The sequence below is a fragment of the Conger conger genome, chromosome 7 (assembly GCF_963514075.1).
Source record: "Conger conger chromosome 7, fConCon1.1, whole genome shotgun sequence".
NCBI classification, from domain to species: Eukaryota; Metazoa; Chordata; class Actinopteri; order Anguilliformes; family Congridae; genus Conger; species Conger conger.
In genome coordinates this window covers 22,662,380-22,784,071 of record NC_083766.1, presented here as the reverse complement: position 1 = coordinate 22,784,071, position 121,692 = coordinate 22,662,380, and the positions used below count along the sequence as shown (strand labels likewise).

At 43.3% G+C, this 121,692-nt stretch overlaps 1 protein-coding gene across 3 annotated transcripts; it reads right to left on the bottom strand.

Moving 5' to 3' along the window:
- Nucleotides 1-22,349: 22,349 nt before the first annotated feature.
- LOC133132295 (glutamate receptor 1-like) lies at nt 22,350-101,178 on the bottom strand. 3 transcript variants are annotated; one of them, XM_061247636.1, is made up of 16 exons: nt 100,829-101,178; nt 100,475-100,609; nt 87,323-87,562; nt 76,779-76,963; nt 73,733-73,786; nt 67,740-67,898; nt 65,831-65,998; nt 61,701-61,805; nt 60,790-60,900; nt 58,856-59,062; nt 54,808-55,319; nt 34,709-34,907; nt 33,768-34,015; nt 29,724-29,838; nt 25,739-25,873; nt 22,350-24,445 (listed from the first exon to the last, which is right to left on the bottom strand). In XM_061247636.1, exons 1-16 carry the CDS (start codon nt 100,908-100,910, stop codon nt 24,275-24,277), a joined length of 2,826 nt encoding a protein of 941 aa, XP_061103620.1. In that variant the 5' UTR covers nt 100,911-101,178; the 3' UTR covers nt 22,350-24,274. The 3 variants fall into 3 exon arrangements, with proteins under 3 accessions (XP_061103620.1, XP_061103622.1, XP_061103619.1); XM_061247638.1 differs by lacking the exon at nt 29,724-29,838 and adding an exon at nt 28,883-28,997; XM_061247635.1 differs by having other exon boundaries at nt 24,326-25,873.
- Between the last annotated feature and the right edge of the window lie 20,514 nt (nt 101,179-121,692).

The window sequence follows — 121,692 nt, the reverse complement described above, 5'->3', positions numbered from 1 at the left end:
TGTTTTTTGTACCTTCTCTGTAACTGGAACAGTAAGATGCTAAGCAAAATTATAGCCTGAAGCCAATGTTCAGAGAAAGAGAGCGTACGTGTATGGTTTGGCAGAGTATGGCAGAGTTTGGTATGTGTATGTGTGTGTGTCTGAGAGAGACAGTGAGAGAGAGGAGAGAGAGAAGGAGGGAAGCTGGGTTTGGTATGTGTGTGTGTGTGTGTGTGTGTCTGAGAGAGAGAGGAGGGAAGCTGGGTTTGGTATGTGTATGTGTGTGTGTGTGTGTCTGAGAGAGAGAGACAGTGAGAGAGAGGAGGGAAGCTGGGTTTGGTATGTGTATGTGTGTGTGTCTAAGAGAGAGACAGTGAGAGAGAGGAGAGAGAGAAGGAGGGAAGCTGGGTTTGGTATGTGTGTGTGTGTGTGTGTGTTTGTCCTCTCATACAAACTCAGAACAGTTGGAGAAACAGACATTCTGGATTTAATTGATAACATAGGCCCTGAACTTCCTGGTCAAGCAGGGACAACATTCACTGTGACCACATATACAGGTGGTGAGGTCAATCCTTGTGATGTAGTGTTCTTGTTTTTATTTTTAGCCGAATGATAACGGTGATCACTGTGACTTTAAGAGGTCGTATAACGTGATGCATGCACAGCACCCACAAGGGATTATAAATAAGGAAAATATCATCAAAACATTTTTATATAATAGACAAACATACACAAATAGATGTGCCCCGCCTCCACACACACACACACACACACACACCAACACACACCTACAGACACCCCGCCCCACACACACACACACGCTCACACACACACGCTTGTTCTTTCACCGACAGTATCAACCAGAATGTTATGCCAGCGTGACTGCGAAAGATAGTGCCCTTCTGCCATGGGTGTTTCCATGGAAACCGTATTGGGACAGATAATAGAAGGGAAGTCAATGATAGGATTATCAATCTGAAAATGATCAAAACAGCGGTTGTGGGTGGGAGGGTGGTACGATGCTCGGAAATACCGTGGTGCTATATAAACCTGGAAATATCCCACGATCTCAGATTGCGGATTAATGTACTTATAAAATGCACTCATAAAAAAAAGCACCCGTATTAGCATTTGCTAACCGGCTCCAGCTCAGTGTGAGAACGATCTATAAATATGATTCATAAAGTGCAGGGAGTGAGCATTTAGCTTTTTTGCTCAGCTAGCTTGCAGCTAGCAAGCTGCAGTGATAGCCTGCTCAAGAATGTAATTCAGTGTCAATGTCCTGTGCAATAGCAGCTGGTTTTTTCAAATCTTTTTAAAAAGGAAATTTGTTCCACTGAGAATGTTGGTTAAGGAATGCCATTGTTTTACTTATTCTTACATATTTATTCAGCCTTAAATATGTATTGATCCACAGTGGAGACAGTTTTTTTTTCAGTATTTTTTTTTAAAGTGAGGGCAACCCTTCCGGCAGTTCTGGAGTTACAATTTGGAAACTGGCACTTTTTAATCTCAGTTTTGTGTTTTGTAATCAAGAATCTATATTGCTTAAATGATCTTGCATCATATTACAGTTAGCTGGTCTGAAGTTAAAAATGGTTGGTTGGTTAAGTTGGAGGAGACACATCTAATTTGCCAAAATACATCAAAACAGATTGCTATATGATCCACTCCACTATAGGACCATAACACAAAGCCACATACGTCTCTGCTTTAAGATACTGTGTTATCATTGAGTAACATTCTGCACCACCCACCACCCACCCACAGGTATGCCACATTCAGTACCTTATGTCAGGGGTACTGTATGTGTGCTTCCCATACAACACAGGCTGGTCCATTTCGGGATTTTGCTGGTCCATTTCAGGAGTCTGCTCTTATGTATTTAATTAGTGCAAACAGCATCCAACTAATTAATTAAAATGAATTAACTAGTTAATTATTCTTTGTGTTGAAATCAGATACCAGTGTGTTCAGTAACTGGCCCTAGTGCTGGCCCTCCAATCCAATTCCAACCCTGGTTTTCTTTTCGCCTATTTAGTGCCACTGATTGGCCAGACTGTCATCTCACCTGACTCCCAGGTAAAGGGAGGGTGGACAAGCAGCAGTTCTCAGTGTAGACCATGAGCTGATGATTCCTGCTGAGTATCGTGGTTCTTGAACTGGGCATGTAACCTAAATTACTGTGTTAGCTGGATAAGTTCACCGAGTAAATCCAGAACCCTTCCAAAACTGGAACATGGACATGGAGGTCTACCCACCTGTTTGTATTCTGGAGGAAGCTAATTAGCCTGCCTTTTTTCTGTAAATATCCAGCTGTATACCTGGATTTTGTATCTTTGTTAAAAAGTAAGCTCTGTATGTCAATGGAGGTAACAACATCTGGCAACCACAGCAGCTATACTGTTTTATAATTCATGCTTACTCAAAGATGAGGACAGTTGTTGGTTGATCCACAGTCCAATGTTGACACCAATGCAAAAGGTGTTAATATCAAAAAAAGAAAATTTGTGAATGTCACAATGTTTACATGCAGTGTGCACGTGTCAGTATCAAATAGTGTGTTTGTATCATAGAGAGCGAATGGGCAGAACTATGTGCCATACAAGGTGAGTCTTTCTGAAAGAGAACAGCCTCGGGTAAAGAGAGGTGTTAAAGAGGGGGATGAGAGTGAAAGAGGATCAGAAGAGATTCAGAGGAGGTGGCGTGTGTGTGTGTGTATGCCTGTGTGTGCGTGCCTGTGTGTGTGTGTGTCCATGTGCAGTTGTGTGTGTGTGTGCCTGTGTGTGTGTGTGTCCGTGGGCAGGTGTGTGTGTATGCCTGTGTGTGTGTGTGCATGTGTGTGTGTGTGTGTGTGTGTATGTGTGTGTGCATGTGCTTGTATCTGTGTGTGTCCATGTGAAGTTGTGTGTGTATGCCTGTGTGTGTGTGTGCCTGTGTGTGTGTGTCCATGTGCAGTTGTGTGTGTGTGTGTGCCTGTGTGTGTGTGTGTGCATGTGCTTTATCTTTCTCCTCTTTTTTTCTTTTCCTTGCTTTTTCTCCTCCTAGCTCCACCCATCAGGAGAGGCTAGAAACAGGTGAGAAAATAAGTGAAGACAGCGAAATAGAGAAAACACAAATTAGGCAAATGGAATGTCCTTGTTCCTTCAAACGTCAGTTAGAAGCCCCGTCAGTGACAGACTGTACACGCGTCAGTTACAGATGAGTGGCAGGGAAAAAGCAGACCCACAGGTTAATCATTTACACATCACGGCAAAAAAAGACTTTTCGCCACAAAGGTTGCACTCGTGTTTCCTTGCTCAAAGGCAATTCCGAACTCCACTTCTAGCTCTTAGAAGGGACAATTAACGGGTCGGAACGTCCTTAAAGATGGCGTATCTGGATCGATTTCCAGTTCAGGAGCAAAGAAAAGAAGAGAAAGAGGAGAAAAATAAGCGATTGGAAGGAGCCCCAGGTGTGTGCAGTGAAGAGAGGAATCTATCCGGCTGTGCACATGAGTACTTTAAAAGCCTGTGTCTGCAATCTGCAGTGAAGAGGAAAGGGGAGAAACTACAGAACAGTTTGTGTGGGTGAGTAATTTAATTTGTCTGGATTTCTACCTCGAGGGACACATGTGCATATACAGAGATATACAGCACATACAGTATATCATCGCATAACAACAGGATATATGTATACTGAAGTAGACAGAATAAGCATACTGCAAACGTGTACATGCACGGATACTCAATTCTGATTGGCCAATATGTGCGCATATACATTCTGTCTCTCCCTGCAGCCACTAAAGTGAATCGGATAAATGAAATGACTTGAGAATAATGCACCTCTATTCATTCACAGCTACCTGGCCAAATCCAATGCCCAAAATTCAATATGCGGCCAGAATAATCCAGAAATGATTGGGCCTCATCAGTCTCCACTCAGGGATCACTGCCCTCCGTTTGAACCCTGTCTCTCCGCTTGAATTTGTATATTGGGAACTGTCAATCAAATTTGATCAAAAGATACCACTAAACACAAAGGGTGAGGCATGGGTTGCCATATCTGAGTCACATAAACACACTTAAGATGTTATATTTTTAGGTTTAATGTGTTTACTTTGTGGAGGGGTATGGCACAGAGGGGGGAAATCCAGTTCTGAAAGTGTTCCCCAGTATTTTGTTCCAATTTTGGATTTGCTGATGCGAACAATTCTTCAGCCAGGAGGTGGAACTACTTAGTGAAATCAGCTGAGTTCCTAGTGGAAGAATCATGCTTGACAGGACAATGGCAGCTAGGGTGTTCAGTCTTATACAAAAAGGGCCTGTGTGGGCCCAACACAAGGACACCTGGTTAAACTAATGATAACCATGGTCTTCAATCAACACCTTTATGAATAGAATCAGGTGTCATAGTGCTAGGTAAAAAAAATAAAGATCTGCACCCACTCCTGCCCACTTTTTTGTATAAGTTTGGCACCCCTGCCCTACACAGTGTTAATTCAGCTAGGGTGTTAAGAGCTAGAGTTGCGCATTTTCCCACGCATGATCCCATACCACCCTGTTCACTTGATCTGCTTCCCTCAGTTTCGGTAATTGGCAGCACACACACTCTCAGCGTCTCCATTACTTTGAATAAGGACAACGTCCTCCCAACAGGTGTCTCCCTACAGGTGAAACGCATTGTTGATATTTAGTTACAGGTTCTTCGTCTGATGTTTAAAAAACATCAAAACAAGAACAACACGAAAACCACGCAATTCATCTGCTGCCAGGTGGTAGCTGGGAGCTCTGAGCGTTTGAAAGTGCGCTCAGAAAGGTATCAATAATGCACGCTGCAGAACATCTGAGGAAAAGGGCCCGTTATCCAATGGCGGAGGAGAAATGAATTTGTTCGCCGGGAGATACCCCGTGCTGGGACCCCCGAGGAGGGCGCTCCGTGTTTGATGCATGTGCGAGGGGGATCACCGGGCCCGGGAGCAGGGAACCATGGGAAATCTACCGGAGAACGCCATTAATCAAACGCATAACCACCCTCATTCCGCACGCGTCCTGCAGCCAGCTGAAAGAGGCTCATCAGGCTGAATGTGCCCCGTGTGGGAGATTAGGGAGGAATTGCTGGGGGACGACGGGGAACCCAGCGCTGTTGTTTCCGCGGCTCCGCACGCGCGGAGAGACCGTCTCCGATGAAACGTGGACAGATATGTATGAATAATTAAAGGACACTAACACCGTATTGTATATGAATCTGAGATTAAGGCAGCTGCTGCTGTCTGTGGCGCTGATGAAATATTGTCTCATTTACAGTTTGCAGGGATTTTCTTCTTTTTCTTTTTACAATATGCAAGGATTTAATGGAAATATTTGAAGAATGTTTTTAATGTTCGAGATTATGACGCTTAGAGGATGAAGGCTACATCCTAATCGCGCTGCACGTTGTAGTCGAGCTTAACGTTTCTTCACTGGGGAATTGTCCATGGCCTGTAAAGCATGCTATATAAATACCTACCTGCACATACACGGAACGAGAGGTAATAATCTCAAAAAGAATAATTCTTCAAGGTTTGCATGGAATTACCATGCATGCATATATGGAATTGCCAGGATGAGCAGAAAATACAAAACATTGCAATATGCAATGTTTTACACCCACAATGCACTTTAAATACAGTACATAAAGTACATGCATAAATAATTACGAGAACAAAATGCTGCAGCATGTTTGATCAGCCTGTGATAAGCCTGTGATCAGCCTGGTCTCGCACTAATTTGACAACCAGTGACCAAATGTTCTCGCCACTGAAATCGGCCTCGGTGTTTTTAAATATGAACAATCCCTAGCGGCTGAAGTTAACAGTACATTCTAATTCCCTCACAACAACCTCTGTTGCTACTATTTTTTGCCACAGATTATGTGTAAATAAATCTATTTTATATCTATTGTATTTCTCCTTGCAATTGCAGAATGTAATCGAGGGGTGGCGCTTGCCCAGGATTCGGTATATGTGGACCAATTTCCAGGGCTTGAAAAATAGTGGTTTGTGTGTTGGGAGTGTGTGTTTGTGATGTATTGTGTTTATATATGCTTGCATGTATCATATCTGTATGTACATGTGTTGAAGTTTCAAACGCCGATATACTGTAATTCGCTTTAACGTTAGGGGTTGAGAGTGTAAAATGCATTTTAAAAGTTGCGATGCTGAACAGACGTAATGGGTTTATCTGAGTAACGTCGCTGCTCTTTCTGTGTGCGGCCTTTTCCCTGGCTCGGTGGCTGAAGATGAAGCTGTGTTATTTGCGCTTTAAGGAGGAAAGCCTCTGCTTGCTGCCAGTGCTGGTGCACTGTAGCTTCAGAACCATGATTGCGGGTGTGGGTGTAGCGCGTTTGTGTTGCCAGATACTTACTCATAACCAACTGAAAGAAGCTTGCCTTCTGAAAAACAAAACACTTTAGAGTTTGTAATAGCACATGCTCAAGGGAGACAGCTTGTGGGTTCATTCCCCTGGGAGATAGCGTTGTTTACAGTAAATCATAGAATTTGACCCATTTCAACTCTTTTTCATCAATCTCTAAAACGTGGAATCTGTAGCTATAAAGCAGTGCAGATGCCATTTGTTTCTGTTTGTTTGTTTTTTGACATTGTTTTGAAATGTGCTGAATCAAAACTTTCCTTGCATGTGGTGAGAGAGGCTAATGCTTCTCGAGGCTCTGATCAGGAGACTGTGAGAATATTTATGGACCCCTGATGCTATGGGGGAAGTCCCCAGCCCCACTACAGCTGTTACAGTCACAGTTTAAAACATTCACATTCATAAATGAAAAATACTATCAATATACTAATACTTTATGAATATGTATTGCCTTTCCATCTGCTGGTATGCAATATGATGGTGATGCATGCTTTATTTGTTGTCTTCTTGAAGAGAAACAAAATTGCATTACTGCCTTTTAGCAGATGCAGTTATCCAGAGTGACTTATATTAATGGAGAAACATACGTACATTGCCAGACCTGGGTAACTACATCCAAGCATGCAGTTGCAGGACCTGGACAGGACGGCCAATCCATCCTATTGTATGTCTTTGGACTGTGGGACGAAACCGCACTACCCAGTGAAAACCCACACAGACATGGGAGAGAACATGTAAACTCCATGCAGAAAGGCCTTGGCCAGGATTTAAACCCGCAATATTCTTGCAAAAGGGATTACACATAAAGGGAAAAGGGGAGGGGGCCAAATACAGAGCCTTGAGGGACACCTGTTGGAAGTTCTTGCGCATGAGACAAGCTACCATCCCTGGAAACCCTAAAGGACTGTCCAGATATATAGGACTCAATCCTCTTGAGCAGTGTCAGAGGTCCAAAATGAGTGAGATCTGGGGGGAGAGGTGGAGCATGTGACCAAAGGCTGCAGAAAGGTACATAAGGGTTAGAAGAGAAGAAGTGAAGATGCTCAGGTTGAACACTCGACCATGCCTTGACCTAATAATGATAATAATGAAGTAGTTTGGTGACAGAGAGAAGAGCAGAGTGTCAGATTGGAATGGGTCAAGTAGGTTATTTTGTTAGAGAAAGTTGGTGATGGCGGTTTTATCCTCTGCACACATCAAAATATACTTTCTTCACCCCCTTTATCCTAATTTTTTTTTTTTTTTAATTCTGCAGCTTAGTGGCATGCTCAAACTGGTAACAGCACTGATATTGTATGCTTTCAATGTTACTTTAATTTGCAACAGATACTCCAATTACCCCTGTGTGTGTTTAGGGGCAGAGTGGTTACTGTCTAAAATGTCAAAGGAGCTTTGCCAAGCCACACGGATGAAGGGGGCTCCAGATAATCACATTAGAATACTGCCAACACTAAAGATGAGTTAGCATCTTTAAAGAAAGAGAGAGAGAAAAAAAACAGCTCTCAGCTACATACTGTATGTACTGTAAAAGTGGAACACTCCTTCTTTCCAAAAAAATATGTTTTGACAACACCAACACAAATAAATTACAATGACTTGGCAGGTGTCGCATCCAGAGTGAGACACAGTTGTGGGAAACATCAGTGTTACTCTTGAGAAAACAAGCAGACACAGAGACCTATTTATAAAGAACAAGTGTAATGTTAGCCTATTATGTATAACCTTTTTCTGTCACAAAATAGTTGCGCTAGACTTATAACAGATCTGCACAGCTATGTAGATAACATTATCCATTCAGAAATCCAGAGAAAGAAAAGCAGCAACAGTATATATTAAGGGACTAAAGCTGGAGCTGGATACATAGCACAGATATTGCTTCTTCAGGCTTTTTTCCCCATTAACCTCCATCTGCTGCATTGTTCCACTTTATAGGAGCTAATAAAACAATTAAGCTCTGTAGAAATAAGAAAGCAAACGCCAGCTCGTCTCATCACAATGTCATGTGGCACAAGACCTTACCATTCAAGTGTAATGCCATTTCATGTTAGCGTTCCAGTTTCCAGTTATTACAGTTAGTGGACTCTGATTTCATTTAGAAAATGACTGTGCTGTCGAGATAAGGAGGAGCGCAGTGCATACTAAAAGGTTCTTAGTTGGATTAGAATAATCATCAAAATTGCCCCATCTTTAAAAAAGAAAATCGTAATGGAAAATCTTGGCACACCTCATATCCCACTAACAAGCAAATTATTTTGAGTTTCATTATAATTGTTCACTGGGCAATTCCCCCGTCCCTTTAAAAATGTCCAATTTGGAAAGGAGTATACTGTGTAACATAAAAAAAAATTTAATCATAATATAAATGCCAAAAAGTTACAGGTGGAAGTAATTAAATTGTACCACAGGTACCCAGTCGAGAGTTAATCATCTTTTTTAAAGGTTTATTTATGTATTTATTTATTTATTTACCTACTCAGAGATGAAATTCACTGACCTATGGAGGAAATGTGTACAATATATATCAGCTTTCAAAGGCCACTTGCTTTTATTTATTTATGCTTTCATTAATTTATTTTGGGGGTAGGGCTTGTTTCATCAAGCAATATTTTTAACTCTCTGTTCACAAATTATCATCTAAATCTATTTGAGGAAATCTTATCCCTTGTAAATCTCAAGGACATTGTGTGCACACAAGCAAAGCGAGAGAGTACAATAAAAATAATTGTCAAGTGGAGGATTTCTCCCGAAGCTCCATTGTGCATTGTGCAAGATACATTTGTGAAATTCAGAAAAAAATCTCTCAGATATTAGACTGTACAACCCATTGTATTTTTGTAGTTTCATAAAACAATATTAATAAAAAAATGCAGGCCACAGCATAGATTATAATGAAGCTGAGCCTTCTGTTCTCCTAAGATGATTCAATTCATTTCTGTCTCCTGTAAAAAAGTCACTGGTCTGAAGAACCACACACTACTATGCTGAATATATTACAGTATAAGGGACATGCAATACAAAATATCATGCATAGCTTTCTAGTATTTTCATTGTAACATGTATTTGTTGTCAAAGCCATTTGTATCATATCAAAATGTATAGTATTACGTTATGTACATATATTCCCCGTCGGCCGGGGCCTCTCTGTGCGGAGTTTGCATGTTCTCCCCGTGTCTGCGTGGGTTTCCTCCGGGTACTCCGGTTTCCTCCCACAGTCCAAAGACATGCAGGTTAGGCCGATTGGAGAGTCTAAATTGCCCGTAGGCATGAGTGTGTGAGTGAATGGTGCGTGTGCCCTGCGATGGACTGGTGACCTGTCCAGGGTGTATTCCTGCCTTTCGCCCAATGTATGCTGGGATAGGCTCCAGCCCCCCTGCGACCCTGATCAGGATAAGCGGGTTCAGATAATGGATGGATGGATGGACATATATTATGTCAGAATACTTCCTTTTTTCTGCCTGGTCTCAGGAAGTTCTACCTTCTATCTCACAGGAAAACAAGGATATGAGGACATTAAAACATTCTTATTTCCATTGTATTTGTGGTATATATGTATTTTCTTTATATAATACATATTAATATCCTTCTCCTCCTTCTCCCCAACTGAAATAGTACACCCTCTGCAAGTTATGGGTGAGGACATTAGCATTTGTAACATAAATATGTAACATATGGCGCTTTATTTGTTTATTTATTTATTTATGCTAATGTCCTGGATCAAACTGACAGAAGGCTGCCTACTGCCTTGTTTTCCAGGTGGGCAGCGCTCTCCCGCGACGGCAGCATCCGTAGGCATAAAGGTACAGTCTCTCACAAGTCAAACAGACTGCTCATACCACAGACAGCTTACGGTCTGACAGCTAAAGAAAAACAATATGTGTTTTTAAACAGTATCTTTATATAACTGAAACATGAACATGGGAACTCCTTCTGAGTACTCTATTCTTTACATGGCATGCCGTAGTACAGGTAAGCTAGAGCTGGTTGTAGACAAGAACTGGTTGCCTGAAGGTGCTTGGCATATTGTAGGGAGGAACTAATATGGTAGCAACCCAACTCTAACCTAGTTTTGGCTGGGTTGCCAGACTTTTTCCAATGAACTTCCAGGCATAGGACAAAGGCAGTTTTGTCCACCTGCTGTGGGCCATTGAGGCAGCCTATAGCCCAGGCACCTTGAAGCTGAGAATTGGTGAGTTACACACCAATGGTTACTTCCTGTCAGGTTCTGTGTTTGTCTGTATCTGTTTTTGTCTAAATTCTTAGTGTTTTCGTTCCTTCTTTCCCTCTGTGACCACCGTAGTCTGTCTCCCCATGCATTCCCACTCATTCATCTCACCTCCTCTTCATTTAGTGTCTTCCCTGTGCTGTTTGTCACCCCTGAGTCTGCGTTTGGTTCCCCCTGCCCGGGTTCCTGACAACTTCCAGCAGCCTGGTTAAACCTATCCCCCCTGGAATGGTGTACTGAGCTGTGTTCTGTGCTTTTGTCTTCTGCTCCTGTGACCTCGATGGGCTGAATGACCTGCTGTTGTAATCAATAAATTCTTACGTGCTTATGTTGTTTTCCATTTGTGCACAGTGACAAAACCCTGCAGGATTGAAAATCAGAATGCGTGTCTCTCTGTCGTGGGTAGGGAATATTTTACTAGAATTTTTTATCGAGTTTGTATTGTCCAACTGAATTTAATTTTCAATGCCAAAAACGTGTGCTAATCCACTGGTGTAAAAATGTCACCACTCGGGAAATTAAAAGTTCCAAAAAGCCTGTGTATTTGAGCAGGGAAAATCTTCAGGATGGAAGTTTTGAACTTGATGTGGGCCCATATCTGCTCCCAACGCAGGGAGATGAGAAGATGGCCATAGATGAGATCCATCCATCCATTATCCTAACCCGCTTATCCTGAACAGGGTTGCAGGGGGGCTGGAGCCTATCCCAGCATACACTGGGCGAAAGGCAGGGACACACCCTGGACAGGTCGCCAGTCCATCGCAGGGCACACACACCATTCACTCACACACTCATACTCTCATACCTATGGGCAATTTAGACTCTCCAATCAACCTGCATGTCTTTGGACTGTGGGAGGAAACCGGAGTACCCGGAGGAAACCCGCACAGACACGGGGAGAACATGCAAACTCCCCACAGAGAGGCCCCGGCCGACAGGGATTCAAACCCAGGACCTCCTTGCTGTGAGGCGGCAGTGCTACCCACTGCACCATCCGTGGCGCCCGTAGATGAGATGGAGATGTTAATATTTAAAAAATACATATAATTCAGTCTGAATATTAATATGTAATGAATTGGTTTAAAGGTACCTGATTAATCAAGTGATCACCTGCTTTATATCACGCTTGACATTTCGTGGGCATGTTTTTGGACATCCACACGCATGTACAAGGACAGATCGTGACTAAATGTAATCCTCTATCTACCTGACCTCTATGTGCCGAGGACAAATCTCATCCCGATCGATTTGTCCTGTGAAGGTTATTATGTGCACTTTTCAGGCTTATATAAAAAAAACAAAAAACTAATTTGCACAGGAGGGGAGGCAGAGACTGAACGCGTGGAGTCGGCGAGCCGGCTGGAGAAGGCGCTCTGTAATTGGCCAAGCGAGAAGCAGGAGTGACCGACACGCGACACACGTATGTGAGGGAGTCACCGTGACCCTGTCGCCCCTGTCTCTCTCACCAAACGCTCCCGCGTCCAGACCTTTAATCTACTTACTCATCTCACCGCCTCGTCTCCAGCCCTCTCTGATCTCTGCACAGGTCCACCTTAACCAAACACGCCCGAAAAGCTTCATCACCAGAGGAGGCCACTCACACTTTACTATAAGGTCTGTGAATGGGCATTAATTAATGTCGTCATCCTTAACATGAATTAATGATAGACAAATGCATTAATTAAGCATTAAATTAACTTTTCATTAGTTAATGCATTTGTTAACAGCTAACTGGCTACATTAACTGACTCTTTCATTCCTATATGAATTGGCTGTAACTAATGTAGTTGTAAACATGAATGAATGATGTTCAAATACATGAATGAATGATGTACATTACATTACATTACATTACATTATTGGCATTTGGCAGACGCTCTTATCCAGAGCGACGTACAACAAAGTGCATACCCATAACCAGGGATAAGTTCGCTGAAAGACCCTAGAGGTAAGTACAATTTCAACTGCTACCTGTACAACAAAGATAAGGACAAGGGCCATTTTTTTTTTTTTTTTTTTTTTTTTGAACAAACAAACAAACAAACAAACAGAGCAAAAGTCACCAAAGTTAACTATCCAAACACTGCTTACCTAGCCAACTAAAAATACCGATACACAAAGCAAGTCACGGAGACAACAATTAAGGTTCACAGGGAGGTAGGGAGGGATGGGGAGAGGTGCTGCTTGAAGAGGTGCGTCTTCAGCTTGCGCTTGAAGGTGGGGAGAGATTCTATAGTTCTGACGTCAACGGGGAGTTCGTTCCACCACCGTGGAGCCAGAACAGACAGTAGTCGTGAGCGTGAGGTGGAGGTTCTGAGAGGGGGAGGTGCCAAGCGGCCTGTGGAGGCTGAACGAAGAGGTCTGGCAGGGGTGTAGGGTCTGATGATTTTTTGCAGATAAGCTGGGGAAGACCCTTTAACTGCTTGGAAGGCTAGCACCAATGTTTTGAATTTGATGCGAGCCATGCCAGGCAGCCAGTGGAGGGAAGTAAGCAGGGGGGTGACGTGTGAGTATTTGGGAAGGTTGAAGACCAGACGAGCTGCTGCATTCTGGATGAGTTGGAGGGGTCTGATGGCGGACGCTGGGAGGCCAGCCAAGAGGGAATTGCAGTAGTCCAGGCGGGACAGAACCATCGCTTGGACCAGGAGCTGGGTCGAGTAGGGGGTGAGAAAGGGGCGGATTCTCCGTATGTTGTATAGGAAGAACCTGCAAGACCGGGTCACCGCCGCAATGTTCTCGGAAAGGGACAGTCTGCTGTCCATCACCACACCGAGGTTCCTTGCACTGGGTGACGGCGTGAGTGTGGTATCCCCGAGAGAAATGGAGAGATCCAGATGGGGAGAGGTATTAGCAGGGATGAATATCATTTCAGTTTTACCTGGGTTGAGCTTTAGATGGTGGTTGTCCATCCAGCTCTGGATGTCCCTCAGGCAAGCAGAGATACGGGCTGAAACCTGCGTATCAGACGGCGGGAACGAGACGAAGAGTTGGGTATCGTCCACATAGCAGTGGTAGGATAGCCCATGTGCAGTGATCACAGGGCCAAGGGAGCGAGTGTAGAGAGAAAAAAGAAGTGGGCCAAGGACTGAGCCCTGGGGAACTCCTGTGGCGAGGGGCCGAGGTGTCGATACCGAACCAGCCCAGGCAACCTGGAAGGAGCGACCAGAGAGGTAGGACTCAATCCAGTCCAGGGCTGTGCCACAGATGCCCGTTGCTGACAGGGCAGACAGGAGGATGGAGTGATCCACAGTGTCAGATACATTAGCAGAGCTGTACAGATGAGCTTCTCAATATTAGTTAACAACTACATTAGTTCAGGCCAATAAATGGAACCGTATTGTAAAGTGTTAGCAAAGAGTCCAGTCAGACCATTTAGGCTCACCACTTGGCTGCACCAAGGCTATGACACACTAGTACTGCTACCTGCTCTTGAAAACACAGATCTTTGTTCCCGGTGTTCGTCCTGGGGAGCCGTTCGATGAGGTAATAACAGCGGTGTGTGTGTGTGTGTGTGTGTGTGTGTTTGGGGGGAGAGATCGGGGGGGTGGAGGATACGCCGTCGCTTGATGGGCCTGTAAATGAAATTTCCACTGTTTGTCTGGGAGCAGCGGGCTCTGAGTCACCCGCAGTGGGCGGCAGCAGCAGTGCGAACTCCATTGTCAGACCAACGGATGCGCCCACAGGAGACGCAAGAGTCTGATGCCCTTCAATCAATGAGCCCCGCACGGGAAACAGAGCCTTTTATACGTGGAGCAGTGATGTGGTGGGGGTGTGTGTGTGTGTGCAGGTTTTTCTCTCAGTGTGGCTTCCACCCACACACACACACAGAAATGTGTGCATGCACAAAAGCACACAAATGTACACACACACATGCCCACACAAGCATAAGCACGCACACACGTATGCAGACACAGGCACACACACAAGCATAAGCACACACACACGTATGCAGACAAACGCACATACACATATCCACACAGAAATGTGCACACGCACAAAAGCACACAAATACGCACACACAGAAATGTGTGCACACATACAAGCACACACACATACGCCCGCACAAGTACACACATACATATACAGACACAGGCACACACACATGCGTACATGCACACACATGCACACACACACGCATCCACACACTTGCAAACAAATACACTGCCACATCCCCCTGCACTGGAGTCTCTGCATGACTGTGGCTGTCTCCTAAAGGTTCAGCCAATCAGCTAACAGAGTAACTGACATTATTTTGTGCAGTTCTCCTGCCCAAAAGAATCAAGTCAGAAGCCTTGGAATGTTCGGAGAGACTTTTTGGGAGATCCATTTAAAAAGTTTTTAGAACCTGTTTTTGAGACTCCATGGAGACTACTGTGTATTTTATAGTTTTAGCTTAGTGTTTTGTGACATGTTTTAAATTTTTTTTTAATTATCTTGAAATGATTTCTTTGTATTATAATTTTGATCATTTTCTGTTTCAGGGCATTTAGTTAAGGTTACACTCCATCGTTTTCCATGAGTAAGAGTTGGGCAATAACACACTCACACACACACACGCACACACACGCACCCACTTTATTTTCTGTTGCAAAAGAAAAAGATGAAATAATGACTGCTCATGCAGTCCACAGTGTCGCAGTGTATTATGTCCTTTACTACAGTACATATTGAGTGATACAGTGGGCTACTGCTTGGGTGTGTTATGGCCGTTTAGCGACTGCACTTGGGTGAGCGTGATTCAGAATTTCGTCAGCTAACCTCTGGTAATATTTTTTAAATAGCTTCGGCTTTGCGGAATCAGATTTCTTCCAACAATGAAAAAACGTTTCCAAAAATCATTCGTTTCATGAAATAGACCCGAGGCGTTGTGTGCACTTGAAGTCTTTGGATGGCAGTTTCATACACTTTCAGAAAACGTCACTGCCTCGATTCAGTTTCTTATATGAAATGGGAACACAGAAACAGACCATGTGTGATTAACAGCTTCAGCAAGAACCGCTTGAAAACATTGAGTCATCCCAATTAGTTATGACTCATAATTAATTTATTTACATGAAATGTATCCTCAACCAAGGAAGAAGAGAAAACCTTTGATGATGTGCTGTAACTCTAACAGAGAGGTAGTAATTAAGTAATTAAGGACTTACGGTTTTTGAGGTTTCAGAAAATGAAAGTGACTGAGGTTTACTTCCCACTATTTCATAAGAAACGCACTGCAAATATATTCTGTGAAAAAAAAAAAGACTACATATTTTTGGCAAATGTAAAAAAAAATGGAGCAATTGTAACATTTTCAAGAGGCCTGTCAAAATACGGCGGGGCTCGTGTACGCAAGGAAATCAGCACAAAAATGATGTTCCCCCCCTCCCCCCTGAGCGCAAAGTAGTGATTGATCCCTTTTGTAAAGGAAAACAAGAGAGCAGGAAAGCGGGGAGGAGAGGGAGGGGGGGGGAGAGACTGCGTCTCGCCCAGACATTCATCATTCTTGATGCGGGTGTTTTTTCTCCCTCTCCATAAATACCCACCATTTGCGCTCGCGATTGTGCAGACTTCATAGAGGGTATCTGGCAGGAATGAGATGTGCCACCCCAGATTTAAATCAAATGTTTTACTGGTGGGAGGTTTTTTTTCTGAATCATGCAAGATTAATGTCAGCCAGGTTCACAGGCCCGTTGGGAAGACGTATACGCATCGTGCCGGATATTGAGGCATATATCATCCCCGTCATGACTCTATGAGCGTTATGTGTGTGTGTGTGTGCGCGTGCATGTGTGTGCCCTTATGTGTGTTGTTCTGAAGTACAATTGCCATAGAGACCAATGTCCAATGTACAGTAACCCTTTATCCTGGTAATATATAGTAATTGAGAGAGAGAGAGAGAGGGGTGGGGGGTTATTTAGTCCATAATTATGCACCACATTATTCAAACTTATTTATTGAGCATAAACACTGGACACATTAGAACATTAAAATGTCATCAGTAGAAATCATAAAATAATACATTTCCGCGCGCACTGTTCACAGACATCTTTCCCCATCTGTTTTACTGGCCGGTGTAGAAAGCGCAGCCCCAGCTGTTGGGTTGTCCCGGCAATGTGAAATCCCCCATCAATCTGGGGAGGCCACCAGCTGCGTCCTCTCACTGCGCAGCCGTGCAGCTGGGGTCCAGGAGCCCCTCAGCCAGACGGCCGGGCCGGGGCCCAGATGGAGCCGGCAGGACCCGGGGCCCAAGGTGAGCAGTGCCTCCGGAGGTTACCCCTCCGACCGAGGCCGTCTTTCGCCGTGGTCGCCCAGGGCCGATCACACCTCACCCAGAGCCCTGTTACTCCGATCACGGTCCTCGAGGGCAGAGAACGGCTGGCTTTCCACCCTCCCTTTACCTGGCAGTCAGGTGTGTTCACCCTCCCTTTACCTGGCAGGTGTGTTCACCCTCCCTTTACCTGGCAGTCAGGTGTGTTCACCCTCCCTTTACCTGGGAGTCAGGTGTGTCCACCCTCCCTTTACCTGGCAGTCAGGTGTGTTCACCCTCCCTTCACCTGGCAGACAGGTGTGTTCACCCTCCCTTTACCTGGCAGACAGGTGTGTTCACCCTCCCTTTACCTGGCAGACAGGTGTATTCACCCTCCCTTCACCTGGCAGACAGGTGTGTTCACCATCCCTTTACCTGGCAGTCAGGTGTGTTCACCCTCCCCTTACCTGGCAGTCAGGTGTGTTCACCCTCCCTTTACCTGGGAGTCAGGTGTGTTCACCCTCCCTTTACCTGGGAGTCAGGTGTGTTCACCCTCCCTTTACCTGGCAGTCAGGTGTGTTCACCCTCCCTTTACCTGGCAGTCAGGTGTGTTCACCCTCTCTTTACCTGGCAGTCAGGTGTGTTCACCCTCCCTTTACCTGGCAGTCAGGTTTGTCCACCCTCCCTTTACCTGGCAGTCAGGTGTGTTCACCCTCCCCTTACCTGGCAGTCAGGTGTATCCACCCTTCCTTTACCTGGCAGTCAGGTGTGAAGACAGTCTGGCCAATCAGGAGTACTACTTGGTCAGTTAACCCTTTCATTCCCAAGAGTGCCGTATGACACTCAAGAGGAACTACTACCAAATATCACTCTCGACCTTATACCTTTTCAACCAATCAAAATGACTGTTATACTATTGTTTTGTGCCCCTATTAAAACCTTACTAACTTTTCCCAACTTTCTTAATTTTCTCAACCAAAGCCAAAACCCCTGGGTGGAGCCACTTCATATTTGGCACGGGACTGATGAACTCATTACCTGGGAGAACAGAAAAAGCAGTGCTAGATTTGGGTTGGAGGGCCAGATTTGAGCATTCCCAGGCGGTCGGCGCTGATGCGATCCGGACTCGATTCGGGCCGCGGAGCGCCCCAGTGCACAGGCGCTTCCCGTTCCTCACGGCGGTGCAATCTTACCGAATTTCCCCGTCCTCAAATCCATCCTAATGGAGTTATACACCGCTGCTGCCCGAACAGAGGCGTAATGATTTGTGAGTGAGGGCCTAACCGCTGGCTTGTCTCCTGCAGCTGTGTCGAGCAGGACATGAAAATGATAAAACACCAGGCTGCACTCAATTACACGCTTCTGTTCCTCACACTTGGAGGTATAGATCTGTTCTTTTATCGCCGGCTGTTAATATCATACAGATACAGCCTCTCCCCTTCCCCTTTTCCCTGTGCCTAAGACTGCGTTGCCGCCCGCTTTATGCGCTTGTATAGGACCGTCAAAAGAATAATCCTCCCTTACTGATCCTGGAAACTTTTTAACATGTTCTTGTGGGTTTAAGTCATTGAGTTTACTCACTTTGCTTTTAAAAAGAAATTACTGGGTATGTTTTGTTTTGGTCGTAAAGGCAACAAAATGGATGCCTGTGTACTGGCCTTCAAACTCCACCTCCGCCATCCTTTTATCACTCTACTCCTCTTTCTCCCCCTCCTTCCTTCATGACTTCCTTCCAAACTCTTCTTCTTTCCCCTCCCTCCCTCCTTCTTCCCCTTCTCACTCCTCTTCCTACCAGTTCTCTCTCTCCTCCTTCCTTTCCCCCCTCCATGAATACCTGCTCTTTTATTCATGCGGTGTCCAATCAGATGCAGTCGCTCTCCTGCCCTCCCCAGCGCCTGGCTGTCAGCTCTCTCTGCTGCCAGATAATTCTCCCGTCTTCTTTTTTTTCCACCTTAAATGATCCATCCCAGGAAACGAATATGAAATTAAGAGGAACAGCAGTAGATGGGCCATCAAGCCAAAGTGATGAAACATGACTCAGGTAGTGTAATCGAGGACATCTTCACTGTACAAGCCTACAACTGCCCGATTCACATTTCTAAACCCTTACTCACCACTGCTGCTGTGTTTTTGCGATTGTTCGGATACACAATGCGTTCAGACTTCCAGTGTGTTCAGATTAAACGACACTGTTGAGTCAGAAGTGTGGATTCGGTGGAGTTTTCCACCGAAAATGCTGCCGGTTTTGGTAGTTTTCAGATTTCAAAGGGGCCTTAAGTTCGCAGAATTGAATTTAACCGTTGGGCGGGTTGACTGAAAGTTAGCAATCAACGAAATGCACAACAAAAAGCCTTTGTCAGTTTCTGAAAAGTTTAAAACTAAAAAAAAAAAAAGAAGAAAACACTTTGTTATAAACAGTCTGACAATCACATTGTAAATTGCCCCTTTTGACTGCAGAGTGGCACTTTTTGAAGTTTTAATGAGGTAATTACGAATACAATGAGGAAAAAAAGGGTAATTGCAGGTCATCTGCGGTATTTATCTTTTCTTCTCTGGTTCCCAATGACAGTGATTACTGTACTGGCTTTTTGTTAATAAAGTGCGGCATTGAGGTATGCAGACAAATGTGGCATTCAGTGTGTGTGTCCCTTTCAGAGCCTGGAGACAGTTCCTAAGTAACAGTTCCTAAGTAACAGCTCCCTCTGACTTTCCATCATACAGTACATTCATAGAACCTGGTAAAATGTTTTTCTGTAGTTTTGTTAATGTGGGCATATACACTCAGTGACAATTTTATTAGGTCGACCTGTACACCAGCGCTAATGCAAATATCTAATCAGCCAATCATGTGGCAGCAACTAAATGCATAAATGCAGGCATGGTGAAGTGGTTCAGTTGTTGCTCAAAGTTTACAGTGAAAGGTGCGAAAAACAAGAAACATCCAGTGAGCAGCAGTTCTGTGGGCAAAAATGTGTTGTTAATGAGAGGTCAGTGGAGAATGGTCAGACTGCTTCAAGCTGACAGGAAGGCGACAGTAACTCAAATAACAATGCTAAAAGAGCATCTCCGAACACAACACATCTAATCTTAAAGTAGATGGGCTACAGCAGCAGCAGACCCATAATTACAACAAAAAAAAAGGTAATAAATACCAAATAAGTGTATATGCCTAAACATCCAACCCGCAGGGATAGAAGAGAAGCAGGCTCAGGTCTGGTCCCAGTGGTGATAAGATCAGATTAGACACAGTCAATAAGCCGTGCAGTAAACAGTCTACTCGCTCATTAACCGAGCCACCAGCCCAGAGGCCATCATGAAACAGTCCACTTCCAGAGTCCACGGACGCAGCAACGTCAAGCGCTCACGAGATACACACCACTTTCTCTAAACACATCTATTACGCATTGTCTGAATGTTAGACAATACCTCTTCATTCCTGCGCCTCCTCCACCTCCTCAATCCTCCCACCGTCCAACTATTATACAAGAAGGAAGATAGAAATCTAAACAGTATTTGTTTAAAAAAAAGTTTAATTCATTTATGAACCATATTCATTGACATAATCTTTTCCATTGGTAATAATTTAAGTCACATCTTGCTGTCATGGTAAAAAAGAGAAGATTATTATGAAGTTGAGCACAGAAGGTAGGACATAAACCATTTACTTTTATTTACCTTTTTGTTATGTAAACAAACAAGTGTTAGACTGAAAGTTTTCAAAAATGATAATCTTTCCCGTAGAAATTCCACAAAATCAACAAGACTAAACTTAAGTTAAACTAAGTCGGAAAGTCAATAATCCTGTCTACTCAGGGAGGGCGTACATTATACGCTTTTCTCACAGGTTACCATGTCAGGAGCTAGGATGGCCTCTCACACTTTGTGTGGTCAGATTCTGACCACCGATAGGATGATAGCATAGAATACCGACCAGATCAGAAAACATAATCAAAGATTAAAGAATGTCAGAACCACCTCCTGATTGGTCAATGGGAATCGAAACACAGAATTTGTTTGCAAGAACTCTCACACCAGACAATTTTTTTTTACATGTCAAAAAATAATCGGGAGCCAGTCAACCAATCAGATCGGCTCGGAATGGTATCTTGCACCTCACACGAGTAGCAACGTTAAAACGTTAACATTTTTCTCACGATTTGGTCCCGATCTGAAAATAACAATAAGGACCCTGCAAGTTGTACGATGTACGCCCGCCTTTACTCAACACAATTTAACCAAATTGTTCCATGTGTACAACACCAACATTCACATGTTCTTCATACAATACAAATTTTAATGTCTTTTTACAAATATAACTATGTATAAAAATGTATTTTAAACTGAAGCAGAATTTCTTTCTTTGTGAAGTGCTATCTTTGCTGTGCTGTGCCATAATAATAGTAAAATGCGATGACGGAAATAACGAATAAATTAAGCAAACAAGTAAATATGAATGAACTATGGACATGAGCCTTCTCAACCAGCCAATTCAGTCAGCATAGTGTATGTCTCCATACAAAAATGTACCCAGACCTTAAAGTCAGAAAAGAGAAGTGATTAGCTACACAATGCAAAATTAATTTAAAGAATAACGCAATAAATAAATGTGGAATTTGATTAGTATCAAACTGTACTATTAGCATGAATGAATTCACACGGAAATTGTACCCCTTCCTCCACAGTGGTTTGTTTTAGGGAAACTGGACAATCGACTCACACAAAAAGCAACAAAAGCTATAAAGGATCTAATAAGCAGATCGACGCAGCTGTTTTAGTGAGGGTGCACCAGCAACATGAATTCTGCATAATAGGGCAGTCAGTCAATAAAAACAAATCTAATCAAAAATTGGAATACTGTTTACATAGACATACATTTTCCTTGGAACCCAGTGTGAGCTGTCTTGACTACTTCTAACCCATTGTCCTTGACAATGTTGGCTTGCATTTTTATGCAATCCTGATTACAGCGAGCTGCAATCCTGCCAGTCTAGCTGCATCGGATAAGTCATTGGAAATTTGCTCATCACCATTGTTGTTTAGTCGATTAGATAAGGTATCCGTGAATGTTTTTTTGTTGTTGCTTGCAAGTGATGTTGTTAAGCAGTCACTGTGCCCTGATAAAAGAGCCCTGTTTACAATGCAGGCAGTGCAGTTTTTATGACCATGCTGCATTCAAAACTTATAAGCATGTCCAAGCAAACTCGGAGTTGTAGGGCTGGTTTTTCTCCAGCTAGCGCCACCTGCATGATGCTTGCAATTTTAATATTGGATTCGCTTTCCCCATGGATTGCATTGCATATTAAAATGTAAAAATTTCACATTAAAAAAACAAATCCATTTTTACTTAAAAATAGCCTACGATTAAAGCATTAGTTGCTTAATCAGATTGATATAAGATGTTAATAGGTACATATGTAATATATATATATATATATATATATATATATATATATATATATATATATATATATATATATATATATACACACATATATATATTTAAACTCAGTTAAAAATCATAAGAAAATGATTGTTTTTCAAACCATCTTGTTTAATCACAGAAAATCAAGTGTGGAGTGCGGATTCATGGTACGCATGAAGTCCGCTGTCCTATGCAGCCTTGGTATTGCTGTGCCCACAAGCTGGAACAAAAATGTGACAAGAAATGTGACTCACTGATTGGCTGTTGCAAACGTGAAAATAGACTCAACTGTCACAATACAATTCCTGGAACCAAGAGTCAAATAAAATGGACGATCAACATGATTGAATTCTCTCTGTACTTCAAGGCGATTATTTTGTAAAAATGGATTTCTGCACAGTGCACTGTAGGACATGTACTTTCTATTCCGTCACACACTCTAGCTCCACTCGTAGGGCTGCACTATGGCTTGTCTTTTTACCCCATCTCTCCTCCTCTCCTACACAAAATCTGATGTGGCAGGTCTTTCTTCACCGCCAACAGGCTCCATCTTTGGAAAAGGATAAGATGACAGATAACTTTGAAAAGTTATTTACAATATTTATGTCTATACATACATACAAACACACAGACAACACAAACGCACAGCCAAGCCTTGTCATTTTGCATGGGCACTAAATAAAGATGTACACTGTCACTTTTCTGAAAACACTGCAATCTGTCAAAGAATCCCATAAATAAAGGCCAGGAATGATTCAGCAGCTGCAGCATATATCCTTGACATATATTAGGCTGCTTGTCCCCCCGGAGCAGAGTATAAACTTATGTTGTCTTACAAAGGAAATAAAATACATTTCGGACCAGCTGTGTTTCAAAGATATGGAAAACAAATACGCCGGTTAATTCTTCTCCCTTGACCCAGTTCAACCTGACTGCAGAATAAGGACTAACTAGAATAAAGAAAATAAACATTCTTTGCTTGATGATCTAGCAAGCCCCGTGCTCAGGACAATATCCACAATACCCACAGGACCCTGTCACAGCACCAGCCTGAAGACAAAACCATAGATTTTCTTTCTTTTTGCTTTTTGCAATTGACATTTAATTTATGTTGACTCATAATGTAAGAGATTATTTTTAGGAACATGTTGCCTGAATTAAATCCGGTTAATTTTGCCAATAGGGTGCACATATACTGGGACATATCTGATAGATTTTTAAAAAAGACAAAATTTGGTTGATTGTGTGGTTGATTGTGTGGATGATTGTGTGGTTGATTGTGTGGATGATTGTGTGGTTGATTGTGTGGTTAATTGTGTGGTTGATTGTGTGGTGAATTGTGTGGATGACTGTGGTTGATTGTTTGGATGACTGCGTGGTTGATTGTGTGGTTAATTGTGTGGATGACTGTGTGGATGAGTTCACAAACAGATAATCCACGACAGCATACTGTGCTCATCCAACACAACCTGCACTTCTGCCACGCAAAAACATCTTACTGTATAAACAGCACATTTGTGATAGGCATTAGGATAAAACAGGATTTTAATACACTTTCCATGTGATGCTGTAGTAAGGAAAAAGGAAGAGGCAAACAACAGTTCAACACTGATAATAATCCAAATATCGCATGTGGAGAAAACGTAAACAGGACTAAAGAACAGGCACAGAGAAGAAAGTGTCACTTTTTTGGGGTAGTGGGGTGGGGGTGGGGGCAGTCTTCCCATTTCTCGACACGAAATGTACACTTCTTAAAAGTTCTGACGGGACGGCTTCTTTATTGCAGCAGACGATCATTTTTAAACAAACAATTTCTCTTTAGAAAAGTGTCTTTTTTCTCTTTTTTTATCGGTAGCGATAGTTAGTAGTCTATAGTAGTTCCAGAAGAGTCCATTTTGGCAGTAGGTGTTGACGGATGCGCAGGTTTCTGCAGCGCGACGCTCCTCCCGCTGTTGTCGTTACGGAGTCGCCCGACGCCGTCGCGGACGCCGGCGTGGTCGTCGGTGTTTCCATGGCGGCGGCGCGTGAGCGAATCACATCCCGGACGCGCCCAGGCCCATGTCTCCCGCGTGGCTCATGCAGGGCAGAGTCTGCGCCGCTTTGGGGAAGTCGTGCGCCACCACGCGCCCGTTCTCCCCGCCGCCGCTGCCGTTTCCGCTCGCCCGGTTCAGCGTGGAGCTCGTCATCGCGTCGTTGATGATTTGCTGAAAGGGAGAGCGAGCGGGGACGCGGTCAAATCAGAAGCGGGCATCGGAACTCACCGCCACACAAGCGTCACCCCCTCTTCTGCAACTGAGCTGAGAAATCCAGGTTCAGAAAGTAAAAGTCCTCCCCAGTATTTTACTCCAACCAGCTGGATTTGCTAATTAACTCAACTTTTCAGCCAGGAGGCAGAACTAATGAGTGAAATCAGCTGCCATGAGTACATGGGTAGAAGAAACACATGGCAGTACTTTTACTTTCTGACCCCTGGACCTCAAAGGCGTAAAGAAAAGCTGTACAATATACTGTATGCTTTTTATCATTTTCAATAATGTATTCCCTCGTACAATTACAGCAAAGAATAGAAAAATAATCATAATAAAGGGTGTATGAGTTATTCTGTATGTTCACAATGTTTGTTTCATTCGCATTGTGTTGTCTGATTTGTATGACTCAATGCATTATAATTCTCACTGACATTTTTCACAAATTGCAGAGCCATTCAGTTAGTTCATAGGGTAAGAAGGTAGACCTAACCTCCAACAAATTATGAAAGCACTGCTCCATTGTTGTTTCCTAAAAAATGACTTGCATTAGTTTATTATGATGAAAGCCTCTAGGCTTCAAGCTGTAGTTAATGATCTGTGTTCTGGGGACGTGCGTGTTGACTGTATGGATGATTTCATTCCAGAACAATTTACAGAAAGCAGAGGGCTATGATTGTACACTCATTTATTTCACTGACAGTGATTTCTGCTCTGATGCTGTGCGCAGTGTACAGGTAATTTGACTGCTCTGTCATATTGATCACAGTAAATACTCACAAAATGAGATTATGGTGATTTGTTGTAGTTGGCAACATTTCAAGATTGCCACGGGAATATTCTGTTGGCAATGTTTAAAAAGATGTAATTGTATAGAAATGCGTGTGGTAATGACAGAATTGTCAGGTATAATTGTCAGCACAATTATGCCTGTGATTGGTTAGTGCGGGGGTCTCAAAATCCAGTCCTGGAGAGCCGAAGGCTCTGCTGGTTTTTGTGATTTTCTTTCAATCAGCAGCCAAATTACTCCTTGGAAATATGATGTGTATAGAAAGTCTAACAAATGACTTAAATTAAGGCCTTAAAAAACACAAAAAAACCAGCACATGCAGCGGCCCTCCAGGATTTGAGTTTGAGATCGATGGTGAGGAATGATAGCGGGCTGTAGCTCTGTAACAGTAGAAGGAGCCGGAACACCTCCCTGTTGTCCGTGCTGAACCTGAAAAAGGCCTGCGATACGTAAACAGAGACCTTCATTCTCATGGACTCGGTTCTGGACTTGTAGCAGAACTCGACCAGGGCTACGAGCATGGCCAGGCCCAACCCTCCAATCAGGATGTAGAAGACTCCAGCCACATTACTGAGGCTGAGAGCACTGGTCTTGTCCTGGAAATGGGGAAAGTGGGAGTCACACACCCTCAGATGCTGCGTTCAGCACAACACTGCTACTATTTTAACATATTCGCATGTTCTCAAAGTACAAATCACTACATGTTTTCACATTAGATTTTTAATCAAATTTTGCTGGACCATTGTAGCACAATTTGCAAATCCATATAGATCAATAATAAACAGATCAAAACTGTAGCCAATTGTATTTTAATTGGTAATTAGTAAATGTACAGCACACCACTTTATATTTACCAAAACTGATTAACTATCAATAATGAACAAGTATTATTCGTATTCAGACATGGGATATTCTTGATGATTAAGAATAGAGACAGGTAGGACTGAAAGGAACATGCACATCAACATGCACAGATCACAAACAGGTCAGGATAAATGCAATCATCTACAGAGGATAGCTGGCTAGCAAGTCTCAAATAAACCTAACCACTATAAGTGAATGTTACAGTGAACACAGAAACATACATACAGTAAACACACAGACATAATTATTTTAACCTCCGCTATAAGCCGTACTTTCTGGGTGTGGCTGTGGGACTTTTCTGCGGTTGACACCATGCAGGAGGGGAATGAAACGTCAGCTGTTTTTCAGGGGATTGTTTCAGGCTAAATCAAATGGTTTCTACAAACAACGGGTAGCACTGGGCGCCTCTTCTGTACGGTGTCCATTTTAGGACTGTCCGTTTCTAAACCCCCTTTTAGCAAACTGATCTGGAGGGTGGGAGTTTTCAAAGGTCAAAACAGGAATGAAACAACATTAGTTATTGAATGAAACTATGACATATGTATAGAATACTTTTTGTGGCATACCCACACGTTAGGTGGCAGGCTAATCTAATGTTTAAACTGTTAACTAGGGAAAAAGATTTATTAGCTTCAATATATATGGGAATTGGAACTCCATTTCCCTGTAAGGCTGCTTCACTGCTAAGTGGCTATCAATCAGCTGTAAACAGATTAACAGATATTTTGATCAAATGTGACAAAACATTGTTCCTCAGAACTTGGAATCACATGACCTAAGATGGACACCGTATTTCTGGGTTGCCTTCACTATGGGCAGGGCCATTTTAGCTATGACATCACAAAAGAGGGGCGGTAGGTCTCAATCACATGCAATCTGACGAGCGAGTCAACGATCTCACGTACGGACATTAGGTTCTCATCCAGTAACATGCATGTTCCAACATAGAGGGGGAAACAGTGGGTTGCGGCTATTCAATCATAAATAGATATTGCCTTACTCTCCAAACTGCCATTTACACTTTTCTTTTTTCTTTTTCGGTATGATGCGGGTTGATGCAGGGAGAACTGTAATGCTTGCATTATGGATAACCATTTCTGCATTCCTAAAATGGGAGTTAATCATATTTTCTTTATTTAATCCTTGGGGGATATTGTGGCTTCTGATTCCTCAAGATGCAAAATGGATAAATCAGACAAATGGCTGGCAAATAAATTACCATAGTTTATTACCATAAATTACCATAGTTACCATTATTTTTAATTCCTCTAAACTCTCAATATTGCTGTTGGTCAGCAAGTGCCGCATGACTAAATACTTTATTCTTGCCCACACTAAAATGACTTTCTCTTAGTCGGAAAACAAAGGACCTGTTGTTTGTGTGCTCTTCTGCCCCCTCACCAACAAACCATGAGCAATGCAGGAAATGGGACAGAGAGATGATTTAAGCTGAGGATTTTTGTGGATCTACTTCATTATGTTTTTAAATTAAGATTCAGTCACTTGGTACTTTATTCTTCCACAAGCATATTTGAGTTTCACAACAGCAAGAACAGAAGTGTATGGATGGTATATTGTTTTTGTACATCGCCATGGATCCACAGAGATCAGAAAGGCAGCACGGAGACTATCGTCCACAGAGATGAGAAAGGCAGTGCAGTACAAAGACTATCGTCCACAAAGATCAGAAAGGCAGTGCAGTACAGAGACTATCGTCCATAGAGATCAGAAAGGCAGTACAGAGACTATTGTCCAGAGAGATCAGAAAGCCAGTACAGAGACTATCGTCCACAGAGATCAGAAAGGCAGCACAGAGACTATTGTCCAGAGAGGTCAGAAAGCCAGTACAGAGACTATTGTCCACAGAGATCAGAAAGGCAGTACAGTACAGAGACTATTGTCCACAGAGATCAGGAAGGCAGTACAGTACAGAGACTATTGTCCACAGAGATCAGGAAGGCAGTACAGTACAGAGACTATCGTCCACAGAGATCAGGAAGGTAAGAGAGGATGTCAGTGGTCTCAGCATCATCAATCGCCTCCGTTACATTTTCTGGAAGCCCCAGGCTCTTTTCTTCTGTCTCAGCTGTGTTCTCCAGATTATTCTGGGAGCTGTCACAATCAGTTAAGACTGTTTCTAAAGCATTTTAAACTTCATCTGTCATCTTTAAGACGAGGCTCACAGTCTCTTTTGTTCAGGTTGATCCTGCTATTACAGGACCGGGGGAGAATTGTTTTTATAGATTTTTTTTTTCATGATGAAAAATTTGCTGTAACCATTTTGTTCAGTGATTTCTTTCATAAATATAGTTGTAAATGTAAATTAGACTCTATATTGGGCTCTATCGACTCTATAAGGCCTATATAGTATCTTTTTTGTATTCTTTTTTGCACCCCCCAATGATTATAATTGTGTCAAAAATAAACATTTTCTGAAATTATTCACAAATATGTCATTGCTGTCATATGCTGATTGATGATTTTTGTTTGGTTGATTGATGGGTTATTTCACAGGCTATTGGTTGACTGACTGCGGATATTATTTTCCGGTTAGTTGTTATTCACCTGAACCATAATGCAAAGGCTGACTGACAGGGGGACAGGGGTGGGAGGGGAGGGGGGTCTGGCTGTTTGGGTAAATGGCAGGTTGGAGAGGTAGCATGGAAGGGGGGTCCGGACGGGAGGCCTTAAGGCCGAGTGACCGTTCTCGCTGTTGGGTCGGAACCGAGCGCTGGACTGACCTTTCTCGCGGAGTCCTTGCTTCCACATTCGCCCTTATCGTACCACCATTTGTTTTTCAGTTTGTCTAAGACGGCTTGCTCATTGAGCTTCAACACCGCTAGGTTAACTGGGATTCTTCATGGTGGGGAAATAACATAAATAACATTGTTTCATGTTATTTTATGTTATTCGGCAGCACAGTAGACATACACACCCATGAAAATATATTTAGATATTCTATGTGAATATAAATAAGACAGAAATTAACACAGTCATTGTCTGGCACATTGTGAAAGTGATATGCATTAATACTCCATCTAGCCATTGTGTCCTTCCTCCCTACTGCGAGATGTGTATTACTATATCACTTTGGGTAACCGGCAAACAGTAAACACTCGGTTATGTCAAAAAGGTTTTTTTTTTAAATTCCCTACAAACGAACCAGGACAGAGGGGCAAATTAATTTAGATATCAGATATAAATAAACGGTCCAAGAACTTAAAAAACAATGTAAATATCAACCTGATTGACGTTATTCTCTTCATGAATTAGTTGAATAACATTGCAAACCCAACCGCTGGTGATATAGACACCCATTGATCGTCTGCAGAGTGCAGAATTACTTTAAATGTGATTTTGTTGTCGGTTGAGGGCAGCTGACGGAATTCTCCAAGATACATCAAACTGTCAATTAAAAAAAAAGAAAAAGAAGTGAAATAAAAGTGAATGAAAGTTCTTCTCCTCCCACCCCAGTACTGGGTCAAAGGCCAGGGGTGTGGCGGCCGACGTGTTTGCCTGGCGCGGTTGCCGGTTACCCCCCGTGTGGTGGTTACCGCCGGACGGCTCAAAATGGAGGCTGACCTTGGAATCACCTCCCCCGCTGCCGCACTCGCCCTTGTCATACCACCATTTGTTTTTCAGTTTGTCCAACAGGCCCTGCTCGTTCAGTTTTAACACTGCCAGGTTTACTGGGTTTCTTGAAATGATAAAATGATACCGGTCAGCGTTAATCGAGAGGAGTTAACAGTAACGGCGAGATACAGATTGAGATATATGAATAAACAGTCCCTTTGATATAGCTCTTGTTTTTTTATTCATCAAGTTTTGTTTACCATACACTTTCAGAAATAAAGTTCCTAAAAAGGTACAAATGCTTATCACTGGCATACTATACCCTATAGGTACATAAAATTGTACCCCTAGCCAGCGATATATAATTAATTTGTACCTTTTTTGCTTGGAAAACATACTCATTTGTATGCAAAGAAAACATTACTGTACTTTCAGGGTACATTTGGGGCATTTGATCCTTGAAGAACAAAAATGTACCTCCACTGTCACTTTATTTCTGAGAGTGTAGTGGGGTGTACAGTGGCACTGGCTGCTTCTGCAGCTTACAAGTCCAAATTAGAAAGCAGTTGTGAAATGAATAAAAAAAAAAATCTGTCTCTGCTTTAATGGAAAATTATGCCCAGTGGCCATACTAAAGCAGATTTTACCAAGCAAGACATGAGAAGGAAGTCAAATATCAGCTATGTGCAGGGTAGCATTGCCACCTTTAAAGTCTGACTAGCCCTTCAGAAGTTTCTGAGTGTGCATAGCTAAGGTTCCCTCAGGTGAAGCATAAGGTCTACGTGTTCAATCCATGCTCCGTATTGATGCACTGGCCAATAACTGACTGGGCATTAATAACATGGATTTGAAACTGACACCAAAGCCGACACTTTCACCCCTGGGTTCCTAGTGTAGCGGGTCTATTTTCCAGATGCGAAGTGCAGTGTAAAGAACACAGAGATATTCCCTCCTCCCTTCCCCTAACCTCCTGTTCGCTCCCCTGCTGTGGACAACCTTTCTTTGCATTGTCATTGAGAATGCAAACAATATTGGCCAGAGCGCAGGGTTCACTGTGGCCTGCGTCTGCTGTCTTTCTCAGTAAAACCCCCTGAATTCTTTCTTTTCGGTGATTCAGAAAGAAGTCAGTTTATTCATGGGTGATGGACAGAAATACACATCTTGTTTTGTGGAACTGGTTCTGATGAGAATTACTGTTTGTTTTTTTGTCTTTTTGGAGGCGGCAGTGTTCTGGTGAGATGATTTGGGCCTGGAATCAATCAATCTGTACCTCCTTAACTCTGACATACAAATAAATGCGTTTCTTAATCGCGTTTGCAGTTACAGGTTCAGCGCAATCAAAATTCAATCAAGAATATTTCAAATCCTTTGCATTTATTTTTCATTCAAAGATTAAGGATTGTTTGATTGCAGGCCTCTCTCAACTAAAAATGGAAAGGAAATTCTGAACATGTCTCAAAACAGAAAGGAAGGAAGCACATTCCTACTGCAAGGCTCATGGATAACATCACATTGAATGCATTCAAACATCATGTGAGCTTGTTTTCATTGAAAGCTATGAGGATCATTTGAAAAGCACTGGGCATATCCGAAAAGATGAGTTCACGTCCTGTTCTCCCTTCTGCTCCTTCATACAATCTCTCTGGAGTAATACAATGAAATATCACATTCAGAGAAATATCTGTATTTCCGGCTAGACCACATACAGTAGAATCTCTGACATATTCATGTATTTGGAACAGAGACCTTTCAGGTCTGTGAACAAAGAATGGTACGAAAAATGCAGGAATTTGAATAATCTGAATACTATTGGATGAGTCAGGTAGTCCATTACTGAATGAGCTGATCAAATGGCCCTCATAATGCTCTCCTCTTCAGAAAAAAATCCATACCAGAATGATGCAGAAGAACACATTTCTGAATTCATAATCAAATGAATGTAGTATATGTATATGTTTCTACTGCAGACAGCAACAGCAGATCTATGATGAATGGGGGATTCATTCTGACTCTCGGCAGAGTTTGGACCCTGTCTTTAAATTATACATTTCAGCAAGCATCAGAGTTTTCAGGCCTTCCACATTACACATAAGCTCAGTAAAGAGCTTACTGAGTCATCAGACCAGGCTTAACTCCAGTATCTACAGGGTGAAGTGGCTCATGGGTAAGTACACCCGCCAGGGTTTTTTTTTTTTTTTTTTTTTTAATCACAGGGCCATTACCCACAATCCAACTCATTTGAAGCAAAGTGCCAAATACAGGAAAAGCTTTTTGTATGAACTTCTGGCTTTAGAGTTGGGACTGGTACTGTGACAAGACCTTAAACTGTCAAATTTAATAATACCAACAATTATTAAAATATAAAACATTTGGAATACGACTAGACTACTACTACTGTTGCTACTCCAACTACTACAACAACTACTACCAATAATAATAATAATAATAATAATAATAGAGTAGTACTTTCTTAAATTCATTAAATGACTCACCACAGTTATGCTGATCCTGCCCCAAACCTGCCCCAATCCCCCTGGCATCCACCAAATATATTATTTTACCTTCCTTCCCCCAAAAAACATATTTATATGCAAGATGGGTCAACTAAAAAAACAGTCATAAAAATACTAAAATGTAGGTGCTGGCTCACGTGAATGTGATGTGGATTTGTAGGATTCCTAAAGATTTTTCAAGTACTCTTCAACTGATTTTCAGTATACACAGTGCCTGAAGAAACTATTCACATCCCTTTAAAAAGTTTCCCAGAGTTCTTGCCTCAGAGCTTAAAGCATGCACACAGACAGACAGAGAGAGACTCACACACACACACACACGCACACACACACATACACATGCACAAATAGTAAATAATTTAATACATTAATTAACACCATTGCTATGGGAATCCTAAATTAGTTCAGGCACCCATTATTAAAATCACACAATTTGTTGAATGTCTGTTTTGTCTAATAATAATGGCTCATGTGATTCCAGAAAAATAAATGGAATTTCACACTTCTGTAAGTTAAATTGACTTTTGTTTCACATGTGGATTCATATAAAAAAATGTCCATTTCATTATATCATGTCAGATTCATGTTCTGGGGCAAAAAAAAAAGAAAACTCTTCAAGGGGTGAATAGTTTCTTCCTTCCTTGAACATCACTTAAATGAATATTTAACAACCTTATATCAGTGTCGAAATGGAAAAAAAATTTTTTATACATTAGACATTTCATTAGGATACCTTCATGATTTCATATGCCCCGTGTTGTACACCATGTACAACTAAATTATATTTGTATTTTATATATTTTTTTATTGCATTTCATTCCGTTGAATTTAAAATACACATACATTCCTGCAAATATATTATACTTAGTGTAGTCTGAGGTTTTGCAATGAGCATTTTTTTGCAGTGCATTTTTAAACGATATGAATGAATTGATATGAACCTGTTCTACTTCTACGTCGTATGCAGTTAAAAATGCGTGCTACACCAAATGAAAAACAAGCACTTCCTTGAGTTCTTGTTAAGAGACGGGCATATGAAATGTAAAGGCATTTTCTGAAGTTAACACAGAGCACAGACGTCCCAAAGTCAGTTTATACGCATGCTGAAGGATTCTCAGTCACAGCTCTGTAATCACAATGCCATCGGCATTCTGGGCTGTTTAATGGTGAAAGAGGATGCACACGGTTAGCAATAATGCCAGTTCTGTCTGTATTATCACAGTTTAGCCTTTACTGAACAGACCGCTCTGTGTCTCCTTTTCAATTCGTTTGTTTCAGTGGCAGTGGAAGATTTTTCCAAGAGTGTCCTATGCGGACTCAATCACCATGAAATCACCCACACAGTCACTCAGTAAAATGTCCAGTGTAAATTCAACACGAAGAGAGGACATCTGAGTCTAATAGGGACCACATGTGCTCTGTGATGGTTGACTTAACAGCGGACATTTTACAGTGTACCTCATCAGTGTGTTTGAGTCGAGGAAATCATGCGTGTTTGTGCGTGAAAACGACGGGCGGCGGTTGCCGCGGCGACACGTACCTCAGAGCCGAGCCCTTGGGCGTGGCCACGCCGTAGCCCTTGGAGTCCAGGTTGCCGCCCACCTTCATGGTGTCGCACGGCTTGCGCTGCTCGATGTACTCGTTCATGGTGGACTCCAGCAGGTACGCGTACTTCCCCTTCGACCGCCGAACCCTGGCCACGCCCTCGTCCGTCGTCTTCACAAACACCGACGGGTCGGCCGACTTCATGTACGACCACATCTTCTCGAACACCGCGATCTTTGACCTCTGTGGAGGAAAAAAGAATGAACAGGGAGGTGAATAACGGAATAGGCACAGTCAACGTTCAACGGTTCCACATCTCCACATCTCTTCCATTGATACCTTCATCCTCCTACCTGGAATAATTTAAACGACCAGCAATGCAACATCTCTGAGCAACAAATATGCTCTCCCAGTTCAGTTGGGCTAAATGTGTGGCAGTGGTAAACATTATATCTCTTTTGTTTCTTGCATAGTTATTTTTAGTTTCAACCCCACCTCCACCTATACCAGTCACCACAATGTTCTGTTGAGTCTGGCACATCTTTATATGGTAGATAAATATTGTGAGTAGTGGTTGTAAATAAATAATTAATAAAAAGATGGTGCATGTGGCTTTGCCTGTGGGCTCAAAGACGAAGACAGCATGTCTTCTCCACTGGGAAATTTTTTGACAGCGAAAGTGACTGCAGGTTTCTTGAACACATAAACGGCGGGGCTCCCATTAGCTTAAAACTCCACACTCATTGATAAAAGAGGAAAACTATCAAAGCAGATTAGACAGACTATTTAGCTTTTAGGCAAACTACACAGTATATACTATACCAGTGGCAGGTAAAGGTGAGCATTGCTGGGATGAATGGCCCGTTCTCATCAATATGGTTATGCTATGTTCGACACCCCCCCTCCACACACCCACACTTCCTGATGACCTCTCACCCGGAAGAAGTCTTTGGTGGAGCCCCCATCCAGGGTCCCGTAGGCGATTTCCGTCTGCTTGGCGAGGTCATCAGCGCTCTCGATGGGTGACACCATCCTCTCCACCGTGAGGAAGGCTGCCAGGTTCGCCGTGTACGAGGAGATGATGATGAGGGTGAAGAACCACCAGACGCCGCCCACGATCCGGCCGGACAGAGACCTGCACGGGCCGAGCCACACAAACAGCTCCAGCCGTGAAACATCTCAGCACAGAGCGCAGAGGAAGAACTCATTCAAAGTCATTCATCTGTACGGCAATGGCTCCAGTTAAATATATAACCGTGCGCTTCCTGGTAATATTGCAAGTAGCTGCTGAATTTAATGAATTTTAATTCTCTGAAGAGTCCTGTGCAGAGAAAACAGAAGCAGCGAATAGTTCCATATCTGACCATAATTGGAAGTAAAAAAAAAAAAAAGATGATTAAAAATAGATTTAAGTTCCCTGTAAAATATTAAACCAACAGCTTTGTATGGAAACATGATTACTTCGAAACTGCAAGCTCAGAAGCATGAGTGATGCAGGAAGTGATGTCACTTCCTGTGTGTAATTAGTTTCCTTGGCTGGAAACCTTTGTCCTTTAGCTTGGTGACTCTTGTTGTGCTGCTTGATGCCTAGTCGGGTTTGATTTTACATTTACATTACATTTTTGTCATTTAGCAGACGCTTTTAATCCAAAGCGATAGGTTCATAGGTTCTTCCACAAGTTAAAGCATCACATCCATAACTAGTAAAATACACATGAAGTGTTGTTCTAAACATATAGTCATCATAAGTGCAATTTCTTTTTTTGGGGGCGTTAGACAAGAGGGATAGGGATATCAGAAAGGGGGGCGGGGGAAATCAGGAGGGAAGACTGAGGTAGAGTTTGAAAAGGTGTGTTTTTAGTCTGCGTCGAAATAGGGGGAGGGATTCTGCTGTCCTGACAGTGGTAGGCAAGTCATTCCACCACTGAGGCACCAGAGCGGAAAACAGGCGTGAACGTGCAGCTCGACCGCCAGGTGCTCGTAGCGAGGGAACCATAAGGCGACCAGAGCTGGCAGACCGGAGTGGTCTAGCTGGGGAGTAGGGATTTAAAAGCCGGCACAGACCTACGCCCTTATATTGTATTATCCTACTGAATCACTGAATCCAAGAGTAAAATATTAATTATAAAACGTTATAATATACATGTAATATACATTTAAATTAGTATAGTTAATAATGGCATATACTGCATATAGTTCATACACTTCTTCAGAGTTGTATAGTTGCTAAGGAGCTAGGCTTGTTACGTAAAGGTTAAACCACTGATTCCAGGGTAGGGCTCTCCTAGTGTAACCTTGAGTAAGGCACTACTCAATTTCTTCAGTATCCAGCTACATGTAGAGTACTGTTCAAACACTCAGTTGGGTAAAGTGTGCAAGTTGTTCTGGATAACAGTGTCTTCAGTAATGTAGACTACACCAGGCTATCTTTTTTCTTTTTTAAGAAATTATAAACCCTTTATTCATTCTACCACATGTGAACAAAATGCTCCCTGTATATACTATATATAACTTTGTGCAGTTCTTTTGTGTTTGAACACAGATAATTCGAAAAATTTCACTGAAATGTGCTTGAACGTGATAAATTGCAGTAACAAAAGAGAACACCAACCGAGAAATTAATCTCAGCCCTTTTTCAAAGTGGCCAGCGTGTGTGATAAACATGTGCATATTAATAACCTGGGCTTAATAGAGAAAGGAGCAGTTAGACACTCATGTAAAAACAAAGACTTAATACACACAGTACAATAATCCCTCGGGTGCGCTCCTTCCCCCAGTGTGTAATGTACTGAGCAAGAAAAATATATATAAATAAAAAAATAGACAAATTATGCTCTGAAATAGACAAAGTAACCAGGAAAAAAAGGATTTATGCGTTTTGTAAGGATATTTTCAATTACCATGACAATAGATGCTCAACAGTCCAAAGAAATAGAATATAATATAGAAGAGAAACGATGAAAGCGTCTACTATCATTGGGAGATGAAACACAATGCGGAAAGAATGAACAAAACAAAACAAAAAACAACATGCCACCCTAATCCTAACAGAGCTTTTTATTCCGACTGGCCGTCCTTCAATACCATCAATCTCCTTTGTAGAATGCGAATCACACGAATAAGAAGAAAACACCCCCACCCGCAGGTGCATACGAATCAGGTATTCACCGACAGCATTCTCTCTTTCTGGCCTAACCATCCTCCATCTTGCATCACTGTCAATCCCCTCTGTAGGATGCAGATCACGAAAGAAAAGGGGGGGGAAAAAACGAGAGAAAGCGTCCAGCAGCAGCGAAAGCTCTGGGGAGAGGGCCTGAGCGGCGCTGTAATAACGCGAGCGCAGGGAAGCCAAACAACACGACCGGTCTCACGCCTCCCTCCAGCGCCTGGCAGCTGGTGGCCTCAGCGAGCCTCGTCAGCCGAAACGGGCCCGGGCTGCCCCCCCGCCGGCGGGCCCGTAGCCTCCGGGCGGAGCTGGCAGGTGTTACAGCCGCGCCGAGCGTGTGGCGTGGTCCGCCTCTTTCCGTTCGTCCGCTATCGTCGCCCGCGCCGGGCACGCTTCACCCCCCCGTCAGCCGTTTTCACACCCTGACAATTCCATATTCGATACTCTCTGGAAGTCTCAAAGGCTTTCGTGACCAGACAGAAGTGATGTGGTCGGGCATTTCTTTCTCATTGGTGAATGATTGGGGAGTGCAAACTCAGGGAACTGACTGATCTCTGGGTCATACAGGAGCACAGCAGGCACTGGGATTCACACAGTACACAGTACACTAACTCACACAAACACACACACTCACTCAGTACACTAACTCACACAAACACACACACTCACTCAGTACACTAACTCACACAAACACACACGCTCACTCAGTACACTAACTCACACAAACACACACACTCACTCAGTACACTAACTCACACAAACACACACGCTCACTCAGTACACTAAATCACACAAACACACACACTCCCTCAGTACACTAACTCACACAAACACACACACACTCACAAAGTACACTAACTAACACAATCACACAGTACACTTACACTCACACGGTACACTAAATTGCAGCCACAGACAGAACACTCACACTGGCACAGGTACACAGTAGAGTAACTCACACTGGCACAGGTACACAGTACACAAACTCACACTCACACAGTACACTAAATTGCAGTCACACACAGTACACTCACACTGGCACAAGTACACAGTGCCACTTATACATAGAGGAATAGCTGTACAGCAGTTATACATTTAAACAGCAATTTATCTTCAGCTCAGCTCTGTTCTGCAGGTTTTCCATGAAAAATACTGAAATTATTAACATAAGCATTATTCATTTATTTATTTAGAAAGAGATAGAGGGAGAGAGAGAGAAATCTTAAACACTAAACTTAACTGGAACACTTCTTTGACATTCGCCCAGCATTTGTAAAATGCAGTCGAGTTGCACCAGAAAAAAAAAAGCCAGAAAACTTCAAATATGTGTGTTTGATGAGTGGAGCTCCTGGTGTGGAGCACTGTGTGGAATCACTGATGTGGTCTTTGAAACGTTCGTCTGCAGTGTGGCAAGATCAGCAGAGCCTCAGAGAGAGAAATATTCAGCTACGTGAGGAGGAAGATGATGGGGGTGACTGAGAAAGGATGTTCAGAAGCCTCAACAGCACAGTCTCCATAATCTTTGACGCTTTGCTGAGACGACCCCCCCCCCCCAAACACAACTCCCCTCCCCCCTGTTTCTTAAAAAAACAGAAAGGCAAAATGCTGAGATTTGTTGAGATAATGGCAAAACATTAGGTATGATGCAACTGAACACTTTAGAACACAGACACAGGGATTTTCAGCCCCGGCAATCTGAGTTAGTCATTCTTTCTTTCCCCCTTTCTTTCATTTCTTACGCTTTGTCAGAAGTGAAAGTCAAACAGGGAATTCATCTTTGCAGACCTGATTCTGTACTGTAGGCCTTTTTATTTATTATTTTAGTCCGTTTTTTTTAGAGCAGTAGGAGGTTTTTGCAGTACAAAATGACGGCTCCACACTGTGCCAGCGAATCTATGGTACCCATTGTGTTCGCGATCCTCCAGGTTGGGTCTCGGTGATTAATTTATACTGTGGAAACCGAGTGACTGAGCTGCCCTGCTTATGGAACATGCATGGGAGACCGTCTTTCTGAAGTCCGTCTCCGCTCATCAGCATTCATCATCGCTAGCATTAGCGTTTTATGCCTTTTTTTTAAATTCATAATCGCTAGCATTAGCGTTTTATGCATTGTTTTTTGATTCATCATCGCTAGCATTAGCGTTTTATGCATTGTTTATTGCGACACTGATTACACGGACATCGCTGGAAGCGTTTATTGCGGCGCAGCGATCGGAAGTGCATGCAGAACACGTTCGTAAGTGCCGCAGCGGAGTATGAATCATGCTTTATGAAAAGGGTCACCATGTTGCCTTTAGTAACATGACCTGCTGGGGTTTAAAACTGCGCTGCAAATGTCCTCATGGGGTGGCGTAGGCACTGCGTTAGCAGTGGTCATGCGGTTATCGGTTCCTGTGTGGCTTGGTGGAGCAGTGGAGAGCACTGTTGCCTCACAACAAGAAGGTCCTGGGTTTGAGCCCCGTCTGGGCCCCTCTGTGTGGAGTTTGCATGTTCTCTCTGTGTCTGCATGGGTTTCCTCCCACAGTCCAAAGACTATGCAGGTTAGGGACTACTGATGAAAAGGATCCAACGGCTGCGCAGATCTTACTGTGGCTTCAGCAGGGATTGAACCACCGACCTTGCACGTCCCAGGCATGTACCCTAAACCACTTTGCTACAGGCTGCCCTAGCATGAAGGTAACTGGTTCTAAACAGGTGGATAGGAAGAACAGTGAACATGGATGGAATCCCTAACAAAAGAACTTGAATAACCGAGTGTTCCAGTACCACTGCACAAAGATGGATCCAGTTCTGTGGCATTTACAATTTATTCACACACACGCATACATACACCCAAGAATCTTGAAAAGTGAGAAAAATATGACTAACTGAGCTTACTTTCCACGCGTCCAAGTCACTTTTGTGTGAAAGAGGCATAATACAATGTCATCCTCCAAACTGCTAAAACATTATGATAACCTTATGAGATACAGTGGGGTACAATTTCTGTTCTTTTGGCTCTGTACTCAAGCACATCTGATTTGAAATGAAACATGAGGTTAACATGCAGTCTGTCACATGTAATCTCAGGGTATGTACATCCAAATTGTGCATACAAACACACACACACACACACACACAAGCACACACAAGCACACGCATGCACACATCCACACACTCTCACACACACACACATGTTGTCCCTAGTTGCACCCACTCGGAGCAAATCACTTTTGAATTATCCAGCTTCATCCTTGGTTGCTATGACGATATTCCTTTCCCATTCTTTTATTTTCTAAAAATGGACACTGTGACTATAAGTCATGGCCAGCTTACATTCCATATCAGCGATAGAGCAGTTTGCCAATCATGACGGGTGCAGTCATATTTAACAGCAAATAAAGATTTAACACATCCGTATAAATATCAAGCATCAGCAGCCATTTTAGAGAAGTGAAGTGGATTCCACTTTGGACAAGATGTCAGTGAATATTCCTGTCGCTCCATTTCCCGAGATTTCTTAAGAGAGACGAAATATCTTGGTTACCATGGGAAACATCCATGCCATATGCTATAAAACAAAGCAACCCAAGACATTAAAACAAGATTAGTAACCCAATGACTTGCTGCAAAGAGAGTGAGAATGGGGGACAGGAATGATGTTAGAGACCTTCTCTAGTATGTCTTAAACTCACAATGGCTTTGGTTTGTTGGTTTATGTGCTTTTATGCACAGTGGACTAGAGGGAACAGAGAGAATGAAGTCAGCTTATAGTGAGTTAGTCACCTCCTAGCAGTTCACAGTTGTGCAGTGTTCACTCGAAGAAAACAAACAAATCTGATAACTCTTTAAATCATCATTACTGCACAAAGGAGGGCCGCTATCCATAATTCACTCAGTGTTCGTGTTGATGAAGAGGAAGAAGATGATGATGATGATGATGCTGGCGAATGTTAATTCCAAACAATTTTAATACAAATTTTATCATTTATAAAATAAATAAATAATTAAATAAATAAAGCCCACTTCTTCTTTTCAGTAAACCACCATCTGTCTTAGTTTGCAAACTGTTTCACTTTACTCTTGCTCTTCTTTGAAAACTAAAGATTGCAACGACTTTCCCACATTGTATTCTTTAGTAATAATGCTAAGATATGCCACTAGTTTACATAATACACCACCCACCTGACCACTTGTGGATTCTGATAATTCAAGCTTGCGCGGTGGTGGAGTCGTAATTCACTGTGTGACACTCCAGTCAAAACCATAGCTGTGGGCGTGATGTAATTAATGTACTCAAACAGACACAAAGATTAAAACTATTAGTAAAACACATACTACTATCTGTCTGAAAAAAAATCTGTCTTCACAACGTATTCCATAATCAATGTCTTAAGTGTGAGCCAATTACAGACAAACTGAAAGCTATTGACAATAAATGCACAAAGCAGGATACATGGGTCCATCTTTAAGTTAAAAATAAGCAAGTTGAGATTATTGCCATAATGATAATATAATTGCCATAATGATTTTATGATTTGTATCATAAAAAAACACAATGTCAGTGTAGAACCAATGAAAGGGAGCACCATTCAAGCTGGTGACTTCTGCCTCCCTAGCTCACTGTAACCTGCATCTAGGACAATGCAAATGAAGAAGAGCATTTGACAGTATGTCCACCAATACAGGCTGTATTGTACACAAGTGGGCACTGTTGCTCTTATTTGATTTTTCTTGCTTCTTGAAACCCTAGCTTTTAGATGGACCCCAAGAAACAGTTTTTATCATCTGCACAAAAGAAGTTAAGTTACCTGAAAAAGGTCATAATAAAAAATAAAAAATAAGGGGGTAAGAGCAGGACCATGATCAGCGAAGAACTTCTGTTCCCAGGCAACTTTTATACTAGCTGAGGGAGACTGGTGCACTCAACACGTAGTGGCACGCATGCACACACACACACACACACACACACACACACACACACACATAAGAGATTAGAGCAGGCTAAAGCAGATAACTGTGTTCGCTACTTTAGGGTTTAAATCAGAGGTGGGCAAAGAGGGCCTTATCTGTTTCTGGTTTCCATGCCAACGCCTGCCCTGGCCTTAAATGTGTAATTAGCCTTAACATTTATGCCAACTGACATTTTAGCTACATTTCTTGATAAGCGCATGAATGACAGCCGAAGACTGTCCCCCATATGAAATGATTTACTGTGATCTAATCACTGAGTGAACCAGTGTACTGCCAGCCAGCTCATTTAACCAGAACACCAGCCTGTCAGGACTGGAGTTGACTACCCCTGATTTAAACCCTTTTAAGTTCCCTGGTCAGTTCATAATACTTAGGGTTGTATCGCTGATGTTCCACTGCATTTACTTCAGAAATAATTTTGATACAATGCAATAATAAAAGGGTGGGATGAAGGGACGGGGTATATGAACAAAAAAGATGGGGACTTCTAATGAGCAACTCACAACAACTGAGGCTGATAGTCAAGTGGAAGGGACAGTAGACCACAAAATGATCCTTGAAACCTTAAAATCAATCCAACACCAAAACATCCAAACAGCTACAAAGCCAAGCTGATTTCAATGTCCGGATCACAGGACCATAGGATCTGACGAAGAAGAACAGATATCCATTATGTATACTAATAATTGTGTGACATCCCCAACAGTCCATGATCTGCACAAAATATATGTCAATGCAGACAACAGAAATAGCCTAAAACATGTACACACAGGAAAGCGCCTACCCTTACAATTCTGCAGCAAGTCCTATCAGCAGAAAGCAATGACCAAAAAAAAAAAAACAATCTCAGGTAACAGAAATACATTCTACTGGTGAACACAAATTCATCATACAATCCAAAACAATGCCAATGCCATATGACCTACAGACAGGGCCAATCATTCCAGACCATGGGGTGTGTGACCTGTTTGACCTCAGAGGCAGAAGAAATAAACAGTTTAAAATGGAATAATAAAGTGTCTATTTTCAGACCTAGAGAGATCCATCTAACCATCAGGTTGAGGCAATAGCATGAGGGCTGAAAATCTCAGAAATCTTTATTGCCTCAGTGCTTTCCCACGACTACTACTTCTGCTACTACTACTACTACTACTACTACTGCTACTGCTACTACTACTACTACTACTACTGCTACTGCTACTACTACTACTACTACTACTACTACTGCTGCTAATACTACTACTAGTGTTACTGCTAATACTACTACGACTACTACTACTACTACTGCTGCTGCTGCTACTACTACTACTACTACTGCTACTGCTAATACTACTACTACTATTACTACTACTACTGCTGCTGCTGCTGCTGCTGCTGCTACTACTACTACTAATACTACTACTACTGTTACTAATACTGCTAATACTACTACTACTACTAATAATAAAATATATAATAATAATAATAATAATAATGAAAGGGGATGTTTGAGTAATAGCTAACCTTTTTCTATGATGTGAAAATGATACAGGTTCCCCGCAGGGAGTCATGCGATCTGTGGATAGGTCTTCTATCAAGCACAGATTAGGAGTGTATGCCTCATAGCGCAGTGCAGAATGATTACCTCGGCCTCAGACAGACACACACATTAGTTCACTCCAATCACTACAGCAGTCCTTATTGACTGTCTGAAGAATTTATGACTCACAAATCTGCTAGACTAATTACATCTATTTATAATGTACCTTTAGAGAGAGAAGTGACAAACATATTTTGAAATTCCATTCCATACATAAAAACAAAACAGCTATTATTATTATTATTATTATTATTATTAGTAGTAGTATTATTATTATTATTATTAATATTAATATTAGGATATGGCACGTGTTGTGGGTTTTATGATTGTGTTCGTGCTTGAAAACCACAGAAATGTTTCACCGCTCACACAAAGGTCGGTATTTGCATTGCACTCACGATGTGGAAAGTCATTATGCTAATTATGTCAGCAACAAATGACACCCTATGCAAAGCCGGGTAATTGCTTGCATTAAAGTGAGAAATATTTCTCTTTCTTTTATTTGTTTTCCATTTCTGGTCGTCATGGCGGCTAGACAGCCAGGAGCAATGGGGCAAAACTGCACGCGGTATTTCGCTAAAACCCCTAACTAGCCGAGCGAAGAGTAATGATGTGCGCTGAGCATCCTGTCGCCAGGTCCTCCTAATTGTCCCCACCTGGCTATGTCCTGGATCACATCAGGACACGCGAAGCCTCTCATTATCACAGCGGCAGGGTAGGGACGAGGGAACTACATTCCCCATGGACCTCCAGGGACCTCTACAGCCCTGCCCCCAGCCCAATAGGTGCCTTAACAGAGCTTAAAGTTCATTTAGGAATCCTTCCTCTGTCGCAGGTTCATATTAGGACCTTCGTACGTTCAGAAATGATCCCCTGTTTAAAAATGGTTCTCAGAAGCGTACTAGGGTTGCTTTAAAAACCTTCTGAAATGTTCTTCAAAGGCAAATTCAAAGCCATACTGAGGCTGAAAAAAACAGTCAGAGACAGGCTAAACGATAGGCTTTCCAAAATACATATGGACTGCACTGTATAGGGGAGAGGCATACGGAACTCTAAGCTTCTCCTAGCCAAACGGAGAGAGCTGTGCTCTAGCATAGCTTCAGCAGGCTTAGCTCAAACCGATGAGAAAATGTCATTTCCCAGGCAGGCCCCACTGTGCTGATACCTGCTTATCCGCAGTGTCAACTTAACATGAAATTACAGCTCGCTGTGTGCCGTCTGCTGTGAGCTTCCACGTGGGCCGAATGCAGCCTCTCTGAAGCATTCGTCATTTCTGAGAAACCGAACGTCGTGCCGAATCGGATTCCGCGTCTTTGCGGAACCAGATAGGCTTTGATCGTTGCCGTCAATTTCACTATTCATGCGTCTGTGCTTGGAAGAGGAGTTTTCTTTTTTCATAATTCTAAGCCATGCTAGGTACTAGACCTAGGAGACCAACTCCAGTTCTGAGGCCAGTGCCATGGTCAAGGGCAATGGCAGGATCACACCTAACCTGACATGCATTATTTGAGTGTGGGAGGAAACCGAAGTACCTGGGGGTAACACCTGGAGAGCATGCAAACTCTATAGAGAGAGGATTCAAACCCAGAACCTTCTAGCGAGGCAACAGTGCTAACCACTGCACCACTGTGCCAACCCTTCAGTTAAGAACATTCAAATAAGGGTTAACTGGCACTGAGAACTAAAGGGAATTTTTCTAATATTTGCATTACAAGCTGCCGTACAGGTCTACTTAATAAATGTGTGCATATCATCAATACGGAGAAACAAGTGCAAAATCGAAGTGCTTTATGGAGATACAAATACAACATTAAAGGGTTAGAAATAAAAGGGCCGTATCTGGATCCAAGTGATACATGAGTGATATTAGATTTGTGGTAATCTTGCAGAACAGTCGTGTTAGATAGAGCTCGTGGAGGAGCGGGCTGAAGAGACGTGTCTTCAGACGGTGGGTGGAAAATGGGCAGTGACTGAATAAGTGCAATGCAGCAGAGCCAAAAAAAAAAGAGCTGAATCCATAAAGCAAAACATTCCCCTGCCCTCACAAACGGTCGTGATAATGCATCACGGTCCGGCATTCACACCATTTAAACAGGTTATTGAGCCTTTTCTCCCACTATTTTATTGTATTGTTTGCAAGGGAACACTCAGCAAATTTTAGCCTGCAGCCAAAGTTAGCTCCACGGGAATTCTGTGGGTCTCTGTAGACCATCAAACTTTTTTTATTACGACTATGTGGGAAAAGACTACAGTATTTTTTGCCGAACTCGAACACCAATGTGACTTGGAAATTTCTTCCAGTTCCATCTGACGAGCTGATGAATGCACTCCCTCAGACGGCACAGATGGTCCTCTCTCACTACACATGACCTGCAGGCAGAGCCCTCCATCAGCTGAGTCAGTCCTTTTGGGCACCAATCATCGCCGCTGAAGAAGCGTGTGGAGCCGGGTGCTGTTCTCTACTCCTCTGCTGGCCTAATTTACTGAACTCACAAGCTGGGCTGTTCAGGCCAATAAAGGGATCTTCTGAGCGGACTCTGTTTCCTCTAACAGGCACTTACTTTGATGTAGCTGAAAGCACACAAACAAACACATACAGCCACACACGCACACACACAAGCACATACACACACAGACAGACACTGCAGAGTTAAGGAACTCAAATGTTTGATGTCAGGGAGGTCTTAGATTTCAGATGTACTCAATGTCAATGTCACATGCATAAAATGTCATGTTTGCATTAAAACACATTCTGTACGTACATCCAGAACACCCATGAACATTGGTCACATTTGCATTGATGACAAGCTACACAGTTACGAAGTACAATACCGGTATCCACCTGATACCCATGTGCCTGTGCTACTGTTCTCTATATTTCTGCAATGCAAGATACCCACCCACCACCCCCATGTTGCCATGGCAGCATGATGTCAGTATCCTGAAGACCAACAGACTTTGTGTCAGAGGTCCCAGTTTCCCTGGATTGTTTCCCCCCTTTTTAGATCATACATTATGACCCTTTTGTTACCGCCATTAACCCACAGAAAATGGCTTCACGGTCGCGGTTAGTTTTTTCGACCCGCTCCATTAAGAGCAGGGTCCAGCGCGGTAGCGATGCGTGGCGGTGGGGGTCACCCCTGCCCTCTGAGGTCAGGGCGCCGTCCGCGGGGGACGGACGTCAGCCTCGGAGTGTTAGAACGCAGAGGAAGTGACACGCGCGGCCTCAGGGAGGGCCAGAGCGTTCGACCAGAGCCGCCATCTTGGCCTCCGGGCTCACTCCCTGGCCCACAATGCACCTCTCCCCTCCCCCTCGTCTCGCTCCAGACACACACAATGGAGGCACTCTCCAGGCCTTGCTGATGGTTATCCCACCACCTCTCTCCCTCTCTCTCCACACCCACTCTCCTCTCTCTATCACTCTCTTCTCTCTACCACCCCTCTCTCTCTATCACTCTTTCTCTCTACCACCCCTCACTCTCTCTATCACTCTCTCTTTCTCTTGCTCTTCCTCTCTCCACTCTCTCTCTCCCTCTTTATCACTCTGTCACTCCCATGCTCTCTCTCCCTCTATCACTCTTTCTATTGCTCTTTCTCTCTCTCTCCACTATCTCTATCCCTCTCAATCACTCTTTCTCCTTCTCTATCACTCATCATTCTCATGCTTTCTCTTGCTCTCTCCCTCTCTCTATCACTCACTCTCTCTCTTGCGCTCTCTGTCTCTCTTCATCACACACATAACACATTACTTTCATTCGAGGCTGTATCAGGGTGAACAGGGTAAAGATATTGTAAGTTGTTCATTTTGTTTGAGTTAGGAATCAGTGAAGTTGTTCCTGTATTTACAGTGGCAATGTATTTTTGTGTCAATTCAACCTTGCTGGCATTCCTGCTAGAATCCTACTGAGAAATGCCAAGTCCAGAATAACAATATCACCTGTATCACAAAGCTTTGAACTGCTGGGAAAATGCCTTGATCATAAGCATGATCAAAAACAAAACTGCCTTAAAAGCATTTTAGTTGTGCATATGATATACTAAATACATTATAAAAGTATTCAGGATACAGTGAGCTCCATAATGTTTGGGAAAGAGACATATCAAGACTCAATACTGAAAGCTCTTGTTCTTGCGCTAATCAGAAACACCCGTGATGTCATTATGGTATGTCCCAAACATTATGGTGCTTTGAAATAGGGGGGACAATAAATAAAAAAGGCCCTAAATTCTACCATGGTGAAACTAAGGTGTATACTGTAAATATCCTTTTATAAAAGCTGAGAATGTGCACTGTAACCACATGAGAATTGTTCAATTACAAATCTAAAATTGTGGAGTACAGAGCCAAATCAAGAAAGCAATATACGTGTCAAGTTTACGATTAAACAAGTCTGTAATGTCATAAAGTCTTGTATTTTCTGTTTTGAGTGTGCGGTTCAGAATACCAATTACTGTTGGCTTTTATGTAAAAAAAAAAAAGAAAAAAGTCTTTGTCCCAAACCTTATCGAGCTGACAGTATATGCACTTAGAAATCCATCTAGTGAGTTCTCCCTTGCGCAAGGACGGCAGGCAGCTGAAAGGCTTGACAGTAATTGGCATGAACACGGAGCTGAGTGGCTGGCGTTAATGTGACAAAGCCGTTCAGCATTACCGCAAAATGGCCGCTGATCAATACAAATGACAGTGATGGTATTCAGGCCTAATGCAAAGGCATTCGTAACACAGACACTCAGGGTTTGTCACAGCCGATCCAGCCCTCAAGCCTGGCTGCAGTGTCTTAAACTGACAGCTCGCCATGACTTCAGCCTCCTCTCCAAGCACGGCGGAGGGACAATTTCACATTTTATTTTATTGTATTTGCATATTTCCTCAATAACCTATTTTAGATGTATCTTCTCTCGGTTGGAAAAAGGCTCACAGTAATATTATGAGCACTATCATTTATTTCACGCTTTATTATCCTAAATACAAGGCTGATGAAGATCTGCAGCATATGAATTAAACTGAAACTTAACGCAAAAAGAACCCCCATCTCAACGACATGGGTTAACTGTCCACACGTTTATGAAAACACATTATTTCATATAGCCAGTACAGCAGACACCCTGCCCATCGTCCCACACAGGCTGAATCCTGCAACATGGCTCACCGAAACCTTTTATTTTTCTCTTTCTTCCTCTGAATTTTTGTTTTTTGGCTACGGTATAGGTACACACATGGAAATTAACTCTTTTTTTTACAATGCGGGATTATAACTGGGCCTATAACTGTCTCCCCATGGTGACATCACATTGTTGCATTCTCCATTACTGTATGTCACTGTGGATAAGAGCTTCTGCTAAGCGACTGTAATGTAAATGTGATGTAAACAGCCACTGCGTTGTAGCCCATGGCGGGGGTTTGGATAATCGTCGCGTTGCACATCCACAGACCGAGGGCAGCAGACACAAGGGGCAGGGCGAGAAGAGAGAATCCCCCTATATCCACCAGCCCCTGGAACAATCTGGAGATTTTCTGAACCAGACAGGCAATGGGCTTCTGTTTGTCAGGTGTCAGAGCATAAATGAAAGCCAAGGCACCAGCATGTCTGTAAAAATAAAGAATAAAATAAAAAAATGTACTCTGCAGCACAAACAGAGGAGCTGCTGTTATGAAGCTGAACGCAGAAATGTCAGTGTGTAACACACAGCTGCGAGGTTGATTCTTTTAACGAGCAACGCCGCCTGGTAACGTGTTCGGCACACGCGTGTTCGGCACACGCATAATCCCCCGCCATTCCCGATTCTCGTCTCGTTTCATCGGGCTTGGCATGGGTGTTGTCACAGATGTGCCTGACCGCGAAAACCCCCTGTTCCGGGGTAAATCTCTGACATTTCCCAGTGTTATTTCACTTTGACCTTTCGGTCAGGGACTGCTGCCACACTGAGCCAGGTGACCGAGGCAGAGTGCACAGCGTAGGGTGTGGGGTGCTGTGAGGAGGAGTGTAAGTGTTTGCCGGTGTTGGGGATAAGCGTGGGCAGGTTTAACAAGCGCAGTAATCAGCACTCTCTGCTTCTGCTGCAGCTGCACACGTACGCAAACACACACCCACACACACACACACACACACACACACACATGAGCACATGCACCCACGCACGCACACAAACACACACACATATTGCACAAGATGTCTTTTAGCCTTTGATTCTGCATATTTTATACCGTCTAATCTTTTAGTCATCGTAGATCGCTTGATTTGCATGCAGCACAGATCTTCATAAATCATTTTCCTTTCCCTTTTCTTTGTAGTAAAGTGTCTGGCAGCGACCATGTAACCCCAAAATAGTATTCTGAAGGAAATACCGAGCCCTTTTCAGTGATGAACCAAGCTTAAGCAGTACTGAGGGGATCTTTGTTTGGATTCATAGCCGTCACTGCTAACTGGATAATACATCCTCAGCTAAACTCACATCTTCTCAATGAGCTTCACTTATAATACCTAGCCACTTGCTATCAATCCACTATCAGCTGATATCTCTACAGCTAAGGAACACCCGAAAGATTAAAAAGGCGAGCAGCCATGTTTTTAGTGTTCTTTTTATAGAGGAAGAGAAGGAGGGCAAAATAGAGGGAGAGAGGAGAGGAAGAGAAGGCAGAGTCGGGACGTGAGGACAGGAGAGGGAGAAGAGAGGAGTTTGAGAGAGAGAGAAAGGGGAGCAGGACTGAGACAGCAGAGGATGGAAGCGGAGAATGAGAAGGCGCTGATTTAGGCACGCCGCGCGGAGCTCGCCTGTCTTCAGAGATAAAACCGCGGCCACGCGGCCGGCGGGAGTCGCGCGGTAACAAACGGAACCGCAGGGGGCCGGCTGTGACATTTGGACAGGCCCAACAAAGAGGAATTTAAAATGGAGAGGCGTGTCCGGAATAACGCTCATTTCATTTTCTGCCCCTGATTGATCGCCTTCACTCCCGGGGATTCTGGGAGCTCAGACGGAGGCGGGGATCTTCGTCTTTGTACGAGGAGGTGATTAAATGCAAATTCATGACGAGCCAAAAAGGTATCTTATTAACTGATAATGGGAAATTTTAGTCAATTAATCAGAGCGTGGGGTGTGTTGGTGCAATCTTTTTCCAATTAAGAACCGAATAGAAAAAATCCAAGAAAGGCCTACGCTAAAACACAATTGCGATTTCAGGCAAAATGCAACATATAGGGCCAGTTTCACAGACACAGCCCAGTCCTAGCCCAATTCAATTTTGAATTGAGATTCCACATACAAAATTCGAGAAATATTCCAGAAGAAATCATGACCTTTCCAGATCGATAGTGCAAATTGATGCTTCAATTAGCACATCAAGTTAAAGCTTGTTTTAAAGAGCGGGCCTTACATATATATAGTACAAAGAGCCAGTGGAAGCACAAACCAGGCAGATTCTTGTTACTTTGTAGTGGTGCCGAACACCGATCAATGCAAGTCAAAGTCAATAAAAGGGTGTTTGTGCCAAGGTTGTATTTTTAGTGTTATTTCACTAGGGAAGCAGAATGGGGGCTGAGATCTTAAAATAGGCACCTGGACCGGTGCAAGTTTTAACAGATTTAAGTTGTCCGAAAACAATCACTTTCCGGGTGAAGCTTAAGAAAGGAAGAAAGGACACACACCACACCTGCTTACTGAACGGATGCGTTCGGGCCCGTCCTTGGGCAGGCCTGTTCATACTGAAACCCCGCCTATGTGCGCCCCATCCCTCGTGCGTGAGCGTCGTCAGAGCAGCCGCACTGATTTTGACATGCCTGTCTTTGATCCGTCTTGGCCGACCGCTGTTGGGGCCCCCACTGGAGAACACTGGAGCTGACGCGCGTTCGTCCTTCACACCATGTAACCCCGAGAGCTAACGATGGGGGGGGGAACGCTGATGTGTGTCAATGCGCCGGAGATAAGACGGAGAGGAGGATGAGATTGGTCCCTGAGAGGCTTGTTTGGCTGTGGGATGGAGAGGAATCTGAGTACAGCGGGGGATTCCCCCCGGTCTCTGAAGACGCAAGAGCACAGCCGCCTGTACGGACTGTGATTTCACATCAAAGATTTTTAACATGGGACTCCCACTCCCCTGATAGATGCGTATGAATATGCAAGTACACGCAGACACACGATACACACACACGCATGCACGCACACGCATGTGCACGTGCACACATGCACACACACACACACACACACACATGCGCACACACAAACAGTACAGGCGCATGCATGCACGCACATACACACACACGCACACACATTACCCACACACATACACACAAACACAGACATACACATACCCACCCACACACACAGGTCTGTAGTTACAGGAGGTATTGCCAATGTACTGGAAGGCACATAAAAAAAGATTAATCCTGAGCTCCTGAAACATGATGAATCTGGAACAAGCCTGCACCATGCTGTTGGCTTCACTCAGTGACAGGTTCTCATATAATGGAGCCCCTCTCTTAAATAATCCTTCATCTCCTGACTGCTGCCTGCAAAAGCATAGAAATTACAGCAAAATCTAGCAAAGTCTCTGATACCCACTAAGCAAGACATTTCAAATGATTGCATTTAACTATCATCTATTCACTAGAAGATTAGTTCAATCAGTACAAAATGTGACACTGCCCTCCCCTCCCAACACAACCCCACAGGGCTTTTATCTCAATGTTAAAACCTAATGAAACAGCTAACGGAAAGCGTGCCAAAGGCCACTGGAACAGGAGAGATTTATATAGTTTTTTTCTTTCTGTTCATATGCGAACAGACAGTGACTATGTCACCACAAGTCGGGCCCATTTGCCTGCGCATAGAGGAAGACCAAAGAAGACAAGTGTCAATTCAGCCAAAGGGCAGAGCCGGGTTTGCATCAGACCACCAGGGCATTGCAAAGGTCAGACAAGCCAGGCTTGGCTCCGAGCGTCTGCTAGCTTTGCTGCAGCAGTGGAGTGGTATGTAAGAATCGAAGATGCTTTTGTGACTGAGGAGAGCTGCACATCCTGTTCTTTCTCAGGGTCAGTAAAACATCACTATCTCCCTTCTGGTGCTTGACCCCATTTTAATAACTCAAATGCCCTAATATTACTAATTTATACACCCCGTGACTAACAGACAAACTCAGCTTCCACCTGTTCTAATAAGTATCCTGTCTCCCTCTCCATCTCTCACTCTCTCCCTCACCGTCTCTCTCTGTCTCTCTCTCTCTCTCTCTGTCTGGAGAGTTTTCCTGGAGCATACAGGAAAACCATGTCTAACAGAAGGTCACTTAATTAAAGGGGACAGTGGTAAAAAGTTGACATTTGTAACTCACACAGAGGTACTCCAGGGTGAAGCACATGAAGAAATGGCCCCGACTTACAAGTAACATTGTGATACGCAGTAACAGAGGCCCAAATGCAACACGGCACTTTACCACACAGTAAAATATTCAGAATTAAACCCACTCTCTTTGAGCACATTTTACTCTGACAGAGTACATTTGATCTCTGTTGGACACCTATTACCTTAGAGTTATCACTGAAGATTTTATGATACGTGGTAATAACCCAACAAGCCCTAGGAATACATAATATTGCTGATAATAATCACACAGAAACCATTTCCTGATCTCAGAGTTCAGAAAGTACCTCACAAAGAACCATAAGAGAAGTCATAGGAGTTAGTGTAATGTATATTCATACAGGAAACTTGTACACATTGCATGAAGATGATCACGCAATATTTCATTCTGGGTAAGAGGTTTGGAAATGTCAGGAGCCAAGCATATGACACATGACTTTGTTCGGAGGCTTTGATTGGTAAATGGTTGGCATTTATATATAGCCCCTTTATCCAAAGCACTGTACAATTGGTGCTTCTCATTCACCCATTCATACACACACTCACACACCAACGGCGATTGGCAAGGCACCAACCAGCTCGTCAGGAGCATTTGGGGGTTAGGTGTCTTGCTCAGGGACACTCCGACACAGCCCGGGCGGGGGGATCGAACCGGCAACCCTCCAACTGCCAGATAACTGCTCTTACTGCCTGGGCCATGTCACACCCCATTGATTGTTTCTGTAAGATTTGCATTGTTGGTCCTATGAACAATAGCATGAGGCTGCTGAATTTTGATCAAGATGTTTTTGTTTTGCAGGAGAATGCAAACATGCTCTTAGAGAGAGTTTGTAAGGGTACTTTTGTACATTACTAAGAAGTAGCTCTGCATTCAAGCATGTTCTCCGCACGTAAAAAGGCAAGCCGTGAAAGTTATGAAAGTTATCGGTTTTTAATCTGTTCATTTGTTTAGATATAAGATGTATGTGGACTGTTAACACTCTGGGTAAGAATACAGACCAGACTGATGATGATGATGATGATGATGATGATTATAGCAGTGCTAATATTGATGACGTTGATGATTATCCATCCATCCATCCATTATCTGAACCCGCTTATCCTGATCAGGGTCGCAGGGGGGCTGGAGCCTATCCCAGCATACATTGGGCGAAAGGCAGGAATACACCCTGGACAGGTCGCGAGTCCATCGCAGGGCACACACACCATTCACTCACACACTCATACCTATGGGCAATTTAGACTCTCCAATCAGCCTAACCTGCATGTCGTTGGACTGTGGGAGGAAACCGGAGTACCCGGAGGAAACCCACACAGACACGGGGAGAACATGCAAACTCCAAACAGAGAGGCCCCAGCCGACGGGGATTCGAACCCAGGACCTCCTTGCTGTGAGGCGGCAGTGCTACCCACTGCACCATCCGTGCCACCGTTGATGATTATAGCAGAGCTAATATTGATGATGATGATGATTATAGGAGAGATAATATTCATGCTAATGATGATTATAGCAGAGGTAATATTGATGATGATGATGATTATAGCAGAGCTAATATTGATGATAATGATGAATATAGCAGAGGTAATATTGCTGATGATGATGATTATAGCAGAGCTAATATTGATGATGATGATGATTATAGCAGAGCTAATATTGATGATGATGATGATTGTAGCAGAGCTAATATTGATGATGATGCTGATTGTAGCAGAGCTAATATTGATGATGATGATGATGATTATAGCAGAGCTAATATTGATGATGATGATGATTACAGCAGAGGTAATATTGATGATGATTATAGCAGAGCTAATATTGATGATGATGATGATGATTATAGCAGTGCTAATATAGATGATGATGATGATTATAGCAGTGCTAATATAGATGATGATGATGATTATAGCAGTGCTAATATAGATGATGATGATGGCAGTGATGAGGATGAGGATGATGATGATAACGAGGGTGACCGGATCTCCTACCTTGGTGAAATGTCACACCCCTGCTGCATGAAGGCTCCGAGCGAGAACCAGAGGCTGTTAAAAATCCCAAACTCGTTGGTGTGCTCTGGGACCTGCTGCTGCTGCTGGTTCTGGTTCTGTCCTGGGTTCTGCTGCTGGTTCTGCTGGGCCTGGGCCTGGCCCTGCTGGCTCGGGGACCCCTGGTTCTGGCTCTGCTGGTCCTGGCCCTGGCCCTGGCTGGGGCTGGGGCTCTGCTGGGGGTCGAGCCCCTCCTCTGGGTCCTCGCCCTGCCACTCGTACGGGCTGAAGCGGCTCACCAGGAACAGCACCACGCTGACCCCGATGTAGGCAAACACGATGCACATCCAGATCTCGTAGGCCAGCGGGTCCAGGAAGGAGAACACGCCCGGCTTGGACTTCATGGGCTTCTTGATCATGATGGAGATGCCCAGGCTCATGAAGGGCTTGGAGAAGTCGATCACCTCCTCCCGCACCAGGGTGATGGTGAGGGGAGCCACGGCAACGTCAGCCTTCTGCAAGGGGAGGAAACAGTGTCATTACGTCACAAAGTACCACCACAGTGAGAGCCACGCCAACGTCAGCCTTCTACAAGGGGAGGAAACAGGGTCATTACATCACAAAGTACCACCACAGTGAGAGCCACGCCAACGTCAGCCTTCTGCAAGGGGAGGAAACAGGGTCGTTACGTCACAAAGTACCACCACAGTGAGAGCCACGCCAACGTCAGCCTTCTGCAAGGGGAGGAAAGAGGGTCATTACATCACAAAGTACCACCACAGTGAGAGCCACGCCAATGTCAGCCTTCTACAAGGGGAGGAAACAGGGTCATTACGTCACACAGTACCACCACAGTGAGCCACGCAACGTCAGCCTTCTACAAGGGAAGGAAACAGAGTCACTATGTCATAATGTACCACTACAGTGAGACCTGACTACCTGACTCATTGAGTAATGAGATGGTAAACTCTGTATTTTCAGGTGCAAACAAAATGTTAATTGCTTACGATAAGCAAAAAGAAAAAGATACAGTACTGCAGTGTCAAATTATTCTCCCAATAAACATAATGATAAATATCCCCATGAAAAGCCCTTCAAAGGCTAAAATATGTACTTATAATAAGCGTCAGACCCACACTACTTCCTTGCTCATCTCCGGCTTAATTTCATTCTTTTATATCCTAATTTTTGTACAAGCCAGCACCATGGAAATGAACTTATTGCTCACATGTCTGGAAGTCAGACATTGAAAGGAATGGTTGGCTAACAATTTTCCAGATAAGCCATACTTAATTACCCCAGATGTACTTCATGGAAACAGTAACAAGGTTATGGAAAATTGCAAAAGATGTCAGAGCAGGAAAAACTATGATTACCACGAACCACCGAGTTGCTTAGATACTAGCCGCATAATTTTTGTCAGTTCGCAACCACAATTACTGAGTGGGCCTATAACTGAAAGTTAATTTTGTCACATGTCACAATCTAGGCTAACCAGATGGTCAACGACAGACGCTTAAATTTAAAGTACTGAAAGTAACAGTGCAAAGTTGGTTGTCGCAAAACCAATGGACGTGCTATATTTGGGCATGCTTCATCATGAATATTCCTTGAACAGTAAAATACCCCCAAGACATGTTATTGACCAGAAAAGACTTTATTGAGGAAAAGGAAAAAACAAAAATTGGCCATCTGTTTATCATTAGGAAACTGTGGTATATCTGACAGACAACAGACACTGGAACCAAACATCGATTATCCTCCAGCAGTTGCTGTCATATTTTGTCCAGCAGTAGAAATACATTTCTATATTTGACGAATAGTAGTAATATAAAAGACCCCTGCGAGAATGTATATATTTCTCACGAAATGAATGCAGTTAGCCACAATGGCGAACAGTGATAACAAATCACGTTACATAATACGACATACACGAAAACCTTCATAAAACACATTCACCGTCCTTCAACTGCTCATTTGTTTAACTAAAGTGCTCTTTCCCCCTGTGACAGATAGCTCTTCATCCCGAGATTTGAGTTTTTTACTATCTGGAGAAGTGCAGTGAAGTGGGAACGTTCCTTTTTATTATCAAATAATGGTTTTCAAAAATAAAGACTGAGGGTATAATTGATGGGTGCCTCTTCAAAATGGCAGACAGGCTTTAAGTGACTTGCATTGCTAAGCATGGCGTGAGAAATCAGCCATGAGCTTTGAGCGGTTTAATTTTCCAACTTTCCATAGGTTCAAAATGTAGGATGATGATGATGATGAGGATGACAATGGTGATGGTTGTTGTTATTGTTATGATGATGATGATGATTATTATTACTATTATCATTATTATTATTATGACTTTCTCAAGAATGTATTATCTACAATTGTTAATCCTTATAAGCCACAGCCCATTGAAAAGAAACAGTACCAGAAAACACAGACATAGTTTTTATAACAATGAACAATATTAATCTTAGAATTAATTCTGCCTGTTCCCTTATACATTGAGAGCACATTGTTCAGAAGGCATGCAATATTGCAATAATCTAAAAATATATATATTTCATACTGAATAATAATATAATTATCTCCAGTAATGTTAGAATAGCCACCAACCACCTAAGTGCTTTCTGTAGTATTAAATTCTGTAGGATTAACTTCCTGTATTTATTTATTTTCAATAAATTCATCTGAACTTCTTGTGGGTCAAAGGGAGCATTGGGAAATAAAAGGAGAAAATATCAGAAATAAAGCAATATCAATCCTGCTGAAAATTCCAGCTAAGACCAGCTGGGATTTTAAGATGGTTTAAGCTGAGTTTCCAAAGCTGGTCTGTGGCTAGAAAAGCTGGTCAAACAGCTGACTATATAGGCTGGTTAGCTGGTGAACATCTGGTTGACCAGCTAAAAGTCTTGAAAACACAGCTTAGCCTGGTTTCAGCTGGAAATCAGGCTATCCAGAAACACTGAGCGAAACACTGTGGTTTTACGTAGCTCATATTACATCAGTTTCAGTCTCTGGCACTACGATTCTGCTCATAGCTGTTGTGTGGAAACCCAGGAAATGGAGGGCACAGTTATGCTGATATTTGCGGTGTGGAAATGCAGGAGCCAAAATGGAGGGCACAGTTAGGCTTATATTTGTGGTGTGGAAACGGAGGAGCCGTAATGGAGGGCACTATTATACTGATATTTGTTGTGTGGAAATGCAGGAGCCATAATGGAGGACACAGTTATTCTGCTGAAAGTGAGGGGAAACGGTGGAAAAGCCAACATAATATGTCAACCGGGGAGCACCACCCTTTGTGGCGCTAACAAGTTTAAGGCACGATCACATCCCCCTGTTTCCTGTACAGTGCCAAGGCCATGACCCACCGTGCCAAAGCGTTGTTATTCTTTTCAGAAGCAATTTCTGTCAAAGGGGCATAGCATTTTCAAGACATATTTCCCTGTAGTAAATAAATGCTGGAAGAGAAAGAGCAAGTGGCGTGTCTAGGTGCATCACGACTGAACACTTAAGCCTTTTGGACTGAAATGGATTGAACTGGATGAAATAATAACTCAGCTATTTTATAAATAAAATAAAAACAGCACTCTGTATGTAAACATGGGTGATGCGCTATGACAAAGGAACAGACAACATATTTTCTTGTTCACAATTGTGAATACTGAACACACTGAATATGACTATATGCGTGTGTGGAATAATGACGTCAGAACACTCTTTGCAGAGGCTGCTGTTTGGCTGTCTATTTCAAACCATGTCAAGCTAGGAGCTGGTCTGAATTGGGCAGCCAGTGATCAGCTGTTTCAAAACCTTTTTTCAGCAGGGATCCTTTGACATGTTACGAGATGTTAATAACACACGTACAGATAATTTATTACTACTTATGCCATAGACCAGTTCCCCCACCATGTGTTTCAGCAGGGATCCTTTGGCATCAGTGTTTATAACATAAGTGCTAATAACGAGATATCCTTTGGCATCAAGGTTTATGACATAAGTGCTAACAACGAGATGTTAATAACACATGTACAGATCATTTATTACTACTTACGCCATAGACCAGCTCCCCCACCATGCCGTTCCACATCTTGGACTCGGTGTCCCTGGACCCGTACTTCCCGTCTGACACGATCTCCAGCGTGTAGTTGTAGCCCACGTGTTTGGCGATCTCCGCGGCCAGCTCCACGCAGTAGCCCTCGTATTTGTCATTCCCGACCAGCTGATCGTGGTTCTTCTTCAGCATCACGTACGGAGATTCCTGAACCAGGAATCAAACGAAATGTTATCCCTGGTGGAAAATCCAGCGTGGAATTACCAGCTATCAGCTGTTTCAAAACCTAGCTTGAGCTGTTTCTTCAGCAGGGATGTGTTTGGTCTCAAAATAATTGCCACACAAGCCATAGTTTCCATACACTATCCATCCATTTTCTAACCCAGTGGTTTCCAAATGTTTTCAGCCTGTGGAGTAGCAACTCAGAGTCTCAAAGGCTCAGAGGGCGCCACACATTTGTAAGGTCAACAACATCATGCATGTCATTATGACTAACTGCAATTGCTAGGGACCTGCAGCCATGTTGCTAGGGTGCAGCACCACCATGGTTCTAACCTGTTTATTCCTGTTCAGGGTCGTGGTGGGTGCTGGAACCTATCCCAGCGTGCACTAGGTAAGTGGCAAGATACATGCTGGACAGGTAGTAGTTTCCATAATTATTTCCAGAATTATTGTTATATTAAATGTTTGTTCACTTCCCCACAGGGATGGTTGGAGTTGAGAGAACTCTTCACTTTATCAATATTAATATTCTTGTAGACTGCAGAGCAACTCCAATCGCACAGCCCTTTATTTCCACACAGACATTTTTAAATCTGCTATGAGAAAAACTAAACACTGTAAGATCCCTCACAAGAATTATGCAGAGAAATAACTGTTGACTTGGTCTTCTAAGATGGCGCTTCTGAGCTAGAACTGCAGACAACATTGCTCAATGTAAGCGCTGGTTAAACAGAAAGCTTACAATACGACGGCTTCTTATAATTCTCAGTTAGTCGGGGGAATGATCATAAGCAGAAGCGTGAGCGAACAGGATACAGAGTATACCCACAAGGCATGAATATTCAGAAGTAATTAGGCTAAAGGAACCTATAACAGTCTATGATTGAAGTGTGACAAATATGAGTGAATGCAAAAGAAAGTTTAACGCTTGAGCACAGGATCAAAAAGTTATTAATATTCATCTTGAGATTTTGTCTTTCAAGTTTTGCACAAACCTTTTTCTTTTAACACAAGGCATGCTGGGATACATGTGTTTATGGAAAATCCACTCTCTGGCTTTCATACTGGGTGTATTGAGGCCCCCAACACAGTTGGCCCCCAAAACAAGCACCGGCCACTTTAATACTGCGCTGCCAGCCCCTTTCCGGAACCTTCTCATCTGTTCAGACAGCGATCTCAGAAGACCGTCCATGTATCGGCTTCCTCCAGCCAAGTCCACTGGCAGTGGCCTTCAAAGCAAGTGGTGGTGGCAGGAGTCCGGGCCCTAGATCGACCGCGAATGAAGCTCTATGTTGCCACGCCGACAGAGCGTGGAACAAAATGAAACTGCCATGCAGCTAGTCACCGGGAGGAATTCATTACGAGGAAGAAGATGGGCTTTTTTTTTTTTTTTTTTGGAATGTCTTCAAAGAACGATTAATCCTACGCTACCCACGAGCCCAAGCAGGGAGTGGGGCTGTCGTGACAAACGTGATTTTGTTTACAAAGCCGTATGTTTAGTCATCGCCTCTCCGCCCCCTGCAGGGGCCCAAAATTCATTGTGAGAGAGATGGAGTTTGAGGCACTGCTGTTAGATACAGAACATTTACTGTGAACATTAGTCATTTGAATGGTGTTCAGAGCACTACCACTAAACACTTGGTCCAGTTTACCCGATGAATGCTCCTCTACTTCGGGTCGTGACTCATACAGTCAAACATTCAGGGACCCACCAGAATTGTGGTGACAATGTAGGTCCGGTTCTGCAGCCCGAATGTTTCATTGCCGCTGTGTGGGTATGGCGCCGTTCGCACAAACTTCTCCACTTCGTTCCAGTAGCCTGCCTGCAAACAGAAGAGATATCCTCAACATGGCATATCCTCTACCTGCTCATTTCATGGCCTTCTTGTTCGCTGGATTGAAATCACACTGAAAACACATTTTAAATATGCTAGTGTAGTGTAGAAAAAAAATTTCATCGGATAAACCAAAACCTATTGAAGTAAAACTTGTAGGTTTATCCAAGGAAGCATATGCTACACTGTATACCAGGGATATTTAATCTTACCCAGAAAGGGCCGCTGTGGGTGCAGGCTTTTGTTCCAATCAAGTAGTTACACACCTGGTTCTACTAATGAAAATCCTTAACACAGACTTGAATGATTAGTAGAATCAGGTGTGTAACTGCTTGGTTGCAACAAAAGCTTGCACCCACACCGGTTCTTTCTGGGAAAGACTGAGTAACCCAGGTGTATATAACATAACATACAAATGGTATGGTTGAACAGTTGGATTTGTAATTGTGAGTTGGTTACTTCAAAATATTCCATATATGAGCATAATGGCCAAACAGGAGGAAAAATACAGCGTATCAGCAGATTGATTGACACATCAATTTTCCACCCAGTTTATGGTCCCTGGAACATGCAAAAACACTGATAAAAAATAAGTGAATCCCTGATGCCCAAAACAGTTTAGCGAAAGAAGTACCTTTCAAAAAAACAGATATGAATTTAAGTTAGTTGTGAGCCAAAATTATATTATTACAATAGACAATACAATTGTTTTCCAAGTGACCTTGCACTTCTGATGGAAATGTGAGTTCTTCTGCGTTTCCTGCGGTTAAAGAGACAGTGCCGTTTACCTTTCTGGGTCCCTTTGGTCCCAGCTCCATCACGGTGACTGTGTAGTTGGTGCGCCGGCCCTTCTCATCGAACTGAATGCGTCCGGTCAGGCCCTCCAGCTCAACCTTCAGAGAATAGCCACACATCCACGTTATTATTATGAGCATTACTGGTCATATGGGATCAGCATGTCCATATAAAATTACGCAGTATTGTTTATGAACTTGGCAGCTCATTGGTCTGACCCTGGAGCTTGGAGTTACGAGCTCGGAGCACTCCGGGGGTGAACCCGTAGCTCATTAGTAACATGGCGGATGGCAAGAAGCTGATGTTAGCTCTGACACTTCAGTGCTACTTTGCAACATATGCTGTTTATGGGGAACAGTAACATAGAAAAAAAGTTTTCAAAACTAATTTAGGAGTTTATTGTTGTTACTGTGCGTTGCGGCATTTCAGCCATTTTGAAAAATATTTTCTCCTCATCGGAACTGTGAAATGATAACCAGTTTTTCAGACTAGCAATTTAAGTAAGTGACAGGAAGGTGACAGTAACGTAAATAACCACGCATTACAACAGTGCTATGCAAAAGAGCATCTCTGAACACACAACGCATCAAACCTCTAAGTGGACGGGCTACAGCTGTGTGTATATTACAGTACTAGAGTTGGAGTTAGCCAAAACATTAGACAATTTTTACGCCCCCTCACAATGGAGAGCATTCCGACTTCCAAAAACCTGAACATCAACATCAAACGCTAGCAGAACTCATATAAAAGTTTCATAGTACAGTCCTGCTTGTTTTGTTTTTCTCTCTCAGAGTAGCTCTGAATAAATTGCACACATCATCTTAGACGCTTATTCTGTGTCTTCACAGCATAGTGTCAGTGTCAGAATTAATTGTCTGAGCAGAACTGCAATCCCTGAGAAGTTGAAGGCACAATGGAACAGTCTGCACAAGCCTCTCACTTTTCATCGTTAAAAAAATAGACTATAAAACAAAAAAAGTACTTGATTTATTTCACATTTACATGAAGCAAAGCTGTCTGTTAGACATAGCCTTGTGAACTGCGAGAGAAAGACATTGATATTATGAAATACACTAGAAATTATTATTTAGCTTCCCTGTAGTTTTTTGGAGAAAAATCACAGACAGTACATACTCCTAAGTTGTAATTCCATTTGAATTTCATGAAGCTGCATTTCCTCATTCCATTCTCTCCTTAAATGTAGGCAAGCAGACTGTAGGTTGTTAGGGCCCAAAACATTTTGTTTTATTTATATAATTTTTTTTATCAGGGGATATCACACCCATGTGGGCTCAGCACAAAATGTCCTAAAATAAACAGTTCAGCAACCTGATTTGTAACATTACAGTTATTTAGCCAACACTTTTACCGTTACCTTACTTACAGTTGAGTAGACTAAGCAGGGGACAATCCCCCCTGGAGCAAAGGGGCGCAACAGCTGCACAGATGTTATCGTGGCTACACTGGGGCATTGAACCACCAACCTTCTAGGTCCCAGTCAAGCACCTTAAACGCTAGGCTAAAGGCCACCTCACATGCAGGTAAATATACTAGAGGTCGCTGGGTCCCAAAACATTTTCTTATTGGTCACCTTATTTCTTTATCAGGTCTTTTTGAGATATCATACCCTTGTTGGCCTCTGTGCCAAAGGTCCCCGTTGAGAATGAAAATAAACAGTTAAACGGCCCAACTTGTTCATGCCCTTCTCTGCCAGGTCATTAGTGTGACGTCTCGATCATTGGTGTGATGCCTCGGTCATTGGTGTGAAGTCTCGGTCATTGGTGTGATGTCTCGGTCATTGGTGTGATGTCTCGGTCATTGGTGTGACGCCTCGGTCTTTGTTGTGATGCCTCGGTCATTAGTGTGACGTCTCGGTCATTGGTGTGATGTCTTGGTCATTGGTGTGACACATCGGTCATTGGTGTGACACCTCGGTCATTGGTGTGAAGTCTCGGTCATTAGTGTGATGCCTCGGTCATTGGTGTGAAGTCTCGGTCATTAATGTGATGTCTCGGTCATTGGTGTGATGCCTCGGTCATTGGTGTGATGTCTCGGTCATTGGTGTGATGCCTCGGTCATTTGTGTGATGTCTCGGTCATTGTTGTGATGTCTCGGTCATTGGTGTGACGCCTCGGTCATTGGTGTGAAGTCTCGGTCATTGGTGTGAAGTCTCGGTCATTGGTGTATCACCCCGGTCATTGGTGTTAAGTCTCGGTCATTGGTGTATCACCTCGGTCATTGGTGTGAAGTCTCGGTCATTGTTGTGAGATGTTATCGTGGCTACACTGGGGCATTGAACCACCAACCTTCTAGGACCCAGTCAAGCTCCTTAAACGCTAGGCTACAGGCCACCTCACATGCAGGTAAATATACTAGAGGTCGCTGGGTCCCAAAACATTTTCTTAATGGTCACCTTATTTCTTTATCAGGTCTTTTTGAGATATCATACCCTTGTTGACCTCTGCGCCAAAGGTCCCCGTTGAGAATGAAAATAAACAGTTAAACGACCCAACTTGTTCATGCCCTTCTCTGCCAGGTCATTAGTGTGACGTCTCAATCATTAGTGTGACGTCTCAGTCATTGGTGTGATGCCTCGGTCATTAGTGTGACGTCTCGATCATTGGTGTGATGCCTCGGTCATTAGTGTGACGTCTCGATCATTGGTGTGATGCCTCGGTCATTGGTGTGAAGTCTCGATCATTAGTGTGATGTCTCGGTCATTGGTGTGATGTCTTGGTCATTGGTGTGACACCTCGGTCATTGGTGTGACACCTCGGTCATTGGTGTGAAGTCTCGGTCATTAGTGTGATGCCTCGGTCATTGGTGTGAAGTCTCGGTCATTAGTGTGATGTCTCGGTCATTGGTGTGATGTCTCGGTCATTGGTGTGATGTCTCGGTCATTGGTGTGATGCCTCGGTCATTGGTGTGACGCCTCGGTCTTTGTTGTGATGCCTCGGTCATTAGTGTGACGTCTCAGTCATTGGTGTGATGTCTCGGTCATTGGTGTGACGCCTCGGTCATTGGTGTTAAGTCTCGGTCATTGGTGTATCACCTCGGTCATTGGTGTGAAGTCTCGGTCATTGTTGTGAGATGTTATCGTGGCTACACTGGGGCATTGAACCACCAACCTTCTAGGTCCCAGTCAAGCACCTTAAACGCTAGGCTACAGGCCACCTCACATGCAGGTAAATATACTAGAGGTCGCTGGGTCCCAAAACATTTTCTTAATGGTCACCTTATTTCTTTATCAGGTCTTTTTGAGATATCATACCCTTGTTGACCTCTGTGCCAAAGGTCCCCGTTGAGAATGAAAATAAACAGTTAAATGACCCAACTTGTTCATGCCCTTCTCTGCCAGGTCATTAGTGTGACGTCTCGATCATTGGTGTGATGCCTCGGTCATTGGTGTGAAGTCTCGGTCATTAGTGTGACGCCTCGGTCATTGGTGTGATGCCTCGGTCATTAGTGTGACGCCTCGGTCATTAGTGTGACGCCTCGGTCTTTGTTGTGATGCCTCGGTCATTAGTGTGACGTCTCAGTCATTGGTGTGATGTCTCGGTCATTGGTGTGATGTCTCGGTCATGGGTGTGATGTCTCGGTCATTGGTGTGACGCCTCGGTCTTTGTTGTGATGCCTCGGTCATTAGTGTGACGTCTCGGTCATTGGTGTGATGTCTTGGTCATTGGTGTGACACCTCGGTCATTGGTGTGACACCTCGGTCATTGGTGTGAAGTCTTGGTCATTAGTGTGATGCCTCGGTCATTGGTGTGAAGTCTCGGTCATTAGTGTGACGCCTCGGTCCTTGGTGTGATGCCTCGGTCATTGGTGTGATGTCTCGGTCATTGGTGTGACGCCTCGGTCTTTGTTGTGATGCCTCGGTCATTAGTGTGACGTCTCGGTCATTGGTGTGATGTCTTGGTCATTGGTGTGACACCTCGGTCATTGGTGTTAAGTCTCGGTCATAGGTGTATCACCTCAGTCATTGGTGTGACTGTGAAGTCTCGGTCATTGTTGTGATGCCTCGGTCATTGGTGTGATGCCTCGGTCATTGTTGTGATGTCTCAGTCATTGTTGTCATGTCTCGGCCATTGTTGTGATGCCTTGGTCATTGGTGTGATGGTACCTGCTGCAGGGCTCTCTGAATGTCGATTCCCTGGCCCCATGGCGCCGGGGGGTTGGCCAGACAGTCACCAGCGTTCCCTCGCCGCGAAATATCGATCCTCTGTTTGCGGAGGTTCTGAAAGGCGGCCGCCATCACACTCACACCGTCATATGTGAGGGCACCCGTGTACTAAAGAAAACCAAGCACAATAATTACCAAAAAACCTGGCAGATGTCAAAAGAAAGTCTGAGTCTTTCCACTTGAAACCAGCAATGGCTAGAGGCCTACAAAAAGTTACCTTAAAAACTTTTCTTTACCTTTTACCGTTAAACGGGTCATTCATTTGAACTTGTTAAACAATACCATCAAAAATGCAGCATTATCTTATACCCACATATTATTTGAACACATGGATAAATCTACTCTTAGTTCTCCATGCCTGACTATCAGTAAAACATAATGGCATAAATATCCATCCTGCATATTGAAGCCCTGACAAGCTTGAAATTAACTCAATATAGAGTTTAGCCTATTCCTAAAAAATATTCAATGATTTTACTACTGCCTTAGTAAAGGCAATTTGAACATTGCCTTATTTACAAAAAGACTATATTAAATATTAATAGAAAGCTCTGTGATTACTTGACAATGGATTTTTAAATACCTAGAATACTTGCTAATCAAAAAAGGAAAAATGTTGATTTTGTAATGACAAGTTTAAAGCTAAGCTTTCTTCCACAATTATTTAAAGGTAAATAAAGGGATACTACTGCGTATGGCCTGTCTGTGTCTCTAGCCAGTGTTGATGAATGAATTCCAGCGCATCTATTAGCCAATGACTTGCTGCTTAAAAGGCTTACACTGATTATCACAATCAAATACTTCTCTGTTCATTACAAAACATTATGCAATGTTCAGTGCAATGAGCTACTGCCACAACATAGTAGACTCTGCCCATTCTTAGGGGTTAATGTAGCACCAATATTACTAACATAAATCCTCTTTTATTTTGTGCAGTAAAACAGACATTTCTACATCGATATGTCTGCGATGCTATATGTGCGTACGGAGGGAACGCATAGAGGTTTTACCCAACATTAGTGGAGACATATCGACGTTATGCACGGATTGCTATTTTTGTTCTGGTACCAACATGCAAATGTCTCCTTGTCTGAGTCATTGTCCTGAAGCTCTCAACCAGCAGATCAGTTTAGCCCCGAATTGTTCTCTTGATGGGAAAATGAACCGCAAGCTTGCTTTCTGCTTTCTGGCACATTCCCAATGCTCTAAGGACACAGTAATGCGTTTTTCAGCAGTCACTTTAATTCACAGTGATTTACAGAGCTCACATTCCTCATATTACCCATTTACAGGGCTGGGTATACTGAAACGCCTTGCTCGAGTGTGCAACGTTAGCGCCCTGGTACTGACTGTGTGTTGAACCTGCTATACCTTTACATTACCCTTAGATAAGCCTGTTCTGTACACCACTGAATAAAATAACCTCCTAGTATACGCTCCTTTAGAAGATGCTACTTTACCCTCATCACGAAACAGACAGAAGCAGGAGTGTTTCTGCCCCCTGGCATCTCTTTTTTTAAAATACTGTGCATTTTCTTGAAATAAAACTGAGCTGCTTGTAATTTTGCTCTGTTCTTAGCAGTTGGCTATTTGAGTATTATTGCATTCCAACTGCACTACAGGCATTTGGCAAACACACTTACACAACTTTTTTTGTTGGCCTTGTTACATAGTGTTCATTATATACAGCTGGATATATATTGAAGCACTTCAGGTTAAGTATCTTCAAGGGTACAATGAAAGTGCCCTACAACCTTTAGTGTGCTATCCATTATACTCCACAGCTGCCTTCAGTATCAGTGTGAGCAGCTAAACAACTTTGCCCCCAACGGATGTGACCTCCAGATACCTTCAGTCGCTTCTTGGGGATTTTGAGGTCTTTGCTGTCGAAGTCCAGCCACTCCTGTATCGATCGGCTCACCACAGGGTCCGAGTAGTTCATCAGCTGGAAGCCAGTAACGTTCGCGCCGCCTTTTCTGAAGTCCGTCAGATCGATGTCGAGAAAGCCCTACGAGACGAAGAAATACAGTCGATAAACTGAAACAATTAAAAACATTAATCAATCACATTTCTCATATTGCCCATTTACAGGGCTGGATTTACTGAAACAGTTCAGGCTGGGTCCCATGTTCAAGTGTGTTCAAATGTATTTGATATGCTGCATTTAGTTTTATCGTCCCAAAAGAACAGGCCAGGCAATCTATTCCAGCTCCCAGAAATCAAATCCTCCTTGGCTTTCAAAGCGTAACAATTCGAAAAACAGACCGATGAAAACGAGACCACAGACTCCTACGAGGCTGAAAGTACAGACTTGTCACAGTGAAAGGAAAAGCCCCACAACGTATGACCGGGCATCTACAAGAAAGAACATGAAATATGCAGCATCCATAGAGCTCATCCTGCATTAACGCTGGGTCTCAATACAGTTACCGCGTCTCGAGCTGATATTGAATTCTGATTATGCAAGGCTGGCTGTGGCTGGCCGCCCAGCAGAATGGCACATAATCAGTCATCTTTTCCACAGATGGAGGAGGGAGGGAATCAATCAGCGAGGGTGGCCCTGTCTCATACTGCCAGCGCGATTCCTCCGCTCGGCGGAGTACCTGAAATTCGCCCGTGGCAAGGAGTGTACTCCGTTTGATGCTCTGACTGCTCGGCTCAGCTGGTCTGCCACAGAGAGAGAGGACATTTCGCCCCAGCTCCCTGGAACAGACTTTGCAGAGACGAGAAAGGGGCTTACAAATACAGTTGGGCTTTCTGAGGGGTGGGAAAAGGATAAAGATGAGATAAAACCCGGTCCAAAACAAAGAAAGAAAAAGATCCGAGACGCATCTCCACTCTGGATGAAAAGTCTCGATTATGCTCTCGCCAAGAGGACGGCGGCGGTGGTTTCTGCCCTTTTTGTCTTCAGTCAGGGGTAGCTACCCTCAAATTAGGAGAATACCAGCAGAGGATAGAGGAGGGTGTCTCAAAAGCACAAAGCACACAGCAAGGCAATGCGGGTCTCAAACAAGCCCAACAAAAGTCAAACACAGAGCACTCATTGCACACGTACTGCACAGCACAGTGCTGCCAGACTCAATAAGGAAAAATCTGGACAGCATAGCCATATAGCCAAGATTTAACTTTGAAATAAATAAAAAACATATCAGAAGAAATATATCTGGAGAACTGTGTTGATACAGTAATTACACCTCACCATGGTGAGGGCCTACATTCTCCAATGACTCAGGCAGATAAACCAAACCCATTGGAGGGAATACAACGAAACAATCATGCCTAAACCGGTCTAGTTCCTTTCATCTCATGATTCCACAGTGCAATGCATTGCACCACCTCAACCATCACCAAATAGCACCCACACCAAATAAACGGAGGTTTAGAGTGTATGAATTATTAAACCAACTAACCTAGGCCTTTTTTGGTGGAGAAGTTGAAAGAACCAAATTGGGAGATTTTACATGAGAGAGGTAATCCCCGATCTTACCAGTAAGCACTGTGGGATCTTCATTCATTCATTCATTCATTATCCTAACCCGCTTATCCTGAACAGGGTTGCAGGGGGGCTGGAGCCTATCCCAGCATACATTGGGCGAAAGGCAGGAATACACTCTGGACAGGTCGCCAGTCCATCGCAGGGCACACACACCATTCACTCACACACTCATACCTACAGGCAATTTAGACTCTCCAATCAGCCTAACCTGCATGGCTTTTGACTGTGGGAGGAAACTGAAGTACCCAGAGGAAACCCACGCAAACACGAGGAGAACATGCAAACTCCGAACAGAGAGGCCCCGGCCGACGGGGATTCAAACCCAGGACCTCCTTGCTGTGAGGTGGCAGTGCTACCCACTGCACCATCCGTGCCGCCACTGTGGGATCTTCAATTATATAATTAGGACCTCAGTTTAACATCTCATCTGAAGGATATCACCTCCTAGAGCACAGTGTCCCCATCACGCTCTGATCAAGGGTACAACAGAAACAGATTGTAACCTGTGACTAAGAGGTGAGGAGTCAGCACCATGATGTCATATCGCGTGATAGCAGATGCTAGCCAAGCAGTCAATGCTTATCGCTGTGACTGTGTTTGGTGAGTGCTTTACCACACCTCAGAGAAGCTCCAGAGATCGAACTTGCAGTGAAATGGGTCGATTAAAGAGAGCGGAGGCACTCAACATCGACGGCTACGCCTTCCCACCTGGCCTGGAGAAGTGTGAAGGCAGTCCAATCCCACAATGGGCAATAAAGGAATGTTAAGAGAATGAGACATATCCATATTAAAAAAAAACCCTTGCACAAGCAATTAATTTTCTTTATGTAACCTTTATTTAACCAGGAATACCCCATTGAGGGCAACCTGACATAAAACAGAAAGCTGCCTGCCAAGACAGACAATCAAGTTGAGCTACTACTACTACTACTGCTACGACTGCTAGTGCTATTACTTTTACTACTACGACTACTACTACCACTGCTACCGCTGCTGCTACTGCTACTGCTACTACTACGACTTCTACTACTACTACTACTACTACTACCACTGCTACCACTGCTGCTGCTGTTACTACTGCTACTACTACTATTACAACTGTAATAATAAGTCCAAAGATTTGCCATTAATTTACATTATTATTATTATTATTATTATTATTATTTATACAAACAAAATTAGTCTTCAGCTGCCCAAGTTACTCCAGTCAAATGTTCTGACGTATTGTCTTTTGCTATTGGATCTCATTTCTAAAGCACCAAGCAAAGCGAACAGAGAGAGATGGATTAAATAAAATCAAGTATTATTGAGGACACTTATCGGCATTTAGTGCAGTCAGCCTTGAACATTCTCCGGGATATCGTCAAGCTATCTGCCACAGACTTGACATGAATTCATTGAGATGAATGACGAAACATGCTATACGGAATCAAACACACTTTTTAAGGAAATATGCAATTCGATAAAACCGGAAATCTTAAACCTCTTTAAAGCCGGGATTCAATCAACAGTAGTCATTAACTTTGCATTACAAGCTTTACACACACATTTATTTAAATGAATAACTTTATCTGATTGCAAAATAAAAAATCCTGCTTTTAATTGTTTGCCAAATGAAAAACTCAGTAGGGTTGCCAGATTTACACAAATCTACAGATTGTTTCTTTTTTTTCTGGGGGGCTCTTTATCTCTTTCACTCATTCGCTCTCTCTTTCTTCCTAACCCTTTCTCTCACTCTCACACACACTCTCTCTCTGTGTTTCCTTTTCCCTTTTCCCTAATGTACCTGTTAAATCGTGTGTACACATTTCTCAGATGAGCAGACAGAATCCCGTGTCTCTTTTTATGATCTGTGCGCTGGTGAACCGGGAACGCGGCAAGCTGAGAGCGTAACCATGGAAACCAGTCTTCGCACGCTCACAAAGAAGGAAGAGAAAAACGCGGAGGCAAAGAGATAGCTGACTGAGCCGCATATCGCACCTCCAGTCAAACGCGACCGTCTCCACGGGGCTAAGCAAACGCGGGTCAGCGACGCGGCTCTCAATTTGCAATTCAAAACGCACGTCAAAATAAATTAATAAATAATGTCGTTCTCTTTGTCTGTTTGGGAGCGTAAACTTTGAAATCTCTGCCTCCTGCGCTTCGAGGCTGTGAACAAGGTTGCGGTGGCTGGTCAGGCGTGAGTTCCCCTCCCAGATTTGACTGCTACGAGAGATTTATCATCGAGTACAACGTAAAACCTTTGGGTAGAAGGAGCCGAGCCGGCTTCAAAACGAGACCCGGCGGTGTTAACCGTGGCTTGTGGGAGCTCTTCATCACTGTTACTTACTTTCTTTGGTAAGCTTTACAGCATTAACCGAGATCTTCCTTTGATCACAGGAGGACAGCAGTGATTCGCATGGAGCATTTGGCTACAGCTCAAAACTGCTGGAAAACGATAATAGAAACCATTGAATAGGACGCTCCTTGCTAAATAACAGAGATTTCGTAGATCCCGTCGCTTAATGAATATTCACAACAACCTGACCAATTAGGACACTTTCTCAATGTCTCCTTAAGTATAAATACTGAGAGAGGCAGAATCTTCAAGTGACGGGAACACAGATAAGGGCGCGTCTGGGCCATTAATCAAGTAGAATATCCCCTTCACCGTCCTTCCAAGTTTAAATGGGGTTAAGGCAGACTGTAATGTATCAACTTATTGGGCCAAGAAGCAAACTACTGCACCATTTAATCACACTGCGCTATTTTACTGTTGGCCTGGCACCAATATACAGTGAGGTCCTTAGGTATTTGGACGGTGACACATTTTAAAGGACTCATTTCTACACAGTGAACTCAATATGAATGTACATAGTCTCAAATTATGTGTGGCAATGTGTCTTACTAATATTTACATAAATATGGTTTGGCCAAACAAGTCTGGTGTCTCCTGATGTTTTTGATCAGTGTGAGTGAAAATGTGCAAAATAAATTAATGGTAAATTGACTGCATACAATTAATGCCTCTCATTCACTCATTCACACACACACATACATGCCAATGGTGAAAGGCTGCTATGCAAGGCACCAATCAGCTCTCTCTCTCATTGGGAGCAGTTGGGGTTTAGGTGTCTTGCTCAGGGACACTTGGACACACCCAGGGCAGGGGATCGAACTGGCAACCCTCTGACTTCTGAGTTAATGTAAAAAAATAACTGCTAAATAAGTGAACCCTCTCTGTTGATACCAAACAACTAGCTACCTTTCCTGTAAACTGAATTATTAAGTAGTTAATTACCTGCAATGGTAATGGCCATTTAATTATTTACCAGCTGGCTACTTAGCAAACATGTTTAAATGTAATTCTGTCAAGGGCTTTCCACTTGCTTACTTATTCAGCTTCGTTTATGCAAAACACCAGTGATAATTTCAGAGATGGTTTTCTCTCCGAAATCTATCAAGAGACAAATTGTGATGGCAAAGCAAATCTTCAAGATTTTAATTTATGTCCTGCTTATTCTCATGATTATGCTTAGAAAGCGTCAGAATATTGGATTGTTGTAATATGAGATAGAATAAAATGGGAGGGGGATATTCATTAAAAAGTTGAAGGTTCTCTTTGGAAGAGGGGCAAGCACAGTGATTAATCAGAGAGGCAGAAGTTCCAAAGCTCTCCCTTATATTACAATGTCTCTATTAGAACAGCATATCCATATGGAAAAAGAAAATGAGCCCCAGAGTGACTGAACTCCACAGAGACACCATGACAGAACGGATGAGCTGGAACATGTGTGGGGCCTGCTAATCATATTTTAAATATGGATATCACATTCTAATACATGGATTTTAATGGATAGCGTTCAACTGATACAGTTGTCAGCCATGAACATTTTTTCCGTGTTTTAATTTGATTAAACGTCTTCTGAGACCATAGATTTCTGCCTTAAAAAGTATAGGCAGCAGCATATCACCTGGTGGTTAATTTGCTTGACTGGGACCCAGAAGGTTGGTGGTTAAACCCCAGTGTAGCCACAATAAGGTCCATGCTGCAAGACCTTTGTCCCCACATTGTTCCGGGGGTGGGGGGGTTGGCCCCTGTCTAGTCAAACAGTAAGTTGCTTTGGATGAAAGCGTCGGCTGAATAACTGTAATAGTGTGTGTGTTGTTAATATAGACCTTCTGAATGTTCTCCCACCATTAAAGACAGCACTCTTCCCATCCTCCACATTCCCTTTCAGATCTGTGGAATGTCTGATTGTACAATGGTAAAAAAAAAAAAAACATGTTTTTGTTCATATGCGATTCATGGCTTTCTCATTGCCTTTTGAAAGCAGTGTGTAAACAGAAGGAATTGTTTGCCTTACCAGATTGGCTAGTATGTAATGATTGTTTTTCAGGTTCCTCCCTTGGGACGCAATCTGGAAAAGAGACGTGAAGACAGGTGGTAAATTGCATTTGCCTCATTGTTGCAATGGTCCATTTCATTATAGAAAGAAGCTAATACTTCTCTCAATTCGACTCACTTAATCACAACCATTACTGACAGTGTGTCTCTCAAACTGCTAAGCCACGTTACCAGTACAGATAGCATTCCACTCTTCATGACTGACGTGCAGAACTAATTAATTTCTCTCTCTGTCTTTCCTTCCTTCACAGTTTGCCACAGCTGTGTAGACACACTATGCTGAGTGATCTTATAAACAAACCCAAACACACACTGCACTTTCCTCTGAAGAAACAGTGTTGATTTGGTCCAAACAACTAGTAGTTCACAGATAGCAAACATTAATTCATTCATTCATTCATTATCCTAACCCACTTATCCTGAACAGGGTCACATGGGGGCCTGGAGCCCATCCCAGCACACATTGGGCAAAAGGCAGGAACACACCCTGGACAGGTCACCAGTCCATCGCAGGGCACACACACCATTCACCCACACACTATCCAGACTCTCCAATCAGCCTAACCTGCATGTCTTTGGACTGTGGGAGGAAACCAAAGTACCCGGAGGAAACCCACGCAGACGCGGGGAGAACATGCAAACCCCACACAGAGAGGCCCCGGCCGACAGGGATTTGAACCCAGGACCTCCTTGCTGTGAGGCGGCAGTGCTACCCACTGCACCATCCGTGCCGCCCAGATAGCAAACACCGACATGCAATTATTTAAAGTGTATGCATTACTGTATTATAATTATTATTCAATAGCTACACTATTACATTATTATAATTGTGACACATCTTTGAAAAAAAAAAGATATTTGTTAAACACCTTTGTAAAACGTGTTTCCCTGAGTAGTTGCTTCAGTTATATTTTAATCAAAGAACATTTTATAATGTATATTTAAAAGTTGTCAATTTAATGGGACTATATACCACAGCCCTGCTGTGAAATCCAGCAATGATCTGCTTGAATTTATCAGCTACCAGCTGTTTCAGAACCTAGCTTGAGCTGGTCAAACCATGTTGAGCATGCAAGTGGTCTGAACTGGTCCACCAGCTACCAGCTGCTTACCACCTAGCTTGAGCCGTTTTTTCAACAGGGAGTAGCTGAGAAGTCACACAGAAGTCCTGATTCTGTGTCACTGAAAAGCACTTTTAGATGATGTTTTACACAACTTAGAAAAACATGATATAAGTGCAACCTTATTATAAATGCAGCATTGTTACGATGTACTGTACAGAAACACTGTACGCATAAGCACAGCGAGGTTAAATCGGACCTCCGCTCCTCTATGTACGCACACAGAGAATTTCAGGCACGTACCGAGTGCATTTTAACAGCGAGAGAAAGCCAGGGCCCGCTCATGAAAATGTTCCTTTATATTCTAGCAGCGCGTCGGCAGAATGAAGCAGTAACGCGGCGTAGCCCGACAGACAAAGGCTGGAAGGCTTGAAGGATGACCAATGTTTCCCTCGGAAGCCCCGGCGAGCACAAACTGCACGATTACAGAGGGCACGACGCGGCTGTGAATAAAAACAGCGCTCAAACTCAGATGGCATAATCCCTCTGAGACCGGGGTCAGGCCGGGCCAGCGTTTGTTTCGCGCGAGGCACGTTCGTCCCCCCAGCCCCGCGCCCTCTGTCTGCGCTGGCGCACTCGGGGCGACGAGGGGTGCAGCGGACAAGGATGTTTGTTTTTAACGGTGACCCCGACGAGAAGTCTGTCCCGATGGCGAACCTCAGGGCGGGCGACAACAAACAAACGGAGAATAAAAATGAACCGAGTGGAACTGAACAGCCAGTCCAAGGACTTTCAACCGAGACGGGCCCACGCATCGCTTTGTGCTGTCTGCGCGTTATTGAAATTGTTCGCTCGCTTCAATGTGGTTTTCACAAGAGGTCCAAGTGGTTCACACTACATTCTTACATAACATTGTTTCTGCTTATAGAATTAGCAAAAATGAGATTGAACAAATATGTGGGATAATTTTATTGTGACAGCTAAGTGATTAATGATGTCTCTTACACTATAAAGATTCCCTGTCCTCTGCTTGATCTCATTCTCATTCCCTCTCTCTCTCTCCCGCCTACCTTCTCTCTCTCTCTCTCTCTCTCTCTCTCTCTCTCTCTCTCTCTTTCTCTCGCCTGAATTGCAGGTGCTGCAGTCACAAAAACTGCAACATTATTAAATGTGGCACAAAGAACAGATGTGGATAATTATGACAACATATGCTAAACACAGACACACTGTATTAGGGAACAGGAACCATGGTCACATCAACAGGGGCAGACGGACATTTTAGAGGATAGTTAAATGATTGCAATTCTCTCATGCTCAAATCACATTATAGTGATGAAAAACTCGCTACAACCGCCACCTATGTGTAGCGCCCACCTGGGTGAAGCTTGGCAGCCATTTTGCGCCAGAACACTCAACAAACATCAGCCAAGGTGGAGAGGGAGAGAACAATAATTTTGGCAATTCAATCGGAATGATTACAGGGTGTGGCAGGTGTCGGTGGCTATCACTGCACTGGGGCATTGGTGTTTATATGACCAGAGAGAAGATCAATTACTTAAACTGTAACAGTGTACATGCTATATGTTTCCAACAGGGTGTGTGTGTGTGTGACACCTGCTGAAAAAAGCTCAAGCTAGGTTTTTAAATAGTTGGTAGACCAGTTCAGACCAGCTCTATACTTAACATGGTTTGGCCAGCTCAAACTAGGTTTTGAAACAGCTGGTAATGGGGTGACCAGTTCAGACCAGCTCCAGACTCAACATGTTTTGACCAGCTCAAGCCAGGTTTTGAAACAGCTGAAAGCTGGTTGACCAGTCCAGATCAGCTCAATATTCAACATGCTCAAGTTTTGCCTTTAAACAGCTGGTAGCTGGTAATTCCAAGCTGGTCATTGCTGGACTTAACATCAGAGACTATAAATACACAGCACGGGTCCGTATGTACCGATTTGAGGATGGTGGTGAGTCTCTCGAGCTCGCAGTCGATGATGATCTTTCCCTCTTTCTTCTTGTCCAGCTCCAGGAAGAATTTCAGGAGCGCCGCTTCCGTCAGCGTCTCCAGATTGACGGAGGTAACCAGCCAGGTCTTCTCAGCTGCCGCGTCCAGCACTCTCTGCATCACTGTCAGTCCTGCCCAATCGCCGGGAGCGAGGGGCCAACGGCGAGGAGACAGGGAGAGAGATTGAAAACAGGTGAGACGAGACAGGGGGACCCGTGTGGGTCAAAGCTTTAGTGTGACAGTGAAAGGCACCGGGTAAACGGTAGATTTTCAACCCAGCCTGTACGCTGTTCCTGTTCCATATAGAACTAAATCACTGAATAAGAACACCCTACCCTGTAAAAAGGTTACTGAATGAATGAACCTCTATGTAAGGTTTTGGATGACATAGGTATGGTAAGGCTGGACACTGTATATTGGACTCTAAATCTGGAGTTGGGAATTCTGGTCCTAGAGGGCCAGTGTATGCAGGTTTTTGCTTCCACCAATTACCCTGGCTAAATGAGCTATGTAACCGGATGACTACGCCAACACTGGTTAGATTAGATCACAGAAAAAACATTTTGTACAGGGGCACGAAAACAGTCTTAATTCGCCATTCCTGTGGTTAGCTAATAAATGTAGATTAAATGTCAGATGGTGTACAATCTAGAGGTAAATAAGTCATTAAGGCCAGAGGTTGGCATGAAAACCAAAAAATAGACACGGCCATCATTGTCCACTGCTGCTCTAAATAGACACACATCTGTAATCTGCAGTACAGGATGAGGGGAAATTAGCTCCACGGGACTGACAGTGGATGATTGGGAGGAGAGAAGGCGAGACCACAGCAGGTAGTGGAGACCAGACAGGAACCGTTTAGAACTGCTGGTTTTCCAACCTCCCTTTACCTGAGAGTCAGGTGTGAAGACAGTCTGGCCAATCAGTGGCACTAATTACCCAGTAGGAAAGAAAACCAGACCTGGATTTGAATTTGAGGACCAGAGTTCATGATCCCTGGTTTAGCACCTTTTCTTTACCGAGATGGCAGGTAATCAGCCATCTCAGGAAAAAACCTCATCCATAAGATATTCATCACCATGTTGATTCGAACAAACTATTACAGCTTCCTTTAAAAATATAAATAATGAATTATTATGAGGCGCACAACTCAAACTGGAGGGGAAAAGCAGTTTTGAAGGCTGTAAAAACCTATTACTTCTTACACTAATGCGCAGACTTGAAGGGGAAACCGTAGATAAATTCCTCTAACGTACATAAGCACTAGAGGCTCTTTCAATGCCGGATTGATTCCTTAATGTTCGTTTTGAATATCAAAACCTCCACACTTGAAAGTGATGTCAGGTGATTAAAGAGATGGTGGGCCTTTGTGTTGAACGTTCTTGAAGGTGAGCCTCTCTCCTCTTGCGTGGCAGCCTGCAGCCTAGTGGCTAAGGCACATGACTGGGGGAATGTACCTTGCTTAGTCTAATGAAGTTGTTTTGGACAAAAGCATAAACTAAATAACAGATTATTATTTTTGTTACCACATTCACTCTTTCAACATGAACACTGAAAAAAAATACAAATAAATAAAAAAAACAAGCACCATGACAGGTTTAAATGAATTTTGTTCCCATGCTGCCGGTTGTTTTTTTTTTATGCTTGTTAATTTTAAATACCTGTTGTTCATCAGGAGCGGTTTAGCTTGGCAAATTCAGCCAGTGTAGAGGACCTAATCTTTGATTTGTCCTGTCTTTCACACAATCGCATCACTGCCAGACGTTAAGCAATAAAGATCTTGCACAAATAAAAGAAGAAAAGAAAATTAAACAACAGGTTAAACCTCTGGGTGCGTTCTCCAAACTGCTTTTGTATCGTCAGCTGTTGTTTTAATTTCATTTTCTCCAAATTTCTGCTGGCAAGCAAAGTTAAACACACATTATTTATCAGCAGAAGGAAGACAGAGTGTGGCTGAGGTGGTTAGGGATCTGGAGCTGTAACAAGTGGGTTGTTGGTTCAAGTCCAGGGTCTGACTCAGCGCTTCTACCTTTGAGCGCGGCACTTAACCTGGATCTCTCCGGTAACTGCACAGCTGTGCGGCGGATGGAAGATGTAATATACGCTACGCCTTGTACAGATCTTCTGAAAAGAGGGCAAAAGGGCAAATTTCCAGCATATTAAAAGTGGAGTATATAATAATATATGACAAGATATAAAAAAGGCAGGAAATGTAAGCCCATTAATGAATGTGCTCAGAGATTAGAGCACACAGTATAGATAAGGTGTGATGACATCATCATCTGTCCCCTGATATGCCATTTTAATAATAATTTCAGAACAGCCTTTTATCTATATTCCATGCATTCAGACTACTGCACAAGAGCATAGTGATATGAACTGAGGTAATACTACTACTTCTACTACTACTACTTATTATTATTATTATTATTATTATTATTATTATCATAATAATCATAATAATAACAATTATATTATACAGTATGTTTTAAATTGATGAGGGGAAGAAACAAAACCTGAGCCTGGAATTCACACTCCAGGACCATGAGTGTCGCCTCAGCAACCAGTGGCTCATTCCAAAGGTTTATTTTCGTCCTTCACTGTCTCCCCGTTCCTTCGATGGCCTCGATTCAGGTCCACCATCTTTAAGGACTTTCCAACCCATCACAAATGCGCCTTAAAGGACATTACTGTGGGAGCAAGGAGCTAGGAGGCTTCCAAAGGAAACAAAAGCGCACCCTTTGCCGAAGTAGTTTTCAGAATGTTTGATTCATAAATAATTCCCCTCTCCCTATCTGCCATGTGTAGAACTGATATGCCAAAGTGATGCTTGAAGGAACATGGACATTCCATTTGCCCATTTGCCTTGATTCCTTTGTCCTTGTTTCCTGTCCTCGCTTCCTTTCCTTGCCTCCTCTGATGGGTGGAGGTAGGAGTGAGGAAAGAAGGTGAAGAAAGGAAGCAAGGGGGTAAAGATAAGCACGTTTAGATTGCATCCTTGGCTCACCTGGCCCTCTTTAGGAATCCCATTTCTTTCATCTTGGGTTCGAAGAGTAATATTATAGGTGTAGGCGAGCTGTGTTTGATATTTACCAATGTTTACAATAAAAACTGTTATTTCTACTATTTATTGAGTATAAATTAGCCTTCTTTGCTTTCTCTGTAATACTGAACTTTAGTATTCTGGAGACTAATGCTGCATTCACATGGATCACAGTAGATGGTAGAAGGCAAACCGGATGTCATTATAGCGCACAAGAGCACAGCGGTAAAATGTGATTAGGATGGCAAAGACCTCAGACGATCACTAAGGCAGATGGCACTTGCCATTGAAGTTTAAAATAATCAATATTTTTAACGTTATATCCAACAGAGATTCTGAGCCAGAAGTGACACAGCACAACACAACAGAACAACACAAAATGGACAATGGACTAAAGATAAAGAGCTATATCAAACGCAATCCTCCTTTTCCTATCCATGTTGGAAACTGTCTGTATTATAGGACAATTACCGCGCAACATCACCATAGCAACGTACAGTATATTTTATTCACTGTCATGCCGTCTTGCCTTTTTTCCACAAACCGTACCAAAAGCACTGTCCTGCCGTCTACAGTCTACCGTGGTCCATGTGAATGCGACATCACACTGCTGTTCTCCACTTGTGTACGTTTCTCTGAATAAGACCATCTGGTGAGTGATTGCAATGTAATGTCACTTCCAGCCATGATCATTACCAGCAGAACCAATTAGGCTGTCTTCAGCAGAACAGTGAAAGAAAAGGGACAGAGAAAAGGCCGTCAGTCAGAGCAACTATTTCAGCACACAATGAAAATGTACTTACATGCATATAGCAGACTCTCTTCCAGTGCGACTTACAATAGCATTTTTCACATAGCATCCGTTTATACAGCTAGATACATACTGAAGCAGTTCAGGTTGAATATGTTACTTACAGTTACAATGGCAGTGTACTAGCTGGGAATTGAACCAGCAACATTTTCCAGGTAAGTTCCAAGCCGGAGGGTTCATAAAGGAATCGCAGTTCTATAGCTGCATATCAAAGTGAAGGAATTTGAACCACGGTACTTTTCCAGAATTCTTCACTGCACCCATGAAATATTACTATCAAACATCTACACATCAACTCCCATTCTCACTCTCTGTCAGGCGGGTCGATAAAGCCTCATTTCAAGCACAGCAAAGCTCTCCATTCTCACCTGGATTTGTATTTAATTGTCACTTATGTGATATGTGATTGTGGCTTTTCTTATATGACCAGGCAGGGGAATGTAGCACCAGGGTACGATTCCTGACAAGACCGAAAATGTGCGAAATTTGATAAGCATACCATCAAAAAATATAGATTCTTTTTCACAGTCCCCGGTTAGAAAAACATATAAATGGACAGTTAAGACTCACAGAGGAGCTGTATTACTTCACAAGCCTTTGTTATCGGCCTCTGACAAAAGGTGAGGTTTAGACGACTGCTATGGGCAGACCGGAGGCTTTGAGCAGTGCCGCTAGTGTGGCTTGCTACAGGTGTCTCAGAAATAGGCAGCAGGCAAGGTCTTTGCTGACAAAGACAACAAGCAATTACGGGCTAATTACCCATCAGCCCCCACTCCGCAGACCTCCGCAGGCCGATGTTTGAAGGCCTCCCAGGCTTTGGGAGACGGCAGGGATATCTGACAGCAGTCAAAACAGGAGAGCAGCAAATTACCTCCCAGGGTAGAGAAGCAAGCCGAATCTGAACTCGAACTTCAAAGACGGCACTGCGGAGTTGTGGTCCTCGAAGCGATGCTGTTAAAGTACAAGCAAGCTCTGTGATCTACACCTACTGACAAAGCCTCAGCTGCAAGCTGTACGCCTGTACGCCTCACTGAAACACCCCTCGCCCCAGCCTGGAAATCCCCAGAAACAACACCCTGTGCACGGCACTGCAGAACCCAGGACAGCACTGAGGGTGCGAGGTTTGAACAAATTTATGAGCGATTCCAGGCCAGGGACTCTGAAAGTTATTGCTCGATTAGTCCACAATTATCTCCTTATTAGTTATAACATCTCACTGCACTCGTGGCTCAGTGACAGAGCTTGTTAACTATTTGTCACAGGAGTTATTATGTTGCCATGAATTATTGGCTGGCCGTCATGTTATGGATTGCTGCTCTCCCACTTTTATGATTTACGTTGGAAACATTAATCCATGCTATGCATTCATTACAATGATTGTCACGGTGAAATACGCATAATTTGAGCCTGCATGATTTTCATTAGAGACATTAAGCAGAGAGGAAGGTGTGAAAATCCCGCACAGCTTCGATCGGAGAAGTTAGCGGCGAGGCTAAGCCTGGCCTTGTTTTTATTCCCAAAAAGAAGGCTTTCGCGCATCCTGGAGCGATGACTCAGAGAGTCTTACATCACCGTTCCTCAATAGCGTTCCTCCAGAAGGAACACAAGGCCCCGTTCCAAAGGGGGAGAGAAAATAAAATGGCAATTAGAACCAAAAGGAAATGGGCGTTATAAATATACATGTTGATCTTTTCCCTGTCCTGATTTACATATGCATGAACAATGCGCGTCATTCGGCCCAGAATATTTTGGGAAATTCAAGCAGAAGGTTTTGGAGGGAGCTCAGCTTGATGAGAGAGAGAGAGAGAGAGAGAGAGAGAGAGAGAGGGGTGGGGGGGGGGGAGAAATCCTCCTACACTGTAAAAATACTTAATTTCTAAAAGAGCAATACTGAATAAAATCCTAATGCCCCTCCACCATGAAATAGTGTTCAGTGTTAAATGGACTCTCACACAGTGGTTGTAATTGGACTCATATGTACTCTGTTAGAATTGAATTAGCACCGTTTACTGTGTGTCAGCAGACTGAGCCATAGCAATATTCCACAGCCTGAAAAAAAAACACTGGGAAGGTTTTGTAGACAGCAATGCAGCCCACCTCTCACACCAACACATAACAACACTGTCTGAGTTAGTCTGATCAATATTACCGTTGCCAGCCACTTCTTATCGTGATCTTAATTCTTGTTAATGAGTTGTGTGATTTGATTTCCAGCCTCTTCCAGTCTTTCACATGATGCACATATATAATCACGATTATGATTTTACTCTGATATAGTACTGCATGAGGCAACTGCTACGTATATATTTTCTGGAAACAAAACAAAAAATCATATGAATTGTTTTAGCATTTTTATTTATTTATTTACTTATGTCTGCATATACTGTAGTTATTTATGTATATACTACTATTTAAGATTCTTTGAACATGCAAATATTTGCATCAATTGTACATAATAGTTGAATTAATAATGTGCAGTTTGTTTACAGAGGGACTCCAAATGTAGCTTTTTAGCATGTTTAATCATTACGTTAAGCACACCATCATAAATCTGCATCATTAATGAACTAAAAGGGCAGATTCACCATATGACGCAAAACAGAGGGGACGTAAGGTCGCTTGTTTGAAATAGCGGTTTCTTAAAATGACTAGTTACTTCTTAATAACTTTGATAAAACGAAGTGCAGCATCTGTCATTTAATTTGATTTAAATACATTAAATGTGAAACTAAATATCACAACCCACATAAATTCCAACACAGGGCCGCGCCACAACTGAGAAATTAAGGTTATAGACTGCGTTCATCAACTCTAGAGTTTCCTCAGGGACAGGCCCTGACACAAATCTGATCAGTGCAGAACTGTAGATTGTCAAGAAGGGAGATTCAGAGGCCACTTTAGCCATTAAGGAGACACTGTAACACGGACATACTCACAAAGCTCATATTTTTCACACACAATCCATTTATACAACCGGCTGCTTTACTGAAGCAATTCTGGTTTAGCGCTTCGCTTGAGGGCATATGGGCCGAGCCCACCTGGGAATTGAACCCGCAGCTCCTAACTCCTTACAAGCGCAGCTGCCCTCGCCATTGTGCTACATTACTGCCCGCAAGCAGACAGTGCCAGACAAACAGCCTTCATAAACAAGAGGCCCGCGGAATCTGGCAGCAGCAGCTAAATGATTGGCTAAGTGAGCAGAGCAGAGGAGCCGACGAAAGTCCTGTAATTTTAAAGATTGGAGAAGGTTCTAAATGTAACCTCGATGAGGACTTTCAGACTGATGTGCACCTCCTCATTATCAGAAGTAAAGGTACGAAAAGTGCCTAAAAGGTACAAAGGCTTGTCGCTGGGGCGGTACCCGATAGATACTTAAAATTGTACAGCCAGCAATATATTTCATCATGCCATTCATGTAGCAGCAACTAAATGCATCAAAGCATGCAGACATGGGAAAGTGGAATGATTGTTGGTGCCAGACAGGGTGGTTTGAGTATCTCAGAAATTGCTGATCTCCTGGGATTTACATGCACAATAGTTGCCAGAGTTTGCAGACAATGCTACAAAAAATGAAAAAACATATAGTGAGCAGCAGTTCTGCAGGATGGAATCCAAGCCTTTGCGTATTCAAACAAGCCACAGAGCCCATTTCAGTATACAAAAATATTACTGTTTGTGAAAGTTCATTATTTACCTTCAGTTATACGATACGCTGTGGAGCAGATTTTAGTGAGCTTTGGGAAATGAGAGAAACGCAGCCAGTTCACTTCATGGATTTCTCATGACTAAATCGGATCGCTTTGGGGAGATGAGGGAACCCAGGGGAACAGGAACCCCCCATGCCTTGCTAATACACGTGCGGCATGCAGGGAGCTTCTGGTCCCATGTGGGCAAAGGACTGTCATTAACTCCAGTGACTGGGGGCAACACGCTGGAGCTCCCAGAGAGATAGGATGAGGAGTGGGAATCAGCTTAGTGCTAGCTCAGTGTTCCTCACTCCTGGTCTTGGAGGGCCGCAGGGTGTGCTGGTTTGTGTTTTTGACCTAATATCAGCAACCAATTCAGACCCGAGAAACCAGGTGAGGTGAGATAACTGTGTAATTAACTGCTTTCATTGATCAATTAAGTGCTGAGTAACAACGAAAGCCAGCACACCCTGCGGCTCTCCAGGACCAGGAGTGAGGAGCACTCTGCTAGCTATACCGACTCGACACAGTGTGTTCCACAATAAAGCAATAAATGAAGACAAGTGAGGCCCTGTGCCATTAAAAGCATGGAAGTAGCGTATTGTAAAATATTAATGATCTTTGTTGGGCATTCATTTGAAGTAAGAGGGGTACAAACAAGAGCTAAGTTATGTGGGAACAGACACAGGGGGAAAGAAGAAAGTAAAGAAACAGTGAAGCACTAATGTAGGTACAGTACATATGAGCTTCACTGGAAAGTATGTGTGTATATGGTATACTTTATTAGGTAGACTTGTACACCAGCTTGTTAATGCAAATATTTAATCAGCCAATCATGTTGCAGCAACTAAATGCATAAAAGCATGCAGATGTGGTCAAGAGGTCCAGCTGTTTTTCAGACCAAATGTTAGAATGGGGATGACATTTGAACACACATCACATCAAACCTCTAAGTGAATAGGCCACAGCAGCAGAAGACTTAAAAAGTCTAAAAGAAATTTATAATAAATACCTAATAAAGTGCTCACTGAGTGTATATTGCAGAGGAAAGCCTTCTGTTCTGTGAATGATTAATGTACTTTCCTCTCCATAGACACAAAGCTTCTATGCAAAAGAGCAAAAGAGCAGGAATAACTCCATTTCATAGAGTGACGGGGAGCAAAGTAGCTTGGGCAATGTGAGAAACACACACTGCCCAGAGTCTGGCACCGAGATTCGCCCTGCCCCTGTCCTGAGCTACAGCCTCTTATGGTCACAACTGAGCAACACTAGCTGGATAACAAGCAATGGTGTATGCGGAGAGAGAGATAGAGAGGAGAGAGAGAGGGGGAAGAGAGAGAAGGATGAAGGGAGAGAGAAGGTGGGAGGGAGAGAGAGGGGGGAAAGAGAGAGAGAAGGATGGAGGGAGAGAGAAAGAAGGTAGGCGGGAGAGAGCAGGAATGAGAGAGAGGAGGGAGGAAGAGAAAGGAGAGAGAGAGAAAAGGAGGGCAGGGATGTATAGAGAGAGAATGAGGGAGAAAGAGAGAGAGGAGTGAGCGAAAAGGAGAGGGAGAGAAAGAGAGAGAGGAGGGAGGGAGCGGGAATGAGAGAGAGAAGGATGAAGGGAGAGAGGGCAGGGGAGAGAGGTGGAGAGAGAGAAGGGGGGTTATAGAGAGACTCTTGAACCCTCCTGCTGAACAGCTGATGTTGGATTCTGGACTGAAGTGTCGTGAGTTTTAATCCTCACTCTGCTACTTCTATCACGTCCTTCAGCAATAAAAGTGATCTACGTCAAACGCTTCATTTCACAAGTGTGTCTGCATAAACGAGTTAGAAATTGTGCAAAAAATAAAATTTAATTATGCATTTCCCCGTGTACCGTAAGTGCCTCTGCTAACCAAATAAACGGCACTGAACAATATCGGGAGGTGATGCTCTACACCCTCAGTAGAATGTGCTCCACAGAGGAGCCCTATCCAGATCGAGGGCTCTTCATCAGGCAAAATGGTGAAATCTGGCAGCTTTCACCATATTCACATCTACTGTACAGGGCTCCATAAAGAACTAAAAAGGGTTCCCAGAGGACAATAACCCTTTTTTTTCCTGAGAGTGTACGTTGCCATTTTAATAGCAAGCCCAAACGCTGATATCAAAACCTCTCTGAGCCGCTGAAAAGCAAATGGCTTCTCCAGTGCATTAAAAATAACCGCGGGGGACTGTAATTATGTGTCCAGCTGTACAGAGCGAGTGATTACGGCTTCGGAGGCATACTCTCCGCAGACCCACCCATTCATTTCTGTCCCCTGTAGGTGGACACCCGTCTCTGGTCTTAATCTCAAGAACCATCTATCATAGTCTGCTGAAACCCGCGGTCATAATAAGAAAACATTTTCACCGAAACACGTTTTTTGTCGTCCAGGCTCCTTACAATGTATAAAAAAAACCCTTCTTTCTGGAAGGTATGGGCACATCACAGGGGTGAGCTAATGACTTTGACATCCCGGTATACGCACCAGGTGGTCCAGCCAGACGTATAAAAACTGAAGGCGTGTCTTTACCGCTGTATCCATCACTCATCAGACAGCTCAGAAGGTTTATCCACCACAGACAGGAAGCATGTCACTCAGAGATGATATCCCACCGCCCACCTCCACTGCCACTGCACGTCGACAGCGGCATTATGGGAAGGCTACAACTCATTGGCTATAAACACGCTCATGTGCATACACATGCAAACACAAACTTTAACACAAACGCACACACAGACACACACATACACACACGCACATGTGCATGAATGGACACACCGAGATATGCAATCACGCACAAATGCACACACACACACACAGGCACAGACGCACCCACACACCCAGCACACTCGCACTCACACACATGCACACACGCACACACACACATTATCCTTTGGCCACAATGTTAAAATAGCAAAGATATGAAGATAAGCATGTCTTACCAGAGTCAGTACTGTACAAGTACACAAACTTGTTCCACTTGTAGTGATCGATGACGTTGACCAGAGCGTCCTGGAGGTCTGGCCGAAGCTGGATCACAAACTGATTGGACGTTTCGATGGGGAAGCTGGGCGTGACGAAGCACACGTGCAGCGCCCCGCAGAATGACATCAGCATGTTCACCGTCGTCTTGTCGTACAGTCCAATTATGGCGTACACTCCTTTGGAGAATTGCGAGCAAACTGCGAACAGAAATGTCAAAACAAACAGTCAATATTCTTTTTTATAGGTGAAGCCATGAAGGGAAGAAATATACCTAGTTTTTTTTTCCCTTTTTGGATCTCCCTGTTGTATTCGTAAGCCTGTCACATCGTTTCAGCCTCCTTGTGATTTGGGAGAGCACAGACAAAAATTTCCCCTCCTCTGAAGCGTATTCTACCAACCGTGGCTTCATGACATTTGCTTTATAATTATTATTTCTTCCCCAGAAAATTTGTTCTTTTGCCATACAGGAAAGAAACACCACGTACAAAGTAAGGATACGGTAAAAAAGCCGAAAGACAGGGTCATGTGACTGCTTTAGGCCTCAGTGTGTCACATCAGCCCAAAAATCACAGGTTCCAAAATGGCCGACAGACAGATCTTGGCTGCACAGCCGTAGAGGTAGTCAGAGAGCATCAGACTGAGTCCCAAACGGCCGGGCTGACACTCCGGCCTTTTCTAACGGTGCGTGTGAGCCGTTCTAACAGCGCGCGAGTCTGCGTACGCACCAACCGCCCCGGTTAACGAGGTCAGGGGCCCCCGTGCGGGAGTTTAAAACGGCTTATCTCGGATTTCTGTCTCAATTTCTCACATGAATAAAACAACTTAGAGGGATATGGAAAGTGTCTCCCGCAAATTATTCCTTTTTTTTTTATAGAGAGCGTGCGCTCCGGATTAGCTGGCCGCTGATGGGGCGATATGTATTTAGTATTCCCTTGTTAAAACGGGTCTTCGGCGCCGCTCATGAATAAACATGGCAGCCACGGCCGGAGAGAGCTCAAACGAGCCGAGGTAATTTCTACACGTGTCAAAGAGGGTCGGGAGCGCTACGGAGGCAGGGTTGAGCTGGGAGGGCTGGGCCGCGGGAGGGTTACTCCGCGGGAACGGGGGAGAACTGAAAGAGAGCTCCAGGAGGGAGAGAGCATAATCAATGCTTCCGGAGAGCTCCTTTGAAATTCCCGAGCCAGCAGGCCCTCTTTCCAAACAGCGCTGTTTCCTATGAGCTCTCTCCTCAATCGCCGCCCGAAAAGGTCACTCTTTCTTTTTTTTCATTTTCAGCATTGGCCCCTTGTGTTTGTCACATCTCTGCAGGTTTATCGACTAGCTTTAGGCTTTATGTTTCGGCATCCATTTTGAGCACAACAGCCCAGTCTCTCTCGGTGTGAATCGCTGACCGGAGTGAAGACCCAGGACTGGGAATGCCATTGCCTAATCACAATGACAGAATTCTTAAACTGGGACTGCCATCATCCAATCGCAATGACAGAATTCTTAAACTGGGACTTACATCATCGAATTGCAATGACAGAATTCTTAAAGTGGGACTGCCATCATCCAATTAAAACGACAGAATTCTTAAACTGGGACTGCTATCGTCCAATCACAATGACAGAATTTTTAAGGAACGCCAATCTAAAGGGTGCAGAGACTGGAGAGAAAATGGCTAAAACTTGACAGATTTTTCTAACACATAATTATTATTCTTTTCTTCTTTTTCATGATTTTAATTTTGTGATTATGATTTGCTATCTCAAATGTTATTCTCATTTCCCAATTTGCTGCTTGTCATTAAGCAAACAGCTTTCTGCATTTTCCTCAAAAAAACCTATTTAGATTACATTTAGATTACAACATGAATGACTTTGAAAATATAGATGCAATTAATAATTAAAATTGATGAGAATTAAAAGAAATTAAGAAGCCGTTTATCTGAAATATGTCCATTGTCCATTGTTACAATGCATTCGTTTCCTGTGTGCCTACAGTATGTGTGTGTGTGTGTGTGTGTGTGTGTGTGTGTGTTACTGTAGCATGTCTGTGTGTTTGTGTGCATGTGATATTTTGGAACTTTCTGGAAGCTTTTCCTCCAAACTCATGAACAGAAACATCTGTACTACAGGTAAGAAACCCCTGCCGAGGCCTTTCCCCCGCCGTGCAGATGGTGAACAGGCAGATGAATCCGCTGTGCGTCGGGTGGTGACAGGCTGAACGGGGGCTGCTGTGTCTTAAGTTAGCCCTGTGAGGGGCCAGAATGAGACCCCCAACCAAACCCCCCAGCCACGACGGTAGGCTCGTCTGCCCAAAGAGCCCGTGCCTGGAACAATGAGGGAATTATAAAGTGGGTGCTCCCCCCCCCCACTCCCCCACCCCACCAACATTGGGCCAGCCAAGACTCCAGGGACATTTGTAATTGTTTGTATTTATCCGTTATTCATGAGAGATAAAAAAGTGTCTTTCCACAGGAGCGCGAACAAAGAGGTTAAAGCGCACAGCATGAAATACTAATACATATTAAACACCAGAAATTATTCGCCTCCACTGCCATCGGAGACAAAATGTTATTTCCTGGGCAGTTCATCATCCTGTTGTACCACATTAGCAGGTCGTGTAACAAGGGCAGTGGGGCAGGATGTGGGTTTGGGCTCCTGAGTTTATGTCTGGACAGCTGTTGGCCTGTACCTCAGGAAGGGAACAGCTGTCATACCATTTTGTCATACTATATAACCTGATATTTCAGCAAGTGACCAGCTGCACAAATTATATTTATTACATACTGTAGCAAGCCCGTGTGGGGACTGTCAGATTAGCAAATTAATCACAATAAAAATGTCCAGGTTATTTGGTAGTTTGTACTGGTTGACCTGCACATGCTCCTTTGCAGTTAAAGTTAAAGTTACAATGGTCCAGGTTATTTGGTAGTTTGTACTGGTTGACCTGCACATGCTCCTTTGCAGTTAAAGTTACAATAGGTCATTTCTCTAACGGTCAAGAGAGGAATAGTGGCCCGTCAACTGTATATTTTGAAACCCAAATTTAAAAACTATAAACACAGGCAGAGGGTGAGTCGACATGTCAGTGAGCCTTTTTCAATTTTTACACTTACAATGGTCTTGTAACAATGTTTTGACACAAAAATCTTACCTATTGTACCTTTAAACTAAAAAATAATATACAATTGAAGCACAGTAAGAAACTGTCTACATTACAATACATTGCATTACAGACACTCTCAGCCAGGGTACAATATTCTCGCCTTTTGATTGCCTTTGGAGTCTGTTATTGGCTTTGTCAGCATGAGGACCAGAGTTGTGCCAGTGAAAGGAAGGAAAGCCGTTATGAGGCTGAAAAAAAACCAGTCAGAGACAGAGGCCATTGTAGCAGCTGGGTTCGATTCAACCTGCTTAAGTCTGCACACACCTGGACGGCATTACGAATCAGTCCAGGAATTAAACCGCGTGCTTCTTTCCACAGTCGGTGCCTGCGACTGGGGAATCAGAGAGAGTTGTGTGCGTGGAGCCAGAGGAAAGCTAAGCGGAAAAGCTAAGCTGTTTTCATTTATTTTGCCTTTCGTATTTTCATTTATTACTTTTGCCCGGAACCTGTGAGAGGGACAGGCAAAGACGTTATGTTTATTTTTCGCTCTCGCTCTCTCTCTCCTCCCCGCCTTACGTAATAAAAGCCTGTGCAATCTGGAATTTCCGTGCGTCCCTGTGTCCTGCTCTTCTGTCCTCCCAGGTTTGTGTCAATCCATGTGACAGCCATAAAATAAGAAAACTGAAAATCTGCACTCTGACTACATGGAAATGATTTGATTACAAATCTAAAATTGTGGAGGGCAGAGCCACATGAAGGAAAAATATGTCTATTTTGCATCATGTAGTTTCAGTATGGCAAAAAATGACATCCACGAAGGGATTATTATTATTCATTGGGGTCCTGGGATGGGGGAGTGAAGATTCTCCAGTAATAATACTGTGTCCAGCGGCCTTGTGCCCATTCCAGCATGACATTCAGGATGAGCCACAGAGCTATTAAAAAAGCTATGTATCTATTGGTGCATTAGCCATTGCCTTGGAATTGCCATTGGTCCGGGAAAGGAAGAATCAGTTTTTAAATATGGCCACTTAAATTCACAGATTTGTTATCAAACGAAAAGATATGGCTATCTCACTTTATCTCACAAAGAATATGTGTGTGTGTGTGTGTGTGTGTTTGTGTGTGTGCTTGCATGTATCTATATAACTGGAAGTGAACGATTTGTGCCCTGAATCAATGTGGACATTAAGTACCTCTGATGTCATATATTGTAACAATGACGGTGTTAGCCTAAGGTCGCTTTAATATCTTGTCACTGTGCTGAAGAGTGCCCCCTTCTGGCACCTAAACTGCTTTTCGACCAGTCTCCTGCCCACAACCTTATTTTTAGCTCATATAAGAAGGCCACGGGCTGCTGACAATGAGTTGTTGGTGTGAATATTAATCCCTTTGCCACGGTTGCATCCACCCTGTCAACATTCAGAAGCAATTAAGAGGAAATGAGCTTTGGTGTCAGGTACCGCACAGGCTGATGTGCATTGTGCCTAAAGTTAGATATTGTTCATCGCTGACTGATCTGACACCCTTGACTGACAGCGACCGTGACTCATTCATTTGAAACACTTGCAATTTGCCGTTAAATGGCAGGAACTTTGGGGGAAGAAACCCAGGCTTAAGGGTGGGCGAGGAGCACACATATTTGTGTACCTCTCCTGCATTTATAGGCTTTCCGGCCATAAGAGAAAATAAACACTGCGAAACGTTTTGACTCAGTGTTTTGACACCATTTTGTATCAGCCATAAAATCATTTCAAAGGGAACAGAGGTCTGGGTTTTTTACAGTGCCAGTTTGGTTTACAGTGATGTGATGTTACAGCACACATTTTTTTATATGAAGGCTCTTTCTCCCTACTGAAAACATTTTTCTCCTCTTGAAAGGTTCCTTTGAGAATTTTGGGACTGGGACCCAAACATTGTCACTCCCCTTTCTGAAGTCAGGTACATAAAAAAAAGGTAGAATTTTCGACACGGATCACCCAATGTGGATGTAAATAACCTTAAATTAGAGCTGAGAGGCTGCATTTTAACCTCAAATTCATTGTTTTAAATACAATATGCTGAAACACAGAGCCAATACAACAAAGATTGAGCCACTGTGCAAATTCTTATGGACCACACTGTATACGCGATTAACTGCTGTTTCACACCAGATTAAGTTTACACAGCCAAGCAGTGCAGTCAGATTGTGCTCCTTCCTGGCGGTATCTAACGCTCCAGCAAATACAGTGATACACAGGGAAAGGGCGAAAAGAAGAAAAGGACAATGTAAAAAATATAATATATATAATTATTAGTATGATTAAAAGTTAGACAAGGGAAATGGCACACCTGACCATCTACATCCTAAAATGCTCCCTTTAACATTACACACTTCACTGTCAGTGCCCAGTTTTTGTAAATCATGTGAAGTATGCAAAATTACAGACATTGTGAACTACCTTGTTTGCAGTTGCTAGGATACTAAAAGCCTTTCTTGTTGGTTCAAACTATTTTTGCAGCTGAAGCTAGGAATGTACAAATATGCATAATAAAATCAATTTAGGCATAATTTCATGGCAGATAATTAATGTCTTTGGCAAGTAGCCATTGTAAAAGGAACATAAGCTCATACAGTAATTTGTTTCAGAATAACCCTTTACATCATATTCATACATACATGCATGCATACATACATACATACATACAATGCATGATTTCGGAAGACCTCAAACCCCCTAAATCTCCGAGCATCAAACCCAAATGTCCACAGGCATTTGATTTTATTAAACCTTTTTCGGCCAGAAAGTAATTATATAAACATGTCAGACGCCTAACCGCATCACCCAAAGTTAGACGCACTGTTCATTTCCAGACATTCTGCCATTCCCCTGGTGCTGCCCTTCTCCCTGGTGGCTAATAATTGCGAGCTAATGAAATGGCTGTCACATATCATCATCAGCGGCCGAACCCCTTCAGCGGCCGGCGTCCCCCGAGACCACAGGGTCCGCGCGGGTCTGACGGCGCCCGATATTTAGACACAACTCAAGGGCCGCGTGAGCCGCCGTCGCCACTGAGAGGAGCGCGGCTGAGCCCCGTCGCCCTGCAGTACGCACCGCCGCCTGCAGATGGCGGTAGATAGAGCGCTCCACCTGACGGTGCGGCGTGGGGAGGGCGAGGAAAGAAAGCGCAGGTCGGGGAATTCACAGCAGGGATGGAGGGATAGACGCTGACGACGGCCCAATCTTTCGCTCTCTCTCTCTTTTTTCCGCTGTTACAGCTGCTGTCTGCGGCTCAGAGGCTTTGGATGCGGTCGTAGTCTGTGTGGAGCGCTCAGAGGAGATCCACCAGGGCAGGGAAAGGAAGCTGTTTATTTCCCGCTCTCCTGGCACCCAGATTAATCTAAGCTGCCTCAGTGGGCCGCTGAATGCTGGGCTGAGTGACAACCCGGAGATAGCTGGCTCTGCTTGGCTGTTGCAGTCAGGGAATTGGGGTGTGGTGGGTGTATGCGTGCATGCCTGTGTGTTTGAGTAGCAAGATTTGCATGTGCTTCTGGGAGTATGTGCGTGTGTTTGTAAATAAATGTTCATGTATGTGTGTTTGTGTGTGTGCAGGCATGCATAAATGTGCATGTCTGTACGTGTGTGTGTGTGGTCATGTGCGTGTGCACTCCTGAGTCTGTAACTGTGTGTGCGTGTGAGTGTGGAGACGACTAAAATCTCTGTCCTATCGTAAAAAGAGCATGCTAGATCAGGCTTAAGGCTTCCCCTGCCAGCACTGGTACCCAGTGTCTCAGCAGAAAGCGGGCACACGTTCCACTGCTGCAGAACGGAGGGTAATAACAGACAGAATGTGGGAACATTTCAATGGTTCAGCTTCCCCTCGAGTCTGTGGCATACTGCACGGAAAAAATGAGCAAAACAACCTCCACAAGGAAACGAGCTGCTCACAGATGGAAAGTAAAGATTGTATAATGATCCGGTTATCTGTCGACTGCCACTTTATTTTGCTACAATACAAATTGTTGTTTCTTAGGTTCACATCACACTCGCTGATTATAAATGTGTCTTCTTGGTGATATGGAATTTTTGTATCCCTACAGTATGACTTAAGGCCCATCCACTCTGCTGAACGATAACTATAACGGTAACCAAAAAGATGTCATTTTAGAAATCGTTCTAACTAAAGTCGAGTCCACACCACCTGCAATGACAATAATGAACGATATATTTGGGATCACTTTCAGAGCGTTTTATTCCAGCTGCATGAACGATAAAAACACTGACAGCCAATCAAAACCCAACCGAATTTACAGGGCGTCACGTGCAAAATGGGATATGTCATAGCCGAAGACGATTTACAAAATGTTATCGTTCAGCAGAGTGGATGCTCTCGTCGATATCATTACAGTTATTTTCATAGTTATAGTTATTGGTGTGGATAGGCCTTAACACAGATGTTCTCCACTTTTGCACATTGCTCTGGATAACAACGTCTGCCAAGCGACTGTAATGTTGTCGAATGAAGCGTGCACGATAAAATCCCAGCCATCCAGCGCGCTGTGTAGCATGATAATTTTAATGGAAGGTCTGAACTTCTGCCCACTGATGTTTTGTGTCCCTGTAGCCCAGGACATGAGTGGCCGGCTCCGCGGATTGGACCTGCAAGGGGAACATCTGATCCGAGACGCGTCTCGCGTGGATAACAGGCAGCAGATGATAGTCTCAGCAGGAGGTAAACCGGGCCACAGACCCTGCCCCCCCCCCCCCCCCCGCCTCTACATCCACTTGCCAGCTCGGATATGAAATAACGCTACAGTGATGAGTTAGCAGCTCATTAGTTCGGTAATTGAAACCAGGAGAGGAGGTCTCTACCTCAGACAGTTAGCTGGGCCTCCCAGCTCTGAACCTGAACACACAGGCACACAGGCTGAAAGCAGGCCCACTCGTTATAGGCTGATCTCAGCACAGTGATCTGAAGAGGTCAGGATGCTAGTGTGGGTAGGCAGGGGCCCTGTGAAAAGACCTCACATTGGGTCCCGCCCCTCCAAGCCACCCCAAGAAAGTGAAAAAGAAACCCTTGTTTTTATTATATGTTTTATGTCATATTTTGTTAGTACAAATACTAAATAATAACTGGATTCAGGCTAGGCTACAGGCTGCATTTTGGACGGCCTGTAGCCTAGTGGCAATGGTGCTCGACAGGGAACCTGGAAGGTTGGAGTTTCAAGCACCAGTGTAGCCAGGATAAGATCATAGCAGCTGTTGGGCCATTGAGCAAGGCCCTTAACATATAAAAGACTAATAGATGGAATGCATGCAACTTTTTTTCAGTGGAATTATAATTTTCACTGTTATGGCTGCCTCACTGGAAGATTCTCTCGAGTACGAAATGAATATTTTATTCATGTATTGGAGGTAAGTCAGACAGTTTGGCCATTAGAAGCACTTCCCACACTATCAATGAGTGCGTTTGGTGATGCCAGGGATGAAGACAACGAACCCACAACAACCCCAATGGGACAACTAGACGGAGGGCATTGTAAATAAGGAGATGACATAAAGTTGATCTAAGGTTCTTCAATACAGTTTTAATGAACGTGAATGGAGGTTATTATGGGTTATAGCGAAATCACTGAGGAATCAGCGCAAGCTCAAAATGATTATGGATGATAATGACTGAGCATTGTTGCAGCAACTACCAACCCATAAAAGCTATAAAATAAAATGAGCAGGCAGACACATAAAAATGATAGATCAATAGAAGGTGTTTATGAGTATGCCCAATCATTTTCATACTTGGTCCTCTATTCAACGTCCACATAAACACCTATACAGAGTCCATGGCGTCAGACAATGGCAGTATACACAACCCCAGTGATCCCTTTCTATTAATACAGAACTCGACCACACCTGCCGAACGTTCACAGCGAACTATGTTTGCAGCTAACCGTTACCGTTGAACCATTTTAAATGAACATTCCATATAGTTTGCCACCCACGCATTTTGAATACAAATGGATGCGACTTATATTTAACAATGCCAGCTAGCTGATTTGTTGCTTATCTGTGATTTAATTTTTTAAGGTAATAGCGAATATAACTTTTTTTATTGATTACAGTGCATTATAAGAGCCAAATAATAAAAAAGTCAACTTTCGTTCTCTCCGTGTCCTCCCTGTCGCCAGCCATTTTTGTTTGCGGTGCACTACCTTCTCAAATTGTTAGCTAACGTTAGCTAAGGTTTGTCGCAAAAAGGAAAAGGTTTGAATATGTTTGTTAGTTAACGTTTGCGGTCTTGAACGCACCTCAGGTCTCTCTCCAGATAGACCTTAACCCTTGTGTTGTCTTAGGGGTCAAAAATGACCCGCCACTATGTTTAACAGCAGAGAAAATAATATTTTTTCTACTTGAAATTTTATGACAAAGTTTGCAATGAGTGACAGATTTGGGGTTTAATGACAAAATAGATTTGGGGTTTAAAATTCAGTTAAGCTGCTTTATCTTAGGGGTTTAGTGAAGACGGGTCATTTTCTACCCTTAGGACAAGGGGAGAATACAGAATGTTAAGACTGCACAAGAATGAAATGTCACCCCCTTTGTTGGTAATGTCTAGATGTTGGTCCCTATGTCCGTATGGTCCCTATGTACAATCTGAGGCACAAGGTAGGCCTATGGCCTGTATGGCGATGGAGCAATGATCATATTATCACTCCAACCGAATGTTGCATCCGCTACAGTGCTACAGTCCTAGAGAGCAGACTCAACTCAATCAATATGAGTCTACGGCAGAGAAGTTTGATTCATCACATCTCACACCTACAACGTACCACAGCCACACAGTATGACTGGACAGCTTTACTCAAAAACGGATACTTTATTTAATACCTTCCATCAGCAGTGCTCACAATAAAACCTCTCTGTGCTTACTCCACTAGATAACCCTGCGCAATTCTTACACCCATTCACAGCATCCAACCCATTACATCACACCTAACACTTCTGCTCAGTGCACTGTAACAATATCTTACATCTTACATGCAAGCTCAGCCCACTGCATTCATCCAATACCATCACCCCAAATCACCAGCCTAAATTCTCACCCCATCAACAGAGCCCTCAACTCACCATGGACTGTGAAGGTGTTTGTGTTTGCCTGTTTGTGTGTATGAGAGAGAGTGTGTGTCTGTGTCCATGTGTGTGTGTGTGAGTGTGTGTGTGTGTGTGTGTGAATGTATGTGTGTTTGTGCATGCCTGTTTGTGTGCGTGTGTGTGTGTGCATATGTGTGAGTGTGCGTGTGTGAATGTATGTGTGTTTGTGCATGCCGGTTTGTGTGTGTGTGTGTGTGTGTGTGTGTGTGTGTGTGTGTGTGTGTGTGCACATGTGTGAGTGTGCATGTGTGTGTGTGTGTGTGTATGTGCACATCGGCGTATGTGTGTGTACATGATTTTGGTGTGTGCTTGCATGTGTGTTTGTGTATGTGTGCGCGTGCATGTGTGTGCATACATATGTATATGTGAGTGTCCTTGTATGTGTGTGTGTGTCTAGACTGTGGGTGAGACTGGTACCTGTGCTTTAACTGTCTATTCCTGTCTGGGCAAGGGCACTCTGGTGAATCTCCTCAGCTCACTGACAGCCATTATGAAGATCCTGAAGGGACTTCATCTCCCTAATGGCTGGCCAGATGACCCTTATTGTTATAATTCACAACATACCTTTCATCTTGTGGACCACTCGGCCACTGACTGCATGAGTGAACTGACATTTTGACATGAAAGTACAGAAGGTAACAGGCTGACTGACTGCCAGAACTCAGTGGGTACTTCAAGGGCATGATGTATTCACATGTCCTGTTTTGAATTGAATTGATTCCTTGTGAAAATTTTAAATTAAGGAGCACATGAAATCGTGCATAATGTTACTGGACCTAATGTATTCTGAACGCATATAGGTTGCTTTTAAACTAAACCGTGTAAAAACACATTATTTCTGCACAACCTTCATGTCTGTTCGGTCCATTAGAGCAGCCATAATGCTGCTGTTATCACCAGCTGACATCAAATCCACATGCCAAGACAGCAGCACACACTTGTAACGCAGATTTGCCCATTTTAAATTATTTATTTCATCAAAAAATACTTTAAATATTCATTGCTGTCCACACTTTCCACGAAGCATAAATTATCTTCCGTCGCTATGCAGAATGACATAGGCTATAATTTGTTACAAATGGGTTTACAGAGTACAAACAAAAGTGTATGCAGTTGAATGCATGAAATACTTTTAATTATTTATATATATTTATATTTTAGCGTGAGTTGAACAGAGATGCCGCTTTCATAGTGCTACGTTATGGTGTTCATTCGTATCAACATCAGGACATCTGGGAGAACAGCAACGCCAGTTTGGCTTTTTTAGTCTGGGGGGGGGTCATTAAAGCTGAAATATTGAAAACACAATATTTCAGGGCAAGGTTACCAGTCCCGGGGGAAATTCTCATTCCGCAGTTCTTGTATGACACGATCACAGGTGTCAAAATTGACATCCGTATGCAATTACACGGAGATGCGCCTCGTGCGCGTGCTGTCAGTTTACTTTGTTCCCGCGGAATTATGGGCCATCGCCCTCGCGGACAGGGAGTATAAGAGGAGAGCATAAACGCGTTTATGTCTTCAATCGCTCTGTTGGACGAGGCTCGGTAAATAAATAAATAATTTAAAAAAACATTTCGGATAGATTCCCTTGTCTTTAAATGTATTCGTACAATCACGCAGTGATTATGTTCCTTAATTAAAATGATTATGCAGTAGTTTCCCTAGAAAGTGAAAGACATTAAAAATTAATAAATAGAAGACCATATAGATAACGCTATTTATTATTATTATTATTATTATTATTATTATTATTATTATTATTATTATTATTATTATATTTCATTATCATTACTGTTGTTATTGTTGTTGTTATCGTGTTAGTATATATGAAATGAATACATATTTTTGTAGTGTTTTTAACGACATGTAGGGTAATGCTGGCTATTTGTGGCTTGTGACAAATGAAGTCGAACGCAGCTCAATCACACAGCACAGTTCCAGAAACACGGGCAAATGCTATACCAGTCACTTTGCGAAGCAACAGGGCTGTTATCGAATGACTAATGATCTACAGATTTCCAGGACGCACACAAATGCAGAAAGAAATGTAACACCGTCCATGTTCAGTCAAGAGAACCTGACATGTGCCAAGAGAGGAAAATAAATTATCACCGTACCAGGCGTGGGGTTTCAAGGCTGATTAGAGTTTGAGCTTGATAAAGCTTTTCAGTTTCTTAAGGGTGACGACTAATGCGACACAAATGGTCCAGAGCACAATGTGACCAGATCAGTCAAGGCTATCGAATTAATACAACGGAATCTAATACAACACGATTGGGAATAAACATTGTGCCCGTTTATCAGGTAAGTAGCTCACGATTCAGGAGCATACGAATCCGGTGACACAACGAAGTAGTCTCTCATTAGCCTACTGTCCGGAGATCACGAAGCTTACAGTTCGTTTCTCAGTCGCTGGGGTATAAAGTTAAAATAATAAAGAAGTGAATAGGCTACATCAACAGGCTGCGTACCTATACGTTCACTGGGAAAGGAAAACATCCTCGTTATGAGAGGAACGTGTTTACAGAGTGTTAACCTACTCTTGGCAGTTCTGCAACATACAGGCAAGCAGGTGGTTACGCAAATAACAAGAGACTGCAAAACAGTACACTGTACAGAGTATAAGCTTAGGATGCAGCTTACACAAAACTGCGGCCACCGACGCTTTTAACACAATTACGGGAAAGCAAAAGATCGCACCTGGAATTTAAACAACGAATGTGTGAATATTGAATTAAAACAGTGTGTTACATACTGTAGCAACAGCGCAGCGTTGGGCATGTTGCGCTGTGCTTGGCACGTCAGTGTTGGGGGTTCGTCTCATTTGTGTTTTTTTCTTCTTCTGAAACCCAGACAAAGATCAAAGAAGATAGTTTATGTACTTACAAGCATACGTCATTGCAAAACTGCTCCCGATTTCGACCATATCCACTTGAGGCACCAGTTTTGGGATATCCTGGTGGTGTGAAAGAGCGAACCTAAAGACTTCATATTCGTGGGAGTCGGTAGGGAACAATCCCCCTGCGAACGAGACAAACATCATTTATATAAACGCCACTGTTACAATCGCCAGATTTCACAATGCAATGTCAAATTAGGTGTCATTTGACAACAACACTGTTTTCGAAATACATTAAAATACTTTTTAATACACTGACGCTTAGAAATCCGCTCCTCTTGCTGTTGAAAATGAGACAGTTGTAAAATAAATGCATGCATTTTAGATGTGAGCATACTCACCAATATTTATATTAGTTGGGAAACTTGAACCAAGGCATAGCCCCAGAAAACTGGTGCAGAGCAAGGCGAAGCTTCGCTGCATATTTCCTTTTGCATTGGCAAAGAAGAAAAAAATTCCGAATTCCAACCATAGGTTTTGCTCGTGATTTGTTTCTCCTTCCTGTCTTTCTTTTTTCTGCTCCCTTCCTTCGGCGCACTCAAAACGCGCCGTTTACAGCGAAGACAAACTGGATTACCGACACTCCTCGCCACACCGCTCTCCTCGCTCCCGCACACAGCTGATGCTAATATCTTTGGCTACCAAAGAACCGTGACTGCCAGCCCTACCTACGCTCCCAGGAGAGACGGAGACTCGCGGGTGCCCGCATTATGCGCGAACAGGGGATCCAGACGCAATGCTTTTCCGCTCCTCAGCACGCTGTCATCGACCCGGACTTCCCAATGACATCTCTGTTAAGACAATCTGAGTGTGCAACGCCGACTAACCTAGTCCGACAGGATGATTATACAGTAGATGCGTTTTAACCCCCCAAGCGCAACTTGCCGTTCAGAACCGTAAGACAAACGGCGTGATTGCAGCTGCGCTCTTTCCAATTGTCATGGAATACTACTACTAGTAATACTAATAATAATACTAATACTAATAATAAGATGGAATGAACAAATATAACGTGTTACATGATAGATACAATTATTAGTGCTGTGTAGGAATGTATGCCAGTGCAGATAAAAGAGTGTTGAAATGCACTATGCTCCCAATTGAACAGTCTACACATTCCAGTGTTACCAGTCGCTCACATGATTTGTCTGATATCGAGTAGGTTCACCAGAATACATGCAATACCCTCAGGAGTAGTGAAGACCAACAGCACTCTCCCAAGCGCCCACGCACACTGTTAAACCGCAAAAATGAACGCATATTAACCTGCAGCTCTTTCCTCGCTGTTCGTTTTCATCTAAGACGCGCTGACTTTAGGAACTGTAGACACTTCGGGGGGTGTACACAGTGCAGGGATCGTAACACGGTGTGCGCTTTCACTCAAACACTTTTGTAAATTGAAATTTCAATTGTTTTGTTTTCCAAATCAGCGAATCGCTAATCCAGGTGACGGGGTGGCCATCTATGAATGGAATTCATACAGCTGATGAGCCCCATTGGCTTCCATCGCTGCACTTTCTTAAGATGACCAGAGATGAGATAAGAGAAGAGAGCTTTACAGGTTTGCCGAGAAAATAAAACACAATGTTTATGATACCAACCACAGCATAAATAGGACAATGCGTTTTTGTAAGGGGGATTTCAATTCCACAGACCAGTATTTGTGTGAACATTTAATTGTGTGCTTACTGCTGGCTCATACAGAACCAGGTATGTAACCTCAAGTCAACCTATCGATATACAGTATATGACCTGATTCGACATGATTGATTAATGATTAGTCTATTAATGCACAAATTAAGGTATCACTGTTCTAGGCGCCTCTAGTAATCTGTATAAGACAGAATCAGTTAATAGACTGCAGCCATAAAACCACGTCAAATGCTGTGCAATGAAGCAATACGTAAACTGATATCGTTTAGTGATGCTAGTCAAACACGATGATGGATTATCCGCTTTCCAGAGCACTGATGCAGAATGTCTCATCCAGTGTATGAGAAGTAAAGGAGGAAAGTTGTACAGCAGGTTGCATGATGGGAATCACTTACGTGCACATGTGGTAGGCTATGCAGACATTAGCAAACCGTACAGAATAGGCCTAATCTGAAACGACTAGTGTTAGCGTTGCACTCACTTCATTAAACAACCCAGTTGCCGATTTTTACAGTCGTCACTCAGAGTACAACACAGAAGCCTGAGGTATTTGGATGAACAATATAAACCATGTATAAGTTTCTGATAATATACAGTAAGTATATTACTGAGCCATTTCCCGTGGTGATTAGTATTTGTGTTTGTAAAATACAAATATGTTGCACTGACTGACAACTTGGGCATATGTTCTTCAGTTCACAGTTGGCAGTGTGTATACCCATGTGATGCCCCTGGCTATTTCCCTTTTAGAAGGTATAGCACACCTGCACTCAAGAGTCAGTCTTCACTACAGTGGGAATCCCATTAGAGTTATGGAGAGGCTCATTTTCAGTTGTAGTGTCTTTTATTTATCTGTATTTTTAGATATACTGTATAAAGAAAAAATGGCAGTTTATTTGTGGGTACTCGTGAAATGGGGATATTATTACATTATCCCCCACTCAGGGAGGTGATGGACACACACACGCATGCTCGCACACACACACAAATGCCCCACACACACGCACACACCAAATGCACACACACACACACACACACACACACACACACACACACACACAATATTTAACAGGACACATAACTGCTAAACACCCAAACAAAAAATATTTTTGGCCTCAAAACTGACCACAAGATTAAATCAACACCGTGATGCTGTGTCCACAAAATGCTGTGCTGTGGGCTTCACAAATCTCATGTTTATGGCAGGGGCATCATTTGGAAACTGTCTGCATCCAAGGCTAATACACAAAGACACATTAACCTTGTTTAAGGAGCACAGCTCTATGACCCCTGAACAATGGAAACAAACATAATATGGTCTGATGGGTCATCTTATTCCTATATCTGGACAGGCTTAGATTGAAGGAAGCTTTCAATTCACAATCTTCGTGGCCAGCTACTGTCTACATGCTTACACTGAGCACTTTACTTGGTATTTATTAGAATTATTTCATAGACTTGTTGGTGTTCAGCTGCTGTCGCCTATCCATTTAGAGGTTTGATGTGTTGTGTGTTCAGAGATGCTCTTCTGAATACCACTGTTGTACTGTCACCTTCCTGACAGCTTTGACCAGTCTGGCCCTCCTCTGACCTCTCTCTTAAACCACACGTTTTTGTCTGCAGAACTGCTGCTCACTGGATGTTTTCTTTTTTGTTTTTTGCACCATTCTCTGCAAACTCTAGAGACTGTTGTGCCTGAAAATCACAGGAGATCAGCAGTTTCTGAGATACTAAAACCACCTTGTCTGGCACCAACAATCATTCCATGGTCAAAATCACTTAGATCACATTTCTTTCCCGTTATGACATTTGGTCTGAACAACAGCTGAACCTCTTGACCACCTCATCATGATTTTATGCATTTAGTTGCTGCCACATGATTGGCTGATTAAATATTTGCATTAACAAGCTGGTGTACAGATCTACCTAATAAATTGCTCAATGAATGTATATACATAACACACATGACAAATCTAATTAAATTCCAATCTGTAACATCAAAACATAATGGCATTATTCTGGCACAGGATGTGTTCAACTCTGTCCAGGAAAAACTAAGCTATAGCCTACCTGGTCAACACTGTTGTCAGATGTCAACCTAATGATCTGAATGGCAGAAGATCAGGTAACCTTTGTATTTCCAAGAGGAGGTTAATATATTCTGTTGGGAGATTCGTAATGCGAATATTGTCAGTTAGAACATCATTTAGCCCTGGAGGCCTATTACTGTTTGCACTTTACTTGTAACTTTGGAATAAAGGGGTAAAATATTATAATAATATTGTAAACGTGCTGTACGGTAACTGCTAGTCACAACTATAAGCACTTCCACCATAATGTGTGGCTCATTATGTGGAATCAAAGAGCAAAGTAACAATTATACAAGTGGTATCGGAGCCGTAAAATAAAGTGCTACTTACTGCAGCAATACATACCTAATGCGCACATTTCACTTTAATATAATTTGCCAACACAATATATTAATTTGGTAGATGTTAGAAATGTATAACTATCCAAATCCTGAGTAACTAATTATTTGGTTATTAAGGCCCTATAAAAGAAACTTTTTTCAGCTGAAAATTCAGAAAGCCAAAAGCCCTTTGGATGGTTTCCATGGTTATTTATCCAAACTGTGGCTCATTCCTTCTCTTTTTTTTCACTTTGATTATAGGCAAACAAAGAGAAGAAATATTTATGAAAAATAAAAGCAATAAACACTCAAAGGTTGGCATTCTTTATTACTTCTTAAATAACTGTTGACATTGAAGAACATACTGTTTTTTATTGAGAACATGTTCTCTTTTGCAAGGAAATTCCAGAGAGAACAGTTACAAGTGGATTGAGAGAGAGAGAGAGTGAGAGAGAGAGAGAGAGAGAGAGAGAGAGAGAGAGAGACATTCAAAGACAACAGTTTTTGGCTCAAGGGCCCAACAGGAGGGTTATTTTTTGTTGTTCTTATTTAGGAACCCAACATCACCTCTCAAGATACAGATAAGATCAGCAGCCCTATATGCTGACCAGGGCCTCAAACTAACAGGACAGCAGTTGCCAGTCAAACACCCTACCACCAGGCAGCCCTGTCATCTCGAAACAGAGGCCTTCTCTTACACACTGGAGCGAAGAACAACTGTTTGCGAACCATGCCTGAGGCGTGATTAATTCCGGCCTTTCCCCATCACACCTTGAGCAGCACCGCATCGTTTCGTAGTCCCACAACGAGGAGAGAGTCCCCGCTGTGACTCATAACATGGAGAGCAGTGTGCTCACTGAGACAGACTGGCACCCTAAGGAAATCCTGTAAACAATACTAATACACAGTCACAGTTCACTACTCAGACACATTATACATATACAATGTGATGTATGGGGCTTTCCCATCTGGTCTAGCGGTTAGGATTCCTGGTTTTCACCCAGGCAGCCCAGGTTCTAGGGAATTAGATGCGATGAATGATCTGGTGTCTGTGGTCAAAGTGAAGGCTGTCTTATTCCTGTGGATCGTCCATCCCTTACTTGTTTGGGGGAAGCTTGGAGCTAGTGGTAATGTTATGTGACTGGAACCCAGAAGGTTGGTGGCATAGACACAACAAGATCTGTGCCCCGGATGGGTCCTGTAGGGGGCGGACTGTAGTGTAGTGGTTAAGGTAAATGACTTGGACCTGCAGTGTCGGTGCTTCGATCCCCGGTGTAGCCACAATAAGATCCGCGCAGCCGTTGGGCCCTTGAGCAAGGCCCTTATTGCTCCAGGGGAGGATTGTCTCCTGCTTAGTGTAATCAACTGTACGTCACTGTGGATAAGAGCATCTGCCAAATGCTGTTAATGTGATGTAAATGTAATGTCCTTGAGCAAGGCTCTCAACCCCACATTGCTCCAGGGGGGATTGTTCCTGTTTAGTCTAATCAACTGTCAGTCGCTTTGGTTAAAAGTGTTAAATATCTGTGTATGTGTATATACTACAGACAATGTGCTGGTGAAACATGCCTGCTATTTAATCCTGAAAATCTATTTTTATGAATCTATTTTCTTTTGTTTTATTGCTTTTATATAAATATGCCCATCATTGTCAGAATGCTAGTTTCTGCACCCTATTGCTAAAAGCCATTAAGTTTCTTAATTGCTCCATCTGGGAGATGTGAACAAATGAATTAACTAATGAATGAATACCCTCTGCTTTGGCTTTGAGCATTGATTGAGCAGTATCTAGTTCGGTCAAGTGTTTATATAGCACCTGGTCCATACAGTATGTGTTGGATGGGGCAGCATGTACTGACTTGGCAGCAATAACATCTCATTAAGAGTCTGAGAGGTACTGAGCCATTTCCCATGGTGATTAGGCAGGAGAAGCACGCACAGAGCGTATGCCTTTTGGGACTTGGTTATAGTAGCTGTTGCAGCCGATTCAGAACATAAAATGAATAAATAATTGTATTATCATTAATAATACATCAAAATTAAATAACCGAGGTCCATTTGAGGGTGGATTACCCTCCAGTTATTGTTGCCGGAGTATTTCCTTAATGTTTTTCTGCACAGTATGAATCACTAGAGGGCTTGTGTAATAAAAGGGGGGCGCTAATCGTGCTAATGATGCTAATGGTGCTGCATGTACAGGTCTAATGGCCCCTTGGCAGTGACCAGTCGGAAGAAGAAAGAATTGCTCATTCTCAAGCAGCCAATGTCCTTTAGCAGAGTAGCTGTTTCAGCCATTTTGTAAGACAGCTAGAAAACTAGGGAGCAATTTGGAAAACGCCTTTCAAATGGATTTTGGTTAATTTTGTTTTGTTTTCTATTCCCCTTAGATGGACTTGGATGGTTTCTCCACAACCATCTCTGTGATTAATGCAAAACAGAATTAGTGCAAAGAGGCTCCTTGAGACGGTAGCAGAACTAGGCCTGACACCTGAAATGACTGAGAACAGGCAACAGGAAGTTGGGGAATTTTGCTTTGATATCATCACGTGGCTGTTCCAAATCCTGCCCTGTGCTTAGTGCAAAACAGAATTAGTGCATAGAGCCTCCTTGAGACTGTAGCAGAACTAGGCCAGACACCTGAAATGACAAAACAGGCAACAGTAAGTTTGGAGTCAAGTAGAGAGTCTGGTCTAGTGCAGGATGTGTTCTATCTGTGCCGGTTGACACTAAGTTAAAAAAAAGGAGGCAGAAGGGAGAAAGACACATTTCCCCAGAGCAGATCTCTGCAAATGAGCCAGGCTGAGGGACAGACACAGGAGATCTATCAGCTGCTGGCCCTTAACTTCAGAAGACATTCCGATGAGTTTGGTGATGAGCACATTCCAACCCAGGCCAGTAGTCTATTCTTCAGAAAAAACAAAACCTTCAGACCAGGCTTGTGAAACTACATTTCCAGGGTGCTGCAATGTCTGCAGGTTTTTATGGTTTACTATCAGCTGGCAGTTATGGCTTTGAGAAGAAGGTGTGTGGGTTCTTCGGCCAATTAATGACTTTCATAAAGTAGCGGTGCTGAAAACACCCTGAAAACCAAGAGACACTGCGGCCCTCCAGGATAGCAGTTTGACATCTGGAGACCAGAGTCCAGGCTTTGGTGCTGATCGCGAAGAGCACTCCATGATAGCCACAACTAGCAAATAATCTCTCTAACTCAGAGGGTTATATGGTGTAGTCTTAGTGGCCATGGTGGTCTCAGACCACAATGAACACATGTAGACAATCCGTGACCAGTTCCATAGTGTGTTTTGGCCCACTGGATTTGTCGATCATAGTTCTTTTTTGGATCACGGCCAAAATATGTTTCAGGTTGGATTGGCTGGCAAATGTAGCAAAACAATGAGAGAACTGGGAAACTTGCAACTTTAAGTTTGTGAGCTTGATTCCCAGGTGGGGTTATCTCTTGGTTCCCCTGGGCAAAAATATAATAACATTTTATGTAAAAGCTGTGTAAGTCTCTCTAGATAAGAGCGCCAGCCGAATACTGAAAGTGCAAATGTAAAATGTTTGTATGTCGGTGCATTTATTTGGCGAGTCCCGAAACACGACATGTTGTTTCCACGAGGCCCAAATGCTGAAATGTTTGAAATAAATGAATAATAGAACAGCCCCTCAGAGTCTGCTGACACTGGCTGGCAATGGCCAATGCCATTGGCTGTGAATAATTCAAAGTATAATTTTCCACTTTGCCTATGGCTGATACAGAGTGTGGCTAACTCCCCAACATTTAACCCTTTATGCTGGGAGACCACTTATAAACTCAGTGAGCACTTTATTAGGTATTTATTTGACTTACTGTTTCGACTTATTGGTCTTCTGCTGCTGTAGCCTATCCACTTAGAGGTTTGAGGAGTTGTGCGTTCAGAGATGCTCTTCTGAATACCACTGTTGTAATGCATGCTTATTTGCCTTACTGTCACTTTCCTGTGAGCTTTGACCAGGGGTTCCTGAGATACTCAAACCACACTGTCTGGCACCAACAACCATTCCATGGTCAAAGTCACTTAAATCACATTTCTTCCCGATTCTGACAATTGGTCTGAAAAACAGCTGAACCTCCTGACCATCTGCATGCTTTTATGCTTTTAGTTGGTGCCACATGATTGGATGATTTATGACAGGTCTACTTAATAAAGTGCTCACTGAGTATATGTGATTAGAATGTTCTTAACTTCATATTCTAATGCTGATGTAACTACTGTGATTGAAAGCAATGTAGTTCTAGAACATTGAAAAAAAGAAAACGAAATAATAGCTTGTGTTTCTATAAGCGTACATAATTTAAAGCTTTTCTCACTTTTAAAGGCCATATTCAGAGGCATGGAAGCTGTGTGCTTTCTCTCTAAATTGACCTTATCATTACAAAAAAGCAATGTGTGGTATGAGAAAGAGAAAGAGGAAAAAAAACAACCTTTCCTTTCATGTTGTTTTTTCAGCAGCCTCTCAGCTGCGATATACTGTTATTGCTTTGGGGGCGAGAGAGACAGTGTTTGTCATGTAAAGTGCCAACCAAGAAACCAACCACCACCCCCAAACCCACCCCAGCCCCAATATTTTTCAAGACGAAGATGATGAGGAATAAGAATCGTACTGATTTTGTCTGTGTAAGAAACATCTGCAGCTGTTTAAAGAGAGGGAGAGAGCGGGTGAGAGAGGGAGATGAGAGAGCAAAATCCATGCTTGCTCATCTTTCAGGGTTTGAATGCAACATTACTTCACAGTTATTTAGCTGACACTCTTTTATCCAAAGCCTTTTACACTTGAATAGGCGAAGCAGGGGCCTTTCCCCCCTGGAGCAATGTGGGTTTGAGGGCCTTGCTCAAGGGCCCGACAGCTGCACTAATGTTATTGTGGCTACACCGGGGCTTGAACCACCAACCTTCCAGATCAAAGTTTTTGCAGGATATTCCCTTGCTTGCATAAAACCCAATGCACAAAGGTGCTTGCAGTCACCTCTGACTTGGGCCTGCAATGCGTTACTGAGAGGACCATCCCTTCAGCCGCAATTCCACACTTAAACCTCCAGAGCAATGCTGCATCAACTGCTGGTGATAAAAAATTCAAGAAACCTTACAAGCAATTACAATGACATTTTCTCCTCGTGCAGTGAACAAATTATTCAGTGTCAAGAAATTAAACATTAACAGACCTTTGCATGGCTATACGGTCCGCTGGGCTTGGTTAAAACATGCCCAGTTTAAAAAAAAAGTGCTCATTAGACAGTCCAAATGTCTGTGCCTGAAATGTTCAGCAATTATCCACGCCTTGCAGTGAGTTGGGCTATATTGTAGCTACCCATCAGCGTTTCCCCACACAGTGCTCACCGTGTGTTACTGCAGTCTCTCGCCAAGCCCATCTACGTATTAGCCTGCCGACTGCACCTGGCAGAATTACTGATACATCCTATTGGCCTAATTGCATTGCAATAACCTAACCCTACTGCACGTTTCAGATTATCTTCTGAAACGGAATGAGGAGACAGTGTGGGCTTGTAATTAAGGAGCTGTGTCATGTAGCCAGGAGGCTGGAGTCGGATTATAGGGCCTGAGAAGCAACAAACAGAACAGGAATCTGAAAAAAAAGAAAAAAACCTATTTGCGTGTCACATTGTTGGCCACAGTTCTCCGGGGTATCCCATAATTCCCCTAACCCCATAAAAAGAGATGAGATGAGCTGCCTGAGTGTGCTTGATGTACGAAGCCAGGCGGTGGCTATTCACATGAGTTTTGGCAGTTTGGCATCTCACTCACCATAAAATTGCCTTTCCGCTCCTCTGCTGGGGACCCACTGTAATTCTGATTGATGGAGTCCACGCCTCCGCTGCTATCCCGGACCCAGAGTGGCACTGCCAAAAAGGCAAGACAAATTTTACCAATTATAAACTCCTGGCTCAAGATGGATTCCCGCTGGGGAGAGGAAATATTTATCCAAAATAGGACTGGGGACAGCAAACGACATATCGCCACTGCCACGCTCACACACTCGTCTATCTGTGTATGTGTGTGTGTGTGTGTGGGGGGGGGGGGTCGGCGTGGTGGGTCGTGTGTGTGTCGGTGGGGTTGTGTGTATGTGTGTGTGGGAGGATGGGTGTGGTGGGTTGTGTGTGTATGTGTGTGTAAGGGGGGGTTGTGTGTGTGTGTGTGTGTGTGTGGGTAGGGTCGGCGTGGTGGGTCGTGTGTGTGTGTTTGTGTGTGTGTGTGGGGTTGCCTTTGCTCTGTGCAGTGGAAGTTGCATTACGGCAGTCATGGGGATAACGTAATCCTGCGATTTTAGGCCATGATCCTGGCTATTTGCTGTATACTGGCTGACAGTTTCAGTTAGCGCTGGAGGCAGTTAATGGGGTTTGATACGGGATTGAGCTGTTAATTGAATATTGATCTCCAGACCCCAAATGATGTGTGGTGAGCACTGAGGTGCAGAAAGGTGGTTGTGTATGGGTCAGGTGTTGGTTGAGGCCATTCAAAGCACCAGCTGCTTGCCACCACACCGCTGCCCCCCCCCCACCCCCCACACCCAGCACTTTTTAGACATACACACACACACACACACCCCCCCCCCCCCCCCCCGACACACAAGCTCATACACAAACACACACATACACACACAGTAACATAAGCTCAAAGTCCATATGTTACGATCTTTAGTGAATTGATTGAAAGGCACTGTTTAGATGCAATTTATCGGATTATGATTTCATCTATAATTCTAATCTATAATTAAAATCAGTTTTACTAATTATCTGACGGAAAGAACCTTCTAAAAATGCACCCCTAATAACCATACAAAATTGAGCATGTTGAAGCTGCATAATTCTGTATGTTCATATCAACTGACTTTAAACTTGTGAACTTGGAAAAGTACCACTAAAATATTTAGTTTTTGATTTGAGTTTTATAGTTCATTACTGCAGTAATAGGCATTTAAAATTTATTTGGCCACAACAAAAGGAAAAAGGAAAGTAAAGCAATTTATTTTATGTGAACAGCCATATTACTGGTTTTAATTAATGTATAATTAATTAATGTACAATTTAAAAAATTCAACACTTACTTCAATTAACAGAATAAGTTGATGGAAAGATAAGCAGTAGTCATATAGCAGGCCAACATGCAGACAACATTTTTTTTTCCAAAGAATACATCAATGGAGAAATGCACATCATAATAAAAACACTTATTTTAATGGCCTAATAAAATAATAAGTGGCATAAAATTGTGAGCACATAATTGAGAGAGGAGTGCAACCAGGACAGTGGGTTCCTGGGTCTGTTCTCTAATTTGGTGGGTAGAATAAAAATTTGTCAATCTAAGGCAGAACTAAAATGGACACACTGCAACGGACTGGAAACCTGTCCAGGGTGTATTGGTACAACACTGTGAGTTCTTTTTTCTTTTTCTTTTATTTTGCAGTGCTGGGGGCTGGATTTTTTTAATGAACGGGAAGAAAGAAAAAAGATATGATAAGATAAGATATACTGTATTGAACCCCGTGGGGTCATTTGTCCTCTACATTTAACCCATCCTAGCTACTCAGGATCAGTGGACAGCCACAGTGCAGCACCCAGGGACCAACTCCAGTTCTGAGGTCAGTGCCTTGGTCAAGGGCAACGGCAGGAGTATTCCATAATAGGAGCATTCTATGCATGTCTTTCCTGTGTGGGCGGAACCTCAAACAGGTAGTCCTCAAACAGGTAGTCAAACAGACAGACATATAGACAGGCACACAGACAGGCAGACATACAGACAGACAGGTTAACAGGCAGGCAGGCAGACAGACAGACAGACAGACAGACAGGAAGGCATGCAGGCAGACAGACAGACAGACAGACAGACAGGTAGACAGACAGACAGGCAGGCAGACAGGTAGGCTGACAGACAGACAAACAGGCAGACAGACAGGCAGACAGGTAGGCTGACAGACAGACAGACAAACAGGCAGACAGAAAGACAGACAGACAGGCAGACAGGCAGGTAGGCTGACAGGCAGACAGACAGACAGACCTCATGCCTGTTTAGTGCAGGGAGTGGGGGTAGGGGGGTACATAGACAGAATAGAGTCACACAGCAGGGTGACAGAGGCAGTCACATGTCACTCATAGCGGAAATGCCTCGCTGAGCACTGCAGAACAATACAACAATCAAAACAATTTAGGGGATGTCAGCGCCGGAACGTTCCGAAATAAGATCAGACACAGCGGCAAGGCAGCCAAGAGATTATAAACGAGTGTGCCAGTAACAGGGCCTGGCAAAGACTTCTGCTCGTACGCGCTGCACAAAAAGTCAAACTCTGCCGAAAGGCTTTAATTACTATGCATTACATGAAGGTTTGCTTCATTAACCATTAATTAATTAACATTGTTAAGATTAACCTTTCGAACATTCACTCGAATTAACATTAATTATTTTCCCGTGCACATTACAAAGGGTAAATTACTGTTTTGCAGGGCCTATCCAAAAGTTTACGCGACTCACCTCTTCTTAATAACACACATATACTTTATAGTAACTTTAATCAGCCATTCATAAAAAAAAAACATTAGCAACATTGATCACAGTCCTGTGCTAAAGTATACGTCACACTGCTTGCAAATGACTTGCGTATTATGCATAGTTTAGTAGAACAGCTAATGCTTCGAATTCCTTGGCTAAGAGCCCTCAGAATGTACTCATAATGGGTTCTTGGGCTCTCGGTTAGCACAATCCCTGCGCAAATGAATTGCTATTCATAAACGGAATTGCTATGAATATATGTTAATGCCTTTGTCTCTGGTTACTCACTGGGATCTTAATATAAAGTGCTGCTGTCATTTGTAAAGGGTAAACAGAATCCCTCTGAAGGGGCAGGGACTGTAATTAATGCATAAAAAAAATAAAAAATAGGTTTGCTGACGTTTGAATGTTTCATTAAATTTAATTGGTTTTAAGGTCTGCTGATTACAGGATGGATTTCTAATTTAGTTTTAGATGCCATATCTCATTCAAACCTTTGGGATTACTATGTACTGTATTATATGAATGAAAATTAGTCTTCAGTGAGGTCTGTGACGCAGGTGTTGACATAGGTGTTACGCAAGTACGCATTCATGGCCAAAAAAATAAAAATGCGCAACAATTTCACTGTATCTACTTTTAGCTACATTTGTAATTTTAGGTATGCTTCTCATTTTCACTTAAAATCTGTTTATTTTAATCTTTTTGCCTTGTATGCCATGGCGGCATTTCTTATTCCCGTACGACAGCAGGGCAGTGCCAATGCACTGTGTAAGACACTAACCCGCGCGTCAGGAGGGTTAGGCGTCTTGCTCAGGGACACTTTGACACATCCAGGGCGGGATCAACCCTCCAGCTGCCAGATGACTGCTCTTACCGCCTGAGCCAATATTCACATGAAATGGGTGTGAAAGCCATTTTCTCTCCTGTTGTGTCATACAACTGAACATAAACGCAGTTGGTGTTGGGTGTTACCGTGGTGTTGCAGTAGCTCCGCTATAGGCTGCAGGTGGTGTCGGGTGTTTCAGTGGTGTTGCAGTAGCTCCACTATAGGCTGCAGGTGGTGTCGGGTGTTTCAGTGGTGTTGCAGTAGCTCCACTGTAGGCTGCAGGTGGTGTCGGGTGTTTCAGTGGTGTTGCAGTAGCTCCACTATAGGCTGCAGGTGGTGTCGGGTGTTTTAGTGGTGTTGCACTAGCTCCACTATAGGCTGCAGGTGGTGTCGGGTGTTTCAGTGGTGTTGCAGTAGCTCCACTATAGGCTGCAGGTGGTGTCGGGTGTTTCAGTGGTGTTGCAGTAGCTCCACTATAGGCTGCAGGTGGTGTTGGGTGTTTCAGTGGTGTTGCAGTAGCTCCACTATAGGCTGCAGGTGGTGTCGGGTGTTTCAGTGGTGTTGCAGTAGCTCCACTATAGGCTGCAGGTGGTGTCGGGTGTTTCAGTGGTGTTGCAGTAGCTCCACTATAGGCTGCAGGTGGTGTCGGGTGTTTCAGTGGTGTTGCAGTAGCTCCACTATGCAGGTGGTGTTGGGTGTTTCAGTGGTGTTGCAGTAGCTCCACTATAGGCTGCAGGTGGTGTTGGGTGTTTCAGTGGTGTTGCAGTAGCTCCACTATGCAGGTGGTGTTGGGTGTTTCAGTGGTGTTGCAGTAGCTCCGCTATAGGCTGCAGGTGGTGTTGGGTGTTTCAGTGGTGTTGCAGTAGCTCCACTATAGGCTGCAGGTGGTGTCGGGTGTTTCAGTGGTGTTGCAGTAGCTCCACTATAGGCTGCAGGTGGTGTCGGGTGTTTCAGTGGTGTTGCAGTAGCTCCACTATAGGCTGCAGGTGGTGTCGGGTGTTTCAGTGGTGTTGCAGTAGCTCCACTATAGGCTGCAGGTGGTGTCGGGTGTTTCAGTGGTGTTGCAGTAGCTCCACTATGCAGGTGGTGTTGGGTGTTTCAGTGGTGTTGCAGTAGCTCCACTATAGGCTGCAGGTGGTGTTGGGTGTTTCAGTGGTGTTGCAGTAGCTCCACTATAGGCTGCAGGTGGTGTCGGGTGTTTCAGTGGTGTTGCAGTAGCTCCACTATAGGCTGCAGGTGGTGTTGGGTGTTTCAGTGGTGTTGCAGTAGCTCCACTATAGGCTGCAGGTGGTGTTGGGTGTTTCAGTGGTGTTGCAGTAGCTCCACTATAGGCTGCAGGTGGTGTCGGGTGTTTCAGTGGTGTTGCAGTAGCTCCACTATAGGCTGCAGGTGGTGTTGGGCTACTTCCTTTGTGGACTGCGGCCGTGTGAAGTATGTGAGGGACAGACAGTGAGAGGGCTGGAACTAAAGAGGCAAATGCACTCTATGTGCCTGGCCCCATGCCTGATTCAAACTGTATACACTACACAATGTCACATGCATAACAGCAATGTACAAATCAATTCATCAAAACAACTACTACTACTACTGCTACTGTACTACTACTACTACTGCTACTACCACTCCTACAACTGTACTACCTCTGCTACTACTACTACTACTACTACTACACTAGTACTATTGTACTACTAGTACTCCTACTATGCTACTATTACTACTACTACTACTACTCTAGTACTACTGTACTACCAGTACTACTACTATGCTACTACTGCTACTGTACGACTACTACTACTACTACTACTGTACTACTACTACTGCTACTACACTAGTACTATTGTACTACTAGTACTACTACTATGCTACTACTGCTACTGTACAACTACTACTACTACTACTACTACTACTACTGTTCAACTATTGCTACTGCAGCAAGAACTGCTGCTCACTGGATGTTTTTTTTCTCGCTACTACTACTACTACTACTACTATACTACTACTAGTCATATGACTACTGCTACTACTACTACTACTACTACTACTACTAATAATAATAATAATAATAATAATAATAATAATAATAATAATAATAAATAATGCCTCTGGAGGCAGTTGGGTGTAGTGGGCCCTCTAAACAGACATGCTTGTGGCGTAACTGGAATTTCATTTTTAAAGTCAGTAATCATACAAAAAGCATAACAGCTTACAGAACACCATTTATTAATGCATTATATTCGGCTAGCCACCAGAGTCTTTTTCTCACTCAGCTTGTCATTAACTGAGGTCAAATAGTCCAATTATTCAGTGGTTACATTCTGCAGAATTCTAGGAGGGGTTCAAATATTGTACACATTGTGCCATCCGTATTCATATTTCATACGGATGCCAATATGTAAACACAGCCAATGCTGAATGAGAGAAAATTATACTTAATTGCCCATTATCCTTTCCACAATTCCTTCAATGCATGACTTAGGCATAAACACCACAATTCTTTGGATACACATACTGTATAAACACATGATCCATAGATAGATAGATATATAGATAGATCATTACATTTATAGCACTTTTCTAGACGAATAAAGCACTTATAGTGATGAGGGAGAAACTCGCCGCAATCACCACCAATGTGTAGCACCCACCTGGGTGATGCGCGGCTGCCATTTTGTGCCAGAATGCTCACCACATACCAGCTGAGTTGTTGAATGAATGAAGAAATCACACTTAACTAAGCCACTCAAATTGGTTAAACCTAATGACTTAGTGATTTGCGTATGATTTTGTTATCGTTTTTTATTTGATTTTGTTATCGGGGCTATTTGTTTATGGATACTAACAGCTGTGCAAGATATCTGGTTTTGGCTGGCTTGTTGGGAAACCGCTCTGGAACTTTCCTGTCCACCTCGATGAATTACGTAGGGATAAACCGAAAGGTGAGCAAATGAAATTACACCGATTAAATCGGGCGCTTGCAGATGTTTATTGGGTGCATATTAACATTATGAATCTACTGACAGGATGTGTGTAACAACCTGACCTGACATATTGAGCATCTGTGTATCTCAGACAGCAGGCCATCATAACTTTCTCTGGGGAAATCATTGCCTCCAAAATCAATTTAGCTCTGTCTTTATGTAAAGTGCATGTCTGCTTCTCTCCATTCATTAAATAAAGAGGCCTAATGATTTGAGCTTCTCAGCTGTCTGATCACATCACTGTCATTTAGCAGGAGCGAGGGGGGGGGGGTGCTGGAAAGGGGGGGGGGGGCTTTGGGTGCAGTAGGTGGGCTGCAGACGCGAAGGTTACACCTTGATTGAGCTTGATTGACACCTAAACACACACACACACAAGCACACACACATAAACGTACATGCATGTGCACACGTGTCTGTTCACATGCATGCGCACACAAACAAACAAAAACACGCACATACACACACACTTACACACTGAAAACCTGTGCACACACACAAGCACGCCTGCACACACAAACACACACATGCACACACACACACCAACACACACAAACACATCCACACACACCCACACACACAAGCACACACACACCAGTGAGCACAACTGCGTACACAATACAGGATAATTGCATTGACAGAAAATCAGCACCGGTTCGTAACACCTGTGAAGGAAATCAATCTGTACTGCTCATTTCTATAAGGCATAATGCAACAGAATTTTATCCTGTTACTTCCCGATCCAGACAGAAGATGCGATGGTTTTCAGACAGTACAGTTTCACATCCTCCATGTGCTTCAATCCCTAAAATAACTCACAAAGCCCCAGCTTCATTCTGAAGCACTGCACTTCTGAACTCTGCACACCGCTGTCCAGATGAATCAAAGTCAAAAGCTGCAGGTTTGTTACGCTGCCAAAGGTGCTTCGCTGGGACTTTTTGTCCACACAGAGTCTCAGTCTTGACGGGACACTTCCCGGCCGGGGAAGCGCTCACGCTCTTAGCACCTTGTTCAGCGGCGGATGTGTTGGCGGGGCACAGCGTTTGAACACGTTCAGGTTGATTATGCTGACAGTGCAGCTGACTTTAGCACTTCCTGCTTACGCCGATAATGTCACCAAGACTGTTATCTATCTTCTTTATGTGTATACACTCAGGGAGCACTTTATTAGGTGTTTATTAGCTTTTACTTTTACTGCTGCAGCCTATCCACTTAGAGTTATGATGCGTTGTGTGTTCAGAGATGCTCTTCTGCATACCACTGTTGTAATGTGTGCTTATTTGTGTTACTGTCACCTTCCTGTCAGCTTTGACCAGTCTGGCCATTCTCCTCTGACCTCTCTCATCAACAAGGCATTTCTGTCTTCAGAACTGCTGCTCATTGGATTTGTTTTGCAAACTCTAGAGACTAGATACTCAAACCACCCCGCCTGGCACCAACAATCATGGTATCATTGAGATCACATATTTCCCTCTTCTGATGGTTGATTAGTTAAAGCTCCTGACCTGTATCTGCTCAGTTTTATGCATTGCACTGCTGCCACACGATTGGCTGATTAGATGATGTATATGAATAAGTAGGTGTTCAGGTGATCCTAATAAAGTGGTGCATAACGCGGTTCAAATTATTGCGCGCACGTACGCACTTAGTTTTTAATATGAACATCTGCCAAATGGATGTAATGTCACTTAATGTAATGACACATTAGAACTGCATCCCCTGTCAAACAGATATTTCAGCTACACGAGAGGATCCGATGACAGCCGGGGCATGGTGAGCCTGCATTTCCTTTAAATGGTTGGCATTTATATAGCGCCTTTATCCAAAGCATTGTACAATTGATGTATCTTGTTCACCCATTCATACACACACTCACACACCAACGGCGATTGACTGCCATGCAAGGTACCAACCGGCTTGTCAGGAACGACTCCCAAACGACTACCCTTACCGCCTGAGCCAAAGTCGCAGCATGCCCTTTAAGATGAAAAGTTAATGGTGCCTCACTGTTAAAAAAACCCCAGTAACATCACATCTTGAAAGGATATTTATCCTGCTAAAAAGTCTTTAATGAAACAGCTCTGCACAAATGTGGAATGATTTCCAGCAAGTCCCAGCAAGACAGGACTATAGCTCACACGGTGGGTCCAGTTTGCACAGTCGAAGCACAACTGTCAAACTATACCAGTAACTCATGCTGGTGGTGTATTAAGGTGTGACCGACCCAATTTCGAAGGTTTTGTAACTAGCGACTTTAACACAACTGCCTAAAAGAGGTTGAATTAAGATAAATAATCTTTTGGCAAAATGGAGGCTTAGTTCCTAATTGCTGCTCCAGGTGCTCCAGGTGAGGAGACTGATGAGTATGTAAAAAAAAAAAGAAAGAAATGGGCGGCATGACTGGGACCTGCAAGGTCGGTCGTTCGATCCCTGATGTAGCCACAATAAAAGATCCGCACAGCCATTGGGCCCTTGAGCAAGACCCTTAACCCTACATTGCTCCAGGGGAGGATTGTCTCCTGCTTAGTCTAATCAACTGTACGTCACTCTGGATAAGAGCATCTGCCAAATGCCATTAATGTAATGTAATGTAATGGATTGGCTACTTCATTTCCCTTTGATACCACTGTGTCAAGGCCCTAGTAGACTTGCAGTTTTGTCAGTTGTGACATACCTGTCATGGAGATGCCACATGAGCATTTACAACACCTCCTCCTACAAAGCCTCCTCAGGCAAATTATGTTGTCGAGATACACTACCGTCAGACCCCAGAACTACCAAACAGGAACGAGCCAAAAAAAGTGAAAACTAGCGGTTCCACTGCTTGTGTAATAGGATCCTGTGTTTGATATGGAGCTGGGATTGTGCAGATACATAAAGGATCGCTGGAACAGGCAGCTGGAAGCCATATGTTGTGAGGTAGATACAGAAAACCCTTTGTCTACACACCTCTTTGCTGTTTTCACAGCTTGCGTTTTATCTTTTCAGCACCCGAACCCCGAGTGCTTCCAAACTGCACTTAACAAGGGCTGCTTGGCGGAGAGGAGCTATTTCCGGGCTTGTTTGGGAACTGGATGGAACAAAGCCTCCATTGTGTCTGTCCCATTTTCCCGCAGAGCCCAGAGTGATAGTGAAAATGTTTCCGAATGGTCCCGATCATTTTTCGGTAAACAAGCGGGCTCGTGGCAGAAAGGCACACGGGGCGTACGCACGGGGACGGCGAGGCGGTGGTGGAAGATGAGAGGGCTCCTTCAAAGGGCCATGATGAGCTCGCAGACTCGCTCGCAGACCTTCAGAAGCTGACCTCACGGAGGCGGGGGGGAGAAGCGCGCTCGGCTCCGAGGCAGCCCATCTTCAGAAATCTATTGACCCCCACACTCGCGGTGTCAGGAACCTATTAGCCGAGAGAAATGATTATGTAGCGTGCGCTAACGCTAACGCTAGCGCGAGCGGAAAGATGCCAGATTAGCCCGCTGATTTAAAGAGACCAGAGGACCTTCATCATGAGAGTGATGATGAAGACGGCGTGTGTGTGTGTGCGTGTGCGTACTGAGCTCGGGCTGCAGATTTACGGAGACCTGTGGGAAGCTAACAGACCGGGTTCACGTCCCTACATGACTCCCACAGTGCGATGCCCCTGTCTCCAGCGCTCCGGTGAAGGCTCTCATCTCCTTCATCTCTCCTCCCCCGGACTTCAGACACGCCGCATCCCTTCCAGCGTCTGCGGCTGGAACAGAGGTGCAGCTCAGAACAAAGCCAGTCTGTGTCAAAGATACCGCTCACACTCAGAGAGCCCATGCCCAGAGCAGGAAGCAAGAGGAAGAGCGGATAACTTTGGATAGCCTGAAAAGCTCTTCCGCCATATCTCTTTCTACCCTGAAGCATGGAGTTTTCATATACTGTATAATAGCGAATTTATTCTTCAGAAATATGCACCGTAAAACCTATATTCAATTTTACAAAACAAATATAGTTAAATTCAAATAAAATAAAAAAAACGATAATAATATTTAAAACAATAATATAATATAATTATATTTTTTATAAATAAGTAATAAGAATAAAATAAACATTGTAATGTAATCCTTAAACACCTGTGAATACTTGAGGAAATAAGTCTCCCCACTCACGATGTCTTCAAACCATTTGAGTAATGTTTTTGGTGTTACTGTGTGGTATAATCGATCGGTTCATGTGGGAAGAAAGTCACCTCTATGTTTGAAACGATTTCACATCCTGTACAATCTTACTTACATTTGTTCTTGAGAGTGTTATACAAGTAATGACCCAGTAATTGACTCGTCATATGTCTGCATTTCGAACTTAAAATTATTTTTCTCTGAGTTTAGAATGCCCAAGGTGTCAGGAAGACAAGCATGTGTTCTTCTGACGCTTGTGATGTCATATCCTTTCCTCCTGCGGTCGGCAAGCTGGGCTCATGCAGAAGATACCTCACCTGCAGCTCAACAGGTAATTTGTGGTCGCCCTGGCGACCAGCAGGGCTTGCTGATACAGGTACGTGATGAGACGTTGCTATCCTGGCTGCTTGAAACCCTCCATTCCTGGGTGATACCGGCCACAGTGGGACCTGGCTCACCCCAGATTTGATAACAGACTGGCGGGCCCATTTGTGCACTGCAAACATACCTTCATAGGATGAGTCACACAGCTTACATTCACCTTTTTTTCTGTCGGGACAAACTCTGTTAGGAATCAGTTAATCATAACAAACATTACATTCCTTATTCCACAATATCCTGTAAAGCGCTAACTACTGACAACATATAGCAAGCAC

Excerpts from the sequence above, each read along its gene's own strand:
- LOC133132295 (XM_061247635.1), bottom strand. The coding sequence starts at position 100,910 with ATGCAGCGAAGCTTCGCCTTGCTCTGCACCAGTTTTCTGGGGCTATGC. Across the intron at positions 65,999-67,739 it reads TCCCCAAGAAGCGACTGAAG|TACACGGGTGCCCTCACATA; the intron begins GTATCTGGAGGT and ends GGTTTTCTTTAG. Across the intron at positions 61,806-65,830 it reads TTCAGAGAGCCCTGCAGCAG|GTTGAGCTGGAGGGCCTGAC; the intron begins GTACCATCACAC and ends TATTCTCTGAAG.